This window comes from Theobroma umbraticum, unplaced genomic scaffold (genome assembly GCF_002168275.2).
Source record: "Theobroma umbraticum cultivar Fairchild unplaced genomic scaffold, ASM216827v3 scaffold_4.1, whole genome shotgun sequence".
NCBI lineage: Eukaryota > Viridiplantae > Streptophyta > Magnoliopsida > Malvales > Malvaceae > Theobroma > Theobroma umbraticum.
In genome coordinates, this window is record NW_018397258.1 from 893,937 (window position 1) to 1,029,326 (window position 135,390).

A 135,390-nucleotide genomic window follows, 5' to 3' on the forward strand; every position below is an offset into this window, starting at 1 on the left:
CATCGCTTTAAGCCTGCAAAGTTCAATCAGGTCAAGGACTGATCCTTATATGTAGGTCCAGGATGTTGGGGCTACATGGGGTGACCCATATATGTAGGTCCAGAAACAAAGAGGGGGCCCATTGATAATACAGCCAATCTAATATATCTATATTGATTCTAACCTAGATAGGGTTGTATACATGTCTCTTGTCCTCTCAAGTTAACAGTATCATTCTAGTCTCCTAGAGGAGACAAAAAATAATGTATCAGATTTTGCAAAATGACTTTTAACATTGTTTTGGTTCACAATTCATTTTATTTCGGTAAACCCAAAATTAGAAACTTATTACATTTTTTTTATATATATTTAGAGAAAAGGGATATGAATCTTATTTTTTTAAAAAAAAAATTATATATCAATCAAATGAATAGAATATTCGAGAACTTACTCTGTCTCTAAGTGTCTATATTTGTTTTTTTTTAAAAAAAAAAAAGAGATGAGATCATTATTGGCAAGCCTAAGACTACAGACTCAAACCCAACCTTGTTAGCATTATCAGGAAAAATTGAGGCATAGGATAGCACTATCTTGAACTTTATTGCCTTTGAAAGCAGAAAAAATGAAAAGAAAATGTTGGTCCCCTTTGTAGCCTCTTCTCCACTCCAATGGTTACAAACATCAACGTCAATGCATGTGCATCTTTGGACTCTTTCATCCTTTTTTTTTTAACCTTATCATCTAGTGAGACCCAAGTTCTTGTCCATCACAAAAAAAAAAAAGCTTTTTTCTTCTCTTTATGGGAAAATAATGGGCTCTTTGAAAGCAAACAAACAAACAATCAGAAATTTTTTTTAGTGGAAGGATCTGATCCTGATGGGCCAAATAACTCATGATTGCCAGAAAATCGGATTGTTTCAAAGAGAGAGAGAGAGAGAGAGAGAGAGAGAGAGAGAGAGAACTTAATCCCTTCAAAATTTGGTTTAGTTTGAAGCTCTATGAGGCTATTGGTAGAAAAAAGAAAAAGTTAACAGGCTTCAGATACTAGATTTAGAGGGACACAATTAAGAAAACATTACCCTTTTCCAGATTGAGACTTGACATTGTAGAAATAGAGAAAACTTATCTACAATTTGCAGCTTTTTAATGTTGAATGTCAGTGAAGATCCGCTCTTGCAGCCGGTCAATCAAGCTCTCATCAGGAATCAGGGATGGGGCAATAGCCTTAAACTAAATCCCTTACCTGAATCTCGGATTTATATAATCATCAACAACAACTTCCCCTGATGCTTGGGGAAAACCAAAAGTTTTGCTGTCAGAAAACAGAAGCAATTCAGTAACACTTGATTATCTAATCATCAGAGTAAGATTTGATTAAAACCCATAAACAAAAAAAAAACCCAGTAGATTCAACAACTTCTCCTGATGCTTGGGGAAAACCATGATTTGCTGCCACAAAACAGAAGTTGCATGTGAGTTTGTCAATAGAAACAACAATTTCTTTCCTTGGACTGACTTTCCCACTTGGTTGAAAACCAACAAAATAGAAGTTGGCTTCTTTAGAGGGACAGTAAGCAAATGTACCAGATTAGAGTAGGGATAGGAACAAAACAGAAGCTGTCAGGTTGACCAGAAACTGAAAAATTGGAGGGGCCGAGCTCCATGATTGAATCTCTGTGTCTGCAGCTGAACAGAGTAGAATTAAATGTGTGGGCAAATATCAAACGAGTGAGTACGTGTGCTGTTTTTGCCAGTTCTTTTTTTTTTTCACATGGAGAAATGTTCCACCTAATTTGTTTACATATTAACTGTTCATCAGCTTGGGAAAGCGGATCTGGAGCTTTTTAACATGGCCAGCCTAGCCTTCTGATCGAATAATGAATTGGCTGGTCCCTACTATACCCACCATATTTATAACCTTAAGCCACCCACCCTGTCCTGCAAGGGAAACAGGGGAAAACAAGCAATCCATCCCAAAAGAGAAAAGAATTTGTGTTGTTAACATAAATCAGTAAACAAAAGTGAAGTATACACAGAATACACAAAACATGGCAACAGAGGGAAGGTCAGAATATGTGTATTTATTCATCTGCTGAAATTGCGAACTTTTTTTCCATACAAGAATCTTGAGCAATTTCCTGTACATAGACACCTATCCTTGGCTTGACAATAGATGAGGACAAAAAAAACAAAAAGACCTCCCATGTATTTACACATTCCCAAGAAAAGAAAAGAAAACCCAAAAAGAAAAACAATAATTATACGAGCCCACAGCCAAAAAAATCCCAGCTCTTATAAATTTCAACTTACCTCAAAAATTCAAGTGGGAAAGAAAAAAAAAATGAATTCACTATTGGATATGATAGGAACGGGAGCATACTTGGTCAAGCGCCTCGGTAAATAAGGCAGAAAAGCTGGTCATTGCTTGAAATACACCTGGCAAGCCTGTTTGAAGATTATTCAAAGTCATTGCTCTGGTCACCTCTACTGCTTTGGCGTGCCTCAGCATTTCATCTTCCACTCGCCTTTGGCAGCCTGCAAGCTCAGATTTTTTTTCAGCAAGGGGGTCTCGAGCATCCAGAACCTGCCCATGATCAGGCCCAGAATCTGGAAGCCCAATGCCAACCATAGAGTATGAATGGTAGAACTTCCTTTCTATGTTCCGGAGAGATGATGCCTTTTTCTCAAGTTCCTTTGATGCAGTTTCAGTTCGCTTCTTAATCTTAAGCTCTTCAGTTTGTTTAACGGAAATCACATGGACCACATTGATAAAACTTTTGATAGCTTCAGAAGCCACTGTGTCAGGGACACGGTCAAGGGCAAGCTTCCACTCATCGCAAAATGCAAATACATCAGAGGGCTCTCTGTTGCCATCGACATTGTCATTGCTGACAGGAAGAAGCGTGAGCTTGAACCAGCCATGGAGGGAGCGGATAAAATCCCTTTGAAATTTTATTAAACGGCAGAAACTAGAGTGCCATGCAGAGACAGCTGACTCGAGATCACGTGTTGCCTGCCGATGCAGTTCAGAAGTTGAATCACCTTTCCCTGATCTGTTTATAAGGCCACGAACTTGCTGCACAATATTGGTCTGAACTTCATGGTATTGATGCATTGACCCCCACATGTACCTAAAGCTGCATTCAAATAAATTTGATATGTGAATGTTCAACTTTAAATTATTTTAGCACTGCAATTGTTCCACTATGCAGAACTTCAATAAATAGATACCAAGTTGCTGTACCCTGATTTAATGGAAATCTAAACCACCAAAAGAAAGAAAGTGATTCAGAATAAGGTTTTAATCTAATCTAAAATAGCTTTTCAAGTGGTCATACATAGTCATCATACCATTAATACTCATTCTTAATCATGTTGCTAAAATGATGATTATGATAACAACAATAACAATAACAGTGTTTTGACCAGTTTACCATTTTCAACAACCTGTCAAAAAAGATTATGGTGGGTCATATGATAGTTAACTCCAATGCACCTAACCCCCACCTCCCACCTGTGTGTGGCTTATAGATCGAAGGAAAACTGGCAAGTAATATTGGGGCCACTGTCTGGTTCTGAATGAAAGAAATTAAAAAGGTCCAGGACAACAACGCACATGTGCAAACAGACGGGACGATCAAGTGGCATAGCAGAGCAATTAGTCATAATAGTTCACCTACCCAGGCAACATGCCAGGATCTAAAATATTTCATGTGAGATAAAATGAATTCAAGATTCAATTCCCCAATAACAACTGAATCCATCCAGAGATAAGTGCTCATAACTAAGAATGAATTTAGAAAGATAAAATAAATAATGGTAAACAGGGCAAATCAAAATATTTAGCACTTTCACTGAAAAATAATCTAGGAGTAGGAAACGAGTTGGAATTAAGGATTTTTCCTTTTTTGGAATGAAAGATTTTCCTTGTTAAAGAGAGCAGAAAGATTGGAACATAGATATTTTACTGCAATACCAAGATTGGCACTTAGATGGGTATTTCTTGAACCATATAAACTTTCCAAAAGAGTATTGAGCATATGTCTTGGTCTACCAATGCATATAGTTTGCATCTTAACATTTCACAAGAAAATATTATCTGTCCCAACACAAAAGAGAAAGAAACAAAAAGAGAAAAACGGTACTTACCCATGACAAATATCAACAAGCTGAGGAACAAGATCACTGTCCCTGAGCCCGATGATGGCAGTAGAGGTGGTAGAGACAGCCTGAGATGTGACAATAATTAGTGACTGCAGCCTCTTTATTGATGCCTTGGTCTTGTCTATCTTGGTTTCATCCTCCCCCTTGTATTCTTGACTTTGCAATGCCGACAACTTCTTTTCATGCTCAATCTTTACCCCTTCTCTAGCCTGAAATTGTAGAAAATTAAGCGCCAACATTAGCACTCATCTGAAACCGCATGGCTCAACAACCAGGTAAATTATTTGCACCACATGTTTCCTTTCTTATCCAGAAGAATCCTAATGTCCAACCAATTCAAGAAACTTACAAAAGGTTCGATAAAATAACACCATTGGGTGGAAAAAAAAAATACTTTTATTACCTCATACAAGTTAACAAGCAACTTTTTCCTTCAACATTCAATAAAAAAATAAGCAGCTAAAAACTTGGTAGGAAATGTCACGGTGAATAACTTATTATTGAAGCATGTCGGCAAATTAACTGAAACCACCTTCATTCTCTACCAACCAGCACTAATTTAAGTAACTGGAAGGCAAGAAACTAAAGTTCCTGTTATGATGCAAAAAGAAAACATTCCCAGACAAGAAATCTCACACCCCATTAACAAATGCAAGATGGAGAATCTAGAAAGTAAAAAAGTTAGTTGGCCTTAGTAGCTAAATTGGGACTACAAGGTAAGTTGGTTGGACGTGGAAACCATGCTCCCAAGCTTCTTTTGGGCCTAACTGTCTAACAGCAATTGGAGGGTATTTTGGTCAACTCAGATTTTGTAGTACCATAAAACAACAGATTAATTAATACTAATCCTATCAGGATTAAGGACAGCGACCACTGTCTAGTTTGACGATAATGCCCCCATGAAGAATCAACAGGATTAACCGTTCCGAAAGGGGCGTTTTCGTCCAAATGGGAAAAGCAAATCAAACAGTCAAAAACTGCGGTGGACTTACGCTACCGGGCATCAAACATTTGTTGATATCCTAGTCATTTCTCTGACCTCCTTGTCTCCAATACAAAATTAGAAATAAAGCTAATTTTTTTTAAATAAAAAAAAGAAGATAATTTTCACCTTGACTTCGCCGTAAAGCTTCTTCTCCCAAGCCAAGAGGCGGTCCAAAGTAGAACAAAGGCTCTTTGAACCGCCCGGTTCATTGAGGGCAGTGGCGTCGAGCCGGTATTTCACAGCCAACGGCGGCTTTGAAGTCCAGCTCGAGCTTAAGTTACTGAACATGCTACTCGAATGATACACCGTCTCTGTAAATCGAAAGTCCAATAAGTAAAATTAAATCAATTTGAATTAAGAAAACGTAAAACGAAAATTTAGCTTGAATTCTCCATATTTCGGAACTTACTTTTCAACTGCCTGAAACTTTTATCGAGCTGAGCTCTGCCGATCTCGAGCATCTCGGAAACCTGATCCCCGGCGGCGGCAGCTTTGTCGAAATTCTCTTTGATCGCATCGACAATCTCTTTCAAATCCCTATGCCGAACCACCATCTTCATATCCATCATGGCACCCGTCCTATAACTTCCCGCCGACGATCCCGCATCCTCCGACTTATTATCCATTTTATTCCCCGTGGAGGCCCCATATATCGGCTGCTGTGGCTGCGGCTGCACCGGCGGAGTCTGATTACGAAGATGATGCAATTTCTCCGACTCCCCTCTCACCGAGGACCCGAAATTGGAGCGGGTCCCAATCTCGGATCTGGATGCCACGTCATCATCCTCATCCTGCTCCTCTTCATCGGATGAGCTCGTTGTAGTGTACCGGTCGTGGTCTCCCCACTCGCTGCATTGCACTTCTTCTCTTTCTGTTTCCTCATCAAAATTGCTCTTGGCATTATTGGAATTGCTATTGTAACGGTGATTCAGTTTTTGTGGACGGAAGAAATCGTATTCTGATTTTTCCGTTTCGGTATCTTCAGTATCCTCCAAATTGTTAGAATCTAAATGATGATGCCGTCGTGGTAGTTGTTGCTTTTGCTGCTGTAATTTTCCGTCAAAGAATTCGGAGTCCGGCGGCGACGGAGGGTAAAAATTTTCCCAGTTCCAAACGGAAGAAGCTTGGGAAGGAGTGTTGGAGTAGGTGGAATTAGCTTGATAAGCCGTGGGGAAAAAGTTGTTGGAAAATCCGGATTTCGAGCTTTGAGGAGAAGAAGAAGGACTCGATTCGGACAAAATGTGAGGGAGTTTCGGGGCTAACTTACGTGGCCGACGACGATTGGGTGCGGAAGATGACATACTCGAAGCGGAGAGTATGTGGGGGAGTTTGGAGCTAGCGATTGTTGGAGAAGGAGACGGAGAGAAAGGCGGGGGAGGTGGAGGGTGGAGAGAAGGTGAGGGAGATGGAGGTACACGTGGAGGGATAGGTTTTCTAGGTGATGGCGGAGAGGGGTTGACAGGGTGGAGAAGAACGGCCGGGGTTTCGTCCGAGACTGAAAGGTGTTCACCAGCTGCGAAGGAGGAAAGAGCTGAGCCGGTGAAGCGTAGAGAGCGACAGTAGTCTGCATGAGCCGCCGCTAAGTGGTGTCGAGCGTGAACGGCTTCCTTCATTAGGCGGCGCCTATCTTTGCACCGCCTTACCGTTTCTTCGTTGTCTAGCTTCGACGCCGCACAACCCATTTCAACACACTGTTTAGTCAGCAAAAAATAAAAAAGTAAAAATCTCAGCTGAGCCAACAAAAAAAAGATTACGGAGAAGAACAAAAAAAACCGAATGGAAGAACAAGATAAGCTCTAGGCGGTGGCGCGTACTGTAGAGGTGGCGCCCGATTTAAGCTTGGAAATGTCACTTTTGGAGAAAAGAGTGAGAGTGAGGGAAATGAAGAGTAAAGGTTATAGCTACTGGAGTATTAGGACTGTTCCCATTTTCTGTCGTGGGGTCTCACTCTTTTTGAAATTCTTTCTCATCTACCTTTCTTAATTTTCCTAATATTTATATATTTAATTATGTTTTAATTTGTTTGTTGAGTAATTAAAATATTATTAGTATTAATTAATGGGAGTTGCAGAAGGCTGCTTTTTGTTTTTACATTGTGCCTTACAGAGGTTTTTGGTGTAGGAGGGAAAGAAAAGAGTGGACATCGATCTTACACAAATTTTTTTTTGTTTGTTTTTTTTGTGGGGTGGGGAGGCTTGTGGGCCCTGGCCTTGATTATTGAGTTTAAGGGCAATGAGCAAGCATAATGCCGGGTTTGTTGCCCTTTGGGTGTAGGGCAGGGCAGGCAGGGCTGGATTTATTCAAGATGGATTTTGTATTTTTGTGTGCACTTAAAAAGGTTAGCAATATTTACTTCTATAACCGAGTATTTTGTATTCTCTAACTCAATTTTTATAGTCGAATTTGAACATAATTTGAGTTCAGATTCAAACACCTGAAAATTAATGAATACTGCACCTAGTTGAGTCTTGGTCAATCGATTTGTTTGTTAGAGAGAGAATAAATCCCATGGATCTACTACTCTTTACATTTGAAAAGCACTTTGTGTTTTGAGAAAGTAGACCTTATAAATGCTGAAGAAAGAAAGAAAGAAAAACCAAAGTTGTTGCTTAGGTTAATTCTTTTCTCCCCGTTTTGCCAGCACAAAGGACAATTTGCGAAACGAAAAGAGAGTGGGAATTTTTTTAGCTTAAAGAATGAGCTAAACATTTGACAATAGAGAAATAGTACCTTGAACATTTTTGACAATAAAATTCCAACCCATATCTTTGCATATATTTTGTATCTCTAAATCTTGAGGACCTAAATAGTCTTTAAATTTGAAATGCAAATTCATGCTTTTTATGAGTGAGAAAAGTGTGCAAGGGAAGGTGAGTCGGTAGCATGCACAAAGCACTGCAAAGCATAGAAAGGCAGAATAACATAGATATTCCACAATGAGTAGATCCTTTTGAAGAAAAGCAAAAGGAGGGAAAGAAAAGCGGTGGGGAAGGAAGTGAATGGCAGAGATTGGAAACGGTGAAAGGGTGGTTTAATTTTTTTTTCCCTCCTATTTCCATAATCTCAATGGACCCCAATCATTCTCTTCTTTTCTTATAGTTGGTGTTTTTTTTCCTTCACCTTTTCGAAAGAACTTTTGCCTCGCCGTTTCAACCATTTAACTAGGAAGACTCAACGGTGGGGGAAATAACTTTTCTTGGTTTGCGGGCCTAACCCCCTTTCTAATCCCACTTTGGTTATGCTTCGAATCTTAGGCATCTGATTCTCCACAAGGTTACCAGTACCCAACAAGACAAATCCTATATCTTCAATCTTTCCTGGAATTTATTCAAGCTGCCAAGCAAGATTATAATCTTACTCTCCCCCCTAGCTTGTACTAAAATAAATTATTTATGAAGCTGTAGCCATGACAGGGAACCATAACTACCCAACTTTAAGCTCTTTGGAAACTAATCAAAACAACATCCAGTGCCGCCTCCAATTTTTTTTTTTTTTATAACCTAACCTACAAAGAGCAGTATGACAAAAAAAATTGCGTTATTTAACAAACTTCAAGTACCTTGGAAGATTTTTTTTCCAGAATTTAGGAACAGGTTTTGAGTACAACAGCGGCAAGTCTCCTGCTCTAAACTGTAAACAAAGGATCACTAAAGCTGCAAACAAATATATATATATATATGCATATATAAAAATAAATACTGGTATTATTTTACTCAAGCTTTGGGTGTTGCAAGCGTCCAAGAAACCCCCCCCAAACAAACAGATTCTAAAAAGTCGAAAAGAACAGAGTAATGGTAGGCGGCAATCCAAAGATGATGAAGGAACTGTTCTCTTCCCAAAAGGTAAACAATGTGGACCCTTAAGGGGAGTACATTTTTCTAGATTGGATTATCTAATCTTTTCTCGTTTTTGGGTTTTCTTACTTTTTCAATCTCGTTTGGCTTCGTGGCCATGTATTGGATTAGAATACCAGAATTCCCAAATCCCTCTAGCCACAGATTCTAAGTGTGGGTCCAAATTTATCATTTTAGTATATGCTATATGCTTTATAAGGCAAAGAGCTAGATACGTGATTAATCTGGAGACTCCAATTAGAATTCAAATCACCTAGTTTCTCGACACAATTAATTTGATGCGACAATGTGATTTGAACATATCAAACAAATAGAAAATACCCCCTAGCTAAAGTAAGCGTGAAAACAGTGTCTTCCTTAAATTCTATAATCACAGTAAACTTTGAACTATGACCCTACTTCTAACTAAAAAACTAATCTCCAATCCTAAACCACACGTAACCAGCATAAGAATAAGTTTTCATTTCTTAGAACAGTACTATGATGCTTGTTCAAACTATGAACATCTCCAAAATGGCATTGTGGTCATGCAGATTCCAAAGAACAGGAAACGGGGAAGGGCAAACAGAGGAGAGATATTTGAAGAGAAAACAAAATTGAGAAGCAAAAGCAACCAACCAATGAATGTGTATCTCCACATGATTCTGAACCCACAGTAACAAGGGCGTATGAGACACTTTTGGTGCTGTTTGGGTCCCACCACGTTTTCTTTTGCCAAACAGCTAGCAGAAGAAAGAAAAGGATCTGTTTTTCCTCGAGTCAAACAAAAACAAATTACACACAGACGCAGCCACTCAAGTCATAAAACCTTTTGGAGACTTTTTAGAGCTAAAGACTAACTTGGCGGAGAGGCCCTTTTTTACCAGACAAGAACCCCACTCGTTTAACAGGCACGTGTCAGTCACACGTGCTTCTCTGCTACTAATTATTTATCTGAAGTTGGCGAGAGAAGTATGACGTGGAGCAGCCTCGTGGCCTAATGGGGATGCAGCTGGGGAGGTGTTCGGCACATTCTGCTGGTCATCAGGAAACCCAAATTTCCCATACCACCCCTGAACCATGAAAAAGTGTCAAAGGAAACCACAATATCTATCCCCAATTGATCACAATATCTGTGTCATTATCATAAAGGAATGATAGACAAATTAAACAAAAAGATGCAGTCCTATCATTGACGTAATTTGATCTTAATGATACTTTTTGATTATGACACAAACCAAGACAATTTTTGTAAAAAGCCAGGCTATGGACTAAAGAGGTTCTTTTTTGGGGTGCTAAACCATTAGCTTCAGTGAATGCAATTATCGGCTTCGCATGCTATAAAATGTTCTAGTGATCTAGTGGCACTAAATAAGCGGTATTTCTGCTCTGCTACAAAAGGAAATATACGTACAAATATAGTTCACAATGCTACATGAAAAGCAAACTTCTGCAGCAATTAAGGAAATTCACATGATGAAGGAATATAGGGCCAAAACAAAGAAAAATGCCACTAGGATTTGGCTTTTATGTATGGACGTACCATGGCATCATTGATTGCATATGCAACACAATAGTGCTCCTGAAAATCAGCAGTTTGAAACAATATCAGTGATGATGACAATAATAAACTGCGCAGAATTTTTAGATCAACAGATGAGAGGCATAGATTATGCAACCACCGCTTATCCATGTAAGCAGGCCAGCCAGGGTTGCAAGAACTAAGACGTTCAATTGTCAGGCCAGTATCCACTAAGTAAAGATCATGTTATTTTCCAGATACTTCTAGAGTGTTAACTTTCTCTTTCAGCGAAAGATTCACTTACCTGCATCATATGCCATTCTTCAAATTCATCGAACAATTCCAGTGGCTCAATTCTGATCACCAGAATATCACATATAAGAATCATCTCAAAGAATATTTCAGAAATGATAAAATGACAAGCTTGAAGCTTCCCAATGGAAAGTATAAAAAAAGGAGATAAAGATGTGAACCAAGAAATTGAAAGGAATTTCTCTTTACATCTTCTCAAAAACCTTAAAAGAAAGGCTGCTAAAAGAAAGGAACCAAAGATTCTTCTTTTCAGTAAAGCAACATTTGCAGAGCAGCAATGGCACACACAAAAAGACACAGGAATTCATTATCTGATTCAGATTTGAACTTTCTACTTCTAAAAGTAGTTCTAATCTGTTTGAAAGAACATCTTTCCCCTCAACAGAAAATTACAGATCCACTTTAAAGCTACACTTAGCTGCTGCTTTTGTTTTCATCATCAATTTCATGGCCCATAGCAGCATACAAAGTCGCCAAGCTCATTAACCAGGTCATGGCCTTGGCAGTTGGATATATGTTGAAAAAAAGTGGTGACTAAAACCCCAGGAGTTATGCACAGCAAACAAATCCACAGATACAACTTATCTAATCAATAAAGGACCGCACATGATATTGCAATTCTAATATTTGAATCCATGATAGTACAAATCAAACTTAGCTGACATGATGATAATAAACAAGTGATCAGAATGAAATCTAATTCAAAACCACTAATGAGTTACTCCACAGGCAAGAAGACACCTGTGCTGCCAAATTGGCTTTGTCTGTCATGACATATATGAAAAAATAATACTTTATAGCATTAAAGCAGCACATACCTGTGTCTTTCACGGGCATCAACAAATTCACTATAAACTCTCAGCATGTCCCAGGCAACAGCTTTCTGAAACCTCAAACACAAAGCACACACAAGATATTGAAGAAAACAACATAAAATATTATTGAAATAATAAAATTCAAAAGGAAAAAATGCTAGAGAGAATCCAGCTCAGAACAAAAGGAAGAAAGAACATACAAATATTACTAATGTTATATAATGCTCCCATTTCTACACATTAAAGTTCATTCTGGCAGTATTGAGGAAGCAAGGAGGGAAGGAGAAGGACAAACAGTCAGCTAGACTTTTATCTTTATCTAGCCAGAACTTGGCCTTTATATCAGGCATTCCTATATTTACCATCAAAGAAATGGTGCTCTACAGGCACCCAGAAAATGCATATCATAAAATAAATAAATAAACTGGCAGATGTATACAGTCTTCCTTCACCTAAATCCCCTATCATCAGCCCACACTGTTTCCAATTGAAATTAAGGAAATATACAATAAAAAGATGTATATGGGATAATGTTAAGTGAAATTAAAAATTAAAAATATACTCATATACCTGCCAACCCTGATCAAGAAATAGTTTTTCCTTTGCAAGCAAAGTTGGTGTAGCATAAATACCCAAAAGTGCACAGCCTCGACTCTGAAACAAAAAATTGACAAAGAGTTATCAATTTAGTGTAAGTTTCTATAAGTCAACATCAAGGCATTCAAGGCCCCATGTCTAGCATAAACAGTGCTTAAGCAATGACAAAATAAACAATCTTTTAGACAAAAAGCTCTTAATTCCTATGCTGAAAAATTCTCAATTCAACCAAAAAGAAAGAAAGGGGAAAAGAAAGGTGTTCTATAAAGGGATTCTCCCATCCCTATTCCCTACCTATGTAAACATCTTTCCACCTAACATCAACAAAATGCAAAACAAGGCAAAACGTCTCTAGGTTCAAAAGAAATCCATATGTACAACTGAATGAGAAAGTACTAAATCACTCACAGAATTAAGCCTCCTCAAAATCAAATGACATTGAGAAAGTAAGATGTTTTCACCTCCAAATTTCTTATCATTTGCTGCCCAAAAGCATCATCTGGATGAATCTGTTGACAAGCACCATTAACTGTGAATTTATCATTTTGTCTTAAACCAAGCCAGACATGGAAGGCATTCAAGGAACAGTTGCAGGAAACCACAACCAACATAAAGAAAGGAATTAAAGATGCTGGAATTTCAGAAAAGTACAGAACCTGCTCATATAAGAAAAATATTGCTGTTGAAAATGTTTTCGATGCCCAACCAACAATAGAACGGCTTGAATCTGGATCCAGGTATATTAAAACGCATTCTGCAATTACAAATGTTGGCAGACTGATACCAACATCAGACGACCCTAAGGTCCCTAACCAAGGAAAGAATAAAAAGTTTCCACCCAAAAGGCAGAAAAGAAAGAATTCCTGAAAAAAGCTAAAATAACATACAAATTTAACACCCAAACAAGGAAAACAACACAAATTACTGGAAACCATCATAATTACATTTGTAAAACATGCAAAATGAAATAAAAAGAAAGCATTATTAATTACTTAGAACTTCGAAAAGGATGAGTAAAATGCTAACAAATACAAAAGAATAGGAATTGATTCATGAACACACCCAGGGTCCATATTTGCCAGAGATATGACATCATCTAATTTCTGTATGTCACGCAAATCAACTGGAAGTAGCTTGTACTGATCACTAAGCACTTCTCCATTCTCTGCAAAGATACAAACTCTCTATCATTCCTCAAAAGAAACATGTGCTTAAATGCACCAGAATTTCATGCATGCAATCACAGGAGTTCTTACAAAAGGGCAGATGCAGAATACATAAAGTACAAGAAGCTAGCACTATGATTCCTTCAATAAAACATCTGTTATATATATGATGCACTATAATAAACAAAAATATGCCACCAAAGCCTATAAAATCATATAAGTCTAAACCAAGAAAAACTTTAGACATATTTGACAAAAGAAAACAAACTCACACCAAATATGAGTTACTTATAGAACAGTGGTTGCAAATGAACTTTTCTGCATTATGTTTTGCATGGCAACTTGAATGCGTTAAAGTTTATGTATCATGGCGTAACCATACTCTTGCTAATAGCCCCATCCACACATACCAGAAAAGGAAGATGACAAGTTTGAGACAAAAAGAAAAGACAGCCATTATGAAACTAACACCAGCAGCAATTCCAGGTAGCAATAACCAGGGCCACTTACCTAGTGAGATTGATGCCGTTGCACCCACTTTGTCCCTCAACTGACTGCAGGATTCAATAAGGGAAGCCTTTTTACTAGTTACCTACAGGAAAATAAATCACCTTTTGAAGCAGGATAGAGTACAAATCCATTGCAATCATATTTCACTCAACTGCATGGTATAGCATATGAAATTTCTGTCATTTGACTCAGTTAAGTAAATCAACTGCTCACTAAAAATACAACGGAGAATACATGATCGATGAACAAGGTTAATATAAGCTACTTTAATAGAAAAGTCTTAACCAGCTCAGGACTCAATGCATCCTCAATACAGAGAAATTAAGCTAAGTTTTAACTCATGGAAAAGCTCAACAATGTTTCAAAATTGCACCTCTTTAAAATCCAGTTCCACATATAGATATGCAGCTTTTCCCTCATCCTGTCCAGGAAAAAGAAAATAGAAGGCCAATTAAACTTGTCAATATTCAGGCTTCTATAAGGTAAATCAAAATTTCCAAAAATATCCACAGTAAACATACACATAGGGAACATGCATTTTCTCCAGATATTTACCAAACACACAAAAAAAAAAAAAACAATGCAAATAATTCATACTAGCAAAAATACAACAGTGGAACAAGTTAAGTTTCATGTGTTTTACATGAATCAAACAATGAAGATAAACATTCTTAAGTTTGTCATGTGATATGAGCTTATCCCAACTCACAAGAAAACTCAGGCACCTGCAACTGAAAATATGTCGTATCAAACCCAGCACCAAGTGATAGTATCTGCTTCTTCGTATGACCCTTTTCACCATTACATCCTTCACAATCAAGAAACTGATAGAGAAGCTTCCTCAGAGCAGCCCAACGAGCAAAATAACCTCAAATATACACCCCAACAAAGAAAGAATGATTAATAAGATTAAACTCATTACTAAAACCACAAAGCAACAAATCAAAATGCTAAATCCTCAAACAAACCAAATTCTTACCACGGTTAATTATAGGAGATCTCCTCACAGGTCTTCTAACAAACAAATGGATGTAGTCATCTTTCATGTATCCCTTTTTAACACATGACCTTTAAAGAAACAGAATTTTTTACCATTAGCATAATAATAGAGATAAATGTCATTTCTGAAAATTACGAAATGTTTAAGCATATATAAATTCTTCTAAGGTATCCAAAACAGAGAAAGAACAAGCTCCTAAATTAATTGTTCATCAGATTCGTCTCCTTCACGTCAGGACCTTGTATCCAAACTCCATAATAAAGTGTTCAGATCATTCGAACAAAATTACAAGTTCCAAACCTACTTTTTCTGTTTTCTTTAATTTCTGCACTGATATATGAAAATTGAGAAATGTTTAAGCAAACATAAATTCTTCTAATGTATCCAAAACAGAGAAAGAACAAGCTCCTAAATTAATTGTTCATCAGATTAGTCTCCTTCAAGTCGAAACCTTGTATCCAGACTCCACAATAAAATGGTCAGATCATTCGAACACAATTACAAGTTCTAAACCTACGTTTTCTGTTTTCTTTAATTTCTGCAGTGATAAATGAAAATTGAGAAATGTTTAAGCAAACACAAATTGTTCTAATGTATCCAAAACAGAGAAAGAGAAAGCCCCTAAATTAATTGTTCATCAGATTCGTCTCCTTCACGTCGAAACCTTGTATCCAAACTCCACAATAAAATGTTCAGATCATTCGAACACAATAACAAGTTCTAAACCTACGTTTTCTGTTTTCTTTAATTCCTGCAGTGATAAATGAAATTTGAGAAATGTTTAAGCAAACATAAATTCTTCTAATGTATACAAAACAGAGAAAGAACAAGCTCCTAAATTAATTGCTCATCAGATTCGTCTCCTTCGCGTCGAAACCTTGTATCCAAACTCCACAATAAAATGTTCAGATCATTCGAACACAATTACAAGTTGTTTCCAAACCTATTTTTTCTGTTTTTCTTTAATTCCCGCAGTGATAAATGAAATTCAACGTTTCCGAAAGTGCCAAATAACATCGTAAAAAATAAGGAAGAGGCACGCACAGTTTACTGGCTGAAGCGTCGTCGTTGGTGGCTTGAACCGCCGTCCTGTTGCTCCGCGAATCAGCCGCCGAATTCGCCATGCTTCGATTGCTCTTTTTCCTTGAGCGATGAAGACAGATATTTCTTTTTCTCTTGGAAGAGAGATAAAAATCGTAATTAACTGAATATGGATTATGATTCGCCTAAATTTTAATTTCCCAGTGAATTTTTTGGCTCGCAATCCGACGCGCCAAATATCTGTTACCATTTCTGTTTAAGGAGGGAAAAAAATTATTTATCCAACTGTAAATGTAATTTTGGGTAGTAATTTTTATAACCATTTTCGAAATTCAGCTGCATTTTTAATTACCAATTTACTTCCTACAAATAATTTAAAGTAAAATATCCCATTCTTTTAACTTTTAATTAAAATTTTAAATAAGTTTATTAATTTTTAAAATAAATATTTTATTTCAAAAATATTTTTTATTAAATATATAAATTTAAACGTTAATCAATTATTAAAGTTCACATTAATTTAATGATATGTAATATTAAAAATATAATTTTATTTTATATTAATTTTAAAAATTATTATTATATAATTTTTATTAATAAAAAAAAGTTAACACCGATCGCTCGTCTCTTCCCTTGAGGAGCTGCGAGCACTTATCAATGCTCCTTAATTTTTTTTTAATTTATATAATAATAATTTTTTAAATTAATAAAAAATATTTTAATTCTTTTATGTTTTTTATTAACTATGTTTATACTTTTAAGATATAATGTTAATTTCAAAAATTAATGATTTTGTTTAAAACTTCTTTTAAAATTTAAAAAAGTGAAAGTATTATGTTCAATAGTTTATATCTCGTGAACAATGAAATTTTGGTATAAAATTCATCTAATCCTTAACCACATAATTAGTATTTCATTTAAATTATAAACCTATTTCGATTTTTACAATTTAAGAACAATATTTCAATTAGAAAGTTGTAGTTAAATCGTCACTTGTTACTAATCCTTTTGTCTATTTTTTCTTTATCTATTTTATTTTATTATATCTTAAATGATTTTTTTAGATATTAATATTTATATCTCTTTTATAGTATTTGTCATAATCTTTTTAATTTTTCATGTTAAAAAGCATTAAAAATCTATATTATAATAAAACTTAAATTTTAATATAAAATAAATCAAAGTCAAAACTTTTGTCTTAATTTTCTTAAAAATAAATAAAAGACAAACATATAAGAACCAAGAGAATATCATTTAAGTAAGATTTTATATGTCAATAAAAATTATAAAAAAATTAAGAGGTAATCAATTTTTTATTAAAAAATAACGTTAAAATGATAATGTATTTTATAACAAAGGGATTTTAATAATTAATTAATCTATTCTTTTGTCCAAATTTCATCCTATATCTTTCATTTTTAAACACTTAATGCTCATACTTGTTTTATATTACAATTTTATGTTATAATTTTTTTATTTTTCATATTAAAAAGCAGTAAACATCAATCTTACAGAAGATTTAAATCTTAATCTAAAATACATCATAATCAAATTTTTTATCTTAATTTTCATAAAAATAAAAAGAGGCAAGCAGTTAAAGAATAAATGAATATTTTAATTCTCAATTTGCACACACAAAGGATGAGAAAACATGAAGGAATATTGAAAGGAAAAATATTTATTCCCTAAAGTAGTAATTTCAATTATTTAGTAACATATAAAGAAAGAGATTAATCAATTAACTAATTAATTAAAAATTAATCAGTTTAAAGAGTTAAATTAGAACAAAGTCCCAATCGAGTTTCATGATTCACAGGTTTTTAAGATTTACATTTCTATAACTAAAGACATCCAACACAATGAATTTATAATTTTTTTGATGAATTTAATAAAATAATTTCCCCAAAAAAAAATGGTTTCCATCACCATAACATTATGTCAAGCCTCGAGACACCTGTGACATTGTAGCACAAAGTTGCCAATACAGAAATCATCGGCAATTTTACATTTTCATAAAAAAATAAATTATTATTTAAATACTTTTCTACCATTATCATCAACTTTAATATAATAAATATAATTAATTAAATTAAATATACTATGATTATATAATTTTGATGTAATTTATATAAATAATTTTGCAAAATCATATAAACCCTTCCCCCAAAGAGAGGCAAAACCAGAAGGAAGTTATAGCGGGGCAGCTTTGATGTCTCGAATTCTCTCACTCTCAGGAAAGACGATCGTATCGTAACTTTATTTAAACGCTAAAAAATTCTCCGTCGAGAAATCCACCGTCGCCAGCGCCAAACCCTAGGTTTTATATTTTTTTTCCGGTTCTCTGAATGCTTTTCTATCTGTAAATTATTCTATTTGGAAGATGGATATCGAGCAAAAACAAGCAGACTTGATCGATCACTTCGTGAAGCAAGCGGCTCAGAAGGGCTCGGCTCTTGGCTCCGTAATCCTCGAAGCGACGTCGCATCCTTCCCTCTTCGCCTTCTCTGAGATTCTTGCCGTGCCCTGTGTCGCCGAGGTTCGAACCTGTTCCATTCTTATCAAAGCTGTAATCAATTAATTTATTTATTGTTTGCTGTGCATCGTTTATTGACTGTGAAGAGATTGTGTGGGCGTAGAAGCACACTGTTTGGTTGATGAGAAATTTGAGTGAAAAATAAGGAAATCAAAGTTTCATTAACGTGTTTGGGTTTATTAATTGATATATTTGTCTCCAATTTTGTAAATTACATAGCGTACTTTTAGCTGTTTGCTCGTTCTTTATGCATCGGGTAGGAATGCCATCTATGGAATTAGGTTTGACTCTTGTCGGATATTTTGTTTAACTTAAAAATTTTTTCTGGCAAATTGTTTGACTAGTTTCACATGCATTTGTTAATCATTAGTCAGAGAAGTTCAAATTTGGCTTAAATTGACCAGAAGTTTTTGGGGGAAAGATAAATATATAAAACTCATGAATGTGAATTACAATTTCTGAGCAATTAAATGGTTACTATGGTATTAGATTGTAGTTTTTTTTTTTTTTTTTACTGTTCTCTATTTTATGGTGTGTTGGTTTTCTTGATAAGCATATTTTTTAAGCATTAGTTTACCTATAATTAATGTGAAATTAATGAACCTTTGCAGCTTGAAGGAACTGAAAACTCAGTGTACCTTGATGTGCTTCGGTTGTTTGCACATGGCACATGGAGTGACTACAAGGGTAAGCAGCGAAACCTGTGTTTTATTGTTCGGCTTTAAGAAGTTTGTAATGCGTTGAGTGCACATTTTTCCTTCCCGCACCATGAGTTTTCTATTTGAGAAGATTTGAAGATTATTAGTTGTAAATGTCTCATGTAAGTTAGACTTAGATATTGAATAAAAGTCTGAAATGTGTTCTTTGCCTTGTTGGTTAACTTTAAGTCTGAAAATTTGTCATTAAGGGATAGTAGTTTTGTCTCTTGTAATGTTAAGTATTTTGATTTTTGTGGCTAAAGTGGCAACTTCTACTATTATGGTAACATAGAGCTATTAATAATGAAAGTGGTCCATATCTGATCCATATCTGTAAACTATTATTAGGGTAATCTTGTGAAAAAGATATCGCAATTGCAGTGATTTAATTATTTAAATGCAAATTTCAAGGACTAGTAATTGAAAGGGCATTACATATCATTCTTTCTTCCTTTTGTAATATTAATTTTCCAGCTTAATGATTTGGCATTTTTCCCATTATTGTATCTCTTCCTCACTTCTATTATCTTCTTTTTGACAGTGTTTGTCAGTGATGTTTAATTTTCTGGCACAGTAGGCAGCAGAATGCCCTTTACTTACTTAACTACTTGACATATATCTCTGTCTTGATTGTTCTTATTTTGCTTCTGCTCATTATAAAGCTATGAATTTTGTCTGTTAAACTATTTAATTAGGTAATAGTGGTCGTCTTCCTCAACTGGTCCCTGATCAAGTCCTCAAGCTAAAGCAACTTACTGTCCTTACACTTGCCGAGACAAACAAGGTATTCTCTTTGAGTTATGGGGCATTTGCACATCTAAATATGCCATTTTCTAGTATAGTTCCATTGTTGTGGTTATGGTGCATTTGGTATTCTACAAACTTGCCACTTTTAGATCTCTATCATCAAGGCAAGTGACTTCAGAACTTGATGGAATAAATTTTTTAGAATACCTTGAAAAGATTTTAACCTTTTTTTTAAAATTCTTTTATTCCATCTTCCTAATGAAAAGGATATATTTATAATTTGCGGGAATCTTTGTCTGATGATTATTCTATCGGTATTTCATGTTAGTTGTTAATAGTTTTGACATTCTTCTCCAGGTACTACCATATGATCAACTAATGCTGGAGTTAGATGTCACAAATGTCCGCGAGCTCGAAGATTTTCTTATCAATGAATGCATGTATGCGGTAGGTAGTCTCTGAGCATGGTTCTCTCTATTCCTTCTTAATCCAAGATTTACGCTGTCGGCAGCATGCTTTAGCTACTGGAACAGCCTTGAAAGGCCCTGTGGATGTGATGTTTTGACTTGTGTTTTTAAAGGATGTTTTCCATTCAACAAATGACATGTGAAAGAATCATCTTGCTCTTTGTGCATTACACCTGATTTTAGTGGGGGTAGGGGCTGGGGGTTGAACTTTAAAGTGGATCTGCATTCACCACAAGGCATGTCAAAGAAGCATCCTGTTGATTATATATCACAATTCATAAGGTTTGCTTTTCGAAAATGTAGCTACACTATCTGAACTGTCCTTTGTGGTTGCTCCCAAGATCTGAGATCGAACTCTCTTTTCCCCAGGGATTGGGGGTGAGGACTATTCTCCTATAGTGTAGGTGTAGCCCAGCCATTTCTCAAAAATAAAAAAGAAAAAAGCACAAGAAAGAAAGCAGACCTAATACTGTTGTTTGTATGATAAGTGATTGTTGCAAATTCTAAGTGTTCTCTCTTTTTCTTAACTGTGTTTCTTGCAAATTCAAATTTTTTCCTAAACACCTACCTTCCCAACCAGATGTCTTTCCAAGAGGGAGGGGTTGGTTGACTTCTAAGGAAATCAAATTGTACCATAGATAACCTGAAAGTGTGCTGATTGTTCATCTTTTTCAACCTTTTTGTCAGGGTATAGTTAGAGGAAAGCTGGATCAGCTGCGAAGATGTTTTGAGGTATGTGTTTGCTGTACCTACCTTTCAAGTTTTTTTTTTTTCTTTTCATTTCTTTTTCTTTTTCTTGGCTTATCAAAGCTTCTAATATCTGAAGGTCCAATTTGCTGCTGGGAGGGATTTGAGGCCAGGACAACTTGGGAGTATGATACAAACACTGTCAAACTGGTAACATCTCTGGTTCTAATAGAGCATGTGATTAAGTCCTTTACCCTTGCTGCAGTCATAGTTGCTAGCATCTGATTTCATATTAGGTTTTGTCTTTGTTCATTTGAGCTGGCAAGTTTAAGTGGACTTGATAGAAACACAGCTAAATTTAATCAATATCAGCTCATATATATCTAACATCTTTCTATCGATGAGAACCTAGGTTGGATACATCAGACAACTTACTTATCTCAATTCAAGAGAAGATAAAATGGGCTGATACTATGAGCGAGTTGGACAAGAAACATCGTAAGGAGGTTGAAGATAGGGTGGAAGAAGTAAAGAAGTCCATCACACTCAAGGTCAGTTGAATCCAGTTTACCTATTAGAAGTGATTGTCCTTTTGCAATAATTCAGTATTGGACCATTAAAAGCATGCAAAGCAGAATGCAGTTGCAAGTGTTTTCATTAGCCTTATTGTTGTGTGTTTTTAATTTTTAAGCCAATTCTACATAAGCATTCAAGGGAGTAAAACATTTTGATTCTAACATCCATGTAGTTGTAGACATAAATAAATTGTTTTTGAAAATTGAAAATTGTTTTATTGGGGGGGGTGATGGTGGGAAAGAGAGTCCTTTAATTGTTGAAAAAATGCATATACAGAAAAGTTTGGAGCTTAAGGCTGCAATTTCCTAGTTAACATGCAAATGAGTGAGTTTAACTGGATCTAGAATTAGCATGCCATGACTTCACTCATTCAATACCAAGATATGTTGGTCGATGTGGCTTACTTACGTTGTGGCAGAAGTTACACACTGTAAGCAGGCCGACGTTGACTTCCGAGGGCTCGAGGAGATCTACTCTGAACCTGGTGGAGTGATGGACTATGAGGAAGACCGAAGCCGACCCAAGAGGTGATCTTTTTATATAATTTATTCACTTTTGTTCTACATCCTTGAATATAATTTATACTACTTGGCTTTCCTTTCTCCTATTTATCCACAGCCTGATTTTCATTCTTAATTTATACTACTTTTAATGATATAAATATTTGGTTATTATGTCTTCTAAAGTTATCCTACTTATGACTACATTTTACTGATGACTAATGGTGTGGAGAAATGCAGGAGACGGCATCCAATATCCTGAAGCTAAGAGCGTGCAACTCATTGGATGGGTGTTTAGGTGACCAGCCAGATTTTTGTTCATGGCATTGTAGCAACAGATGATTCTGCTTTTGGGACAGTGATACTGCTCTTGGTAGTGAATTTGTCATTGTTGCTTTAGAATTGGAGAATTGTTAGCTTGTCTTGAACCCATTGTTATTCCTATCGAGTTGGGAAGAACGAGACCGGATCTGGTGGTACGGCTAAAAAAATTTTAAGCAGTTGGTTACTCAAGATTTACAAATTCAAAACTTAATTGTACTTTCTGATGTCACCCCTAGTGCTGCCTCGTGAAGAATTTACCTTGCTTATAATTTACAAGCTGTTACGTTCTGTCTTGTGGTTAATATTGGTTCCATCAATTTGGAAAAGTTGTAGGTGTGTCTTGAGCAAATCTTGTTTGACCTAATCTTCAATGTAACACTGTTTGCTCCACAGCATTTTTTCTTTCTTCCCAAAGGCACCGATATTTCAAAGAGAAATGTGGTCTGACGTGACCTAAAATTCCCTATTACGGAATATCCTTGTTTTTGTTAACCGGTCAGCTATTTATTTAGTATTATTTTGTATCTCCATACAGAAATGCTAGTATTGGATCTTTTTCCCCGTGTCAAAGTATTTAGTGTTGCTTGCTCGACAACCTAAGAAGAAGAGCCATTGTCGTATCCACCGGCCCTTGCAACGAAAATCGGAGAAGAAGAAGTCCGGCCAGACGCAAAAATCCAGTAACAGAAGCCCATTTAGCGACGACTTCAAGCTGCGGCAGTATCAGGGCCCAATGAGAAACGACCCATAGGGGAAACCGAGAGGTATCTGCTCTGAAACATGTCACATTTTTTCTCTGATTCCGACCGAGCTCTCGATTTTTTTTTCCTGCCACTTGTTTTTAAACACGTGGAATTCGTGGGATTTTTTTTTTCTCATTTTTATCTCCTTCTTTCTTCCTTCAACTCCCTACTTGCCCTTCAACTGTGGTGGCTGAAGAAACCATTGAAACTGTTCATAGATTCATGAATCTACCGGCGGCTACATGGTGAGTTTTTCTTTTCTTTTGGCATGATAGACAAAAAAAACTTTTAAATTATTTTAAAAAATTTAAATAAACCCTTAATATTTTTATTACATTCAATCAAATTTTCATACTTTTATTATAAATCAAATAAATTTTTATACTTTTTATTTTAAATTAAATAAATTTTTATAATTAATAATTAATTTAATTAAAATATCATTTGTTATTCTATGTCGCTTGATATTAATATAATATGTTAAAATATCAAAATTGATTATAATATGATATGCTAACATATTATAATTAATGATTTTATAACATTAATTTAATACGATAATATGATCATGTGACATATTTCATCTTTCACATTAATATCATATCAGTATCATGTGGATGTAAAATGATAAATGAAATTTTTACTAATGATAATTAATTAATTATTAATTATAAAAACTTCTTTGATTTAAAATAAAAATATAAAATTTGATTAAATGTAATAAAAAAATTTATTTGAATATTTTTTGAATAATTTAGGAATTATTTGAGCCTTATATCTTTCTTTTCAAAAGTTAATTATTGAGCGAACTCGTGATAAAAGTTAAATAATGCAAGCTAATTAGCTAAAAAAATATTTTAACTAGTAAAATGCAAATTAATCGTTCCAATCGATTGAATGCTTACTCTTGACAATCAGGTATTTAATGGATAATATTTATTTAATTTAGATAATAACTTTTAAATATTTGTTGAATGAATATTTATAAAATTTAAATATTTTGACAAATAATAGAATTCAAATATAGGTACTTCAAAAATAATGATTACCTTATCCGTCATCGTTCCTACTTACTCTAATTAACAAGATTGATTTAAAAAATATATGTATTAATATATGTTCATGCCACAGAATCTTCAAATTATGTATTTAATTGAAAGTTTAAGCAACTTAAAACAATGAAAAAAGAAGTAAAAAAAGAAAATTCAATGGTTTTGGTTAAGCAACCAGGACAAAGGTAGAACTTTATTTATTTCGAAATTACAACCAAAATCTTAACCATAATTTTCTTTAATGAATTTATTTTTCTTCAAACATGTACTCAGCTTTCTTGCTTTTCCACGCAATGAAGTGGAAACCATATCAACTAGCTACATCGTGTTCATGTACAAAAAGGGAAAATTAAAACATTAATTTTCCAATTATATACAACATTAACACCGGTTTTTTTAAAATTGGAAAAAATAAAAAATGTCATTAATTAATTAGTTCTAATTTTCATCTTCTCCGCTTTGGAGTGTCATTGCTCAACGAAGTCGTCGAAGGCTGCTCCGGAGAGCGGCGCTTGGGGCTGGCTCTGATTGGCTCCACCAACTTCAAGTTACCGTAGCCGATTAAGTGAGGAAAGTTTAGCTTAGCCTTCGAGCCACGCATCTTGAAAGCGGCTTGGTCGTAAGCCAGCGCAGCGTCCTCGGGCGTCTCGTAAGTCCCTAGCCACACCCTGCTCCCATTCTTCTTAGGGTCTCTAATCTCCGCCGCGTACTTCCCCCACGGCCGCCTTCTCACCCCTCTGTAATGCTCCATCTTAGGAGGTGCGTACGGTTCAGGCCCCGCCACATGAACCGTTGCCTTCTCCATCAACACATCCCCAGCTGGCTCCGCTTTAACCGCATTCGTTAAACCAAGCGGTTCTGATGATGGGGTGGCCGTGGCACTCCAGTTTTCGCCCAAGAGTAGACTGGTGAAGCTCGCACCCGGGAGGTACGCCGGAGTACTTCCCTGAAACGACCCCGTCAAGCCCATCGAAGCTTCGAAATCATCGGCGAGCAGGTGCTGCCTTATTGACTCTAAAAGAGCTAAATCTGACTCCATGGAATTAATTTTCTTCGACAGAATGATTATCTCCCACATAAATATTTCTTCAAAACATATCAAAGGCGTTCGAGTTTATATAGTACTGTAAAGTTACAGCCAAAGGGTTGTTCCTCCAGCCCACCATCGATCTCAGAAGAACGATTATAACCATTTCCATGAAGTTTCCTTCGCCACCATGTGCTGACAATTGGTTTTTCACGTGCCATTTTCTGAATTAATATATATTCCCTTATGTCCTTTATATATTTATAATAGTTTAATTATTTTTTAAATGATGGTTGGAATATGAGATGATGGATGCTATCAACGTCACGAGGACAAAACTCCTTGGCAGCTTTATAATAACAATAAAAATAATGAATCCATCCAAGTCGAGTTAGATCAAATAAAACAAAAATATTACATAATTAGATAAAATAGAATATCATACATTTCATATCTGTAAAAGATAAAATTAATTTTAAATTTATATATAATTTTTTTTATTTAATAGACATATAGTTTAAATTAAAAATATAAATTCATAAATATATATATATATATGAAGGAAAGAGTGTAGATAAAGTATAATTCCTTGAGTAGAAACTCTGTGTTAGGTTTCACTTTGGGTGTAATTTGAATGTCCTTGAATGAAACTGCAAGCAAATAACGGAAAGGTCAAGTACACCAAATGAACCAAAATTTAAATCTAATATCGATTATAGAGCCAAGACTACATAACCCTATATATATATATATACTAAAATTTAAATAAAAAATAAATCGCATAATTTGCACAATTATTCTTCGTAAATATTGTTTTGGTAGAATTTATCCATAAAAACAAATCGCATTTCATTTATACTTAACAACGAATTTTAGTTTTCATCCAAAAATTAAAAACATTGAATTCTAATAAGCTGTCCATAATATATATCTTAATAAAAAAAATTTAAAGATCTTATGTCTAAATTATTAATAAGTTAATAATGAACTTTGGATTAATTTTCTTTTTGTAAATCTAATATCGAGTTTAGTAAGCGTACGTTGTGCAGTTTTTTTTTAATTTAAGTAATATTGGTTTTGGAAATTAAGAAATTTTGGGTATTAAAAAGGAAAGTATAAAGAGAATTACTCATTTTTCTGCCAAAAATTTAAATAAAATTACTAAAAACTAAATGATCATGTACACTTGACACTTCCGTTAACAGAAAACGGTCTGCCAAAAATCAGTTGGCGTCAATTCTAGTTCAAACTCGCTTCCTAACTCAGTTTTAACCGCCGAGTTAATCACACTGATCATCCTCCGTTTCGACTTGGGAGTCCCGTCATCGGATATATATGATGAAGAGGAAGCCGACTGAGCCGATGACTGAGGCGAAGATGGATCCGGAGACCGCCGCTTGGTATTGGTCACTCTAACCGGCTCCACCTGATCGGAGCCAATGAGGTGAGGGAAATTCAGCTTGGCCTTTGCGCCACGCATTTTGAAAGCCGCTCTGTCATAAGCTAGCGCCGCATCCTCGGGCCTCTCGTAAGTCCCGAGCCAGATCCTCGCACCGTTCTTTTTCGGATCCCTTATCTCCGCGGCGTACGTCCCCCACGGCCTTCTCCTCACACCCCTATAATGCACCTTCTTCAGCGGCGCTTGCAGTTTAGGGGCAGTCGCGGTCGTCGCAGTCGCAGTACCCACCTCGGAAGTGATCACTTCGCAGCTGGGAACCGAGACACCAACAGCGGCCGTCTCCGCCGCATCGAATAACTGATCAAAGGTTACCCACTGATCAACATTAATCGCATCAGTTTTCGAACCATCAATCTGATCATCAAACGGAAGTTCATCTTCCAAAAGATACTGACGAATCGACTCCAGGAGATTGAGATCAAACCCCGAGGTACTTCCACCGTACATATTTTTGTTTTCTTCTTGTTCTTAAGATAGACCCAGAAAAGGAATCAAGCTTTTAGTACACTACAACGATTGGATTTGAATTGAATGGCTTCGTAATTGGCTTCCTGCCTACACATATATATATACCTTGAGGCTTTGATATTAAACTATTAATTCCAGGTTTTCCTCCTTGCTTCTTCAGGCAATGCTACGAAGTTTCTCGCCAGTTGAGTATTTTGAGAACATTTCCACCACGTTTTCGAAGTGCTTCAATGTTAATATTTTTTAATTAATTTGTTCATACTTTGCATAGTTTATTCATCCAATAATGGAGACAAAGGTCCATACTATAATATTCCAATCAAATGAATAGATTTAATTCAACCATATTCATATTGTCCTTATCCACTTTCGAGTGATTTCTTAACCGTAAAACCCATTACTCTCACTTTTATGCAATAAACACTAGATTTTGCTATGCTGATTCTCAATCCAAAATGGGTTTGATCAAAAGTGAGATGTTTGATGTTGATTGGCTGCGTTAATTTTTAGAATATTGATTTTTGTTTTCATCTTTCAATTTAAGTGTTTTGTATGTATGTAATCGATATTACGTATTGATTGATACGTACTTATTTATTAATGTAATGTCGATATTTTAAGAATTGTAGCTATATATTTGACCAAGCCATCATTGGAAATTGTAGCACAAAATTGACAAATATAAAATTAAGTTCAATTTGGCATTTATTGCCCATATTTTATTTCATTTCATATTGATTGGAACTTTCTCTCAAATATGAAAATATTAATGATTGTAAGGGGTTTGTTTGTTAAATGGGATTCTTTCTTTTTCTTCTTCTTTTTTTCTCTTTAAATTTTCGTTTAAAATAAAGAAATTCATGTAGTATATATGTGTTTTGATTTTAATCCCCATCAGATAGCTCTTAGGTAATCAATGCTTGGCAGGCAGGAAATGTATTACACCCTTTTTCTTTTCTTCTTTGGCAAAGCACAACGCCAGCCTTTAAAGTAAAGGCTTTTGGGGCCTATTTGATGATTGAACAGCCTTTAGGTTCAAGCAGGAATGCATATATATTTATTTCTAATTAGAAACTGGAATTTTCTTCCATTCTTTTGTAAGGAAAACTTCTACTTTTATTAATTCATTTGTAATAGAATTTATCTCTTTAAATATATACACGAATTAATATATCTAAAGTTCAATACTTATAACCCTCGATATAATTTTAAATATGTTTTATCTTTTATGAAATAGTGAAATGATTGTTAATTCAAAGAATTACATTATTAAAGTCATATTTATCGACGACAGAATGAGAAGAAACTTGTATACTTCCCATTCTTATGAATTGACCAATTAATCTCGTATTAAGGCTTTATATACTCTCACCCTTTTGAATTTTGACTCGGAATCAAAATTTACACGTAAATGAGACCTGAGTTAAAGAGAAGACCGAAGGGAACACTTTTTGAACTTACCAAAACACGTACAAGTCTTTGAAAATTCGTATACTAAACTATACAATAAATGTCATTGAACCTGTCATAATTCAGCAGCCCAAACTCAGAACGTGAGACTTTTGTAAATTATTATATTTATTTACTTTTGGTATGTAGATTTGTAAAATAATTAAACACAACCACATGTTATGTATATTTTATTATATGGTTTAGGAACTTGGAATAACATGAGAAATTTAATTCCTGGTGTACTTGCTTTCTCTTATATTTTATGGACTAAACCCTCCTTTTGTCTTTTAATTAGTAATGTAGCAATCTGTGCGCTCCATGTTACTTAGTGTTGAGCAAAATGGAAAGTTGATACTCTTTGTCTTTGACACTTTGGACAAAATAATTAGCAAACCTCAAGGAATATGAAACACGTCCACACAACGTTACCCAATTACCAAAAAAATGTTAAATATTTATGTCTTTAATCAGAGATATTATTTTTGTGCAAATCTTTCTTGAAGTTAACGTTTTTGCTGATTATTTTATTAAATTCGATATTTATGAGAACGATAGTTCAGTTTCTATTCATTGACATTAAAGATTTACAGAGATTAAGTCTATAACCTTTTGATTTAAATAAAAAATTGGATGTGACATGACTCATTCTATCTCGTTGTCTCACTTCAAAATATCCTGTATCGACACTATAACATTCATTTTCCAGGACTGCCTCATATTTCTTTGGATTGCAGGATCACATGACTAGTCGTGTTGTATTCATTTTTTGATGTTTGTTTGTAAGCTTGTATTTGATTTTTTTTTGACGAAGATTATGATTATGTATCAAATCCTAATACTTAATAAAGTTTTCTAGTAAACGATTGACGAAATTGTTACATAAAATTATTTCATTTTCTTGTGGTAAAAATCAGCTTGGTTTTGATCAATTGAAAGATTTGTTATCTCAATATCTGAAATTCAAAGCACATGAAAGTGCAAAATACCTTTATTTATCAAAAGAAAAACATGGTTTGCATGGAAAAACACCTATTTCAACCCATGGCATTTAAAACAACTATGGGCTTTGAAAGTACAAAGTCCTACTTAGCCCTATTTCTGCTTTCACACGGGGAGAGGAAAAAAACAAAGAAAGGATAGCAAGAGATAAAACGATTAAATCAATCAATGCATGATTTTGCTTTGCGACCTTGGAGACTTTGTTGGCCAAACTTATGAGTCAACAATCGACAGTGTACGGTAATTGCCAATGGCAAGTACAAACTAAGTCCGGCAATCCCATGGTGAGAAAGGAAATAATGGAGAGAGAGAGAGAACATATGTACCAAGGACAACCTAGCTGGAACAGCATTTTCAGATGGCGTTCATGGTTTGTTCTAAGCTTTTCCTTTGACCAAATCTCTCATTTGGGAAACCAATGTCGGAGCCTGTCCTACTCGTTCCGCTTAAGTCTTAGATCGCTCATCTACTTTGAAAATTTGTTGCTCTTTTTTTCACTTTAATAAACATTTGAGGCAAGCATACAAAATCAATAAGGACAAACGTACATTGGTGTTGTTGTCAAGATGCAGATGGCTAGACGTAAAATGTCGGTCGTTTGATACTAATTGGGTGCGTTAATTTTTAAAATCATTTGACAATAGATTCGAATCGAATTTGATATTATGTGTTTTTTTAGGTGTCCTAGTCAAATGTGATTAATATCGAAAACTAATTAATATGTGGCAAATAGATGTTGGTATATTAAAAATAAGATTGGTTTTTGTCAAATTTTACGTTATTATTAATTTGTGATTCGATATATTTACTTTACTTAGGAAAAATATAGAAAAAGGACTAATTAATCAAATTATTGCATGATGAATGGAAACAAGCATATAAAATAGTGTAGACAATAGAAGATTTATGACTTTGTTATTTTATAATTTATAAGTTAATTAATAAATTAATTAATTTTGAACATATTAATTTTATCAAAATTTAAATAAACTATTTTTTAAATAAAATCGCGATCATTGTGAGGAGGATAAATATATCTAAACCAAAACCAAATTGTTTATTAGAACAATCAAACAACAACTTAAATTTTACAAAGGTTCTCACTTCTCAATTTTACTTCAAGAAGTAAATTTGGAAAAAAAAAAAAAAACCCTTGGTGGTAATACATATATAGAACCAAATGACCCTCTTCTGGTCATGAAAAAAAATCAGATCTTAACCTTTTATTAGTTTTTTTTTTTTTATATTTCTCAACTAATATTATTTCAATCCAGAGAAAATAGATTGGATTTAATTAATTAAGTTAATTAGCTAGATAATCCAAAACTGGTCTCCAAGCGTCCAGGGAGTACTCATTTGAATCACCTCCGCAGCTAAACTTGCACCTTCCCGCAGCTTGGCTGTAACCTGATCGGAGTTACTTGCACTACTCTTCCTTCTCTTCCGTGAGCAATCGCTCAATGCTGACGCCGTCATCGGAGCTGAAGATTCCGGTGAGCGGCGCCTTGGGCCTACCCTAACTGGCTCCCCAGTGTTGGAGCCAATCAAGTGAGGAAAATTCAGCTTGGCCTTAGCCCCACGCATTTTGAAAGCGGCTCGGTCGTAAGCCAAGGCAGCATCCTCGGGCGTCTCGTACGTCCCGAGCCAAATCCTCGCACCGTTCCTCTTGGGGTCCCTAATCTCCGCCGCGTACTTCCCCCATGGCCTTCTTCTCACTCCCTTAAAATGCATCCCCCTGGGCGGCACGCTGGTCTCAGGCTTCACCTTAGATTCTTCTTTCTCTACTTCCCTGGTTGTCGTCGACACTAATTCTTCAATAGCCACCGGCGTGTAATTATCAACCTCGTTCGAGGGACTCCACCCAGAATTTGCCGCGTCCCGCAGAGCACTGTAAACCAGCATATCCTCGGAATCGTCAATCTTTAAAGGCAAATCACCCCAACTTTCGTTCAAGAAAACACCACTGAAACTTGAACTCCGGTTGTAGGAATGTTCAAGAACAGCATTGCTGGTCGTTGTTGTTGCTTGAGGTTCCTCAAAATCATCAAGGAGATGGTGTTGAAAAGATTCAAGGATGTTGAATTCTGACCCTGACACAATCTCCACATTCATTTTCTTTTTCACTTTATGATCAGCTAAAGTCACGAAACTTTTCCTGTTTTGGGCTTTTGTTGTTCGAAAATTGGGAACTGTGGGTGGTTTTCAGAGTGTGAGTGAAGACTTGGGCGAAGGGTATTATGGTTTTTATAGGAGGAAACAATCTAATCTAATAAGAACTAACAAGACCTTGAATTCTTTAAACTTTTCCAAGCCATTTCCATGAATGTTCCCTTGCAGCTCTGAGGAAATAAGTAATTTGAAGTGGGGGAGGATTTCGATCACATGTTTGTATTTCTTTAACTAAACCTTAAAGTTTCATAGAAGCACTAATTATTATTTAATTGGTATAAAACAGCACGTTTCTTTCTTTTATTAAAAAATTTAAGAAAGGATTGTTGATTTGGAATATTTTAATTTGTTTTTATTTCCAAGAATTTGTGAGTTGAGGTCACCTGATTGGATGATTATTTAGACAACATTAAGTGCCTAATACTGTTAAATGATGCATGTAAAAGTGTCATGTAACACGCTTAATAATTTAATCCATCTTCGGACACGCTCATTTCTTTTCTAATTTTAGCTATAAGCTAATAAGCTTAATGTTTAGTATATACTTAATTACTATTATAAGGAACACCAATGGAATTGCCCCTTCAATTAATTTTACTGATCATAGTCATCAGTTGATTAGCTAGGATAGAAAGTCCACAATAAGACAAGAAGGTAGTAGTTGAATGGATATTGCCCGATCCCATGTTAAAATCAATTTTTTTTTTTTTGCTTTAGATTGCATCATGCAATAGTAAATTATATGAATTAGTTCACTTAACTTTTGATTGTGCATAAACTTAATTAATCCCTCTACAAGTAGGATCAAGGAAGGTGAAAATTGAACTCAAATAAAATTTTCAGTATTTATATTTTTCGTACCTTGTTTCCCATTTGTTTCTATAAACAAAGAAATTAATTCAAAAGTTTAAAGAGTTATAAACTCAGAATCTCTTTGTCCTTTTTATCTATCCGATATGAAATTTTATTTTTTTTATAAGTCTGTAAATATTTCATTGAAACAAATGGAAGTTACAATTTAATTATAACCCCCCGGTAAATGTTTCCGATATGAACTTCTGTAACAAATAAACTTATTAATCTCTCTACGAGTAGGAATAAGGAAGAAGAAAATGGAACTTAACTTTCAGCATATATATTTTCCATACTCTTTCCCCACTCGTTTCCCCTTTATAAACAAAGAAATTAATTCAAAAGCTTCCCGAAGAAAGAATTAAATATATGGAACAAAAGTAATTAGACTATGTCTTCAACAAATTAGGTTTTGTTGCCCTAATATAGACTAGCAAGCTTCTTGTACCAATTCCTCAAATCAGAACATCACAAAAGGTGTGATGGTAAAGACTTATGAAGAGGATACGTGAATCATATTACGTTAGTCTAAGATTTTTTATCTAGTTCATAGAAACCGAGTTAGAGGAACCCTTTTTCCAAGATAAGTCATAGCACATCGCCCATAATTTTCCAAGCCAAAGATCTGAACACAAAGATTTTCCACATCCTAAAAGTTGATTCCATGATCTTTGATCCACGTTTCCTCCGTAATTTAGTAATTATTTTAACTTATTAATCATAGAAAATGTTATACCTTTCAGCTTCTGTGTTAACGTCTTCCATGGAGAACCCGATAATAAAAACAAAGAAAGGGTAGAGCTAGATGGGTGTTCTGAGCTTCAGATGTCAAAAAGGCATCAGATGCTTACATTTTCTATGGTATGGGGTTCAATACTATATATTCTTCTTTGTTTTTTTGGCCATGGCCCAGGTGTTGAGAATTTTATAACTAATAATTGCTTTCTTTTAATTTTAATATAGCATGTGGAAATCATGTGGGTATTATTTTTTGGTATTTTAATCTTTTAAATATTGTCTTTCTTTTAGTATGTAATCATCATTAATTCTTTAATTTCAGGTGAATGTAAAATATTCTTGTGCAGTACTGAAAGAATAAATAAGAAAGGAAAAAACAAATCCATCATTTAGATTTTATTCCTGATTGCACCTTTCAATTTCAGAGTTATGAATAAATTAATTAAACTGATTGAAGACGGTATCATTCTTTAAAAATTAACTTTATTACTGTTACTAATTAGTTTTTACTACTTATGCAAGTCTGCAGTTGAGTTTATGGTGGTAAACTTGAGCCGAGACTTCGATTTTTCTTTTCTTTAATGTATACGAAACTTATTCTTTTCAAAAAAAAAAACATCTATCTTCAAATACAAATAATTATCAAATATAAGGTGTGTGTATTTGAAATATGATAAAACAAATCCTATTAGTATGTGCTTATAATTAAATAATTAAAGATATTAATTACTATGTTTAATGTAAATAACTAAGTATAATTAATTAATTGAATGTAATAAAAGCATATTACTACTCACCTTCATATTTTATATAATGAATTTTTTTAATATTATGGATATTTAATACTTTTTAATATGAGATATTTTAAAAAAGACAAAAAGGAAAATTTTGGATATTTAGTTAAACCAAAATGGATAGGAAAGCTTATGTGTTCATTTCCAAGAGTCCATCGAAATTGATATTTGTTAAAAAAAAATAGAGAAAATATATGGATTTTTCCAAAGAGTAGTTTATGACTTATGAGAACTTGTCTCTTACCCTAAGTCAAGAATTTGATGACAAAATGTAATTAACAAAGACCCATGCTGTTGTTATTGCGTAACATATCCTTAATCAGCACGCTAATGTAAGGATGACTCAATTGATTCCAACAGCAATTTTCTATGCAAAATTTCACAATCACTAGGACCACGTGTTTCACAAAACCTTATAGTTTTTCATAAAAGGAAAGAAAGAAATTTCTTAGAAACAGGGAAAGTGCCATCACAATAACCAAAAACAAAGGCAGTAGTTGCTTTTGATTTTCATGTGTGGAGAAATGGCTGATTCCTCTTCCTTTTTAAGCCCACAACTGCATGTTCTAACTTTTGCCAGGTTTAGGGTTGCCTTCCAAGTCCAACACCTGTTGTTCATCAGAAACCCCAAGGGAGAAAAATGTGGGGTGAGAGTACCTCAGCATCAGCATCTGATCATGATCTTGCTGTCTTGGACTCCATCAGCGAACATCTTCTCGCTGATGACTTTGAAGCTTCTTTGAAATCTTCGGACTTTTGCAGGACTTTTAGCTTCACTAGCCTTCCCCTGAATGCCAGTACTCAGCCGTTGAAACTTGACAGCGAGTTTAGCTCTGGATGTCCAGCTCTGTCGAATCCTACTGACTCCCCAACAGCGCCTGAGAAAGCAGAGGTGCGGCCACTGAAGGCGAGCCAAGGCGAGGCTGCAACGGCGGCTTGTGGAAAAGAAGTAAGTTACAGGGGGGTGAGAAGGAGGCCATGGGGGAAGTACGCGGCAGAGATAAGGGACCCTAAGAAGAAAGGTGTGAGGCTTTGGCTAGGGACTTACAAGACGCCCGAGGACGCAGCTTTGGCTTACGATAAAGCAGCCTTCGAGATTCGTGGCTCCAAAGCGAAGCTCAATTTTCCTCACTTGATCGGCTCGAGTAACAGTACTGAACCTGTTCGAGTGTGCCCAAGGCGTCGCTCACCAGACACGACCTCTAGAAAATGCGGAGGAGCAGTCTTCATTTGATGCATTCAATTCAATTCATAAAATTTACGACGAGTTTGATTGCAGAAATTAATTTTATCAAAAAAATTGAAAAGACAACAGCAGGATGTTTTGGGTTTGCTTTTCAAAATTTCCTACATGAAATTATTTTGATCATAGATGACAGTCTACGTTTCTCCAATCTTATTTCTTTTGTCGCTGTTATAATACTGCCTCACTTGATTTCTGATGTATAATAGATTTGGGAATATATATGCTATTTTAAGTAGTTGTTGCAAAGATTTAAATATCTTATACACGGACCGAGACTTAAAAAAAAAACCAAATTGCTAATATGCTTACTTGTTTTAAAAATATAGTGCTATGTTCACAATATATATATATTTAATTTTCATTTTCCTTCTAACAAGTTTAAATTTGTTAAATGCTTAAAGAGAGTGATATATTGATCGCTTGTGAATTAGTTTAAGCATGAAGGTTCACACTTAATGGCATAATAATTATGAAAACTCTTCAACAAATAAAAAAAAATTCAAATAAACTGTCATTATTTTATTTCAATCAGTCAAGTTTTGGTACATTTTGAGTGAATAGTATTTTATGATTAATATTTAATTAATTATTATTAATTAAAATATATTGATAATTTACATATATTATGTAGTGTTAACATAATATGTTAACATTTTATAGTAAATAGTAACATGACATGATAATGTTATCATATAACAATTTCACTCTTGACATGTAAAATGACAACACTAAATGAATATGAAAATGATAAATGTTATTTTAACTAATCATATTTAATTAATGGTTAGTAAGAAAGATTTATTTAATATAAAATGAAATTATAAAAATTTGATTGATAATAATAAAAAAATAAAAATTTATTTGGAGAAATTCTATATCAGACCGAATCTCCAAAATCTATGTTTATTTTATTCAATGCACGCATCGAAATTACCATGACAAGTTTCTTTTCATCTTAAACGATGCAGGTGAGATATATGCTTCCCTAATGAACAAAAGCAAGAGGCACCTGACATTTCATGAGGGCCACTAACGAAAAGTAACTGAAAGAGCAAAGATTATGCAAAAAGCATACCCTCTTTACTATTCGATGGAAGCCAAATGAGATTTGAAAGCAAAAGAAGCAGCCAAAGTTATGTAACTGCAAAGAGTTATGGGATCACACCTATCCTGTTTTTGCTAGTTTCAAGCTTGCTAAATATAACCCCATCCTGGGCTTCCCAATGTGCATCACCGCAGGAAGAGAAAGGCTCACCTTCAAAACAACAGTTAAGTCTTCCTGTTACAGCAAAAATGAAGGGTGGTGTTATCTTAGTTTTGGTGGTGGTAGCCATGGTTCAGTTCATGGTTAAGCCTGGAGTCCAGGCCGCCGTAACTTGTCAACAAGTTGTTGATGCTTTGGAACCCTGCGTTCCTTTCCTTACCTCAGGGGCCGGGAATCCCACGGTGGCGTGCTGCGACAGTGTGGGGAGGCTCAAGAAGATCGCTCAAACCCCCACTGACAAGCAAGAAGCTTGTACCTGTGCTAAGGACGCTGCTGCTCGCCTCCCCGCCGTGAAGGAAGACGACGCCGCATCTCTCCCTGCTAAGTGAAAGATTCACGTTGATTTCCCAATCTCCAAGAACACCGATTGCTCGAAGTGAGAGTCTTCTTCTTTACATATATTTATTTATTTACATTAATTTTACCTATGATCCTAATGCTTAACACTGTTTACTTTTTTGGCCAGGATCGGCTAAGATGGGAAAGGCATCAAGAGAAAGAAATAAGGCTGAGGGAGCCAAATGGGGTGTTGCTGTCACCTCTTCAACTACTATCCTAAGTTTGTTATGTTCAAACTTCAAATAGTGTTGAAATCATGCATGGTTGTAAAAGATCATGTATCTCAGCATATTGTATTAATAATATAAAAAAAAGGTTTAATTATGAAAATTTCCTACACTTGCTAATTCACAGCAACCCTTTGAATTATATATTTTTTCTCTAATAAAATTCATTGAATTAATTAGATGGTTAAAAGAAATTCCACGGTTTAAAAAATTAAATTGATATAAAAATATTCACCTGAAAGCGCCTAATGCAACACCATTCAACAATATTTACATAAAAATATAATGAAAGTATGGGGGACAACACAGTCCCTCTCAAAAAGTAATCATATAGATGATATAATTTATAATTTACCGATTCTTGAATTTAAAAATTTATAAAAATTTTTAAAAAACAAAATAAAACCCCTCCTGATCTCCATAGTTGCACATGATTAAGTTTTTTTAATTTATCATTTAATCACATTTTGAAAAAAAAAAATTAACTTGGTTACTGATGAATAGACGAAAATCAAATTTTACGTACAAACGATTTATTTATTTATTTTAGTAAAATCCTTATTAAAGAGTCTGGCTCCTTCTTTTCTTACAACCTTAAACTTTAAACATGTAACTTTTCTTTCATTATCTAAACAAAACCATCCTTTGTTGCCCTTTAATAGAAAAAGCCTGCGTGTGAACTTGATGTCGTGGGAGCGTGTGAGACACATGGGAATGGTCAGAGACAGGTGGCCATGTTTGCTAGAACCTTTGATGCATTGACAAAGTGCTCTGAGTCTTCTGATTTGCTGGTGGGGCGGCTGGTCGTCGGTAGGTTTTTTCATAGTCTCCCTTAATAGGTAAAATATCCACTAGGGAATTGTCTTTGTTGGGTTTCTTCTGATTCCCGCAGCAGGTTGGTGCATAGATTAATTAAGGCTACAGTGAGTTATTAAACATATATAATTAATAGTAAATATTTAATTCAATAATTGATACATAATCTTTCTATTTAAAAAGTAAAATTTGAATTTACTTTCTTTAAATTAAAAAAAATATAATTGGGTGCTTAGTTATTTTAAACTTCTAAATTGTTAAAAAAGAAAAATTAATTTCATTGCAGATTGATGGATATTTTGTATCTGTTTAATTTTTTGAATTTTTTTTCTTTATTTTTGTTATTATATTCGGTTGTATAATTTCATTCCCCGATTTTTTTTTTATTTTTAATAAAATTATTGCCTTTTGAGAAAAAAATTAATTTCTATATGATTCTAGTCCGCATCCTTGATGAATAATGACCTAAGAGACAACAAACAAACTAAACCAAACAAATTGAACTTATTTATTTCTTAAGAGTTAGATTATTCTCTAACAAAACATGAAGAAAGTCTTTTAGTATATAACGATTATTTTATCATCTCTGAACCCATTAAAGTAAATTCTCTCTGACTTTACATATCCTCCATTAAGAAAATTAATAGGTTACCTTAAAAAAAAAAGGAAAATTAATAGGCCAACATTTTTTTGATTAGTTTCTAAAATAATTTATTTCTTGATCTCGAAACTCTGCTTCATGCCTAGTGAAAAGAAGGATTGGTTACGGTTATGTCAGCAGTGTGATACTTCTCTGAATTGCAATGAGAAAGTCACTTGTCCACTTACATCATGGTTGATAAAAGCTTAAACAGGAAGAAGCTTATCTTCCTTTACTTAGAAACCAAGTGACAGTTCGGGGGCAAGAGAATCAGCCAAGAATGAAGAATCTGTTGCTGCCATTGTCATGGCATCTCTGATCTCTTGACTATTTGAGGAAATTCCAAGTGACAATTCAAGGCAAAGCCAGAGGAAAGCCAAAGCTCTTTAACTAACCTTGACTAGCCATGGCCATGGCTCGCACACTCTTTGTCTTTGTTATCACCAAAATCCTATATATATATATATATATACCCCAAAGGAGATTTCCCTTCATCAGGGCATACCCAGACTTAAACAAACATACAGGAGAGCTCGGTCGAAGATTTTCACATTCTATTTCCATTTTCAGACAAGCAAAACTAAGGGTGTTGTTATCTCAACTTTAGTCGTGCTAGCCATGGTTCAGTTCATGGTGAAGCCAGGACAGGCTACCGTGAGGTGTGATCAAGTCAATGAATGTTTGGCTTCTTGCATTCCTTACCTTACCTCAGGGGCCGGTAATCCCACGGCTCAGTGCTGTGGTGGTGTGGGGAGACTCCAGAAAATTGCTGAGACCACCGCAGACAAGCAAGAGGCCTGCAACTGTATTAAGCAAGCTGTTGCTGGTTTCCCACTCTTAAGGAAGATGCAGCCTCAACCCTCTCTGCCAAAGGCAATGCTCAAGTTCATTTCCCAATCACCAACAACACCAATTGCCAAGCGTACGTTTTTTTTTTTTTTCAAGTAATATGTACTTACAATTCTATTATTCCATGATCAAAACTCTGCTGAACACTGTTTCCTTCTCCATTTTCTTGCAATGCAGGATACACTGAGATGGGAAGCCACTGGGAATTAAAAGAAATAAAGCTGTAAAGAAGCCATTGAGTGTTTTCATCTCCTCAATTATCTTAAATAATGTTGTATTTGCTCAAATTATGATTCATATCCGTTATGTGTTTAACGAGATTATGTAATGTGTATTTAAATTTTTTTATAAAATTAATAAAATTTAAAATTAATAAAAATTTATTTAGTTTTCTATTAATAGCCCATAGCAATATTTGAAATCAAAGCTTCACAATCATTTCCATATTCATAACTACCATAATTTGGAAGACAAATCAAGCACTAATAATTAACTTATATGCATTTCATATTCAAATTTTTCTTTTTTTATTATTATATATGGGTCAGGTTTTTGACATTTTCAAAGTATGAAAATAAAAAAAAAAAGAAATGGATTGAGCTTTCATCCTACTTCAAGTCTTCTGCCTCCCTGTTCAAGGCTAAAGATTTGATTCGACATTTTGTACTTTCATCTTATTTCAATACAAATCTTATTTTTTTAAAATAAATAAATAAATAAATCTCAAAGGATACGAAATTATTACCTATTGACCTACTCTTTGAATAACTATGTTCTTAAATTAATGAATTGAACTTTTATATATGCTTAAAACTTATTAAAATGATTATGATTATATTTTAAAAAGAAACCACAAAAAGGCCTTAGTGGACAGTCCAAGGGGCCGTACTTACCCAAAAAAGAATGGGCAAAATTATGCCCAAATTTTATCTTCTCTATCTAAGAAAATGAGTAGAATCTGTTCCTTGCATAGTTTCACATATTGTCTCCATTTTTCAAAACAATGGAGGGTGTTGTCATCTCAGTTTATGTTATGCTTGCCATTCTGCAACTCATGGTGAAGCAAGGACAGGCTACCGTAAGTTGTCATCAAGTCAATGAATGTTTGTCTCCTTGCGTCGCTTACCTTACCTCAGGGACCGGTAACCCCACGGCTCAGTGCTGTGGTGGTGTGGGGAGGCTCCAGAAAATTGCTGAGACCACCGCAGATAAGCAGGAGGCCTGCAACTGTATTAAGCAGGCAGCTGCCCGATTCCCCACAATTAAGGAAGATGCAGCCTCGTCTCTCCCTGCTAACTGCAATGCCCAAATTAATTCCCCAATCTGATAGAACACCAATTGCCAGGAGTAAGTTTTTTTTTTTTTTTAATCAAATATTACTATTCTTCAAATAATCAATTTTATATTCTTCAATAGTATCGAGCAATGTCAGAAAAGTTTTGTAAGATGTGACTGTGAATTAACAAGTGATTTGTCATCTATACGAATCAACCCATTATTAACAGATGTGAATGTGATGAATTACATTGCAACTACTGACACTCAGATATCAGCATGGAATTTTAATACAAGTGATGCACTCACCTTCTAAATTTCTATAAAATCCCTTGATGCTTGGTCCAATAACTATATATTTTGATTCTTTAGATAAAGATAAAGCACCAGTAAAATACAAAACTTATGCTCCCAAAGAAATAAGAACTCTTATTTCATATTTTAGCATAAAGATTATGAAAGAATTGTGAATTATGAGTGGTAATTTGTGTAATATGGTAGTGTTTTGTTAATCTGTTTGATACTTAAGCACTGTCATATTAAGATACTATTGGTGGTTGTTCAACTGTAAATATGTTCTTACAGATGCACATAATAAGAATAAGAACAAGCACACACATAGAATCAAAGAGAATTTTCATCAAAGAGATTCCTTATCGTAGATTTCTGCAGACCCTCGGGTACGTTTCCTGTCTGGAGCTAAAGCAGGCTTGGGTGGCATTTGCAATGGCTCTGAAGTATCTTCAAGCATCTCCACCACTTTGGTCATGGAAGGACGATCTGCAGGCTTCAGTTGTATGCACCAGAGAGCAATTATGATCATCCTGTTGCCTATATCCTTTTCCTCAGCTGTCGCATCCTTGATTTCCACTTCACCCTTTTGTTCTAGTTGATCATAAATCCATGATGGAAAGTAGATTTGGCTCAAATTCTCCACGAACGGATCGAGATTCTTTCTTCTCCCAGCCATTTCCATCAACAACATTCCAAAACTGTAAACATCCGATTTAGAGGAGATGCCTCCGATATTTTTATACAGCAATTCTGGAGCCATGTATCCCATAGTTCCTCTAGCATTTGTCAGAGAAACTACACTATCATGTCTTGGGTACAACTTGGCAAGGCCAAAATCAGAAATTTTTGGCGAAAAGTCTTCGTTAAGAAGGATGTTATGAGGCTTAATATCAAGGTGCAGAATCGTCACGGGACAACCTCGGTGTAGATATTCAATCCCATGAGCTATGGCTAAAGCAATCTCATACATTCTGCTCCAACTTAAAGTGCAAACATCCTCTTGAGAGAACAGATACTTATCGAGAGATCCATTGGGCATGTACTCATATATGAGAGCCTTTTTAGATCCTTCAAAGCAGAACCCAAGAAGTTGTACCACGTTTAAATGACGGACTGTGCCCATCGCCCTTGCCTTTGTCATGAAATCTAGACAACCATCTGATATCTTTCCCTTAAACACAGAGCCAAAACCGCCTTGACCCAGTTGTTCCTTGAAGCCGCCAGTCATCTTCTTGATGTCAGAGTAGGAGAATTTTCTGAGTTTAAGGTTCTCATAGTTTCACAAGAACTCTTCAACATATTCATCAACGGATGCGCTTTTCCGCCATTTATAAATTAGAAAGACAGACATGCATAGGATTCCAACGGTAGTTCTTGCCATAGTAAAATACCCTTCACATGGTAGAAAACAAATGCAAATGCCAGTACATAAACAATTAGACTGAAAAGAAATGCTACTATACATGATATTTGTCAAATACTGTTCATCATTGGGATATGTGCCTTCATCATTGGTATCTATCAAGATTGATTAAAACCTTCTTTCCCATAGGAGTTCACAAATTTCGGGCAAGCTCCTCATTAACTGTGCAAGGGGATAGAAGGATCTCTCACTTTCTAGAAAACAGATTGAGTTATGTAAAATGTCATGTTCTAGCCTGGAGTATGTTCTATGAAAAACTCACCAACAATTTCCAGTACGAGTCCTACGCAGCCTGTAAGACAGAGAAGGAGGAGTGGGTGCGTGGGGACAGATTAGACTCATGCTAAGAAATAAGTGATAATGTTAAATTTCAATGAAACCAGGTTTTCATTCATTTGTTCTATTTTTGAGTCTCCGTTACATTAAAACGTAGATCAGCATGATTTCGATCAAGTTTATGCAGATTTACATAGTCAATGAATTATTAGTAAAGTTATTTGGGGGCTTACCCTGTATTGTGCTTAATTTTGGAGGCTTACCCTTTATTTTGCTCCACAAATATCGTCCAACACCTGAAACTGCAACAGATAAATCATTATTTAATATTTATAAATCAGAAAAAGTGATGTTAAAAGAATGATCAAACCAGACAAATGGGGCATGAGAAGAAACTTTGGTATCTTTCTCACTTGATGCCTTAGCGGTTGTTTATCGAAATAGTTCAGTGGTTTATATCCTTAAATACATTTTCTCAGCAACCAAAATAGATCGTTAAGGATTCTTACTCACAATTAACACTCGCCAATGGTCTTCTGCTGCAGATTCTCTTGTCGCTTTTGTATTCAAGAAGGTTAAGTGAATAAAGACAATATCCTCCATTGAATGCACAAATTAAACAAAAAGATTGACTCCATGAAAGCTCATATCCTTTGGTCAATTTCTTGTGGATATCAGCATATGTGTGATTTCCAATTGTTTGAATCACCGCTGGAGTCATCATGAAATAGTCACAAGAGTTGGAGAGGGATGCTGCAGGCAGATTTCCAAGAAAAACATACAGATGGTGAGCTTGTGGTAGGGAAGAATTAGTTATGCAAGGAGAAGCGTCCAGATATTCGGAAGAATTCATTGTGGTTGAACAATTAAGATAAACCATGGTATCCGACAACGAATATGGCCGAAGTAACTCCTTGTGGCTGTAGTTGTCGTCTCTATAGACATTAACATAACTCATGTTGTCTTGTGTCTAGGAATAACGGGGAAGGGAGGAGCAGTCATTTTTCTTTAGACCAGGATCGACAGCGTGAAGGGTCTCGTTATCGTAAGAGATGGATTCGACATAAAATCTACCGTGATCTATTTTTAGCACGGTGCGCTCATGCTCACAAGCAAGTTCATACAAGGAATGTCCGCAATTTGCAGGATCATTTCTTAATCGAAATGGATACTGTATTGATAAATTTCCACAATAAGAAGAACAAGATGATTGATTCATAGAATTGCAGATTGGAAGGAAGAACAAGGCTATAATTAGGAGGTTAAGAACTGGCATGGCGAGAAGTGAAGCAAATGGAGTCCTGAACTTACGTTTAATAGTTTGTAAATGCAAGAATCAGGATCTCCTTTATTCCTTTCTTTTACCTCTTTATTTGTTAAGAGTCGTTTGTAGACAATTGTCAGTTTGTTTGCCAATTCTACTATTACATAATTGACTTACTGCTGTGCATTGTGTTTCCATCAAGATTCGTGAAGGCATTGAGAGGAATCCTCCTGGAAAGGGCGAGGTGCCGGTCAATCCACGCTCATCGTGCTGATTTTCCCTTTTCGGTGAAAGGGACTGCCGTTTGCTATTCATAACGTCAAAACCAGAGAAAAGTTTTCTTACGTGGAGGTCTCTGGGCTGTTAGATAGTACTGATATAGTCTAACCAACCTTGAAGAGTTTCTATGCTTGCTTTGTATTCAGCAGCTCTGCCCTATACAAAATGACTCCAAAAAATGTAACAGCCTTTCATTTATTTATGTTTCTCTTATATTTGTGCCATGGAGATGAAGGGAGATCATGTTCAGATGCAGCTTGCAGTGAAGAAGGTCCTTCGATCCGTTTTCCCTTCAGGCTTAAAGATCGACAGGCAGAGAGTTGTGGTTACCCAAGGTGTGAATTATCCTGCTCTGAGAAGAATGAAACACTGATTGAAATTCCAAAATCAGGGCAGGTTTTCGTAGCTAAAATAGATTACGATTACCAGAAAATTTACATAGGTGACCCCCAGGGTTGCATGGCGAGAAGGCTTATAAACCTGACCGTCACAACAAGTCCTTTCACGATTTTCGGGGATCATTCCATACTGCTCAACTGCTCGTCAAGAATTGAAAAACAAGATGTAGTACACATAGATTGTCTCAGCAGTTCCAATCACCCTGTTTATGGTGTCTCTGATTCAACTTACATGAGTCAAGATCTTCTCTCTTCTTGCCACCCCATTGCAAGTGTTACCCCACCTTATATCGATGATATCCAATCTCTCATGGGGGAATCATATTCCGTCACTTCGTTGTATAATTTCACAAAACTTTCATGGGAAATCCCGGAGTGCGGTTCTGATTGTCGAGACAGAGGAGGAGAATGTCGACTGAAGGATAATAAGAGTTTGGAAATCGAATGTTTCAATGAACATATTCCTCCATATGAAAGTCCCCAGCATGAAGGTACATCTGCCTTTTTTTTTTCTTCGTTTTTGGTATTTAGCATATTGCTTTATTGGCTCTTGGGATGGGGTGAGAGCCAAATTTCAGCGACAAAGATAGTGATGTTCAAACAACACCACTAACTTCATTTTAGTTATAATAATTACTACAACGTCTCTAATATAAAGTTTAGAAGTGTCCAAGCTTTAGAAAACTTATCTAGGCTTGCGGGTCGCCTCTACTCAAGTCAAGCTTGGTATTGATTTTGAAGCCTAACCTGTTCTAATTAAAATATTGTATTAATAAATAATATATTTTTAATTTTAAAATATTAATTATAAATAATTTATTATATTTAATAATAAAATAATAGTTAAATAGGGTGATCAAACTTCACTTCGACTTCTAAAAATGAATTCGCGACCAATCCACCAACACTTCTAATTAATAATGCGTTCTATATTTTGCAGAGAAATCATCAGGGCATATCAATAAAGGTAAGCACATATATACCCCGAGTGCATATATTCTTATTGTATTACATTGTCATATACAAATTACATCCAAATTTATGATCAGCTATGAATTGTCTGCAGGAGTAAGCATCGGAATTTCTGTCGGAATTCTTACTCTAACGCTCATGGTCACATTAATTATCTTGTACTTGAGATCAAGAAGAGCAGAGGTGGAGGAGAATCGAAAGAAAATTAAGAAATTTTTGGAAGATCTTAGGCCTCTCAATCCAACAAGATACTCATTTGCGGATCTTCGAAAGATGACAAATGAATTCGAGAAGAAGCTAGGCCAAGGAGGCTACGGAAGTGTATTCAAAGGTAAGCTTGAAAATGGAGTGCTGGTGGCTGTGAAAGTACTCGACAACTCCAAAGGCAATGGAGAAGATTTCACTAATGAAGTCAGCACAATTGGGAGGATTTATCATGTCAATGTGGTTCGATTGTTGGGTTATTGTGCGGATGGGTCGGACCGAGCTCTTGTCTACGAGTTCATGCCAAACAAGTCGCTAGATAAATTCATATTCACAGCGAATTCAAATAGGCCAAAGCTTAGTTGGGGAAAGCTTCGTGATATTGCTATTGGTGTGGCAAGGGGGATCGAGTATCTTCAACAGGGATGTGACGAAAGAATCCTGCACTTTGATATCAAGCCACAAAATATCTTGTTAGACATGGACTTCAATCCTAAGATATCAGATTTTGGCTTGGCGAAGGTTCTTCCGAAAAAGGAAAGTGTTGTGCCTATAACTGCTGTTAGAGGAACCATGGGTTACATTGCACCGGAGGTCTATTTCTCTGGGAACATTGGGAATGTGTCATATAAAACAGATGCTTACAGTTTCGGTATGTTGTTATTTGAAATGGTTGGAAGTAAGAGAAACAAGGATCTTACAATGGAAAACACAAGCCAAGTTTACTTTCCTCAGTGGGTTTACAATCGCCTTGCAGGTGGGGAGGATTTGGGAATTAAAGAGGAAAAAGCTGGAGATGCTGACATTGCGAAGAAGTTATCAGTTGCGGCCATCTGGTGCGCACAATGGGATCCGAGTGATCGTCCTTCGATAAGCACTGTAATACAGGTGTTGGAAGGAAGAACAGGAAGCTTACCCCTGCGCCTGCCACCAGATCCTTTTGCTTCTCTCAGCTCGGAAGAAAGTGACATGAATGTCCCATGAGCAGGCCAATCTTGGTCAAGATGAACGTGCACCCTTGCGCACTAGTGAAAATAAGGACTGGCATAAAAATTATGGAAGAATTGTGAATTGTGAGTGGTAATTTGTGTAATATGGTAGTATTTTGTTAATCTGTTCGATATTTAAGCACTGTCATAGTTATATACTATAACAGTTCCAGATTGTTACTCACAGAAATACAACTTTTTTTTTTTTGGTATTTTTGCATCCTTCATGCTTTCTATTTCTGTTTTTTATCTACTTTTTGAAAAGTGAATTTATATATGTGCTGAATAGGAACGTCTAAATGTCGATTGAAATCTGTAACCATGAAGTTACTGCAGACTTAGTGCGTTAATGAAATTGGAACTCAGTATACAGCACATCATTACTCAGACACTGTGTTGTATCAGAAACAATACCTGTGACACCCCAAATACAACAGAAATTACAGCTTCAGAACCATGCAAGCAGTCACTTAGGAGAACAACCACCGGCATTTCCTAAACAATTAATGCAACGCACTCTACACTGCTCCTTTGGCAAGAGCTAAGAGACAAAGTGCAAATTAAACCAAACAAATTTGAACTAATTAATTTCCTAAGAGTTAGATTATTCTCTAACAAAACATGAAGATCCCTATTCCTCAACATCAGCCTAGTAAATATATTCCATCAAACAATTGTGAATTGGAGTTGCTAGTCTCAAGTCTCTCTTTCCTTCTCCCAGCTGATTACTCCAATTTTGTATACATACATTTTCCCCAACATATTTAACATGGAAAGTGAAATAATAGTCACATTTTACAGCAATAAACAGATGTTACATGTATATCCCTTTTCAGTATATAAGGATTCATTTATCATCTCTGGACTCATTAAAGTAATTCTCTCTAACTTCACATATCTCCCTTGAGCATTGTCTTCTATGTTTTAGGCTGCAGCATATAGCTTTAGGTTAGACAAATGCACCCTATTTTTTTTGTCTAAAGGTGTCGAACGTGTGTTAGTAGCAGCTTTTGCTTTGAGTGTAGCGGCAGGTAAGTCTTTTTACGCGAAAACTCTTTTACTAAATGTATGTATCTTATACGTATCTTATTTTGATTATAAATTTAATAAATAATTATTTTTTAAAAAATATATAAATAGGTCTACATTTTTTATTAGTTTCTAAAATGATTTATTTCTTGATCTCAATTATAAATTTAATAAATAATTATTTTTTAAAAAATATAATTTTATTATTTTTTATTAATTAAAAAAAAATCCCCATCTGGGGTGCACTGAAGCTCCCCTAAGGAGCCTCGATCGGAGCTCTCTAAAGAAGCATTGGCCGATGCTCCCTTTCTTTTGTTTTTTTTTTTTTTTAAAAAAATATAATAATAATTATTTATATTAATAAAAAATAATATTTTAGTTTTTTTATAATTTTTGTTAACGGTATTTATATTAATGAGGTAAAATATTTATTTTAAAAATTAATAAATTTTTATATAATTTTAATCAAAATTTTAAAAAATAAAAATATTTCATTCAAAGAATTAATAAGAATTAAGGGAGTCATAGGGGTTGCACATTCTGAGAGATGGTGCAATGTGTATTTATTGCATAAAAGAAATTTAAAATTGTAGATGAAAAATTTCTTGTATTCTTATCATAAGTTACTAATATTTTCGATATCATAAATTTCATAATAATTCAAATGATTAATGGTGATCATATAATCATTCCATAAAACAAAACAAGTAATATTTAATCTATTCATGATTATATTCTTGAATAATGACTCGAATTTTCGTTTATCTTTAAAATTAACAAAAAAATTAAGATAAAAAATTATCGAAAAATTAAAAAAAAAATACCTTTGAGCAATGGAAAGGGGTTATGTTGAGTTTAGTGAGCCAGGTCTGACTTTGCACCTTAGCCCAAATTCCTTTCTTTTGGTCAATAAAACAGCCCAAAAAATCTTCTCTTTTTTATCTGATAATGGGGAAATGCTTCAAATGAACAACTGTCACCCTCCGGTGTCTTGCTTCACTGTCGACGCCCAGCTTTCTCTTCTGCTAAGGTTTTTCTCTTCCTCTATCTGGGTTTCGTTTGTAGACAGGCTTCCCTGGCTCTGTCTGCACTTAAATAATTCTATGTTGGAATTCCCACCTTAACAGTACAGCAAGTTGTCTTGTTTCTTTTCATGGATCGTTGGAGTGGTGTTTTGAAGGTTCGATTAGACCCGAATAGTAGGAATTACTACAGAGTTGCTGCATCTCTCTGCTACTCATCAACCTCCAAGTCCCTAATTGTAAGTTCTTTTCTTTTATCCCAAACTCTGAAGCACCCCCTGAAATCAATATCTCACGAAATCGTCGTAAATTAGGTGCCTTGCCAGAATGCCATATTTTTCAATGGAGATAGAGTTGAAGGGACCAGGAACCCAGTGGTTGAGAGGCTATCTGATTTGCCAAAAATAGCTGAAGTTTTAGTTTCTAAATTTGGCGGCTCTATCAATGCTTGGGTTATCGAGGCTTCCATTTTCAATGGGCCATTTGCTGTTTACAAGGATTTTATCCCATCTGTGAATAGATATGGGGAGCCTAAATCATATGCTCCTGTTGGTTTCCCTGCTTCTACATCAACTGTCTCAATCTTATCAAATTGCTTTGAACAGGTATGTTTGATGAACACAAGACTCTTTTAACAAAAGTATAATTTAAAGTGTTCCTGCTGCTGGATGAATTAGCTCCATTTGGTTCCTGCTGTATCATTTAAAAGATATAAATTTGATGAATCCTAACAAATTGAGATATAAAGCTAGTATGTCTTTGCCTCTGCCTTTACCAAAAGGGAATTGACTTAGTTATGGTATGTATTTGCATCAGTTAGATTGTCCATACATTTCTTCAGTTTGTTTGCCTTTTGGAATTACTAGGAACCTTGCAGCATACTTATGACCAAGCATTTTTGGAAGTCTGATTGATTTTGGATGTTTAATGACTTTCCATGTACTTAATAATCATTATTGCAGGCAAAAAATGTAATTTCAAGTGGACAGAGGGATCCCTGTTCCACTTGTACATCTCCGTCACAACCCAAAACTTTAATCCTTGGGTTCAGCAAGGGTGGTACTGTAGTTAACCAGCTCGTCACTGAACTTGGCTCCTTGGAATACAAATCCCTGGCAAATCCTACTTATGTAAGAGAACAGCCTGTGGTTAAGGAATTATCTGGAGGCCAAGGAGAGGTTCAAATAATTCCTAGGACTAAGGAAGGCTTATTAAACAGCATCTCTGAGATTCATTATGTGGATGTGGGCTTAAACTCTTCTGGTGCATACATCACTGACCAAAACGTGACTCGAAGAATATCAAAACGCCTTGCAGATGGAGCCCCAGGGATTCGTTTTTTGCTCCATGGAACTCCTAGGCAATGGTGTGACAGCAGACGAGATTGGATACGACATGAAAAGGACAAACTGTGTCGTTTGCTTGAATCTGAAACTCAGAAGAGTGGTGGGAAATTGAAGGTGTGTGAGAGATTTTATTTTGCTGACAGGCTTCCTGATATGCAGATGCATTTTGAAGTTATTGAAGAGATGGATATCAGTTGATTGAATGATCCCGAAACAACAACCCTCCCCCTCCCTCTTTCCATGTATGTATATTCCTTAAATGAAAAAGATATCTGACTTAATTCTCTAATTCAAAAGAAAAAGTTTTATATGTTTCTTGCTTCACAATCCTCGAACTGAAAGCAGTAAACAGAATGCTTGTAAAAGATTTAATGGTCTTGCATGAAAGAGATTTGATTAAACATACTTTAATTATTGTCATAATCACATACTAATATGCTTTGAATTTCCATCTGACAAGAAGATACATTGCTGAGAGAGCGAGAGAGAGAGAATTTTACAGAATAAGACAGGGTCCTCTTGCAAGAAAAATACTAGCATATTACGCAAAACCTAACAGTTGATACGGAAACCCGATCATCTAAGCTTTCTTGCTCTTTGGAGACTCTTGGGAGCCATGCACAGGGGAAAGCTCGGGTTCCGGACAACTTCCAGGCCATAAAAAGGCACCCATTGCAAACTTTCTCTTATAATCCAAGTCACCCTCCACAGATATTAACCCATATTCAGTAAAAAGTTGATCAAGCTTCCATTCCGGCATGTCCTCGTAGTCCTTGGTGAACAAGGGATAGTGAAGTGGCATAAGAAAGCAGCACTTAGCATCCTCTTTGGTTGTCTCGATATGTTTCTCCTCCTTTTCTACTACACTCTCCACATCTTTCTTTGTCTCCGTAATAACAGAATTCTCCAACATTGCACCGGCATTGCCAATGCTGCCTGAATTTTCTTGATGTTTTTGTGCTTCCTGTAGGATGAGGAGCGTGAGACCAGACACCAACCTCTTACCCATAAGAGCCAAAGGTTGGAAGAGAACACTACGAAAAGCCCTTGAATTTTCTTGAGTTATGCTTACCTGACAGTAGGAGAAACACAAGTAGAAACCCTTATAACGGCTTATATTTAAAGAAAGATTTACCTTAATCCTACTGAAACTGGTAATGAAAATATAATTCCTTCAACATCAAGCAAGTAAGCGAAGCGGATATTGTTGAGATTTTGTAATTGGGAAGTAAGGCAAACCGTTGCCATCTAGGTCGGTTCAAGGGGTTTGGTTACAAATGGACTCGACAAATATTCCTTGGGCTTGACCTGTCGCCTTAAAACGGCTGCTTATTAGACAACCCACCGCCAAGAGGCTCTTAGCGGCCCCAACCGAGAAAGGCAGAGAAAGGGCCTCGCCTTGTTGAGACAGCGCGTATGTCCACGGCTCTACGAGAGCGTTAAGAGACAGCAATTGCGGTAATGGTCTGACTGACACAGTCCCATGGCCATTAGCTGATTTCGTGTGAACTCTTTTAGCTCTATTTGTATAGTCGTGACGGGTAGTTGCGACGTTGTCTCTCGTGAGTTTGTCAAACTACTCAAAGGCAAATCCTTTATCCTTGTTCAGTTTTCTGGTCGGTCTTCCACTAATCAAACTTAAAAACCCAGAATTTCTAGTGCATTCAAAATATCCCAGGAAGCAGATCCTTGTTGGATTCTTGGGTTATCCTGAATCCTGATGCTACTCCATTAGAACTCTGAAGGGAGCAACTTTATTTCACTTTTACCAGCAATGGCCTCGCTTTCGCAGTCAACTACCTTTCTCCTCATCATCTTCTTCTTTATATTCATTCTCATTCCGATCACACACGCTATTCCTTTCATCGTATTGCACGGTAATGTTCTCTTTCACTTCTTTATCTTTGTAATCCATTGAGTTTGCAGTTCCTTTTTTTACTTTCTTATAATTGTTAGTGTGAGTTCATTGACATGCTTGCTTTATCTGTTTTCAAGGAAACAAATTATTCAGTTAATGCTAATTATCTGAAATTTTAGCAGTTTTCTTTGAGAATTACATGCTGATTAGCATTGCCTAGGAAAACTGAAACTAAATTATGGTCATTGGATTGTCCAAATTCGTTGGGTCTGGATTGTCCAGATTTCTATGACCTATCATTTTGCTTATACTAAAACTGCAAGAGCGGTATTGAGGGTCAATTCTGTTGGTCTCGACGAAATAGGGAACTGATTTTGCTCTGGAAAAAATGATGTAATTGCAACAGCCATTCTATCATTGCCAGAAGAACAGTTATTTGTCTTCCAATTTGGTTGGTGGACTACTTGACACCTGCCATTGTGTCTATGGAGCTATATTAGTAATTTTAAACCTGGTGGAAAACAACTTTGAGCAGGTCAGGTTGCTTGGGAGCTAGCATTTATCAAAAAGCACATCTCATATTCATCTAAACCTTATATAACCCACTCTCTAAACTTAAGAGCTGAGCACTGCTATACTACAGTATCAGAGTAGTCTGGTTCCGGTTCTCCCTGTAATATTTTAAAGTCGAATAAAGACCTGAAATTTCTCCTTCATCAGTATAAATATGCTTCTTGAACAAATTTGATGAAAAATATTTTCTAAAATTTCCCTTGTAGATGCACGATGAACTCTATTTATCCGATTCTCTTCTTGTGGAGAAATTTAATCAACTCTTAACCTATTTTATTCGCTACTGACACATTTTGTGGCAGGTATTAGTGATAAATGCAGTAACCGAGGAATTACTGAATTCACTGAGCTTTTAAGCGACTGGTCTGATTCTCAAGGCTACTGTGTGTATGAGCTTCTTTCCATATTTCTTTAATGATTCTCTTTTTCTGTAGTTTTTAATTTTCAATGACTGCAAATATATAAAAAAAAAAAAATTTGATAATCATCTCAAATCAGAAGTTTGATTTATGTGTCTGTGCATTTTGGTTTCAAAGGCTTGTTGTAGCTACATGCACTGTGAATTTTTTTTTTGACTGCTACGTCCTTTATCATATGATTTCTAATAAGCTTATTAGAAGGCATCAAGAGGAAGTGAAATTTGTTTGAGCTTATTCTCAGACTCTGCTCACTTATGTTAGAAAACTCAGGGAGCTATTCTAGGTACCTATCCATGCATGGAAGTATGAGTGTAACAGTCTTCTGCAAAAGTGTGTGCATGGCTCCGCACATGTCTGTATACATGAGAATGTGTAGATTCGTTCTTCTGGTCGTGTTAGGAGAAAATTTTTTTATGAATTCTTATAACTGTCTGAAACAAACAATCTGACATCCTTTTCCTGGCTGTAGGGAAATTGGGGATGGATCATGGGATTCATGGACTATGCCCCTTTTGGAACAGGTAACACTTTTAACTGAGTTTGAGGTTTCTCATCATCTGTTGTCCTTACAATAATCATATAACTATAACCTATCTTACTTTTTGTTGCAGACGTCAATTGCTTGTGAAAAGGTTAGAAAACCATTTGGTAACATTTATCTCTTTGCTGTATTGTAGTTGAAGTTCTAATGTGCTTCCCAATGAATTTTCATTCCAACTTACAGGTGAAGAATATGACTGAACTTAGCGAGGGTTACAACATAGTTGGACTCTCTCAGGTATTAATATAAGTTGAAATTTTGTTTGTTTCTATAATTTATACTTGTTCATGCATTTTGATTTACATAATTTGTATTTGTTTCATGTGTGTACAGGAACACAAATGTTCATTCACGTACTCACAAACTTTTTCTGTTTTTTAATGGTTTAATGCATTAACATTTCTTATAATCCTATTCTTTTACACAGGGTAACATGATTGGTCGCGGGATTATTGAATTTTGTGACGGAGGACCCCCTGTAAGAACCCCCGAATTCCTCTTCAGTACGAGGCAACTAATTTTGATCAAATCCACTTGTATATCTAGGCTGAATGACTTCTATTCATCTATTACTCATTATATAAGATGCTATAGGTCTGTGACTCAGTGGCAAGAATTTTCTTTTTGTCAATTGTCAAATCCATATGATATTGAAGATAATTATGTGGAGATTTTCCGTTGCTTACTGCTATTGAGCTTCCTGATTTGGAACTTATAGCATCATTCATTAGTAATATCCCATTGGCTTTTAACTTTTTTCATCTCCAAAATGTAGTACTCTAGCTGTCTCCCAATCGTGAATAGGCAGTTGGAAAGTGAATGTTACTGGCTCAGCTGGCCACAGGATGCTCCTTCTCTGGCTTATATGATGGCACAGCCTTATAATCTCCCTCATCTATATTGCTGAATTCTTCTCTTTTTCGACTTTTTGGCATTCTTTTACTTATAGCATACTTTTCTCTGTCTTGAACTGTAGCTAGTTTCTTTTGTCTTCAAACTGAAATCTGACTTTGTGTCTTAATTTTTTCCTGTGTGTCAGGTCAAGAATTTCATATCGTTGGCAGGGCCCCATGCCGGTACTGCTTCAATTCCTTTCTGCGGAGTGAGTGCCTGTTCCATGTTTTTAATCTTTCTTCGTATTTTTTTTTTGGTAATTATTTTAGACTATTATTGCAGTCTGGCTGATCTGCTCTTTTTTTGGCAGTCCGCTTTGATATGCATACTTCTTGATAGCTTAATCAAGTTGGAAATCTATAGCAACTATGTCCAGGTATAAGATTGTTTTTAAACTCTCCAGTCTTTGCTTTGTTGGCAAGTCTGTTGATACGGGAAGAAATAGATAAATACAAATGCTTGGTTGCTGTTGTGATCTGTACCTCGTTGTTATGCTCTATACCTGGTATTTTTCTTAATGCAGCAGGCCTCTACCCCTTTGTAGCCTTCTTCTTTTCTGCATGACACGCATGCCTATTTTGGCTGCCTTTTGTAATTCTCCTTTTGTGAGACCTTTATGCAATAAAGATCTGCCTTTCAAAAAAAAAAATGGTAGTTCCATCTTACTATGGATCTTGCCTATCTCAACTTCATTGTCCATCTATCCCCGGCGTGCAGCATATTTTTCTTAGCTTGTTTATATATCTAAATGGTAATTTAACAACTATCTTGAATGCATACCATTGATAATTGCAGGAACACTTGGCTCCCAGTGGTTATCTTAAAATTCCAACGGTGAGTATAGCTACTAACTTTGGGTTAAGATCTTTTGTTATTCCAATTGCCAGGTTGTATTATTGATAGTTTGGCATCAAATATTCGCGTGGAACTTTGCTATAGTGCTTAATGCAGGATTAGGAGTCCTTTTTTCCTGCTTTTGTGACTTATATTGTTTCTTTATCATTTTCCTCCCTTCCCCTATTTGAGTCAAATCAATTATGTGCGTTAACATTCACCTTTCTAAAGCCATGTACATTTACACTTCTATAATTTTCCCTATGTCAATTGTCTACTTGATATCTTTCTCTTTCACCAGGACTTGACTGACTATCTCAAGGGATGTAGATTCCTCCCAAAACTCAACAATGAAATCAAGGGTACGAGAAATTCCACTTACAAGGAACGGTTTGCCAGTTTACAGAATCTGGTCCTTATCATGGTAATTTGAACTGTCCTGTTTCAGTCTCTGACTCCTTTCAGCCAATTTTAGATTAATCTGCAATTCTCATCACCAGGTTTGTCATGCTAATCTCTTTCTTTGCATGTTTGGATCAGTTCGAGGATGATACAGTTTTGATACCTAAGGAAACATCCTGGTTTGGTTATTATCCGGATGGGTGCTTTGATCCTGTATTACCTGCTCAAGAGGTAAATCCACTTCGGCAAACATCCTTTTTCCATGACTAGGTTTTGTACAACAATCTTTCATTTGCAACTACACATGTTTATGTCTCTGCAGACCAAGCTCTACAAGGAAGATTGGATCGGTTTGAAAACCCTAGATGAAGCTGGAAAAGTTAAATTCATAAACGTGTCGGGTAACCATCTGCAAATCTCAAAAAGTGACATGAAGAAGTACATACTACCATACTTGGAGGACCAAGCATCGACAGAGCAGACAGTGACACAATCTTCATCTTACCAATGGCTTTCAGGACTCTGGTACTCATTTAAGGGTCTAATTGGCCTCACTGAGGATCAACCTTTGCTGCATATCATGTACTAAACCAACCAAGCGCTATTGTTTTGCCTGAATAAGATGAAGTGAAACACAGTAGGAGTCTATTCTATCTACATTGCTCTTGATTTTAACCTCGACCACTATTATTTCAGCTGTAGTTTGTCCAATCTGAAGTTGATATTCTGATGTGTGACAGATGTAAGCATAGTATATGTTTATAATTTTTTTTTCTCATGTTCACAGAAAAAGAAAAGAAAATCAGAAAACTATACAAAGAAAAAAACTTTGATTATTTAAGTCTAATTATATGATCCTAAGTAAATCATTATTGAAATATTTAATTGAATGATAAGTATATATATATATATATTATCATAAATCTAATTTGATTTTTTTAAAATTAAAATTTATTCTGAATTCTATAATTAAGGTAGTAGATTTATTGATACATGCATGCGTATATTAAAAAAATCAACTTTGGATTTTAATTTTTTAAAATTACAAAGATATAATATTTAAAATGAATCTTAACTATTTTTTAAAAAAATTATTTTTATTACATTAAATTAAATGTATTAAAATTTTAATTAAATACAATACAAAAATTTATTTAAATTTTTTTAAATAATTTAGAGAAGTATTTATAATGTTTCATTTTAAATCCATACACAAGGCAAATGGTGTTCCTGTTCAAAGTCTAAGCCAGTGGGCAGAAGATAGAACCGGCAATCATAGATGAGAGATCAAGAAGAACAGCACTTGCATTCCCTATGGCGTCCGATAGAGAGAAAATGTCTGTTTCTTCTGCAACGAGAGAACACGAAATCTACTCTCCTCCAAATCCACGCTTTCATGCTCCGTCACTCCATCGAAACCAACCTTAACCTCTTCACCAAGTTCATCACAGCCTGCGCTTCTCTCTCCTCTCTTTCAGCTGTTTGCCACGCGCGCCGCTTGTTCGATGTTAGGCCCCATGAAAACGACACGTATCTTTGCAATGCCATGATCAAAGCCCATCTGGGTGTCAACCAATTCGCCCAATCTTTCACTCTTTACAAGGATCTTGGGAGAGATGAGGAGGGTTTTGTTCCCAATAAGATTACGTTTTTAACACTTGCGAAGTCTTGTGCTTTAAATATGGCAATCTGGGAGGGTTTACAGATACATAATCACGTGATAAAATTTGGGTTTTGCTTGGATTTGTATGTTTCAACGGCTTTGCTTGATATGTATGCAAAGCTTGGCATCATGTTCTCAGCAAGAAAGGTTTTTGAAGAGATGCCTGAGAGAAGTTTAGTTTCATGGACAGCTCTAATTTGTGGATATGCAAAAGCTGGGGATATGGAGAGAGCAAAAGAGCTATTGGATGAGATGCCTGAGAAGGAAGATTCTGTTCTATACAATGCTATGATTGATGGATATGTTAAGTTGGGAGATTTAGATTCGGCTCGAAATTTGTTTAATCAAATGCAGGATAGGAATGTGATTTCTTGGACTAGTATGATTAATGGATATTGCAATAGTGGTGATGTTGAGTCTGCTAGGCTCTTGTTTGATTCCATGCCTGAAAAAAATTTAGTGTCTTGGAATGCAATGATTGGTGGGTACTGTCAAAATAAGCAACCTCATGAAGCATTGAAATTGTTTCATGAAATGCAATCGAGCACATTTTTTGAGCCGGATAAAGTAACCATTGTGAGCATTCTTCCAGCTATTGCTGATTTGGGTGCACTAGATCTGGGTGAGTGGGTTCACCATTTTGTTCAAAGGAAGAAACTTGATAAAGCAATCAATGTGTGTACTGCTCTTGTTGATATGTATGCCAAATGTGGGGAGATAAACAAAGCGAAAATAATTTTTTATGAGATGTCTGAGAAGGAAATAGCTTCATGGAATGCTTTAATAAACGGATATGCAGTGAATGGATGTGCCAAAGAAGCATTGCAGGTATTTTTGGAGATGCGGAATGAAAGAGTCATGCCAAATGATGTGACCATGATAGGTGTTTTATCAGCTTGTAATCATGCTGGTCTGGTGGAGGAAGGTAAGAGATGGTTTAAAGCAATGGCAGAGTTTGGGATCACCCCGAAAATTGAGCATTATGGTTGTATGGCTGATCTGTTGGGGAGGGCTGGATGTGTGGAGGAAGCTGAGAAGTTGATAGAAGGTATGCCCTATGAAGTCAATGGAATAATTCTCACTTCTCTTCTATTCGCATATGGGTCCTCAAATAATGTGAAAAGAGCTGAGAGAGTGCTAAATAAGTTGGTCCATATGGAACCAACTAATCGTGGGTGTTATGTGGTGTTAAGGAATTTGTATGCCACAGAGAAAAGATGGGAAGATGTGGAGGAAATCAGGGAATTGATGAGAAGGAATGGGGCAAGAAAGGAAGCTGGCTGTAGTGTTATTGAGGTTGATCGTAGGGTTTTGGAGTTTGTATCTGGAGATAGAGTGCACCCCAAGTGGCAACTGATGCAGTCAGTGTTACAGCAGTTGTGGATGCACATGAGGGGACAACCAGACAAGTCAGCTGCTTAAGTTGAAGAATGTTTTGATTTGTTAGTGATGCTTGGGAAAAGCTCAAAGCTAAAGCAAGAACTGGGAACAATTTCATTAGCCTAGTGATCTCGTACTGTTGTTTTATGCATCAGACCAAAGACAACATACTAAGGTGTAGAGACATAAAATTTCATTTGCCTTATGATCTTGTACATCAAATTTTTTTCTCCATATTTGTACTATTCTTGATATGCTTTCTCTTTCACCAGGACATGCTGGCTACCTTTAAGGATGTAGATTCCTTCTAAAACTCACAATGAAATCAATGATGCGAGGAATTCCACTTACAGCTAACTGCTTGCCAGCTTACAGGATTTGGTGCTTAGATGGTAAGGTGAAGAGTCCCATTTTGGCCGATGCCTCTTGTCAACCAACTTTGGAATCAATATGCCTTTACTTTCTGCAATTTGCTAATCAGCTTTGGATGACTAATCTGCAATTTGCTCATCAATTTGGTGGTTCTACTTTCTTTCTCTTTGTGCGTGGTTGGTTTGAGCGGGACACAGTTTTGTTACTTAAGGAAACCTCCTGGTTTGGTCATCATCCACACAAGAGCCTTTGATCTTTATTGCCTGCCCTTTTTATAGGCAGGACCATTTCTCGGTGGCGGGGTTGTCAAATGCAATTTTTCTGTTGGGAGTATTCCATAACATATAAGTACATGTTCAAGGCACAGTGACAAGGCTTGGAAACAATATCGAGATGAAAATAACATCAATATCCATAGATATGTATACTGCTTCATGTTGTCATTACCCATTTGTCACTATACTTTAGGATTATAGATGCCATCTTTTTCATTTGGATTTTGTGGTGTATGGTAAATGCAACGAATCTAATGTGTGTCTATCATTGCAGACCCAGCTCCGTAAGGAAGACTGGATTGGTTCGATAACCTTAGACAAAGATGGAAAAGTCAATTCTTAAATATGCCTCTCACAAGTGACATGAAGAAGTACATAGTACCTTATTCAAGGACCAAGCATCTACAGAGCAGACGGTAAAAGAATTACATCTTGGCTTTTCAAGGGAGCGGTAGGCATTTATGGATCGGAATGGCCATAATGAGGATCATCCTGCTTCGCTGCATGCCATGTAGTAAAGCAAGTGCTTTTGTCATGTGTGAATAAGATGGAAGTTAAAAGGGAAAGTGGTTTGTTCTTTCCATGTCCTTGTTTTTAAGCCCTGTACACCACTCAAGTGGAACTTGCCTCCTCTGATGATTTTGGAAAGACTTACTATGTTTATATATGCCAATCCATTGACTTTTCTTAAACTTCAAATTTATTCTTCTTGGCTCTTTCCATTCAAAACCTTGCAGCTCGACACTGACTTGTAGTTTAACATTTTCCTGAATTTCCAGAATTTGCATCTTTTGTTACCACCATAAGCTCATACTGCTGTCAGCCGATCAACAGTGTTCAAATGACCCAAAAGATACAATTAACAAAGCTACTATAGTTCTCCTTTCCAAAGGAAAAAAGAAAAAGTTGTCATTAATACTGGTTCAGACACACAGGGGCCACACCTATTAAGTCCTAAGAAGACATTTATGATTATATAGAAGGTATTGTTGCAATGAATACAGACACAAAAATGATGAGGTACAGGTTTACATCAATTCCCCATGCAAAGATTTGTTACAAGAAAGGGGAAGGAGATTCACCCAAACCTAAAAGAAGAATTTAAACAACAAATTGGGAGGGAAAAAGGGAGAGAAGCAAAAGGACTATGCGAACTTGTTCTGATAGTTTCTTAATACTCAAAAGGTTGCAGGACTGTAAAATGTCTCATGGCATATGAAACCCTTGCCTAACAAAAAAGTTGTTTCCTGAATTAGATGGAAGGTTCTACTTGATGGTGCTCAAGGTTTCTAAGTACAATTCTTGCAAAGATTTTAGCCTCAATAGGGGCAGTTGTCTGCTGCAGCTGCAGCACGAAGTACTCTTGCTGCCAGCACCCTGCATAAGGCTAGCATGGTGCACAGCATGTCGACCACCAGGAATGGTGAACTGCAGTTGAACAAAATAGAAAAGTAACATGTAAAAATCCCTTGGTGTACGTTTAGCAGTACACATTATGCTTCATAAAGAAGAGTTCTGCAAACAGGATCTTCATAAATTACTGGAGGCAAAAGGGAATCCATATGCATAAATTACCTGGAGTAGAGCAAATGCAGCACATGCCTTGAGTATTGAAGAGCATTTCGAAGCAGGAGAAATCTTCCAATTTCAGCCCCACTAAGGAATAGAAAAGTCACGTTAATTTAGAGAGATTAAGTCACCCCCCCCCCCCCCCCCTCTCCAACATGCAGGTATGGTGAAAGAGAGCTGGCATCAAAAGATGACACTGATACTTTACATGATTAATGAATTCCAACCAGTGCAAAATAGCTGGAACAGAATTTTTATGAAAGAAATTATCAAAACTCATCAAATGGATCATTTTAACAACAGCAGTAGAGAGGGAGACAGATACCATACTGGAGGTTGTCTTTCACAAGCTTTATTAAAAGCATAGTGCATTTTCCTTCCATAAATTTACAAAAGTGTTTCTTCATTGACATCTATAGTGGGCATTTTCTTTTAAAAGCATGCCAAATTTTTTTTCTGCAGCTTCATGTTGTGAAATGGAGATTGGAAAAAATAATCATCTTACAGCACAAATGCATGGAGAAGGATGAGGAAGGAAACCTGCATCTCAGATGCCCTGCTTCTTGAATACGAGCTCTTTCAGTTACTTGTGCCAATGCTGCTGGAGCTGATGAAGCAGAAGCTGCTGCAATTGCTTGAGGATCGGAGAATGTAAGAATAAAAGCTTCAATATGCTTCAAAGCCATTCTCTGGCCCCATCCAAGCTCACACTCTAGAAGCAATTTCTGATGATGTGCCCATTGGAGCAAACTCATCAATTTCTGCTAAAAATATCATACAGAACATTATCACCAAGATGGTTTGGAATATTTCTCACAGGACACATACAAGACATTAGGAGCCTTTGACATTGCATCTTACGCTTGCATAATGAACCACTAATTGCTTGGTAATCTCAACCTCATCTTTCAGACTATTACACTCACAGCCTTCTTTTTTTCCTTGCAGATATGTGAACGTAATTATTTTAAAAGAATTGTTGAATAACCCCCTGCAGGACTATTTGATATATTGGAACTTATTTGAAAGATTTCAGAACAGAAAAATAGATGAATTTAATCTATACATAACTTTACCATCATACTCTATTTACAAGATGCTTTGGCAAAGATAAGTTACGTTAAAGTTTATGCAATTAATACTAGAACAATTACCTCCATCAACATGTGTATGCAGCGCCAATGCAGCCATGAAGCGTGCCATCTTGAGATACGATGAAGAACAAAGATGAACAGTGCAGAGACCCCACTTCTCCACTATCCGAGGAGCGTTACTATGGTTAAAAGCAAGGTTCCAAAGAGCCCCTGCAGCAGTTTCATGAACATCCTGAAAGCAAAAGCATAAGTTAAGATCAACTCAAATGCCACTTAAACAAAAATAGATTATACACTAGCAGAAAGGGCTAGCTTATGAAACGCTTACTTCAGCATCAGAGCGTGCAAGTGCAATCAGGGGTGCAACACCTCCTTCTCGTCCAATAGCGATGCTAACACAGACCAAACGTAAATAGCATCAATGTTCTGACTATTAGTGCTCCACAGTGATAAAATGAGTATCTGCCTGATAAATGTATGAACAAGAAGAAAATGCAGTTGCACCATTAACACTAGAAGAAGTTATTTGATTCTGTTCTACCTATCATCCAGTAAAACTTCCCATCTCTCATCCTGAAGCTTTAGTAGCGGTAATCATGATGACAAGAAGCACAGATCTATAGACTAATGCTGCTCAGCTCAAACATGCAAGCTGAAGACTTCAGAACAGCAATATACAAATCACTAAAGGTTTAGGGCCATATCTACTAGCACCACCCTCTTTGGTGAGGCGAAATAATGGATGATAGCTGATGATTATGACAACTGTATAGTTTGGAAAAGAAGAAAGAAGACAGAAGGCATCATAAATAACAGGGTTCCTGCTGCTGTCCAGTTAGGTCTCATATTCCAAAAACATTAAAAACTCCATGAGGGCCAAAGTTGAAAATTTTTCTCACTTAATGCATTCAGATTTCAGGAGTTCTATTAACTAGCTCTTGCATGGATTGCATATCCATGTACAAAAGAAAAAAATGCATTACCTGTTGGCTTCCGAGACTGACAATCCAGAGCATGCTGCTTCCTGAAGACCTGGCGAAGCATTTGAACAGATTGGGCAAGAGTAATTCATAAAAACATAAAACCAATACCTTAAATGTAGTGAACTCTTGACTGAATGAACATATTAAAAACAAAAATTTTATTCACATCAGCTCTACCAAGAATAATCATAAAGCCAGAGCACAATTCACTAATCTTTAACATTACTCAATTTTGAGAACTTTCATTATAGTGTCTAATATTTCAGGATTTAGACTTTTGCACCATGCCACTAACACAACAAGGGTAAAGGACCACAATAAAACACCAAAGATATATGTTGAAATTCATGACATGCATATAAGAGAAGCTCAGATGACAAGACATATCTCTCCGCATCTATACATATTAAGGTAGATTACACATTTATGCAGAAACATGTACAACAATTTAAAAGTACGAGAAAAAATTGTCCAAGCAAAATGATGTGGACCTAAAATGACTAGATATTTGGGAGGGTTTTAGTAGACCTCAAACAATTATCCTATGCTGCACATAATGGTTACAAAGGCTACCCCCGATTATATGTGGGGAGCAATTCGGGGCTAAAAAAGGTAAATATCATACCAATGCCTCAACACCACCAGCTGCTGCAATTGCTTCTCGATTTCTGTCATCAAATGACAAATTCCACAATGCACCAGCAGCTTCTTGCCTGTTTCAATTAGCTGATATCAACATACAAACTAGAACAAAACTATTACAGAAACTACATAATTTTTGTGTATGAAAAAAAGTGTTAAGGTCTATGAGTTATAGACTAGATTAATTATTGTGGGATCAACAGAAAAATGAAACGAGCCGATACAAGATATTGTGGGACTAGCAAGAGGAATATTGAACTGAATTTACAGGCAAAAGCATCTAATAGAGGTACAAAAAATAGAAAGATGGTGTTCAGCAATCAGAAACTTGGAATAAGAATCTGGTGGAACCAGAGGCAAAAATGTATGGAAAACTAGGACATAATGCCTCAAGCACCAGCCAAAATCAATTCTAAATCTTCAATTCCATGCTGCCAAACACAGCAAAAATAATAATGAGAAATGCACTCACAATAACATGCGCAAATGAATGCATTTAAGATATTCAAGAGCCATCGGAAATATGTGATTATAAATTACCTGACACCTTCATGAGGAGAACGTGTAAGTTGAACTAGGGCTTCAAGAGCACCTGCCTCTTGTCCTACAGCAGCATTATTACTGTTGCTATCACCATGTGCAGCCAAATTTGCTAAGGCACGAGCAGCCTAGCATATTTGGACATGAAATTAATCAACTCACACCAAACATGTAGTATATGGTATCGCAAGTAATCCTTAAATGCTTTAAAACAAGGCTAGATTCCAACAGAAATGTAAAGAAAAGCAAGTTGACAATTAAAGCCATGATTTGGAATTTGGAATTTACAGGCTTTCTTAATTCGAGTGTAACCGTTTTAATTAAGCATTTGCACACGAAAGCATGTTTAGCATTGAAAGAAGTATGCTAAAGTTTCAACGAGGGTGCTTAGAAAAATTCAACAATCTAGAACAATGTGGCAAAATATTCTAGAGGATTGCTGTATTACTTCGCTATGTTATTGTGACTGTGGGTGTATAACACACAGCAAAGATCAAATAATTGGAAAAGCCAACTCTAATCATTTCAAATCAAAACCCTTCAGTGGAACAGTAGTGATTATGTCATGCACAGTCCAAAGTTTCCTCTTAATTGTGACAGTAATGGCACCTGTTCTTGCACTCCTTCAAACTTGCAGTTACGTGCAAGCATCACCAATGCATGCACACCACCTGCAATGGCAACTTCCATACTACATTTATCATCAGCTGCCAAATTTGCCAAGGCACCAGCCGCCCGTTCCTGAAAACACACAGAAAATTATGATCCAACCAACAAACTATAGCCTGACAACAACTCCAACTATGTGCATGTCAAATGCTGTATGATATTTAAACATAGTACAAAAGCAAAATACATTGCATAAAGAGAAACATACAAGAACTCCATCACCACCAGAGGACCATTTGAATATGAGGTCGACCAAAGCTTTCACTCCACCAGCCTGAGCAATTGCAGCCTATTTTTTTTTTAAAAAAAAAAACATGGTTAGAACGAGACATTGAAAGCTTATGTTCCCATTTCTCAGGTATGAGAAAAAGCACTGAATATACAACCTTGTGCTCTTCCCCTACAGAAAGATTCCATAGCCCTCCAGCTGCCTCCTCAGCAACTAGCCTGTTCATGGACCTCGCCAACCCCGCAAGGATATTAATTCCTCCTTCTTCAGCTACAGCTTTTGCAACATTCGCATTGACAGACAAGTTTGCTATAGCCTATGCCATCAAAAATTCCAAATCAACTCAAATTTCAAATAATAAACTAGCAACCTCAGTAGTAAATAAAATAAATGGAAAATGATAATGCACACAGAAGTATTGTGAATAACATATTTTATAGAAAACTTAAGTATCAAACCATCCTATGATCACTAGAATAAACAAAACCGGTTAAAAGAAATGAACCTCATGATAGTTGAACTGTGATGATAAAACTATATTTTCTCCAAAATAGGAATAAAAATAAGTAACCTTTGCTGCCTCCGACTGAAGCCCTTCTCGCCAAGATTTTGCTAGGTTCAGAAGAAGTCGGATCCCACCGTCTCGCATAACTGCTTCAGCCCTTTCACAATCTATGCTAGCATTTTCATCGTCAATAACAACAAAAGTCGCAAGTCCAGTGGCTGCCCTTTCTTGAACATCCTCTTGTGAGCTCTGCATTAAGCTAAGCAACAGTGCTGCCCCTTGCTTAAGCCAGAAATTATCAAGACCTTGTGGATTGCTCTCAGCAGTACGCAAAAGTGTGTGAGACAAGATCCATTCAAGCCAAGTCATGATCTCATTCAAGTTTTTATCGTTGTTCTTTGAGCACCTCCAATCCAAAAATACATTCCTCCCTCTCTTTGTAGTTTCGGCAAATAAAGAAGATAGTCCTCTAAAAATATCTGTAAAATGAGCAAGTAACAATTTGCCTTTGGTTTTAATGGTGCTAATGCTAGTGTCCTCTTCAAGAACTGCACAATTCAAAGCACATAAAACCTTCAAGCTCTGGGATGCAGATAACAATCTATAAACAGCAGTTGGACCAATATCAGTTCTTGAAACATCCAACCCAATCAATTTAGGAAGCTTGTGCCACAGAGGTGAAACGACACCCCATTTCATATTTGATGTCCCTGCAACAGAGAGGAACCGAACAGATACAATATTTCCCAATGCTGCCTCATCAACATTTAGACAATCAAGGAACCCAACATCGACCAGATTTAGACAGTGCTTAGCCAAAGCATTGATTGCATCAGCATGAACATCTCTTATTCCAGACAACCGAAGTTTCTTCAATTTCGGACAGCATATAGCTATTGCTTTTATAGCATCACCTGTGATCTTCTCACAGAAGTCTGGCCCAAGCTGAAGACTTTCCAGAGCCTCGTGTCGAGCAACAATCACAGATAGAGTAGCATCGGTTATTTTCCTGCAGTAATCACCGCTTATTTCACGCAAGTCCTTAGCTTGAAGATGAATTATTGCATCAGCAGACTCTGCCCCACGAAACCTAAGCTTTTGAAGATTCACACACCTAGAAGCAAGTGAAGTAGCCATTCCACTATCAAATTTATGAGCACGAAGATCCAATGAACTCCATAAACACTGAGAAGCACCCAAACCCCTCCACGTCCTACATGTCGATGACAAGCTCGCACTATCACGATAATTCAAACATGAAAACAACTGGATCACTGTATCATCAGGCAAGCTTGTCCAATCCACAAACCCATTGCTCTCAGGACCTAAATCCTCGTCTTCAAATTCATGGTAACTTAGTGAAACAACGTTATCCTTTCCTTTCTTAGCCACCTTGCGCCGCACCCTACGACTCATATCTTTAATCAATCTGAAAAGTACTCCAGATACCAAAATCCTTTGAACCACAAAGCAACTAAACCCTATAACCAGTAAGTTCACACACGACGAACCAAATGCATGTACCCCTCAAACTCAAATACCCAATTCATAAAACCACTTAACAGGCATAGAGAGACCAAAAAAGCAATAGTATTTGGCCTCAAAAACCCTAACCCTCAAACCAGTAATGGAATTGTATGTATGTCACAACCAACATATGTTAAATTTGATAATTTACAGTAATCAAATTGTCCGATATCAATAACCCAATAAAATCTAGAATCATGAATGCATTGCAGGGAAGTAAATTGAATGCTCATCTCAAACCTGAGAGTTCAGGCTTTCTGGGTATCCAGGTAAACCCTGAAATCTCGTAGCTTTCAGATTAAATCACTAACCCTTTTTATTATCTGATTGCATTGACGAAGCTTCAATGGAAAAAGGAGAGAAAGAAAAGGCAAGAGAGTTGAAGAAGCGTCGGAGAGAATTCAGGCGAGCATGTGAGAAAAAGCAAAGAAATAAACCAAACCCTCAAGGCATGCGTCTCAAAACTCTCTTGGGTTAATTCTCATTTTTGTTGTTCACACAAGGAAATAGAGCGAGAGGGAGAGAGAGAGAGAGAGAGAGACAAAGGTTTGGAGGGATAATGGGAAAATTGTAGTAAGAATTTTACAGCATTAACATGTATGATATCATGGCAGAAAAAGAGTAATATTTCTTCTTCTTCTTTTTTTCTTGAGAGGAAGAGCAAACCCTTTTTTGATCAATGGAGAGTACATATAATCAGTACTCCATGGGAGAAATATTTCCTTGTCACGATAGTTTGTTACATTCAACACTAAATATGATTTTCTTCGTATGCTTAATTGAGTTTTTTTATAGCACGTTCCAATTTCATGAATAAAAGCTTTTTTCCTTTTTTTTAATTATTTGATATTTTTACGTTAAGCCAAGATGTGAGTTATATTTAAAAATTATTTGTTTTAAATTAATAAATTATCATAATTGATAGATCATATGTATTAAAGTAAATAAACAAACAATCTTGATCGTGGATATCGATTCAAATTTAAACTTAAGTCCAAAAAATGAACCTTCGAGAAATTTTTTATTGATTTTCATTAATTTTGGATTAATAGAGAAAAGTAATAAAAGAAAATAAATAAACAATCTTGATCATCGATGTCTTTTCAAATTTAGACTTAAGTTAAAAAAACGAGACTTGAGATTTTCTATCATTCTCCCTAATTTTCAACCAAAACATGGAAAAAAAATAGAGAAATATGAAAACAGAGATTGAGCTTAAAATTAATAGTTAATTTATTATCATTAGTTAAAATATTATTAGTTATTTTACATTTATATAATACTAATATAATATTAATATGAATAATAAAAAATGACACATGAATAAATGATTACGTAATATTAATATGTTATGTTATCTTCAATTATGACATGTTAACATACCACATTGACGTCATATAGTATAAAATGATAAATGACATTTTGACTAAATCAATCATTAGTTATAAGAGTTTGTTTGATTCAAATTAAAAATATAAAAACTTAATTGAATACAATAAAAGTATACAAATTTATTTAAAATTTTTAAATAATTTATTTTTAAAAAATATTATATTTAAAAATAAAAATACATTATTTAAAAAATATATCGCATTTAATCACACATTCTAAGAATCTTTACATCACCAATGATAATGTAAGTCTAAAATTACTTTTTATCAAACGAGTAATTTACGAATTGCGATTTTTTTTGTAAATATTGAAACTCGATAGCATGATAAATAATAATTATAATAAGATAAAACTAACAAGATCTTAAAATCATTATACTCCAAAATTATTGGCTTTGTTTGAGTTTATTCATGTATTTTCATTTTTTTAAAAAAAATAGTTAAACCTATATTTGGTTATGTAAATTAATTAAAATAAAATTGTTTGAATTATGAAACAATATTAGTGTTGTTATTAATATATTTAATTATAAGACTATACATAATAACACATAATTAATAAATATGAAGCAAAAACTCACATTCAAATTTTATTTTTTGAGTCAAGATATTCTAATTAAAAGAGAGCTAACATATTTAATATATGTTGTTGTATAGACTAAAGGTATATATACGTAGTACCTGCCAATTTGGCCAAAATTTTGTTTATTTTAGATAAAAATTTTCCATTTTTTAAAGTTAATTAAGCTCCCTTTTATCCATATTTTTCCTTTTGTTACTCCTTTCGTACCTTTTTTTTTTATTCATATTTTTTGGATACACAAAATGAAGTTTTTTTAAATTTTTTTTAGACACATAATACTCTTACATTTATGTATAATAAATTTATTTCTTATATTTTGTTTACTTTTTCTTATTAAAAAAATTTAATACATATTATTAAAAAATTAAATTTTTATATAAAACATATCAAATATAAACTTTTTATCTTAATTTTCGTGGAAATAAAAAAAGGCAAACATTTAAAGACAAATTAAGTATTTATTTTCTTGTTTTTTATTTATTTGTTTTTACTTTTCAGTGATCATTTTGCAAAAGGAAAAAGTAAAAAAATCAATTAAATAGAATTTAAATTAAAAGAAAAATCTTTCTCTAAAACTAATTAATAAAAAGTAAATTTTCTTAAAACACTGCCACGGGGCAGCAATCAAGGCTAAACGAGTCCACGTAGTTCTCACGTTCTTTAGTATTCACACGTGTTGACCCAATCTTCGGAGTATCCATTCAAAAATTAAAATTCTCGCGCGTTTTTAAGCCCACACGTCGTCCCCACATTCACAAGCATTTTCTTCCCAATTTTCTCTCGACATATTTTTTTTCCCATCATCCAAACAATAAAATGGAAGCGCCTCAGCGGAAACCAACGATGTCGTTCCACTTGAGTAACAACCTGCTCGGAATCATCAACTTGCTAACATTCTTGGTCTCCATCCCGATCTTGGAAGAGGGGATCTCGCTGAGGAAGAGCGGCACGCATAACGGAATGCGTTATAACAGACGAGACGACGCTGTGCAGCATCGGAGGTCTTAATCACGGATCATCTCTCCGGCGGGCTTCATCGGCTCGTGCTGTATCGTGGCGCCTCTGCTCCGGGTCTACCTCACCTTTATCCTTGTAACAATCTTTCTCGCTTTTGTTTCACCGTTTTCACATCGTCCCTGAGAGGTAAAGATTCCGGCGAGGCACTTCCTGGAATAGCGTACAAAGATTACGAGCTCGGACAATATTCCAACTGGATTCAGAAGGAAGTCAACGAAACCCAGAACTGGAATACGATCAAGAACTGCATTGTTGACACCAAGCTTTTCTCAACGATACCGTCGAAAAGTTCCAGAAGGAGCGTTTGGTTGCTGTAAACCGTCGGACTACTCTGGATTTACACATTGGAGTCCGACGAACTGGACGGAGGAGAAAGGGGTGTAAGGTAATCCTGGTTGCAAACCATGGGATAATGATCACTACACTATCACTATTATTCTAACATGTTTCTTTTAATAACTATATAGATTTGGACACATATATTACTACGACGCGAGTTTACGGAATTAAATGAATTTAAGTTTAAGATTATAGTATACAATTTTAAATTAATTTAATTTACGTAATTAATCGAATTATACTGTCAATTAATATAATATGATATTTTTAACTTATTTATAATATATAAAAATAGGTTAATATTATTTTAATTGTGTTTAAAAGAGTTTATGGTGTTAAAATCTAATCTTGTTGTGTCGTGTAATAAGTCATATTTAAAATTTTAATTTATTCAATTAATTGTGTAATGTTATTATTTATTCATATAGTTATTAATATTTTATCTAAATACAGTATGATTATGATACTTTACAGACGATGTTCACTAGTCTTCGTATCAGCCCATCAATAAAGATAGTATTTTGACTTTAAAAATGCTTAAATTGTGAAGTTGACATGAAATTGAACAAGGAGACAATTAATTAATGAGTATTTAAAGTTGCAACGGTCTTACCAAAATTGTACTAATTACAATTCCCAATTTTCATTACTCTCCATGAAAATCTAGTGGCAAAATAAAAGATAAAATATACATAATTTTTATTTTTTATTTTCTTAAAACTTCAATAACATGAACATAAAATATATACACATATTTACATATATATATATCTACATATAAACAAAAAGAACAAATTTTAAAATTTCAATCGTTTTCAAATGTTAATTTGATAAAAGTGAAAAAATAATATATATATATATATATATATATATACATATTGTATTTCCATTTCGATGCTCGAATGATTGTTAGACCACCGTTAATGATTAATTTTCCAACTCTTAATTTGTCGAACAAGGTAGGAAGCTGAAGGTGGAGACAGTAATGAATAATAAATATTGCAGCAGAATGTTGCCAAAAAGGTCATTTAAACATTTGTTTTTGAACAGCTTCACATATGTGTATAATGATTGGTTATGTTAATTTTTATAATAATTATTATTATCATGACAACCTACCAAGAAAGAAAAAGAAAGTTCTATACTACTGATTCCAAGGCTAAAAATGAAAATTTTAATCACCTTATTTGATTGCCATTAATATTTAGAATAAACTTTACTTGTATCTTTTGTGATTTCCCCTTAAATTAATATATTGTGCATAAAGATTAATTTTATCCTACAAAATTATTAAAATATCCCCAATTGAAAACTAATTTATTTTTAATCATATTTAAAGATACATTAAAACTTCTATAGATTAATATTTGATAAATTAATAATATTGATTAAATAATATTTTTCATCGATCATGACTTTAGACCAATGTGATAATTAATAATTCGTTAAATTTTTAAGTTAATACATTTAAAAAAACATGTAAGTCCTATTTGATATATAAATTAATAATCTTTTTATATATCAAAATTATACACACACATAACTCAATTAAGAGACTTTTAAAAATTATGTGTTCAATGTTACTTGAAATTGATCTCCTTAGACCTGATCATCTCTAATTATTCTTAGTGCATTAAAAAGTTATGATATAGTGTTCAGTGCATATTTGTACTAGACGGCTTCTAGTATTAAAGTTGATGCCAAACGATTAATTTATACATAAATTAAGCAACAAAAAATGCTTAATTGGTGTATAAATTAATAAATTATTAATTTATTAATTAAAATAATTTTTTATAAATTAAAAATTGTTTATAATTTAAAAATAACAGTATTTTTTATAATTTTATAAGGTAAAATTAACAACTTAATTATTTGAATTATAAAAGTTAGCATAGGAGTCATGGGTCGATATTTTTAAGTTTTAATCTCAAAAATATTAAGACATGCTATATGATGGAGGAAGGTTTTTAAATATAAATTTAAAATTTATTTCACCTATGATATAAATGAGATTTATTTATTTTTTTTATTTTATATTTTAAAATTAAATATTTTAAAATAGACTTCTCTAAATTGGCATGGGTTAATTGGCCTAACAAAATAGAAGGGAAGGCAGGCATGAACCTAAACAAGAAAACAGCCAAATACAGAAAGTAATTGATGAGTAAAGGACAAAAACAGAAAGACAAGTTTAATATGAAAAAACAATATGAGCAGATTTAAAATGCCTAAGAGCAAGCCTCGAGATCCGGACCTAACCCCATCTAATCCCGACACTATAAGTAAGATCAAATACCATCAGGACACGAAAACATTTACTGCAGCAACAAGTCTTAGGTTCCCGTACCCATGGGGAGCCAACAGAAAGATGCCACCTCCTCTTCTTCTTGCTTCTCTCATTTCTGCTCCTCCGCTCTTAGGGCCAAAACTCTGAACCCCTCCTTCGGCCGTGCTACCTCTAGTGGCGATGGCCTCATCCGCCGCCTCGGCATCCTCGATCTTCTTCTCCTCGGCGTCGGTGCATCTATCGGCGCCGGCATCTTCGTTGTCACCGGTACCGTCGCTCGCGATGCCGGCCCCGGTCCGTGTCAATTCTCTCTCTTCCTCTTTTTCTTTTTCTCTCTTGAGTTCCTGGATTTCATTTCTGAATTGAATTTCTGAGTGATTTCGTTTCTGTTATAGGAGTGACGATAAGTTTCATACTCGCGGGAGCTTCGTGTGTGTTGAACGCGCTGTGTTACGCGGAGCTAGCGTCGCGGTTTCCGGCCGTAGTCGGAGGCGCTTATTTGTATGCGTATACAGCGTTCAATGAAATCACAGCATTTCTTGTGTTCATGCAGTTGATGTTGGATTATCATATCGGGGCAGCTAGTATTGCGCGTAGCTTGGCGAGCTACGTGGCTACGGCTTTCGAGCTCATTCCTGCTTTGAAAGGAAATATACCGGCCTGGATTGGTCACGGTGGCGAAGAATTCTTTGGAGGAACTCTGTCTATTAATATTTTGGCTCCGATTCTTCTTGCCCTTGTGACTGTTGTTCTCTGTAGGGGTGTTGGAGAATCTTCTGCTGTTAATTCTTTCATGACTGCAACCAAGGTACTCTCTTTTTCAAGGGTTGGTTTGGTTTTTCCTTCTGGGAGTAACAAAGATCATATTCGGAAACAAAAAAGCAAATAAGATCTGTGAATAATTAAAAGTTAACAGTTTGACCTTTGTGAGTAACAACATAAATACCAACTTTTGAGAAAGTAACTATAGTGAAAGCAACAACTAGAGAAGGTCTTACTTAAAGAAGGAATTCGGTGAATTGGGGTTAACTTTTTTTTTTCCATATAAACTGTGTTGCAGATTGTCATTGTTATTTTTGTCATCATTGCTGGTGCTTTCGAGGTTGATGTAGATAATTGGTCTCCTTTTGCTCCCAATGGTTTTAAAGAAATATTAACGGGAGCAACTGTAGTATTCTTTGCATATGTTGGATTTGATGCGGTTGCTAATTCTGCTGAAGAATCAAAGAGGCCTCAGGTATTCTTATTTTGAGATCGACTCCATGCCTCATGCTGCGAAGCGTGTAATTTATAGTACAAGCATTTATTTTGTATTCTAATTCTATACAGTGTCTGCATGTTATCTATTAGTTTCTTTCTTTTATATTTCCCCTGTTTAAATTTCGATATTTCAGAGGGATTTGCCAATAGGAATCTTGGGAAGTCTGCTTATATGTGTTGCATTATATATTGGTGTTTGCTTGGTGATCACTGGGATGGTACCTTACAATCTCCTGGGAGAAGATGCTCCTTTGGCTGAAGCTTTCACATCCAAGGGTTTGAAATATGTTTCCATTTTAATCAGCGTTGGAGCTATTGCTGGGCTTACAACAACCCTTCTAGTTGGTCTTTATGTCCAGGTTAACTAACTTAGAATTTCTAGTTTTTGTTATGCCCTTATCGAGTAACATGTTCCCAGTGTACATAATGGAATGTTTCTCTGAGCAGTCTCGTTTATATCTTGGGCTTGGAAGGGATGGCTTGCTGCCTTCTTTATTTGCTAAAGTGCACCCAAAACGTCACACACCTATTCATTCTCAAATCTGGGTCGGTATCATTGCTGCTGTTTTGGGAGGACTGTTTAACGTGCACATCCTATCGCACATTCTTTCAGTTGGTTCACTGGTATGTTGTTGCCTTTTTTTTCTTGAGAAGGTCATTGCCCAATATTTTTTTTCATCATATATATGGTTATTAAATTCTCCCAAACTATAATGCCATTTACTTCGAAGTAAGTGGACACCGAATGTGCATGACTCACAAATTTGGAAGATGTACCGTGCTTCAGCATATGGTGTATTTCCTTCTGTCATGTTTAGGTTATCAAAATAGTCTATTTTCAGCTCTGGATGGAAGCAGATATCTATCTTCAGAACTTATTACTTACTAATAACCTATCATATTAATGTGCCTACCTTGGTTTCTATCACAACATGCAGTAACTTATAGAAAAGCCTGTATTGGGTGCTATGTTGTATGGTTGTGAGGTCAGAGGAAATTATTTTGCATAAAATAAGTTGATGTTTTGGAAAGACAGATTGGTTTAACTTGTGCATGATTGCAAAGGATATGCACCTCATATTACACTTTGGTTTGTTTCAGACAGGCTATTCTGTTGTTGCAGCATGCGTTGTAACTCTTCGCTGGAAAAATAAAACAGGAAATCAAGCTTCTTCAAAATGTATGTCAACCTGGTGTGAAGGTGTCATATGCATCGTCCTAGTGGCATGCTGTGGTTTTGCTACTGGAGTTCTTTACCGTTATGGTGCTTCATTTATTTTTATGATTGTTGCGGTGGTGGTAGCCGTACTTGCTTGTGCTGCTCTTTGCTACCGTCAGGTGATTGAATTTATCAATATATAATTTTGTTTTTTCTACCATTCCTTATTAATGGCAGGAAAGGAGGGTCTTTTAGGTATTATTCATGTACATGTGTCTTAATGGTGTTAGTGGAATGGTTTTTTGAATTTGGCTTTAAACAACCTTCTAAATATGGAAAACAAGTCCTTTTGCAACTGCTTTAGATTGATGCAGTTTTGCCTATTTACAGTGCAGACTTTTACTTTCTGATTGATGTAACATGGCAACTGTATCTGTAAACACCTCTTAAATAAGATTTATTGAACTCCTTAATGTCCTTTTCTCAGGCTTATTCAGATCCTCCGGGCTTCTCTTGTCCCGGGGTTCCCATTGTGCCATCTGTTTGCATTTTTTTCAACATCTTCCTGTTTGCTCAGGTATGCTTGCGAAAAGCCCCTATTACTCTCCTTTGGAATTACTGCATTAATTTTGTGAAAGCAATTGACAAAGGAAATAAGACTTGACAAATTTATAGACCAATGCTGCACAGTGTTAATTAACTATTTTTTTGTTTGTTCTTTTGCACAGTTGCACTATGAAGCATGGATCAGGTTTGTCATCCTCAGCATAATATCTGTTGGTATTTATGCATTTTATGGACAGTATCATGCTAATCCAAGTTCAGATGAGACAATTATTTATCATATGGCACCCGAAGAAGATGCACACTAGTTACATGTTGAGACTACGTATGCTTCTCAGTATGGCTTGCAGTTTATTGTTTTATTATTGCATTGATCTTGCAATAAGAGTATTTGCGCATCATATGAATCATAAGACGCTTAATAGTTGAAATACTCTGGATCAAGCCATTCAGTTAGAGAAGTTGAATAATAGGTTTGTAGATATTGAATTCTCTTCAACAATTCTTGGCTTCAAGCTGCTTTCCAATGAACAGAGAATGTTGTCCCAGTGGTGTTCTCCGCAGTGTAGTCTTAATTTCTTGTCACGTGGGTAGGTTTTCCATAAGCTGCCGTTTTCACAGCAGCACAGGGTTCTCATAGGTTGAAGTGAAGTGTACCATATGGGTCATTGACTTTTTGTAGTGTTTCCATCGAAAATTATTTCTATATTTATTTTATGTTGGCCGTGAAGAAAATTTTCTTCATAGAAATGGTGTCCTGTGCTAATGCAAACTGATTACCCAAAGTAAATACAAAAATACACAGGTGACAACCATCACTCTGATAGCATCAAGGAATTAGACATCCATCCCGACCAATGTTCAAGCATCACTGATAAACCACAGGTGGACTCTCTCTTTCTCTCCCCCGCTCTTATTTGCCAAAGGGCTACAGTTGCAGCTCCTGTTCTCTGATAACAGTCAGTCCCACTGTAGGGGCAGATGCTGGCCTGATCTTAATGCAGACATCCATGCATCCCTACTAATTTTCAAGCATCACTGATAAACCATAGTTGGGCTCTCTCTCCCCCTCTCTATTTTCCCGGAGGACTATAGTCACAGCTCCTGTTCCCTGATAACTGTCAGTCCCTTCGTGGGGATATATACCGGCCTGATCTTAATCCAGACAATTCAATGATTTCCAAATGTGTTCTTTTTAGTTCATCTTCGCAAGTCACATTTGAACACAAGCAAGGCAATTAGTTCTTGAAAAAGAATCAGATACATTACATAACTTTTCAAGTGAGGCCTGTTTCAAGGACAAGGAACAAAGACTCTGATTTTCCAAAATTTTCCCATCACTCAATTGCATACAAAATCAGAATAAAAAGCTATGGTTCTCCTTTGACAGTTCTGTATGCTGAGTAATTCTATGTCAAAGACTTCGAACTGTTTTGAGCTGAAAAATGTCGAAGGTCCTACCTGAAGAGGACAACATAATTTCCACTTAATCAAGTTAATCCAAGTCGATTTATCAGAAATATGAAAGAAGAAAAAAAGGGTTAACCCAAGTCCATTGCAGTGTGACAGAACAGGGAATATGACATGGGAAATAAGCAGTATAGTATGAATGATAATAGTTTTCACAACAGAGAATATTGTGACTCTATCGTGTTTAGACAATCAATTGCTGGTTGAGGTGCAGTTAATCAATATCAAGAAGCATCATATTGTATCTTAATCAAAGTTAAATTAAGAGTTGAGGAAATCGTTCTCCTTTTCTTTTCCATATCTAGACAAGTGATTCCTTGAAATTTCTATTATTCAACCAACAAATTTACTTCCATCTCTGTCCTGAACCAAGTGCAGAAGGATGTTGAATGAAAAATTTTGCTACTGGTCTGAAGTTATGGTAATATTAGAAACACCAACAAAACCTGAAAAACAAAAAAAAGATGATGCTAAAACAAACAGAAACAAGCTACAGGAATCACTAACCGGTGGTCCAAGTTCTGGGGGAATGATTATCCTTCTCTTCCCCCCTGGCCTCATGTCCTTAATTCCTTCCTCAAATCCTGCATATATGATCTAGGTCAGTCATTTCTTCACATATTTCATCATATGGTTTATTGTTTATGTTTTGTAGGGGGAGAAAACAGAAGGGAAGATGGGAGAACTTCCAGTATCAGATAGCCATTAAGCAATGAATGCCTGATTTATAATCTATTCACCTGGAACCACTGCATTAGTTCCCATGCGGATTCTGGCAGGAGCACCTTGTATATAGGTGCTATCAATGCGCCGGCCTGACTCATTATAACCAATATAGTGAAAAGTGACCTGAAATTTTTTTCTAGTTAGGAGGAGGCATAAATGGATATAGCAGTAATATCTCTATTTCTCATTTTCTATAGCTGTAATGGTTAGCAAAGCAAACTTATAGAGTAAGACTCTCATATAATATCTCAATTTCATAACTTTTATGCTATATGATTTGGAGGTAAATTGTCTGATTGCAATTTAATCAATTTAAGCTCAGGAAATCCTATATTAGGGACAGATTTTTATGCCTCTAACTAGGTTTATTATTGTCTTTGAATTCTAAGCAATAAGGTGTGATGGATTAAATTATCCTAAATGATACAGCCAGAAAAGATTCTCTGATCAGCAAAAGGAAGCCACTGTGACTTTATCGTGTTTTTGGAGAGAAGAATGCTGAGACAGGAAGCTTTCTATTAATGATACAAGATTACCACAAATGCACCCAAGATAAATCATGTTGAGGTTGATACCAATTCCATCAAATGGTAAAAACTAAACGTAATACCTTACAACAAATAATTTCCTTTGTGTATTTTGAAAAAATGTCAAACATGTTTCACAAATTGCACTCATTTTCCCGAAATAACTTATGTATTGCTTTTTTTTCTTAACACTACTAAGAACCCATAGCAAAAGGTAATGACCAGATGGTTCAAAGACAATGAAAGAAAAAACCTGTTGACCAGCCTTTGGGCAATCACCTTTACCAACTTCATAATCCCGGTATATAAGCCCTGAATCACTCTTTTTGTAATCCTCTGAAGCTACAACCTTAACCTCAAAACCTGAATCAAATGTTTAAAATTTAGTGGTGGTTAGAGGAATTTATAGAAGGTTTACAATGACTAAAAGTCAGAAATCTCTTTCTCCTTCCCTCCTTGGCTCCCTAAGAGAGAAAGAGAGAATGATAGATGAAGTAAAAATCACAAATATGCTGATCAGAATGCTTATTTGGGTTCAGAATGGGTATAATACTTGTAGATGGAGTACATTCTGCTAGACATTGCTAGACTGTCTGACTTTCTATCATTGCAACACAAACCTTCTCTGATGAAATTTGGGAAGTCTCCAGGAGCATTGTTCTCTTTCTGTCTCCTTTTATTCTGTTCTAGCAAGCGTTTTTCATCATAGGGGTTCTTACTCTTGGTCTTTCCAGAAGAAGACAAAGTTGGAGACAGGCCTGATGAGATCAAAAGGAAAAGAAGAAACCTACGACTCGAGTTTCCCTCCTGGTGTGATACATATCTGTTCTGCACTCTGGCCGTGAACATGAAGGTAAGGACCTAAGCAATCTTTAAAATACAGGAAACAAGGAGATTATAACAAAGGCTCACCCGTTCTCTTTCAAGCTGTGACTCAAGCAGCAAAATGCATTTTTCTTCCTTTGAGAGGAGAAAATTCCTCCCCTGGAATATGCTGAAATGTCGGATGTCAAAAGTATGAACAAGATATACTAATATTTTAAGAGGTACACATGTAAGTTCATTGTTTGATTGAGAAAAGTAATGCTTGAAAGATGCAACAAGAACCAAGAGTTGTCAAAACCCAATGTAGTTCACAGTTCAAAAGATCAAACGGAACTGAAGAGGTTCAAATAGGCACCACCAGAAACTAGTAATAAACTAAATAAACAAGGATTTCATGTCAATAAACACAGTGATGATGAATTGACCATATACTTGTGCGTCAGGCAAACATTCTGATTGTCAAAAGGTTAATCAAAGTGCATTGATAGTCTAAGCACTATGGAATAAAGTACAAGAAGTAATGAAAAATCCTATGGCATCAAACGAGAAAGCCAAAAGCTGACGGTAAATGTCCTTGCTTGCCTCTTCTTAATTCTATGGAAGTTACCTAACTAAGGTTCCTGTTAAAAGTTGCTTCTGCAGAGGTACGTTAAGTCGTTAAGTTGTTACCAACAGAGACACAGATTTGCTTTCTATAATTCTAGAATCACTTCAGGGGTCAAGTATTTTCCACTTAACTAGCCACCCAAGTTCTTCTTATCCCAGTCAAGGGGAGAGTAAGAATTGAGAGTGAAGGAGAAGAAATTTCAAAGAGCAAATTCGAGACACCCAGAAATGGAAAGCAAAATCTCTGTTCGAAGAACAACAAAGTGTTGAATCCCATGGTTATGGAGATATGCAAGTGTAAATGTATGACAGAGGAAAAGAGACTTACAGAGAAACGATGGCTCAGACAGAAGGGGAGTTGAGAGAATCATGGGCATGGCTTCTTTTCCAGGCCGGAATAGCCGTTTCCAGTTTGCTCGTGTTATCCTCAGTTGCGGGTAAGTTGTCTAAATATCACAACACCCCCTGCCGTTTCTTAATATTTCCCTTATTTCCCCAAAAGGTTTATTGCATGTTCAATTTAGTACGTTTCTCTTGTTCTATCCTTTTCCACTGTGAAATATGAATCTTTTTAATAAGACATTTTGAGTTTGGTTCTCCATGTTTAATCAATCAACTGAGTTCACCAAATATATTTCGGGCACATTCAAAGTATTGATCATATACAATTAGACACGACACCAAGGAAAGCAACTTCTTTTTATTCGTCTCTAACAAAGGGTATGTGTTATAATTTTCAACTTATAAATTCATCCCATTTCTTATTAATTGCTCAACTTTCTTGTAACCATAACTCTTTTACCCATAAAAGAAAAAAACCTATCTTAATTTAGACATACCTTGACCTTAACATCTCTCGTGATGGTTCAATATCGGTAAAAATTTAAATAATTTTTTATATTGATTGTTAGGAACCCATATTTTTAATTAAAAAATTATATCTATTAAGAAAAATAACACTTTAATTTATAAATCTAAAATTCATCTTTATCTCACACTGACGTGACATTGAAGGAATGCTCCATCATGATTTTTTCAGTGAGCTATCTTTCAAGAAGAAACAAATACTGTCATTTTTCCCCGAGACCGGTTTTCAGAACACCTTGTATATCATAGGAAACTGTACACAGGTATGCATATGACAAATTGGTATTTCCTTGTACACAGGTATGCATATGCTGGGAGATAAGCAGATCGATAAATATGACAACATTTTGCAGAAACATCTCACATTTTGATCCATGTTCAAACTTAGGAAGTGTTTCCCCACCTAAACAACTAAAACTTGCAGTACTATTGAAACTTACCATGAAATGCCACGCCTACCAATGTACACATGCTTCCTCAATCTCTATGCTTCTGGAAAGATACGAAAACTAAACTCGCTCTCTATACGTTTACCTCTCACTTGAGTTAACCAGGAATGAGTATACACTGCATTCTCCGCCTGACCCAACCAAAAATGAAATAACACAAAAACACCACGTGCTTTCTGAAAACAATGGGAAGTTGACAAAAAAAAAAAACAAGCTCAAATTAACATCAATGAATCAATAAACCCGGATGTCGATACCAAGACTGCTCAAAGGACCAGGCTTCCTTGATGTCTTCTGATCTGCATGGCAACGAAGCCATAGGCATGAAAGTCTGGCAATAGCTGCCTGACCAGCAAATTGAAACCTGCCAGCCAGGCTTCCCTCTCCCAACATCTCTTTTGCTGACACGCCTGCATCAAAGCTAGCATCATATCCATCAAGGTCTAACTTTGTTACAACAACTACAGAGCCATCATCAAAGGCTGCCGTATCCTGTTTTGCTGGAAGAACTAGGGTTTTCTTCACTATCATGCGGCAAGAGTTTCCAGGTATCCCATTATTTTTAATCTTGCGAAGATAGTAGTCTTGAACAGCCTATATCAACGGATTAAGATGATATGAGACTGACAAGAGCATAACCATTCATATCACAAGAAGTACTAAAAATTATCTGCCAAATCAACAAGAATAAAACAAGAGTAAAATAACACCCATTAAGGCGTACCTGCCGCTGTGCAGACGCCAGAAGTACCCTAGGTCTGATAGATCTGACATATTCGTAAGCTGCATCAGGTGTCATATGCCTATGTTCCACCTGTTATAATTAAAAAAGGATAAGACTGCTTCCTAAAGTCAGTTGGATACTCAATTAATTTTGATCATTGCATACCAAGTAGCAGAGAACAATAGTTGTGCTGCGGCCTCGACCAGCCTTGCAGTGAACATATGTGGTCTTTCCAAGAGATGCATTATCTTCATAAAGCACCCAAAAGGAAACCAAATAAGTAAATGTGAAGCCAAAAAATTTATATACTTGACTAACAATAAAGACAAACCGCAGACGATACATACTGCGTATGAAGTCTACAGCTTGGCATATGTCAGCAAATGAAGGAGCAAAAAGATAGTCCCTTGTAGGTATCACCAGATGATCAATGTTGTGAGCCTAGCAATGCAAAAGAACAAAAACCATGAATATTTGAGCTTTGAGGGTTATGTGTGATTGGATAAAAAAATACTAATATTATTTTTCTGATAGAAGGTGTATGCAGCATTTCTAAATTTTTTTTCTCATGAATAAAACTTGAAGAAAATTTTCCATGCATTCTTTGGTTCATATCATAGCTAAAAAATGCACTGAGTACCTTCAAAGCATAGATGAAAAGGTTCAAGTTTAAAGCACTTTGGCTTCCACATCTAAATTCTTAACTCATTTAAAGATAGCTCGAATTATGTAACTTTTCAAGGCAACTAGGTACATTTTTCATGAAACCACCACTTTCTAAAATTTTCTGATTATTTATTTCAACATATATTCCATATTTACAGAATTAGCATAGACAACATAACATGAAATCAGCAAAGAGCATACTTACATAATATAGTGATGTTGGGACCAAAGTCTCGTATGGTTCATTTAAGGTCACAACTCCAGAGACACCAAGTTCCTTTAAGCGGGGCACATCAGTAGGGAAAGGCACGGCACCCAACAAAATAAACTGAAACCAAGGCAAAGTGAGCTAAAGAAAACAATTTAACAGATAAAGCACTATGAACAACAACATGCATCATCGGCATGATTAACAATCAAGAGAAATATTGCTCCATCTGTCAGAGCTTGAAAATCAAACTACTAGGCTGACCTCAAAGTTTAGACGGTGAGATTCTAAAGACATTGAAGCATGACTTCTAAATGGTCAATTAAATATCAAATTAATGATGGGATCTAAATTTGTAAAAGATATCATAAGCAGAATTGCAACAAAAACAGAATATTAAGATCGAAATCCCTCCTCCCCAATCCCCCCTCCCTTCCCTTGCCCAATAGCTACATAATATTGCAACAATAAAATCACCTTTACAATTCATAGTTTTAAGGCATAATTCATTATAATAATATGTCAAATTCAAACATAAAAGGGAAAAACATTCCAGCAAAAGATAATTGCATAAAGAAAAGGCAAATGAGTTAGTGATATACCTCATCAACCCTATCCCACCATCTAAACTCCGACTGAATCTTGTTCCTGACAACATTGTAGAACAAAGTTGGATAAAAAAGTGCACGTGCTCCTGCTCCTACCAAAACCCTTTTTGCATCCCAAACAACCAGGCTCTCTCCACACAATTTACTCAGATCTTCATCCTGCTGCTCCCCTTCCTTCAATTCCTCAATATACATCGCTTTTCTCTCAATTAATTCCCCAGAACACACAGCAAATAAAAAAAAACAAAAATTTCCCTTAAACCCTTAAAATAAACAAAATAAAACTCAAATCAACAGAGGAAAAAAAAGTACCCTTTAATCTCAATTACCCAAAACTGAAGTCTACAACAAGAATAACATGCAAATCAACGAAAAAGAAGAATGCCCATCAACTAAAACAGATGAAGACTGAAATCAGACAACGAAAATTGAAACCTTGACAACAAGAATTCTGACTATGAACAGTTGAGAACATGTTTGACATTGAAACATGCATGATCTGGATCATATTTGAAGATAAAATAACCAAAAAAAAGAGAAAAAGAAAAAGAAAGAGATAAACTTTTAGGGGAGGTAAAGAAAAGAAAGGAGAGATTGCGAAGACAACAAAAACCCGAAATGGAAGGATTTAAAAGACAAAGCTTTAATTTTGGCCCTTTCCTTGCAGAGTCAGTTTCTCTGTTTTCTCGCTTTCCCTATCTTCAACAACTTCAGAGAAAAGGAAATTAAGTAATTTATATTTCTCCAGGTAGATAATTTTCGACCCTCCCCTAATCAGGAAAACTTAGCGGTAATAAAATCCAACGTCGGTTACCAAAACGATGACGTTTTAGATTTTCTTTTTAAAAAATACATCTTATTATATAGTCAAGCTCGTGATGCTAGATTTTTTTAAAAAAAATTTCTAATTTCATGATAATTATATTGATGACAAAATCAATGATGTTACCAAAATAAAATTGATATGCCATGTGACAATTGAACAAATAAATTATGTATACGGATGATCATCAGTTGATTCCAACTCGATAAATTGATGGAAATTGATTAAATTTGATTTATTCGATATTAATTTTATTTGATTTTTTGATTTATAATTGAATGGATAGAAAAAATGATATTTTTTATGTATGATGTACTTTTCTATACAAGTCATTGTGTATATTAAAGTTTATTTTTATTTTTAAATGTTAAATGCATGTAATGAGTCAAAATAAATATCTTATACTTTTATTTTAAATTTTTAGTCATGACAAGACGACAATGTATAATGTGAAAACTCTATTGAGTCAAAGATAATATTATTTTCTATAATGTTGTTTCAAACAAATAACATCATGCAATTATCAAAGTAGTGGTCGGTTTGAATATATGTTTTTATTTAATATTTGGTGGTAGTTGGTTTGAATTTATAATAATAGATTACATTGTTGGTAAAAGAATTTTTAATATTTTGTTAGAACCATGAGGCCAAAAAAGATTTGCCCATGGTTATAAGATCTTGACAATGGCTGGAGCATTGGAAACCCACAAATCAATGAAAGGTTCTGGTTAGGGTCATCGGTGAGTTTTTCAGTTCATCTTCGCCTTTGCTACCGTGCATGCCTCTATCTATGGAGATGCTTGTTACGTTGAACTAGTAGGAAGAATCAATTCCTAACTGCCCCAAACTGTTTGAATTCATAGAAAGAATTAGATAAGACATGCAAAATCCCAGATTCATGTGTTTTTGTACAAAAATTCGACTCTGTTGAAAGCTTGACAAGAGAAATCTGAAGGAGATGCATATCTCAAAGCTACGCAGATATATAACTGTTAACCACAAAGTCATAATTCTCAGGCTTATTGATTGACATATGTTTATGGTCATCAATCTCATATCAATCCATAAATCAAAAGGAAATATCAAGATTCAAGAGGCTGATGAAGCAAAAGTCAATGAATTTTGCAGCTTTTGAACTAATAATTCAAAACATGTTGTCACCATTGAATACGGTTCTGCAGAAACTTGATTCTAGTAGTAATAAGTTAAAAAAAAATCCTATTTTCAACTGTGTATTGTAAAGTAGGCAAGACAGAATGACAAACAAGAGGAAGGCCACTATGCCAGGACCATAAGGATGAAGAATTCTCAACTTCCAAATAATCATTGTACCCTTATGTTAGAAATTTATAGCTGTATATTGCAGCTATTTTCACCTAAAAATGTTACCAGCGATGTTGAGCCCTCTTGGTGTATCAATTGATGTCGTTCTCTGAAGCCTAATCTGCTCTTTGAACTTTGCTATGAACTCACCAGCCTTCCTGTCAACCTCATAAGTATCACTTCCTGCTGCACAGAAGGTTCCAGACATGGTTTCGTCATCTGAGCTTACTTGAATATCCTCATTCTCTCTCTCTGAGTCTTCTCCAAACTCTACAGCAGCATGCTCAGAACATTCTTGTTTTTCTTTGTTCTGGTTTTTGAGAGATATTGGCTTTGGCATATAACAGTCACCTCCAAGATTTTGCCCGTTGAACCCAACTGAGTGATTATTAAGCCCTCCAATATTTGGTTCACTTTTGTCCGCGTAAGCCTCTTCAACTTCATCAGATGCCACTGCCAACTTTCCCTTTAAATGATTTTCATTCTTCTCTCCAGCCTCTCTTGCCCCTACGGTATTGCCATTAGCTCTAAAAGTCCTAAAAGTCCTAACTGACTTTCCTCTTGAGGAAGCCTTAGAAGGAGCTGCGGGATTTGCCTCAAATTTGAAGGAACCTGAAATCCACTGTTTACTACATGATGAATCATCTTTTCTGCTGTCACAGAATTCCTTCAACTCATCCTCAAAGCATTTCCTTGCATGGATCGCCAACAAGGAGCCATCACTATACTGCCGAGAATGTGATGCAGTCACTGAAGCTTTGCTACTCATGGGTTTTGGTATTGATGATGAAGTAGTAGGAGGAAAAGACCCGCGAGGACTCCTTTCCTTCACCAATTCACTCATATTGGACTTTGGTGATTCTGAAGAATTGGAGTGTGAGGGTGACAGGCTACTCGGTGAATGTGAATGTGAACCAACTTGTGAAGAGAATGAAACTGTGGATCTTAAAGATCGTGATTTGAGTGAGTCAAATTGAGTTTCATCAACTGAGAGAGGCCTAAAATGAGAAGGACGAGTGGCACCGCCCCGAACTCTCTCTCTCATCCTTCCAGATCTCGCACGCCAAGGAATGGGGGAACCTAAAACATGACTCTCACTAAACTTCCCCTCCAAATTTTCAGAACCTAAATCATCAAACGTCTCACTTCTCCACTTATCAGAACTATGCGACAAATCCTTCACGCTTGTACCAGAAGACTCGCTTGATCCATTCCCAAATTCAGGACTACCCCGACTTCCAACTCTGGATTTTAAGCTCCTAACAGGCAACCCCAAAGGTTTATAGTCAGTATTGGAACCTGATTCACCATACTTTTCAATACCACAATTTGGTTGAGCCAACACAACAATGGGTTCCCTTTGAATACACTTAGAACTCCAAGCTTGAACAACATTTTCCTCATAAGGGTTTTCAAAGCTACCATTTTTAGCATTAAAAAATCCATCTTTACCCTGCCCACTATAGTACATCGAGTGATCAAAACCATCTTCAAAAATAGGAGAAAGATGGAACATTCCAGGAACATTAGACTGAGAATCATCAAGATTACCATTATCAACATTCCTACGACCAAACAAACCATAAGAAACAGCAATGCCGATGAACATAAGATGGAGTAGTTCCCAAAACTTGTTGAGTATCGTTCGGTTGACGAAATCTGGAGCTTGGGAAGGGAACAATGGGATTGCAATGAGAAAGAAAGTAAAAAACAACTTACCAGCAAAGCGCGTGTAATTATTAGTACTGTTTCTGTATCTGCTGTTGTCTCTTGTGACGGGTCTGGTTGTAAAGTGAGGGTATGAATTTGCCATTGATGAAGAAAATGCTTACAAGCTTCTCTGCTTCGGCCGCTAAGCTTGCTTTGTTAGGTTTTTTTCCTTTCCGGTGAATGAGAAAATGGGGGAAACACGAGGAGATAAAATGATAATGATTGATTGAAGAAAGGAAGACTTTGAAAGCAAGGAAAATAGTTTGGTTACGAATAGAGTAAAGTTGGAAAGAGAGGGAGCAGAATTCAAAAGTATGATTATTGTAATAATTGTCACGACCGTTGAATTAAATGACCGAATTGACCTTCCACAGGCATGACGCTGTCGCTGTCGCTGCGCGTTTGGTGGGAAAAACTTAAAAACGGTTTGCCCTTCTGGGTCAAGGGCCTGGAACGACACCGTTGGGAGGGAAAAAAACTTTTTTCCGGGAAAGTTTTTAGTTTGGCAGAGACCTTGGATCAGAGAAAGTGAGGGAAGCAGCGATGGCAGGAACAGAGAAATTTGTGGAAGCTGATAATGCAGAGGCTATAATAACAAGAATCGAGCACAAATCTAGGAAGATCGAGAGCTTACTTAAACAGTAAGAATTTCTAATCGGATCAAATCCCTCTTTCTTTTTTAAAGAAGAAACCCTAATTGAGCAAGGATTGATTTGTTCTTCCCTCAGGAATAAGCCCGTTGAAGCTCTTAAAACAGCGCTGGAGGGCTCTCCTCCTATGACTCGAGACGAGCGATGCAAGGTCTCGAACCCAAAAACAAAATGGAAATTTTTTGTTCAATTTCTTTTTATTTAATTATAAAAAAGAACTAAACTTTTCTTGTTTTGGATTCTGGGTATTGTAGTCGGCGAATTGGATAGTGGTGCATAGAGCTCTAATGGCTATAAAAGATGTCGACGGAATGTTCTCTTCTTTGGATCCTGAGTACTATGATATTCTTATGAAGTAAGTCTTTCTTTTCATTTATTTTGTTTGTATTGTATCTCTAAATTAGGAACTAGAAATTATGGCATGTTAATGTTATTACCAATTATACATGATTTTGCTGATCTCTACCCAAATGATTACTACTATTTTTTATTTCCTCTTTGTAACTTTATGTTATTGTCATTCTTATTGCTGATGATATGAGTCCAATTTCCTACCCTTGAGCTTTTTAGATGTGCTAGCTGAATTTTGAGAATTTCCATGGTCGGCATTGGAGTTATGGTTTTACACTTTTGCTAATTGAACTGATAACAAGTTTGATAGTAAACGCTGTTACTTGGTTCATAAGGGATTTTGCAAATGACAGAATTGCTTTCTGACCATTTCAAAGGATATCAGGTTTTAAGCATTTCGTTCTGTTGGAGTTCGGTCCTTGTAGTGAACTTGGAGTATTGGTAACAAGAGATCTGAATTTGGCTGGAATGTTAGGAACTCTGGAGGTTGAGTGACAATCTGAGTTGGTTTATGCAGGATTTTGTGTGATGGTTTTTTGAGCTTCTGGCCCAATGGTTACCCTTTAATTGGAGGTCTCTTTATGGTTTGTTAGAGAAGAATTGGAGCTAGCTGATCTGCTAAGCATTGGATTATTGAGAAGTAATGCGTATTCACTATTGATTAATGGCAAAGGAATGTCTACATGTACCTGCAGCTGATGAGTTTATATTTTGTAACCAACTGTACCTGTTATTTTTTATAGACTGACTAATTAGAATACAATTAGAATGTGAATCCTTCACTAGGTTGTAAAGTCCCACTGCTGAAAATGGCCTAATGAAATGTTATTGTTCTGGGGAAATAAATTGCTTTCATTTTGGATGCATGCTCAGTTGTTCTATATTTGATTTTGCTAATAAATAACAAGTGATGATTGTTATATGCTCTCCAGGTACTTGTATAGAGGATTGTCAACCGGAGATCGCCCCACATGTGATCAGTGTCTTAGGATTCATGAGAAGCTTACAGAGAGAGCTGGTTTGGGATGCATACTTCGTTCACTTGCTGACACTGTGAATGCAGTTTGACTCTATATCAGTCCTTTCCTTCTAAAAATATTGTATTCTAGAAATATTTGTCATTTTCCTCTAATTCTTACACATATATGTCAAATGCAGATTTTTTCTTTTCAGGGCTGCAATTATAAATTTTTGTTGAACAGAAATGTGCGAAAACTTTTTAAGTTATTGAAACTGTTTATTGCTTCAGAAGTTTTTGTGAGAGCCTTCCCCCCTGCTTCATAGTTCCTGAACAAATTGAAGAATGCTTAGAGATTGTGAGCTATAGGTTACAATAATACATACATCTGGCTGTTCTACTTGGCAAGTTAGGTAATTGAAGGGACATTGATTGCTAGGAAATTGGAAGAAAAGAGAGTTTGAGATACAAACAAACGAAAATCCTCCACTGACTCAAACTTTTAGATGTCTATTACTGATACAGTCTCAGGCAAGAGTGTGTTCTCTGTTTTTATCTTAATGTCCTGTTTCTTATCTGGTTTTTTCCCTTGGTAAGTCTTTGTTCGTTTCTTGCTTGTTCTTGTTCCCTATGGATATTTTTTTAGGCATGCTAGAATGTGCTAAACAAGCTGACAAATCAACCAAAAATGCATGTATAGAACTAGGAAGGTTTAGCTTAGCTAAAGTAGAGAAAGTAGAGTGGGAAGACTTATCTACGACTTAATTATTGTTTGTAGGACTTAATTATGAGAAAAGTAGTTGCTCAATGTTGAAACTAAGTGTATTATTGACGACTTTCATCCCTAATGCAGTTATTATTGTATTGAATGCTTCTGATGTCCAATTATCGGGTGCCTACAAACACTTGTTAAAATTTAATAGTACATTTAATTCGTGGAATAACATAATTATTATGTGAAAAAGAATAAGGTATGAATAGAATGAGAATGTTATTATATAGTTTAGTTGACAAAATGAAATAAGGTAGGAATTGTTATGTTTTATTGCAATGTATGGGTAGTAAAAATAATTTTTAAATTTTAAATATTAATTTTTTACAATATATAATTAAAAACTTAAACATTTTATTTTTATTTTTTTTCCATTTTCACTTGTAAGGGGTATTTTTGTCTTATTAATTTTAGATTTTTTTTTTTTGAATGAAGACTATTATTTATTAGCTTGATAAGTTGAGTTCAGCTACATGGTGTAATAGAAAAGAATTAATCTCTGAAGCAGGAACATCAAATAACATAAAATTATCCTTGTGTTATCTTGTACAGTCTGCAACTATGTTTCCTTCACAAAAGATGTGTTTAATTTCTATGATTCACTGTTTCAGAAGCAATCTCCTAATCGCCTGAATTAGATTATAATTATGGCTGATGCCTGTTGATGCTGGATTTATACCTTTCATGACTGTGCTATTGTCAATTTGCAAGTCAATTCTTCTATGCCCTGACTCCGAAGCCACTGTTAGACCCTTTAAAACGCTCCATAGCTTATTCCCCGCTCGTGGAATAGCAAATATCATATAAGGGTTGGGATTGATTAATTTGGAGAATAGAGATTGCATTGAGTCATCTGATAACCAAACGAGGAAAGGCATTCTCTCAACCAAACATGCTATTAAGTGATGAAATTATAGTGATGGGAAGCTTCTGCAGCCAAACTTTCAGTTACTCTTAGTCTTTGGGCTTAAAGCAGCAGTACCCTTTAAGATGATAATTTGTGGCTGAGAGAACTCTTTAGCTAGGCTGAGCATCGGTACCCCTTTGCTTCCTAAAGGACTAGGCTCCGTCCCTAGCTTCCTTGCTTCCTTTATGAATCATTTAAAAGATGGGTAATATTCTCTAACATTTATCTCTTTTGATTTGGACAGATTTGTTCAGGTATAAAGAGGAAAGGAACTAGAAAGAGTAAAACCAACTGCCCATTTTGGTTTGTATTTGGGGACATGCACCGTTGGAGGTATTGAATGACATGATGAAGATCACTAAAGGAATTAGTAGTTAGATTTGCTGTGCAGTCCTTCTAGGTTTAAGTAGCCATAACCATTAACCTGCAGTCATTGTTGCAAAGAGTTTGACAGAATCCTGGAATCTGATCAAAGTTAAATTGGACAAAACCATTCACATGGAAAAAGCTACTGATAAGTAAAAAGTGGTGAACAAAGTTAGAATCCGTAGATGTTGTCCCCTTTCCTTTCATTTCTATGTTTTTTCTCACTTTGCCAGCAACAGATCACAATAATATAACCGAAAGGGATTCAGATTCTTTCTGTTATATTTCCTTATCTCCCTGCTTTCTATTTATAAACAGAAATTTCTGTCACCAGTCCAACCCTTTACATCCTCTTCTCTTTTTCTTTTGTCCTCTCTTTAGTCCAAAAGGAAACAAGGATTTGAAGAAAAAAAAATGGTATCCTAACCAGTAACCACCATCATTGATTATGTATCTTTCCCAAATGAGAAAACATGGTTTATCCTATTTATGATCTAGATGCAGGGGCATGGAAGGGACGATGACTAATTGGCATTGCTGCCCAAGGACTAACGGGACTCGTCCGGTGGTGACGGTTTGGGACGGTCGACGTTGGGGTGGAGGAAGCAGCAGCTGCTGCGGAGGAGGAGGAAGAAACCGCCACACGTTCACAAGAAGGGCACATAGTGAGGGTTGTGGGAGGGTTCATGTGCATGTAGAGCTGTGGGGAGAGTTTCAAAGCTCTAAGCTCTTGCACTTCCTTCTGCAGCCGCCTATTCTCCTCGGTCAGATTCTCGCAACATCTCTTTAGATACTCACAGTCAACTTCCGTCTGCTTCAACTTTGTCCTGCACCAATTCAATTCCATGCATTGAGATATGATTCGGATTTTATGGTCCAAGCTGGCATTAGACAGCTATTAAATAAACCAGAAAAAAAAAAAGTAAAGCTGGACAATTACAAAATACAGAAGCAAATCCTTCTGATACTTTCTAGCATTAGAGTAACTTTTCTTCTTCTTCTTTTTTTATCATTTAATGAAAAACCCACTTGCAGGGACAAATCTACAGCTCTTTGAGCTGCTTTATACCTGAACACCTAGTGAACCTAAAGATATGACATCAGGGTTAATAGGCTGACACTTTCACTCCATAGGAGATGCACCCGTTAGAGGAAGTCAAAAAAAAACCAAGAAACTCTTTAATAAAAGAAACTCATTAATCACTTTGCGTCAAAATCCAGGAGAAGAGTTAAGCATTGAAATTGTGAAAGCAACCCCAGAATCCTTTCAAATCTTCTTTAGCCGAAAGGGACAACTCTATTCCTATCCAGACATTAATAAGCGCCTAATTGCCCTTATATCAAGACCCTAAAATACCCTTAATAAACATCAAAAATATCGCACCTGGCCCTTCTGTTCTGGAACCAGACCTCCACTTGCCTAGGCCTCAGATTCAATTGCTTTGCCAGTGCCAACTTTTGCTTCTGTAGATAGAAACACGAAACCCACATTTCACATCAATGCCACATTTGAAAACTGTCCTTACAAAAGCCAAAACAAATAACGGAAAAATGCCACTAACCGGATTAAGAGTGCTATGCTCCTTGAAGGTTTCTTCAAGCAGCAAGGACTGTTCCTTTGAGAGCCTAAGCTTTTTTCTCGACGCATCGCCACCGGCACCGCCGTCTTCATCATCGCTGGCACGAGAGCAAGACGCTCTCTCGGCCTCAGTTTCATCACCCACAAGGTCTCTCTCGTTTCTCTTCCCACTTATGCTAGAAATGGTGCTGTTGGGCGACGAGACCCCACCTTCCTCCTCGCAATCAACCGTTGCAGGTGCCCGGTTCACATCTATCCCTCGAAGAAATGATCTCGTATCCAGGTTTCGATCTGCATGTTTAAATTGTGCAACAAAAATCATTTCATCAACCTGGTCAAGTTTAACTGTAAATGAAAGCTTCTTAATTACAAGAAAATCGAGGCCCATGAAGATTGTGTTGGTTAGGAAACAAGTTACTAGCAAAATAAAAGTAGGGGTTACCCCGCTTAGCCTTATCGGCTAACACCTGTGACACGACAAACACAACAGGCAATGTAACAAAATTGTTCAAGTTTCAAGTTTGTTGACCCAAATACTGGAGTTTTAAGATTATTTTCACTCGAAAAGGAAGGAAAGAAATCAAACATGGTAAATGTAAGGGATGTGCAACCCAAAGATAGAAGGAGATGATGGAAACATCAGATCTGAATGTAAAATAGTAGTACTGATTTTTCCCTCAGGTTTCAAGATTTCATGTTTACTGAAAGATAGGAAAGAATAAACAGTTGGGGTATAGTCATGAAAACAGAAGTGAAACATGACAAACCCCGTATGCTGGTGCAGGCAAAGAAAACTATACAGATTTGGCAATTCAACGAAGTCAACCTAGAAGAGAACACATGGTGTTCTTCAAAATTTAACCGTTTCTCATTCTCAAAACACAAAAAGGGGTTAAGCGACGAGAAACATACCAGAAGATTGAAACAGCTCATTCCAAGTGTTCTTCCGCTGAAGATTTTGCATGCGGGGTGAAGCTAAAGGCATGCGATTTAACTTCCAAGAAGGGTGATTTTGAGCACATCCCAAGCCCAAGCTCAACCCCAAACCATCATCTTTTTCACCACCCATCGTCTTTTGTTTTTCCGAACCAACCAAAGTTCTCAGCTTTCCCACCTCCTTTCTGGGTTTTTCTTCCCTTGTGTGTTTGGCTTCTGAGAAAACCCAAAAAGCAAAACGGAAGGAAAAGAAGAGCAGAAAATGGCTTGAGCTTTAGCAGCCAGAGGCGTGTAAACAGCCTTTTGCTTTTGGTGCAGCAGAACAGTGAAAGGATGGGACTATATATAGAGATATAACAGAGCCAGAGAAAGAGACAGATGGGTATAGATTCAATCATGACTTATGTCAGTGACCCTATTGGCTCAATCATGATTATATGGCTTTTTCCTTGGCTTAGCTTGCATGACTTAACTCAACCCTAGTTCATTGCAACTTTTAACCATGATTCTGTTCTAACACTGGTTTAAACAGTATGATGTTGTAACTGAGATCTTTTTATTGGATGTTAAAGTTTATTTAACCGCGGTTAGGTCTTGTCCGAATGGGGAAGAGATGTTTTTTATTTTTTATTTTTAACTTCGCTTAAAAAGCGGCTTTCTCGTTCGTTGACCGTTGACTCGAGGGACAAAAAACCAAAAGCTGCTGCAACCCCCACACTCTGGAGCCACGCGCTTCAAAAAATCATCAGATCATGATGGTAATCATGTGCATTACGAAACCCAGCTTACCCCATGTGGGGGCCGCATGCGGTCCATTCTTGGGACCCATGGCTTGGCTTTTTGCCAGCATGCCAACATCAAATCACGAGGCCAAGGAACGCGAGGTGGGGACAGCGGGGCCCGCAGGTTATCTAATAGGCGAGTGTAGGCGCGTGTCATGATTTGGCACTGGGCTCGATGGGAAGGGAAGGAAAGGAGGGGTTCGGTTCGGTTTGTGTTGAAGGGAATGGTTACAGTTCCTTTTGGGGAAACTGCATGGGGGAGTTGGGTTTTGGGGAGTTACCTACAAAATGGAACCATGCAAATTATGCCCAAAAATGGAAGTGCCATTCACCGTTCAACTCAAGAATTAATTAATTTCTCCATTAATACACTTAAATTTTTTGCTTTGTTTCTTGGTCTTGTAGGTTTGAATGAGTTAATTATGAGCCCTAAACTCATAACTAAACGCTCAAATTATGTTAATTGCAGACAATAAATGTTAAACATTAGCTTTTATCTTCATTAATATAAACTTGATTTCTTGTTGGATCATCATTTATTACGAAAAATTTGTCTTCAAATTTCACATTTTTAAAATGTTTTATTAAACGTATGTTTTTATATATTTATTAAGATTTCATCTATATTGCTTAAAAAAATGTAATTAAAGTCAAAATTTATTATAGTGATTATCTTTAGTCAAAATCTTTCATTAGGTTAAATTTCCAAGTTACCCTAATTGACCAATCCTCCCAAATTGTAAAATTGATCAGCAGGAAATTGTGATCGCGAGTAATTCTAACCTCACAGCTAGCATGAATGTTAAGCCCAATGTATGGCTTCAATGGGTATAACTCATTCAAACATTTTTTCCCAACTTAGAAATCTGTTCTTATAAACACTTTTCTCCAGTGGAAATAGGTTTTATGGATAGAGTTTATTAGAAATAGCATATTATTATCGATATTTTTTGGAGTGCAAATAATTTTTTTTATTAAGGAAGGAAGATTTAAATTCTTATATTTAATTAGAAGAATCGTGCATCAATCAATGAGTTAAATATTCAAATATATTAAAATAATTTTTTTATGTAATTGATCAAAATAGTATATTATTATTGATAAATTTTTGATCAAATTAATTTTTTTTAGACAAATTAGTGACGAATTTTTGGATGAATCCACCTATAAAACTTGTGATCAAAAGTATTAATTAAATATCCGTTACCTGCTTGCAGTTTGTGACAACGAAACACATGCCACTGTGAGTGTTAAATGTTGGGGCAACAGTTAGTATAACATTTGGCATGATAGTTACTAACATGTACCGAGAAGAAAAATAATTATATTATTACCATGAAAAGTTTCTCTAGTTATGAGATAATTCCTTGTATTTTCATGTATTCTCTTACAATAATTAATGGAGTGTGGCAGCCCTAAAGCAGCTCTTGGGAAAATTAAGCTCATAGGGTTTAGGGTTTAGGTTTATATTCATATGTGCAAATACCTTTTTGTTTGGTGGGGACTAAGGGACCAAACTGACCTTATGAGAGTTGAGTGATACTTTCACCACGAAAGGATACTTTCCTTCTGCACTTTTGCATAACAACTATCTCAGCATACGCCCAGTTATCACCCAACAAATTAAAGGCAAGTACACTACACCGAATAAACCGATAATACAAGTCAGTTTACACAAAAGCGAAATATCCTTCGCCAAACATTATAATATATATAATAATACAAATTATCGAGTGAATTAATACTAATGACCAATGAAATATTACAATATTTAAAAAAAATGACCAATGAAATACACATATGGAAGCTTAAAAGCTTCATGATTTGCTCCCATAGAGGATCCCAAACGTAATTATCATGAGAGACACTACTTTTTCAGTGGATATATTTATACGATTTGAGCTCAGCGTCCATACCAAGCCCTTACCTACCAAATCTCGCATAAATCTGCCAAGTTTGACCAGTTATCACATGCATGGTTTCCTTTTGGAATCCCATCCCCTGGATTCTTATCAACAAGAGGATCCCGCCAACTAATCATTCAAATCACAAACAATTGAGGATATGTTTCTGATATCGGTAGCACCTTCCACCATACTTGCTTCTGCTTGAATCAAATCTTTGTCCAAAAGGAAGACCATAGTTTAATACTACTACTTGATAGTATATATTTACTTGATCATAACAGTTGGTGATATCATCATAATGATACTTTGATGTGCATTCATAGGTATATGGATTCATATTCATGTGCTTAGTTTTCATAAAAATTAAAGAAGAATAAATATCGAAAGATCGAAAAGATTTCATAAATTGATGAATGTTGATATTTGAAAGAAAACCCTAAATCAGTAAGCAAGTGGGTCACCTGAGACACAATTGGGATGGTTGGCGATGTGTTGAACTTCGGCTTGGCTTTGAGCCTTGAGAGTGAGCTTTTCGAGTGAGTCTGCGAGAAAAAACGAGTGGGAAGAAATGGGGAAAGAGAAAAAATAGATGGGGCTGAAAGGATAGGGTGGAGGTCACGTGGGGGAGGTGCATGAGTTCACGTGCAGCGTCATGTGGGTGCTCGTCCACGTGTCAACACATGGTCCCATGATTGCACTCGTGCGTGTCACTTTGCCTCTCCGCAACCAGACACCCACTTGTCCACAATCATTGGATACTCTCTCTCCTTTTCCGGGATTTCATGCTTTTTTACAAGTCAGCTTCCAACCTTCAAACGCGCCTCCCCAATTACTACCGTTCCTCACGCGCCCATTCCCAGCCTGCCGCCTGAGTTTCGCCGCCATGGCCAACGGCTCCAGCCGATTATAACATTCTATTGGTAAGAAATTAGGTGGCGTTTGGTATGCTGCAATGTAAAGCACAATACCTGCAATGTTGGCCTTATTAAATTACATTGCCAGCGTTTGTTTTGTAACAGATCACTGCAATGTAAGATTGCAATGCAATCACATTACAGCCAATGGATGTAATGTGATTGCAGTCCAAAACCAATGCAATCACATTACATTGCACTCTGTAATGTTCTTAAAGACAATTTTAACCTTTAATTTTATTACCTTATTAAAAATATTTTATAATATTATAATTAAAATAAAAATATTAAAATAAAAATATTAAAATAAAATATATATAATATAAGATAAAATTAAAATAAAAAAATATAAAAAATAACATTTATATAATATAGGTAAAACAAATTAAAATAAATATATAATATAAAAAATATATAAAAAATAAAATAAAAATATAAAATTATAATAATAAATAAAAATAAAATATATGATATTAAAAATATATTTAAATATGATATTATATAAAAATTAATAATATAAATATAAATATATTAAAAATAAAATATAAAATATTATAATAATAAATAAAAATAAAATATATGATATTAAAAATATATTTAAGAAATGATATTATATAAAAATTAAAATAAAAAATATAAATATATTAAACTTATATTTTAATAATTAGGGGTAATTTGACAATTAACATTACATTCTCACTAAAGTACTTGTAAATCAAACACTGCAATATTATCTTCCCTGCATTTTAATCACTATTTTGCTTACATACCAAAACTGTAATGTTATTTCCCTGTAATCACATTGCTTGCAATCACATTACTTGTAATCACATTACCTGTAATCACATTGCATTGTAATGTACCAAACGTCACCTTAAGACTAGTTAGGGGATAGTGTCGCTTTAACCTTTAAATAATGAAAAAAACTCGTAAAGCCTACGGCAAATAACACGATTGAAGTAGGGTTTGGAACTTGGCATAATGATTTCAGAATGAGGGAGATTGTCGGTTTTATGATTAAGTTTTAGCCTCACGTGTGCATAGGAAAGAGGCTAGCTGTCCCACGTGTTCTTCCTCCCAACTATGGATTCCACCAACAGCCGACAGTCCCTCACCATGCACCGCCTCTGGCCCGTACGAGGGGGGCTCACCACGTGATTTGGTCCAAAACCCAAACTTCCATTTTTCTTTCCTTATCCACCCAAACAAGTGAAGCGAACCCCTTTCGCCCTGGATTCACGATCAAAAGGAAAATCATCCACACTCATATCATTAGAATAAAGCAAGTTGTTCAAAGCATCTTTCCTTCTTTTCTTTTTCTGGTAAAAGCTTTGAATCTTTTCTTGCAGGCTCCATATTTATCCTTGTTGTCTGTGTTGCTCAAACTTTCCTGGCTGCTGGCCCTGGTTGGTTGGTTCGTGCTGATTTTCAATAACCCAGGGAGGACAAAGGGGGAAAAAAACTTCGCTGTCAATGATCATTTGTGAGCATCAGAAACCAGAATCGTGTGATACTCAAAACTCTGTGTGAGGGGTCATGTAGCAATAATGATGTTTCTTACTAGGAGCATAAACAATGATAACACCATTGATGAAGACCTTAAATTATTTGCTTTGCTCATTATCTTCTTTTACCTATTGCTGTTATCATTATCATCATCATTGAAATTCTTTCCCTGGGGTACGTAACGCAAAGAAAAAGCTGTAATGTCATATCATGTTTTATTACTTTAACAGGTCGATCCAGTGATGGAATTTTCGTGTGGTGTCGATTAGTGTTTGTTTAAGTGGCTTCAAACTAAAGAAGTAGTTATCATATATATAGCAGAGACGTGTGCACGATATTATTAACTGGAAACGTTCGTGCTTCTTAAGTATATTATATGCTATACTTTAAATTGAAGCCAACAACAGTATGATTACCAAGTTTTCATTAACTTATACAATATCATTGTTTATTTAAAAATCTTTATTTATAAATCATATGGTGGGTATTAATTAATAGGTTTATTCCATTGAATTGATTTGATATGTTTGATTTCAATGTTAGTAAGTTATTTAAGTTAATTTATTTAATTATTTTAATTATTCAAAATTTAAAATTAAATTTCAAATTTTTAAAATAAATCAAGAAATTAAAATGAACGTAAATCGATTATTTCGGTTTTTGAATATAATTTAATGAATTCAATTTAATTACTTTTTTATAAAAAATTTAAAACCGATCAAATACTCAATTAATAATTTTTTCTTCAAAAGCAATAAAACCATTCCAGAATGCAATGAAGAGAAATAGTAATTAGAGACGTACTAATGAGGAGTGAGATGAGCGAGCCAAAGCTAGAGCCGACTGAGGAGGTGGCGAGTCAAGGCAGGGACGAGCGCGAGTGAACGTCACGTGACGGAGAAGGGGAATAGGGAGGAAGGGAGAAGAGAGAGAGAGTTCACGTGCAAAAGCATGTGCTGCCTGCCACGTGTGAAGGGCTCTATGTGGGGTATGACACGTGGTCCCAACTTTTGTAACATCGCCCACTGTCATCTTGTTCCACTCCTACGAGACACCTCAATCATTGGATACCCCTCCACCTTAACGACCCAAATTACCATACAACCCCTACATTCTATTCTTAATTTCCATCTATCCGTAACTATATTACAAGAATATCTTAACAATTATGTAAATACAAAATATTAATAAATACATATATAAATACGAATATGACATAACATGTTATGAATTTAAATAGATGTGCAGATGTATTTATTAAACATGTGACGCTATACGATATAATATAATTAATATATTTATTAAAAGAGTTAATATATTAATATAATAACTTAATTAATTTACATGATTAATATGCTACATGCAATAATTTTAAATTTAAATCTGTATAATTTTTATATGGTTCTCCTGAATGGGGTTTAGAATTAGTGCATCTAATAAATCCCTTCCATTGTTGCCAAATAAAGAAATGGATCCCTCATTCCTTTGTTAATCCGCTCCGACAACCTCATCGTGCAACCGATCTCCCACCGTACACCACTCTACGTTGCTGTCCTCCATGTGACATACGTGTGTATACATTTATACATTTTTCTTTACATATTATTTAACTCCCAACTTTGTGAACAGTTTTGTTTTTCAATAAAGGAACTCACTTTCTTTTCCTCACAAATACTTTGTAATACCAAATGCAAAACGGAAAAAAGTTTTTTTTTGTTTTAATTATACTCTCAAATATCTGAACTTGGAAGCTGAAAATTTAATTGAAAAAAAGAGGATATTAATGGGAGAAATTTAGGTAGAAAGGGTGAACGAAGGCACACGTGTAACATAGGGGTCAAACGTTGGATCTTGTTCAGCATAAGGGTCTAATTATTTGCTTTGAAGCTTCATTCCCACTTGATCAATCCCTCCCCGCAACATCCGCCATCGACACGCACGAGCTCCATTTCTCTACAAAATTTTACAAGCATAGGCCGGTGATGCACGTGCGGGGTTAGTACCCCTTAAGATTCATTTAATCCGAATAAATCCTATTTACTATTATCACTTGCGAATTCTATTTGCTCGCCTTACTTTTTGTATAGTAATATAATCACTATGAAATAATTTTACATAATATTAAAAATATAAATACATTAATAACTAAAATCTAATATCTATAAAGATCATGAATTATGCTTATAATATTGGATCGTATTTTATAATGTGCAAAAATAAAAAAGAAATACTAATAAATCTTGGAATTTGGATATGAATCCTCCCTAGTTCATTGCATAATTCTTTTATTATTATTTTTTTAACATAACATATTTATAAAAATACGAAGCAAAGGACTATCTGTCGTTGTCTCCAATCGTTGTTGAGTTTGCGAAGGAGGGCAACAATGGGGATTTTCAGGCTTGTTAGCATCGGGGTTGTTTTTGCTTTCTTGGCCAATGTTGGGGTTTGGATAATGGGCTTTAGAAGGATGGATCTTCTATGCTCCTTGGGTGAACCTGGTAACAGATTGTTAATGCTATGGATCTCTTTTCATGGTGACAGTGAGACATCGACGGTTTGTTCTTATCCCCTTCAGTTCATGCTAGAAACGCCCAACTGTCAGGAAAATCCATAGACCTCTTGGAACCTACCGATAGAAGGAATATAATGCACACTTATTTCGAGTTCAATTGATTTGTGTAGGTAGAGGGGATTTAAAAGAAGAAAGCGATGTCAATAATGAATTGTGATGTCGATGACAATGACTGGTTCAGGGAGTGTGGATATAATAAAGAAGAGGGGACCGAGACATGGAGCGAAAATAAGAGGTCGTTGGTGATGATGAGCTGAGTGAGATGCTGAACATGGATGAGCATGATAATCCCGTCATAATGTGATGCTGATTTTATGCTTGTCAATGAGTCCAAGCCTGACAGGATTGAAATTCTCCTTGGTCACAACTTGGCAATGGGCATCAACCATGCCCGGCGAATTTCAGGATCTAAGGCAAACACCCATCTAGATTAGGGCATTAAGGGAGAATTTCTTGGGTACATTTGGCAAAAAATACAAAGGAGATTTGGATCTTGCATCTCTAAGTTAGGGCCTCAACGATGAGCTTAGGGTGTCATCCCCACCAGGGAAACCCCAACAGACTCTTATACACCAAATCAGTATCGATAAACAATTCAGATTTACAGTTTAATCATGTTTGTCAATTCAGTAGTTTTAATTAATCTTCAACCACCGCTTCTAGCTTCATTCATTAGTAGAATACAAGCCTACTCTATATGTGAAAACAACAAACTACAATCTGGCATATTACTAGTCATTCCAAGGAGAAAAAAGCCACCAAACATAATGACTTGCAATCTTTAGCTACAGCGCTGAAGGTGCAACACTGAGACAACAGTGGCCCTGGAACTGTTAATGATCAAAATGATAATTTTCCCTGCAGCTTCATCACATCTGCAAACTGAGACAAATTCATCTATGTTAGCTTCGTAAAGAACCAGCAGATCGAGGATAAGAATTTAGACAAGTCAAACAATCTAAAACATTTACACAATAAGGTTCAGTTATCGAGGGGACATTGTAACAAGCAAATTATAGTGATGTACAAGAAATTTTATTAGACAATTAGGTGTTTATTTTGGCCAGAAGGTAAGGGCTAGTGCTGACAGTGGTTATAGCTAGTTGATGGAAAACAACAATGTTAAACAAACATCAAGGCTGTACACAAGCTGAGTTTTAGAAGATTATCATGTCAGAGATCTTTTGTTTGTCATAAATATTTATAATAACTCTAAATCAACACTTTAACATATCTACTTGCAAAAACAGCAATGAGAAGTCAAGCAGAAGATCACAAATTATACATTCTAAATAATATACTCTCAAAATATGATTTCAACAAGATGATGAGGTGGAAAAGACAAAATTACCCTGGTTGTTGAGTACCAGCTTGTTGTATCATCTGAGAATATATGCATTCGTCAACCCTCTGCTTTGCTAAAGCAACCTAAGAAGCGCCCAAAATTGAAACATGTGAAACGATAAGAACCTCAACAAGACTATGATAAAGAATTCAGCAGAAGGCAAGCTTTTTCCTGCAAACTTTTTTTAATATGTAATCTTAGTGTATCAACGATCTATCCATGTCATTATCAAACACAGAAAGTTTATTGGAAAGAAAAAGATATAATCACTCAAAGTAAAACATTTTTCAAATATATCTACGGAAAAAAATACTAAATAATTTCCATCCTTCAAACGAAAAAACTTACTTGCTGAGAACTACCGCTGAACTGAATATGCCTCACTTTTTGTTCTCCTTTCCCACCATAAACCTGCAACGGTAACAATAATATGATTAGAATTCAGACGTTAAGAAACTCTTTTAAGTTGTAAAGGTGGATGAATTGACCTAAAAGTTAAATCCAAGAATAGCTAAAGATTGAATCCACAGCATAGGACCCAACAATTTGCCTACCTTTATAGTTGCTCCAGACTCAATTCTGATCCTTGAAATATTGGAGCCACATCTGCCGATCAATCCACCAATAAATGTCTCCGAAACCACCATCTCGAAAGTTACATAATCAGCTGCAAGAGTGGTTGTCCTAAAGATGATGTGGTTATAAGAAAAAATATTAAAACTTGATAGCCACAGAGTGTAGCAGTTGAAAGCTAAAAATAATTTTAATATGAAAATTATTGAATAACCTGAAGTTGGGTCCACATATGGCTGAGGCTGAGGTGGCCGAAGCAAGTTAAAATTATATGCCGGACTAATAGAAATCACTTGCCGTGGTGGGTTTTCCCTAAACATGGAGCCAACATATCACATCTTCAAGCAAGCATCATAAATAGCTAATTGTACTATGAACTAAACTCAAGCAACACTCAACCTATACCTGAGTTGATAACCAATCTCAGCCAGAGCCTTCAATACTGCTGGAACATCACCAGATATCTGTGCTCAATAAGAATTTAATCATCATTCAGATATGGAAAGAAACAAACATTACAAAAACAAGATAAATCTAAGGTTCAAAAAGGAATAAACAAAATTCCATGGAAAAAAAAGGGAACACAATCTACATGTCCAGACACCTTATTAGGCTTTAACCATGTAAAATCTAACCTGAACAACTCGATCAGATTCATGAGCAGATGCACACAAAGGCAGCTGGTTTGGAGCAAGAATCGTGACTGAGGCTCCGGAGGAACTCCTCAATTTCTCAATGTTTTGACCAGACATCCCAATTAGGCAGCCCGCTTGTGACCCGGCAATCAAAAGCCTTATCGTATTTGCAGCCACATGTCCCGCACTGACAGCTCCTACCTTTGCTGCCTCCGTACCACTATCATCTTCCTGTTAAGAAATACAATACAAACCCATCCACCTTTGCTCATCATGACAGCATTTTGCGTGTTCTTATGTCTTGACATTCATCACCTTTGCTTATCACGACTGTTAAGCTAGCAATAAAATCGATAAAGAAATGTCCAATTGTGAGATTAAAGAGAGCGAAAAAAAGGTTACCTTTAGGATTAAGGTAGCTATTTGCTGAAGTGCATTTTCCGCATCTGAAATCATGTTCTCGTTGTCTTTAGAGCTTATGATGATGACACGTTCTTCATGTCGCTGCGAAACATTAACAATAAATACACAATTAAAATGGAAAAAAGGAAAAAATTCTTTAACAATAAAAGAGACCCCTAATCTCAACTTACGACGATAGCATCGGCAATCTTGATGGTGGCTTTGGTGTCTTCACGAATCTTCTGGATTCTATGGCCTGCTTTGCCGATGACTTTACCGATCTGCCTTGAGGGGACCACGATACGGAAAATGACGTCCTGGGATTTCGCCTGCCGTTTCGGAGCCGATTCTCCGGCATCCCCTGCCGCCGCGTGGTCTTCTTCCTCGCGACGGCGCTTGGCGGTGCGGAAAAGGTCCGTTTGCGGTTGAGGTTGGGGTTGGCCTGGCGGTGGAGGTTGAGATTGGATCGGGCCGGCGGGTGGCATTGGGGGGTTTATGGGAAATTCACTTGTTTGGACCATCGCTGGTGGTTCGGTAAAACCAGAGAAGGAAATGAAAGAGCAGAGACAGACACGAGACTTGGAAGTCAAGGGCTTTTATTGTTTCAAAGTGGGGATTTACTTCTATACCCCTAAAGTAAAAGAGATAGGAAACCAAAAGGGTCGGGAGCCAATATCCTATTTGGGTCAAGTTCGGGCGTCCGCAAAGACAAGGCAGACGCGGTCACTGAAGACCCTCCACCTGCGACAATGGAAACGCCATAAACCCTAAACCATTTCAGCCGAGGATGCACCTTTTCAGCAAATTTCTCTACTCACATCTTTCCCGCCACTTTTCTACACTACCCAAACTCCCTAGCCTCAGGAAAATCCCTTCCAAGTATCGACCCCAAGCCATCCAAGACGCGCAACAGGCTCTCACAGATTACCTCCACGGCACCAGATACGTCCCTTTCGTCTACGCCGAACACATTGCTAAAAACTCTCTCTTTTCTCTCTCCGGTCTCATCTCCGACATCGACTTCTCTCCGACGAGTTTCACCAGGAACGTTCTTAAATTCCTCAGGTACCATCCCATCAACGAATTTGAGTTTTTCTTTGAAAGTATAGGCATTGATTATAAGGAACTCAGTGGCTTTTTACCTGCCAAGAAGTTCTTTTTTTCGGAAGATGAGAGGGTCCTTGATGCAGCTTGTGCGCTTTCCGGATTTGGGTTTCCTTGGAACAAGTTGGGTAAGCTTTATAAAGAGGAAGTTTCGATTTTTAGGATAAGTTCTAGGGAGTTGAAAGCTAATCTTTTTAGGATCAAAGAATGTGGCTTTAGTAATATTTCTGTTATTGGTGTTTGCTTGGCTTTTCCTTATGTGTTACGTGGGGATGGTGAATTGGATGGGGAAGTTGGTGGTTTATTGGATGATTTGAAAAAGGTTTTTGTAGATTTTGATTTGGGAAGTTGTGTTGAGGCCAATGTAGACGCATGGTATGAGATTTGTAGGAAAATGAGGGTGTTTTATGATCTGGGATTTGAGAAAGGGAAGACAGGGGAACTGATGGGTAGAAGTAAGAATCTTTTTCTTCAGTATCCAGAGGAGGTTATGGTCCAGAAGGTCGAGTATTTTTGTCGATTTTCTGTTAGGAAGGAAGATGTTGGTTTGTTGATTCTTCGAAGGCCGGAGATTTTGGATTTTGATTTGGAAACACCAGTGATTTCAGTAATGGGATTATTGAAACATTTTGGATTGAGTACAGAGGAAAGGAATGCCATTGCTCAAGAGTACCCCTATGTATTGGGGAGAAATAAACTGGCTAATTTACCTCATGTGATGAGAGCATTAAGGCTACATGAGTGGTTCTTTAATAGGATTAGGGATGGAAATCATAAATTGCTTGCTAATTATGCCATTAGTCATCCTGGTGAAGACTTGGATGAAGATTTCAGAGATTGTTTGGAGAGGATTCAGTTTTCAAGAACTCCTATCCACACGATGTGTAAGTTGAGTTTTTTGCATGGAATTGGGCTTGGAGAGAATTCTTTGACCGTGAAGGTTTTAGCTCATGTACATGGTACTAGTTGTGAGTTGCAAGAAAGATTTGATTGTCTTCTTGGTACAGGGATTGAGTTCTCAAAACTTTGTAAGATGATACAGATGACACCAAAAGTTCTAAACCAGAACCCAGAAACTCTCGAGCAGAAGGTGAATTTCCTTTGCCATGAAATGGGTGTTCCTCTGGACTACCTTAATATATTCCCAGCCTTTCTGTGTTTTAACTTAGAGTACCGGATTAAGCCCAGGTACAGATTTCACAAGTGGCTTACGGAGAAAGGTTTGTGTACTAAAAACTACTCCATTGCAAGCATGGTTGCAACTAGTGAAAAGAGTTTTGTAGCCCGTCTTTATGGAATTCATCCAGATGCCCCAAAACAATGGTTTGAGAATTTCTCCTGCAGAAAACCCAGTGATAGTAGCTAAGACCATTGTAAATTGTCTAGGTATGGCTTTTGACAAATGATTTTTGGATTGATATCTAATCTCTAAGTGAGATAGATGTCTTTCTTCTCAGTTCATATATTGCAATGATCAAGATGGTGTATAGATGTACTCATTCGTGATCAACCTTACCTCTGCATATCACACACAATGTATCGATGGAAAGAGTTATGAGGAAACGAGTCAAGGGAAGGGTGTGCTTATTAACCATTTCTAGGCATTTGCCCTTTGTAACATTCATATTTAAACTGCAGGACTTTGTATTTGTGGTTTACCTCTGCTGTGAATTTATATTTATCTTGAAATGGTTGAATTAGTCAATTCATTGGGACGATGTGTAAGAACCTCTATGAGTGTTCATCTTTAAAATCATACCAATTAGGCAATAATCGATTTTCTTGGTTATATTGCATTTGCCAAGTGTGATCAGTCCAATGTAGATTGTAAATGGTTTCCTTTTGACACCAAGGATGCTTGACAAGGTAATCTAACTAAGTGCAAGAGTTGAACCTGTCTTAATGTTCAAAAAGTTCAGATGAATGAAAAGGCATTGCCAGAAATGGAGCAACCAGGCTGTCTGCTGGTTCTGTCTTGTTCTTCAAGTTTATGGATGACAGGCCATTGATTGTGGGGAATACCTGCGTAACAATTTGTCCTATTTTACATATTATCAGGGTGTTTTTATTCTACTGAAGACTCCAGGTTTATGTGTTCAAAATCAGTTGGTCCCCCTGATGGAAATAAGAAATGCATTCAGGATTTTGTTTTTCCTTTTAATGTTCTTGGTGAGGCAACTATTTTCTAAGGTCCTAGCGAAAATCTGGTGCAAAATCTTTGTCCCTATTCATGAACAAGAAAACCTTGTTAACTGTCCATGCCCTACTTGGATTGTAAGAGGCCAATATCATTGCAACAGAGGCTCACGTTCATGAAGCGGATGGCTTTGTCTGTATGCAGATGGGTGGTGGCTGCTTCAGGTTTCTCCCAATAATGGGGATAAATTCGCTGTCCCCCCCTCTCCTTGTAAACATTCCTTGTGTCCAATCCCATCATTTTCGTCCTTTTGCCCAGACGAGTGAACGTTTTAGCTTTGAAGCTTCCGTTCAAGCCAATGTTCATACTATGATTACTCAGCTCACATGTGATTGTTAAGCCAATCACTGCTAATAACTTAAGTTTAAGTTTTTAAATGTTGCATGGTTTCAGTTTGAAAGGTTGCTGGATTAGTAATACTTGAATTCGAGTCATTATAATTTTTAATATATTAATCTACATCAATTCGATATGAACTTTTACATTGAATTAATGAAATTTTAACTTTATGAAATGAGATATTCCCATGTGATCTTAAAAATGTAATTTGGAGAGCAATTAAGCACTATTTACTTCACCATTTGAGCTTAAAACTAGTAATCGTTACCTACTAAAAAAGAATTAATAAGGAAGACATTAAAAAAGGAATATGCAGCATACACCCAACTGTAGATTTCACTAGGAAGATTTTTTCTTTCAAAATTCATAGCATCTCCCATGTCTTTTCTATTTTAGTCTATATTCTGGCTACCTTGATGAAGATCAAGGTGCATGGGTTTGCCACTGCTGCTTCAATATGAGCAAAGAAAGGCAAGTTAATTCAGCAGATAAGCACAAAGTTGTGCATATCTAACAATAAAATCATGCATGCATTGTCATTTAAGGTCATATGATTCTGATTTTTCTCTCTTTTTTCAACTCTTTTTCGGTGAACACAGGTCGTTGTCTTATTTTTCTTGCATTCCTTCCCAAGGGCAAGACTTTCCCAATTTAATAAGCCATGACATGCTTGATTGATTGTAGATATCTTTGAATGGGAAAAGCAAATATCTCGCCATAATTATTCCTATTGCCTTAAATCTTTTAGATTCGTTATTGTTATTTATATTTTTTCTTGATAAATTTTTCTGTAATTTTTTTAACCTGTCATCCTGCAACTTCTATTTTCGTAAGAGATTAAATTATTAATTTTAGCCTATAAATTTATCAGAATATTGAAATTGATAATGCTAATATTATATAATTAACTTTAATTTGAAGATTAGGAAGATAGGTTAGAGGTTTCAAAGAATTGCAAGCAAACAAACAAATGTATTGACGGCAAAGGCCAAAAAAAAAAATAAAAAAAAGGAAAAGGGTCTTTAAAACACAAGCCACATAAATACCAAAGTGTACCTATTCAACACATAATGATGTTTTGCATGATGCACACGTGTCCTCTTTTAAGATCCCTCTTTGATTGGATTTAATTCTGTCCACATTTCGGTAAATTTTCTCTTTTTTTTTTTTTAAATGGAAAAAACACTACATTTTCCACTTTTTGGATAAAGCATAATTTAGTAATTTTAAATTTTCTTTTTCAATTACTCAATCATTTAAATTAAATTACCCTTTTTAGATTCTAATAATTAAAAAAAATGGGTCTCTTGAATGCTAATTAGGGTTGGAAAAAGGGTATTTTTCCAAAGGTTGAAATTCACATGGGGCACACAATTTTTCACAAACAGCCCACAGTCAATAATTTATATGGACCTACTGAGGGCTAGATTCTTAATAAATGATTACAATAATAGACATTTATACCAACATGAACTGGATACCAAAAAAAAAATAAAACATGATGCCAAATTAGAAGTCTAACCATTCATTCTACAATTTTGTCTTTATCCTCTTTTTCTTATATGTATCAATGCAACAAAGTACAACTTAACCCCGAATTTCTTTTTGGTTGTATCTTATTTTCAATCAAATATTTCAATAATTAAAATTTAAAGACCTTACTTAAATTTTAAGAACGTTTTAACGATCTCGTGTAGGGATAACGAATTTAACCGTCAAGTCGTTGGATAACAAAATTTATAATCTTAGAATTAAGATTTGATTGAACGAATCTAAACTATGCATACATTAATGTGTCTTTTGTGATTTAGGTTTTCAATCTCGTATTGATCGAGTAATGTTTATTAAATTAAATTATAAAGAAGTTGAATTTGAATAAACAAGTGGTTGTGTCAAGAATTCACATTTTTAACTTAAAAATTTAAATTTAAAATTTATATGATTTTTTATTTATGTGAAATTCGTGAGTAGTTTTGTACCCATTGAATCCAAACACGCCCTAAAGAAAGTGCCGCAAGCAGTCAAGGTTAGAAAACAGTGAAAAAACAGAACAGCAGCACCCGGGACCGGACCGAGGTTTCAAAAACTGTCATAAAGGAAATAAAACGAAAGAACCAAGGGCAAAACCGTCATGAGAAAAAAAGAGAAAAGCTTTTGTTTCCTTCCATTCTGTGCTCAAGAGTATCATAACTGCTCTTTTTCTTCTCTCCCCTTCATAAGAAACTCAAAAACCAAAACACCCTCACTTTGGTCTTGTTCCAATTCTCTCTGTCTCTCTCTGTCATTTGTCTTTGCTCACTCTCGTGGATTTAGATTCCTCTCTATCCCTTAACTAGAGAAGCAAATACCTAGTTTTTGTTTGGCTTTGGTCTTTGGTTCCCATTGAAGGAACGGGGAGAACAATTTGTTTTCTCTGTTCTATCGATCAATGGTGTTTCATTCGATCTCAGAAAGAAGAAAGAGCTCAAACAAGAGGGAACCCGAAACCGTCATGGCTTCTTCTTCGACCTTGAAATCGCATCCTCTTCATAACTTCCAATTACATGACCTTAAATGGGCCATGAACCACTCCAACAACCACCGCCTTCGCAAACTCTCTGATTCCTCTCACAAATCTCCTCAACGCGGGGATACTGATTCTGACTCCGATGACAGCCGGAAGGGGAATCCGGTGCGCGAAGCTGCTCCCAAGAACGGAGCTTCTTCCGGTTCTTCTGCTGATCATAGGAGTGAAAAATCGGAGAAGAAAGTTATCAACGGTTCTGACGTTTTGGTTGATAATAACTCCGAGAAGAAAGCTACTCCATCGGATGGTAGATCAAAGATCTATATACGTTTCCGAACGAAGAATCCGAAGCCTGCTGATGAGGTAGCGGATGCAGGAGATCAGAACTTGGATGCTGAATATGTTGAAGAATTGGTTCCCAAGACGTGGAATCTGAGGCCAAGGAAGCCGATTACTAAGCCTCGTAATCAGAATGGAGCCGCCCCGAGGATCGGAGCTTCGGCGCACGAGAACAAAACTCATAGGCCGGAATCGACCCGGTCAAGGAATGTGACCGAGCCGAAAGCGGCTGAGAAGAAGGAGAAGAAAAAGAAGTTCTCTATTTCGCTTTCTAGAGAAGAAATTGATGATGATATCTTTGCTATGACCGGGTCAAAGCCCTCTAGAAGGCCAAAGAAGCGAGCCAAGAATGTTCAGAAACAACTCGATGTAAGCTTCTAAATTCCTTCATTGTTTATCTTTTGAAATTTGGATTTTCCTTTTCCTAATTCTCTTTAAATCTTTTTACAGTGCGTGTTTCCAGGGTTGTGGTTATCTTCGATAACGCCTGATTGCTACAGAGTCTCGGAGGCTCCTGCGAAGGTCTGATGTTTTGGCTATTTCGAAAGTTTGATCTTTTTAATTACATGGCCGAGTGATTTTGAATAAAGGTTTGATTTTGGTGATTGCAGGGTTAGATTGGTGTGCTGCTAAAACTGTGAATTTGGAAGGTGGGGATAAGGATGACTGCTAAACTTTTTTTTGCAGCTGTAGATGAGCTTGTAGATGAAAGGGTAACAAATGTATCTTGTTCTTGTGCCTTTTTGTCTAATCCTTGACGAGGTTAAAGGATGGTGGGAGACAGTTATATTATAAATCTTGTTATGAGTAGTCACAGATGTAAATATGACTTATCAGTTTCATAAACAGGGTTTTAACCGTTTCAGTTTATGTAAAAGGAAGTCGTTTTTTCAGGTGATCGTTTGGATCCTTAGGTTATCAGTACTTGTTAGTTGTTCATGGAACTGGTTTAAAATTTTAGAGCATAATAACAGTTTGTTGATCCAAAAAGTTTGGGATACATACTTGTGTTTGATGTGCTTATGTTTCTTTCTTAAATGATTAGTTTACTGGCTGTTGATTGATTTGAGAACGTGTCAGTAGTTAACGGATTAAGTAGTTATGAGCACGTGTTAGTAATTAACGGATTAAGTAGTTCTGAACACGTGAGCGTGCTTGAGCTACTGTCTGTTTTCGTAAGAGGTCTGTATTTTGAGTGGAAATGCAAAATGCTGGACAAGAATATGGTTGGCGCATACTTTTATGAATGATTTGCATCAATGGAATCTCTATGTTCTTTCTCACTTCTTAAATTTACACTTGTTCAAGAAAAAGTTGTTAGTTTAGTGACTTCAATTTATTTAGGAAAGTGTCATTAGTTAATGAAGTAAGTAGTTTTACTCGTTTTTTCTGTTCTATCTCTAGATAGCGTGTGCGACAAACACGTGTCATTGGCCATTCAAGGCAAGATTGACTTGTGCCTGTGACCAGGCTGAAGTGGTTTGAGTGATATGTGTCATGGAAGCCAAATGGTTTGGAAAACACCCTTATAAGTGGCTTGCATAAACTGTATCTTTTCATTTTTATTTGCTATTGGAAAGCAAACTAGTGATATGAAAAACAGTTAGTTCACTGGCTCCTGGTTGGTTTGAGATGAAGTGCAATTGTTAAATGAATCAAAATGTTTTGTCTCGTGTGTCTTTCTTGTTTGAGAGATTGTTGGCTAGATGCGTCACCATCATTTCTATAAGACACACTTGACTGATCAGCAATATTTATGTCACAGAAGCTGTGCATTTTGTGATTGGGTTACATCTTTTGTCAATGAGTTAACTCTTGCTTTGAAAATTACATTTGTCAAAGTAAAAGTGGTTAGTTTATCACTATCAAATAGTTTTAAGGAGAATGCCAATCTCTATTGGATTATTATTTTGCCTGTTTATCTCCCCAGCTTGGAAATTTATGAGTGAACAGATGCAGCAGCAACTGTTTATGCAAAGATGTGTGTTTCTGATCATGGAAAATTGGTAGAGCAGATTGCATGCATGGAAGCCATCAAGCCAAATAATCAGGCTCATGGTCTTATTAAATATAGACTTTCTTTAATTGACCAAGTAGTTTTCCCGAGTTTGCCTTTACTATTTGAAGTGTACAAGCAATTTGTTTGTGTTATTGTTAATGACAAGATGTGAATGACTGAATAGGTTGGAATTTCATGGAGAATATCAGTGATGGAGCCTAAAGATTGGGTTACACTATTGTGATTGACCTACATGCTTTATATATGTGTGTGTTTTCCTTCTAAAGAAAAAATTGCTCTTGATCATCTCCCAACAAGCTTTTTATTTTCTCCTCTTTGCCATTGTGTCTGCATCAATATGTGTAAATACTGGTGAAACTAGAAAAATTAAGTTCTTAGATTAGAGTCTAATCTCTGCCATGTGAATGATATCCATTTCTAGCAATATGACGTGCAACTAATATTACTTGATAGGACTTTAAAATAAAAATGTGTTTAACATGCCAATTAGATGGTCCAAAGAACTAATTATCTTTATATTTGACATTATTTAGCATTTTTTTGGGTAACCACATTACTTACCTTCTGTACAAATGTTGTTTCTACTTTGGTTGACATTCTTTGCTTTTGAGAAGGGTGCAAGAGAATATCAAAGCATATATAGAATATAGAGTGAATGGTGAAAGCATATATAGCATATATAGTGAATGGTATAAGCATATATAGCAAGCTTTCGCATTCAGGAATGTAGAGTTTGTATATATTTGGTAACTCTATAAATCTCAAATCTTGCAATAACCATATTTTCTGAAGCATAAACCATTTCAATTAGCTCATATTTGAAATGGGATATTATACCTTTTTTTTTGGCTTGAGGAGGTTTTAAATGCATTACTATATTTTTTTAAATTTATCTGATTTGCTATGTTGCAATTTGATTGCCAGCTGTACCAGCCATTGTTTGCCTCTTAGCGCACACGCAAGCACATACACACACACATACTATGTTGGAGCATGGGCCTTAAATTTGTTAGGATGTGCTTCTTCTGGGCTATATGATGATGCCATCTCTATTACTTGATATTTTTACTGGAAATCTCTGGTAAGCTATGACTGTATATGGATCTGATCGGGAACATTAAAACAAAGCTGTTTCACTTTAGATGCTTCTATCATGTGCAAGGAAGATCATTTAGTACTGTAATATTCATGGCTTTTACTGTGTTTGATTTCTAATTCAGTGTTCTATAGAAAATGCTGGGTTGTTCTGTTTAAAGCTTCAGCCTAATGGAAAGGCTACCCTCAGTACCCCAGGATTGTCACCATCTAGAAATGTTTCATGAGCACACATTCTTTGAAGACAACATGACAGTTATAACGTTCAGTTCTTCCTGTTTTTTTCATTTGGGTACTTAATAGTTTTTGTGTTTATTGCATTGAACTGTGAAATTTTCAGTCCACAGCCGATCAAGTTTGATTGTAATGTTGTCAGACCAGGGAAGGTTCTGATCTGGATAATTATTGTCACTGAGGTGTGCTGCAAACTTAGAACCGCTCCATATTACTTGGTGGCCATCAGGCTGGTTCCCGGAAAAGAACTGACCAATCAAACCCTGTCCTGGATCTTCTAGTGAGCTTGCAGTCTGTAGATCTGATGCTGAACTTGCAGGGGGTATTCTGGTATAGATCTTCTCTATACAGTCCATTACAAAATGGCTGCAGTTAAGAACCAGATGGAAATTGCACCTAGCACCCTCCATTAAGCATCTGCAGAATACAAAGGTAGTTTTCTGCCTGACATGTTATGAAGGGTTTTAACATATTTCATTGTATTTCTGGTAGCTGGGGAATCCTGCACAACTTCTGAAATTTGGATTCCATGTGCCATCTTAGAAACTTTCATCGTCCTGAAACTGGGAGCTTTGAGATGATGCTGTTTCCTGGCAATGACGGGTGAAATGTGCCTACTGCCTAGTAATGTAGTTCATGTAAGTCCCACATAAAAAAATCCATTTATTTCATTTTTGTGTTTTCTGTTCAACTTTCTTTTTAGTTTGAAAATTTTGTGATGGGAAATATTCCGGTGCGAAATAATCTTTGTGGCAAATGATGTTATGCAAATCCTACATAGCAAGCAAGCTCTGAATGATGCTTTATTGTTTGTTTTTTTGTTTTTACAATTTATTCAGTTTTTGTCAAAATGTTGAAAGTAAACAGAAAAAAGTATCAACTAAATGAAACTTAAGTCACTTGTTGCAATATATTGCACATAGATTGGTTAAATTTTAAAGCAGATATATAAATTAAATTCACAAGTGAGGCATGAATGATGGGTTACTGTGATTTTCTGCAAATAGCATTTTTCTTGTAGAACATACACACATCATACTTAGAGTAGACAGAAAATGAAAAAAAAATAAAATTCAACACTAAATAGCTCCAGATTTTCAAATATACATGATATATATTTGAAAAATTTATACACCAGAAATTCCCACGTTAAACATCCTCTTAAAAAGCACAAAGAAAAAAGACAGAAAAAACACTGATTTTGTTCAAAGATTGATTCTTAGACGATCAGTGCAATCAAAGAATTAAAAATGGGACTTAAGAAACAAGGTGGGCATTTTCCTTTATTCTGGGAGAACCTTATTCACTTCTCTCTGCTTTATAAAACTTGATAATCTAACTAAGTTGGTTCATCTTGCACTTTCAACCTTGAGCTGTTTCGACTGGTTCGATCCCTGTCTTCAGCATCAGAGGTATGTACTTCTACTCTTATGGGGGTTTTGATTTTATTTACTCTTTTATCTTTAGCTAATTGCTTTACTTTTGATGAAATTAAGTTCCTTCATCTGAATCTAACCTTATGTATTTTTGGGGTAAATCTAAAGTTGTGGCTTGATAAGGCTTTAATCTAAACGTGTGGCTTGATTAATTCTATTGCTATTGCTCACTGGTGTTAATTGTTGTTTGTTTGCGTGAGAAAGAAGTTGCAAATATGGCAGCAAACACCGACCAAGAAATTGCTCCACTAAATGAAAACAAGGACCAACCCGTATTTGAAAAGGGAGTGCTACAAATCCCATATTTTTATGTGAACGACCGAAGTGAAATTTGGATTAGAAACCTGATTGCCTTCGAGCAATGTCAGTATTCAAGAAAGGCATATTTCTGTAGTTATATTCAACTGTTAGACTATCTTGTTGACACAGATAAAGATGTGGATTTATTGATAAATGAGGGGATTTTTGTTAATGATATGGGAAGTAGTGCAGCAGTGGCAAATATGATTAACAACCTCATGACAGGAGTTGTAGCATTTAGTTCGTGTTATCACAAAATCCAAAAGGATTTAAACGAGTATTATGATAATTCTTGGAACCGTACAAAGGCAACCTTGAAGCATGTCTATTTCAACAATCTTTGGAGAGGAACTACTACTGTTGCTGCTTTCATCGTTCGTGGTGGTACTAACTCTCACACAAACCGTATTGGCCATCTTGGATCGAGCAATGCCCACAAAATAAATACTCTTACTTGGTTGTAGTATTCGATTCAATGAAAAATAAATCAATCGTTTCATGTGTGTTAGTGTGTGTTTGTTTTGCACTTTTTAAGTTTATTTGCCTTTTCACTCTGAATGGAAAGAGAATTTGATTTCAAGCTTTCTTGCCCTTATCATGTACTCTTACTAGTAATGACCAATTGTGTGCCTATTAGATTTTGTCATATTTTTATGAGGTCGGCTTGTTCCTTGTATGTAACTACTAACTATGGTAAGACCATGACCCATTCTCTTTCTTTTTTCTTTTTATATTCAAAGGCCATAAAACTTTTTTTACTAATTATTCTTTATTTCCTTTGTTCAAACTAAATTATTAAAGTAAATTCGTGAATTCATTAAATGTGTAACTTGCAACAACTAAAAAAAGTTTTCTGTGAAATGTTAAATAAAACAAAAAAAGAAAAGCTAAGATCTCAAATAGTTTTTCAAGCTTCTATCTTTTAAAGAATAAGAAGAAATTATTATGATTAGAATAGAAAATAAAAAATGAATAATTAGTTACTAGAGGTGATCAAACGCGATTAACATCTTAAAATCTTAAATCCGAACTCAACCATTTAAGTTATATTTATTCTTAAATATAATAGAATTTTATTAATTATTTTAAAATCGTAATTAAAGAAAAATATAATATTTTTGAATCGAGCTGGTAGGGCCTGGGTCTAAAAAATTATGTCCAAGTCTGGCCCAGGTCAGGCCAGACCTAGTGGCCTGGGCTGGTAATCCGTCAAATGGACAGCTCTACTAGACACCTTCCTGTGGTTGGGTTGGGCGGATGTGATGTGAGTTGGAAAGTAAGTGGTAGCCCATAAAATAGAATTGTCCAAATAATGATCCGCATGGCGCCGGCCAACCCAAGCAAGGAAGCTGTGGGAGGAGCAGCAGCTTAGAATGGGGGCAAACTGCACTGAAAGTCTGCGGGAGGAAAACGCAAGCCATGGAGGCGGAGAAGAGCGGCGATGACTGGTGATGGAGAAAGGACCCGCGTCCAAAGCCACTGGTATTGGGCCACAGCAAGCGTGGCCTAGTGCGGATGGGCCCCTGCAAAATCGACCTTTTTTAATGAATAATATTTTTATGGTTAAGAGAACAATGAGCATATGGTGGCAGGAATTAATGCTAGAAAAGTAGAGCATATGGTGAGGAGGGAGTATTACAAATCTCATCTTTTTGCGCTGAGATTGGTTTTAGAAACTATTCAAATGAGATCTATTTTTGTGGTTATATTCAATTATTGGTTTTGCTACAATCAATGAATAATTGTGTCTATTAGATTTTTTTTTTCATATTTTTCTTGAATTGACCTTGTTCTTTTTCCTTGCTACTATCACTCTTATTTTGTTATTCAAAAGCCACAACGTTTCTTCTTAATTACTCTAACTTATAACAATTAAAAAATATTTACACAAAATATTAAAATAAAAAAAATTAAAGATATTTCTTCCAAACTTTGATCTTTTACAAAAAAAATAAAAGATTTTCATAATTAAAAGAAAGAATAAAAAAATAAATTGTCAACCGCTAGAGGTGATCGGATCCGATAGACACCTTGAAAACTTAGACTTATCCATCTATTTAAGTTATATTTTTTATTAAATATTAAAAAAATTAATTTTTATTTTAATATTGTAAAATATATTTTTAAATTTAAATAAAATAAAATAGTAATAATAATATTTTTGAATCCAGCTGAATTAGATCCAAATTTAAAAAATCATATCCAAACCCAACTGAAATCACGGAAGGCCTGCTAACTGGGCTGGTAACATAGCCCGTGGACTACCGCCCGCCTTGAGTTGGGTTGGGAAGCAGCTGGGAAAGGGGGTTAAATTGCCAAGTCAGTGAAAGTATGACGGAGAGGACTAGATTCCCAAGTCATGGTGGTGGGGAATTGATTCTGAATAATCAAGTAGCTCGGTCATTACTCTCTGCCGTATAAAACGGAAACACCAAGACTTGCTAGATCCAGTTGTACTTGCGGCTAAGTGGCTTCATTTTGCCCTTTGAACCTTGAGCTGTTTCTTCTGGTTTGATCCTCTTCCCCTGCCTCATTAGAGGTACGTACTTCTATTCTTAATTTAGAGGGTACTGATTTTATTTATATTTTTTTATCTTTAGCAAATTGCTTCACTCCTTCATCTAGATCTGATCCTAAGTTTTTGTGGTAAGTTTAAAGTTGAACCCTTGTAAGCGCCCCAAAACGAAAGTTGGGGCTTGACTCGATTAGTTCTGTTGCTATTGCTCACTAGTGAGAATTGTGGTTTGTTTTACATGGGAAGGACGCTGCATATATGGCAAACGTCGACCAAGAAACTGCTCCATTAATTGGAAACAACCACCAACCCCAGGATTTGGTAATTGAAATCCCTGTAGAAGTCTTAGAGCTTGCGCCTGAGTGTTGTATTTACAAGGTCCCTAGTCGTTTTCGTGAAGCAAACCAAAAAGCCTACACTCCTCAGTTGATTTCAATAGGGCCTCTTCATCATGGTAACGAAAATTTGGCTACAATGGAACGGCAAAAGCTGAGATATTACAAGAAATTTTCAGAAAGGACTTCCGAGAAGAAATTGAAAGAGTTTGCGAGCTACATTGAAAATCATGCAGAAGGTATATGTAGGTGTTATGAAATCCAATTTATCCTTTTGTTGGAGGCTCCCAAGTTTAAGAAGATAATATTAGATGATGCAGTTTTTATCATTGAGCTCTTCTTGAGGGAAAGTGAAAAAAACTCTGACGATTACTTCTTACGTCGCAAAGCATTGTTAAGAGTCGAACTTCCAACGGATTTGATGTTACTTGAAAATCAGCTCCCGTTCTTTGTCCTTGAAGAACTGTATAACCTAGCATTTCCTAACTCTGATATCTCTTTTCTCGAACTTGCTTGTTGGTACTTCGGTATCCATATCGATCGATCACTGAGAAACAAAGGGATTAAACACTTTACGCATTTAATTAGATACCAAGTAGTGAGTAATAGCCTGCGGAGCATTGATCGGTCGAGAGTCCACAATATCTACAATGCATCGATGTTGCATGAGGCTGGTGTGAAGTTTCTTGGTGTTAAAAGTGGTATATTTAAGATTGGTAAGAGTGCAATTAATAATACTATAAACAGCTTGCTTGACGTAGACTTTGAGAAGGGAGTGCTAAAACTCCCAGTTATTGATGTGGCGTTCGAAACTGAGACTCGTTTTAGAAATCTGATGGCCTTCGAACAATGTCACTATCCACATAAAGCTCACTTTTGTAGTTATATTCAGTTATTAGACTCTCTTATTGACACTTGTGAAGATGTAGATTTACTGGTAAGGAAAAGAATTATTGTCAATAGATTGGGTAGCGGTGCAGCTGTGGCAGATATGATTAACAATCTTGCAGTGGGAATTGTACATTCAAGTATGCTCTATGGCAAAATCGGACATGATCTAAACCAGTACAATGATAATTCTTGGAATCATAGATGGGCAGCCTTGAAGCATGTCTATTTCAACAATCTTTGGAGAGGAACTGCGACTATTGCTGCTTTTATTGTGGTGGTACTCACTCTTATACAAACTGTATTGGCAATCTTGGAACGAGTAAAGCCCACAAAATAAAATCTGTCTTTTTATTTGTACTAATTTGTGTTTATTTCCAACTTGTACATTTATTTGCTTGACCGTTTGAGTAGAAGGGTGGTTTGGTTTCGAATTTTGTTGCTTTTATCAGGGAACAATTGTATTCCTATTAGATTTTATTATATTTTTGTGGGATTGGACTGTTTCTATTCCAAACCCACAGCTTTGTTTACTAATTACTTTCTTTTTATTCAAAGTAATTGTATTAAAATAAAACTTTAGAATCCATCAAACGTCAAACTTGTAATAACTAAGAAAGTATACACGAAATTTTAAAATAAAAAAAAATCAAGATCTCAAATGATTTTTTTCAAACTTATATCACTAAAAAACCAAGTCTCATAATCAAAAGAGAGAATGAAAAATAGACAACTTATCCCTAAAGGTTATTGGGTCTGATTGATTCCTTGAAAACTTAAACCCAACTCACCCATTTTATATATTTATTATTATTGAATATAAAAAATATTTTTACATTAGAATTTTAAAATATATTTTAGAATTAAAATGAAATAAAATATAATATTTATTAATAAAAAAAACAGTATTCTTGGGTCAAGTCGTGTAGAACCTGAGCCTAGAAGATCATATCCAGGCCTGCCTGTAGGATCAGGCCTGCAGGCTATGGCTGATAACTCGGCTCATGGAGAGCTTCCACCAGCCACCCTCTTGTGGTTGGGTTGGGTTGGGCTTATTTGAACATTGTAAAAATAAACCCAGGATCCTACTCTGGTAATGGTGTATAAAAATAGTCAACAATAACTTAAGTCCTGTACAAGAGAAATTAAATACAACGATGTTGCGTGAGGTTGATGTTAAGCTTTTTGGTGTTAAAATTGATATATTTAAGATCGATAAGAGTGCAATTAACAATACTATAAACATCTTGCTTAATGTAGAATTTGAGAAAGGGGTGCTAAAACACTCAATTATTGATGTGGTGTACGAAATAGAAACTCGTTTTAGAAACTTGATGGCTTTCAAATAATGTCACTATTCATGTGAGGTTCATTTTTGTAGTTATATTCAATTATTATACTCTCTAGTTGATACTGATGAGGATATAGATTCATGGGTAAAAGAAGAGATAATTGTCAATAGATTGGGTTGCAATGCAGCTGTGGCAAATATGATTAACAATCTTACGGTGGGAGTCGTACGTTCAAGTTTTCTCTATGGCAAAATTGGAATGCGTCTATACTAGTATTATGATAATTCTTGTAATTATAGAATGGTAACTTTAAAGCATGTCTATTTCGACAATTTTTGAAGAGGAATTGCAACTGTTGCTGCTTTCATCATGGTGGTACTCTTACTTAATTGCAGTTTTCTATTCAATTAAAGTGAAAATCATCCTTTGCATGTGTGTTAATTTGTGTTTAATTCACATTTTTAAGGTTATTTACCTTACCACTTTGAGTAGAAGGGGAGTTTGTTTTCAACCTTCGTAACTTTTATCATGTACTGCTACAATCGATGAACAATTGTGTGCCTATTAGATTTTATCATATTTTTATGGGATTGACTTGTTTCTTGTATGTATCACTCTTCTTGTATTTTTGTTTTTTTTTTCATTAAAAAAAATCATAACTTTCCGTACTAATTATTCCTTTTTTCTTTTGTTAAAAGTATTAAAATTAACAATTAAGAAACTTTACACGAAATGTCAAAATAAACAAAAAAAAAAATCAACTTAATACTCTGTGTGGTGCATAAACATTTGTCTGCTACATTTCTTTCTTCAAGCTTCCTACTCTTTGCAGCTAAGGTTGCTCAACTTCTTCCTCTGTTTTTCTTTTATATTCGCAACTTCTTGGCTTCCTTATCTGCATAATATCAAACAATTAGCATTTGCATTACGCAAAGTTATATATGGCAGGTGGTTGGGCCGCGGTTCAACAAAATGTCAGTTATGATTTTGTGAAGGAGTTTTGATTCTGCTGGAGAAGGTGAGCTAATCTGAACAAACAAGTAAGGTATGCTTCCATTTGTGGTCTGTTTTGTCCTTGAACATTTCGGTAAAAACTTTCCCAGCTCCATGTGGTCCACGAATATAGAAACTAACCTGTCTGGAATTGGTAAAGAAGCAATCACAAATAAAAGTTTCAACATGAGAGATCTAGGACTCAACCATCTTTTCTTTTGATGAAGGGAGCCTGCTCTGTGGAGGGGTTATCTCAGAAAAACACTACAAAAATTTACTATGAAAAATGTGGGGCTGCATATGCTTTTTCCCTTTGCCTTTGTGGCAAGGTACATTGAATTTTAGGCGCGCAGTTCCTGGAGTAATTCAATTATGCAATGATCAACCAGCTGCTCCCCTGATAAAAAAAATCATTTCATTAAATATGTTTACAAAAACTACCATTCTATGGTGGTAGTGCAGCCAATGAGCCGAAACATGTTGGACATTGATTTCTCCACTATGGCTTGTAAAAATGGATTGGAATTGAATGAAAGAAATTGTTTCGCCACATGTTTTGTTGATATGAGGGTGGAAGAACTCCTCCTGTTAGGCTAGTATTAAGTCGCATGGAGAGCCAAGTGTAGGTAGAATTTGGGTCGGACCCATGCTTTCACTCAGCCAGGTCTAGCGAGTCCCACAGACAATTGTGATTCACGGATGCAAGGGACCGACTCAGGGTGGAGATAGGACCCACATCCACAGCCACGGACCTGACAACTAACAACAACCAAGCAATAATTTTTTGTACGAAAGATGGGACTCGTAGACGACTTGTTCGATCCAAGGATGGAACTTGAGAAACAAGGTGAGCATTTTCCTATATTACATTTGAGAGAACTTTGTTTATTACTCTCGTCAAGACTTACCGGAACCAGTTGCATTCAATACCGAAACCAAGTTGGTTCATCTCGCATTTTGAACCTTGAGCTGTTTCTAGTGGTTTGATCCTTTTCTTCATCATCAGAGGTATGTACTTCTATTCTTATGACGGTTTTGATTTTATTTATATTTTATCTTTAGCTAATTGCTTCACTTTTAATGACATCAAGTTCTTTCATCTGAATCTAACCCTATGTTTTTTGGGATAAATCTAAAGTTGTGGCTTGATAAGGCTTTAATCTGAACTTGTGGCTTGATTAATTCTATTGCTATTGCTCATTGATGTTAATTGTCGTTTGTTTACATGAGAAGGAAGTTGCATATATGGCAGCAAACACCGACCAAGAAATTGCGCCAGTAAATGAAAACGACGACCAACCCGAAGATTCAGCAATTGACATCCCTGAAGAAGACTTAGAGCCTGGGCCTGAGTGTTGTATTTACAAGGTTCCCAGACGTTTTCGTGCAGGAAACGAAGAAGCCTACACTCCTCACTTGATTTCAATTGGGCCTACTCATCACGGTGACCGAAATTTGGCTCCAATGGAGTCTCAAAAGAAGAGATATTACGATAAATTTGTGCGAAAGACTTCGGAGAAAACATTGAAAGATTTCAAGGGCTCTATTGAACTGAATGTAAAACGTATAGACAGGTGTTACGACGTCCAATCTATCTATATGTTGGAGGCTTCCCAGCTTATTGAGATAATATTCCATGATGCAGTTTTTATCATTACGCTCTTCTTGAGGGATTGGGCGAGGAAACAAGAATTCCCCGACGGGGACTACAACCGTGTTGAGGAGGAGGATGACTACCACGACTTAAACCAAAGTGCATTGGTAAGAGTTAAACTTCTAACGGATCTGCTGTTACTTGAAAATCAACTTCCGTTCTTCGTCCTTGAAGATCTATATAAGTCAGTTTTTCTTTCCTTCGATGAATACTCTTCTCTTGATCTTGCTAAGCTAGCCTCCAATGAATACTGTTTTCTTGATCTTGCTTGCTCGTACTTCGGTATCAAAAAAGATCCATCATTCGAGAAAAAAAAGATTAAACATTTTACGGATTTAATTAGATATCAAGTGCTAAGGGATTGTCCAACGTTGGACAATGATATACCAATAGGAAACTACAACATATACAGCGCAACGAAATTACGTGAGGCTGGTGTTAGGTTTAAATGTACTACAGTTAAAGATGATTTTCGTGTTATATTTAATGGCGTTTCATATAATTGTAATAAGATTGGTGATTTTGACCTTGAAGGTTCTGGGATGATCAATAAGGTTATGGATGATGTGCTCGGATCCACTAAGTACAGCTTGCTTGAGGTAGAATTTAAGAAGGGAGTGCTAAAATTGTTAGCTATTGATGTGGAGTACGAGACTGAGATTCGTTTTAGAAACTTGATGGCTTTTGAACAATATCACTATCCAAAAAAAGCTTATTTTTGTAGTTATATTAAACTATTGGACTCTCTTGTTGATACTAGTGAAGATGTAGATTTATTGGTAAAAGAAGGGATCATTGTCAATAGATTGGGTAGCAGTGAAGCTGTGGCAAAAATGATTAACAAGCTTGCGGTGGGAGTTGTACATTCAACTTTGCTCTATGGTGAAATCGGTACGGAACTAAACGGACATTATAAAAATTCTTGGAACCGTACAATGGCAACCTTAAAGTATGTCTATTTTAACGATCTTTGGAGAGGAACTGGGACTATTGCTGCTTTCAGCGTGGTGATACTCACTCTCATACAAACCGTATTGGCAATCTTAGAAAAAGCAGCACCCACAAAATAAATACTCCCTACTTTGAAAGCAGTCTTCAATTCAATGAAAGATAAAGCTAATCTTTTTACGAGTGTGTTTTGCTCTTTTAAGTTTATTTGCCTTTCCACTTTGAGTGAAATGGGAGTTTGCTGCTCTTATCATGTACTGCTACTATCAATGGATAATTGTCTGCTTAATTATTTCATTTTATCATATCTTTATTCGATTGGCTTGTTCTTTGTATGTAATTACTAACTAGTAGTAAGATTTTTTTATATGGTATCACTCATTCTTTTTCTTTTTGCTTTTTATATTCAAAGGTCCCAACTTTTTGTACTAATTAGCCCCTAAAGTATTAAAATAAACACCTGAATTTATCAAATGTGTAACTTGTCATGATTAAAAAAGTTTTATACAAAATATTAAAATAAACAAAAATAATCAAGATCTCAATCTTTTTCAAATTTCTTTCTTTTAGAAATATTTTTTTAAAATTAAAAAAAAATAAAAAATGAATAGTCAGTCATTAAAATTGACACTTTAAAAATTTAAATGGAACTCACTCATTTAAGTTATATTGATTATTAAATATAAAACAATTTTATATTACTTTTTTAAAATATATTTTATAATTAAAATAAAATAAAATATTTATTAATATAATAATATTTTTTGGTTGAGCGGGGTTGGATTCGGACTTAAAAATCTAAGTCCGCCCAAGTTGGGTCTGATCTAGGCTGGTAACTCGGGCCCCTGGACAGCTCTATCAACCACCCTCCTGTGGTTGAGTTTGGCTGATATTAAGTTGAGTTTAGCTGATATTACCATCGTTTACATTATAGAAATCTTTCATCACCTCCTTGACAAATGAAATCTCACTTTGATAGGTACCATCTCCTGTGCACTGTTCCCTTTCTTTCGAAACCTCACATTCTAAACAATATAAGCTATTATAGAAATTCCCTTGGACCATGTTGTCTTTTGTAGTTATATTCAATTACTAGAGGCTCTTCTTAACACTAGTGAAGATGTATATTTACTAGTAAAGAAAAGAATCATTGTCAACAAATTAGGTAGTAGTGCAGTTGTGGCAGATATGATTAATAATCTTGTGGTGGGAATTGTACATTGAAGTATGATCTATGGCAAAATCGGATATGATCTAAACCAGTACAATGATAATTCTCAGAATCATAGATGGGTAGCCTTGAAGCATATCTATTTCAACAATCTCTAGAGAGGAATTGTGACTGTTGCTACTTTTATTGTGGTGGTACTCACTCTTACACAAACTATATTGGCTATCTTAGAACGAGTAATGCCCATAAAATAAAATCAGTATTTTTACTTCTACTAATTTGTGTTTATTTCCAACTTCTACATTTATTTGCTTGACCGTTTGAGTAGAAGGCTGGTTTGGTTTCGAACTTTGTTGCTTTTATCAGGGAACAATTGTATTCCTATTAGATTTTATCATATTTTTATCGGATTGGATTGTTTCTATTCGAAACCCATAGCTTTCCTTATTAATTACTCTCCAAAGTAATCGTATTAAAATAAAATTTTAGAATCCATCAAACGTCAAACTTGTAATAACTAAGAAAGTTTACATGAAATTTTAAAATAAAAAAAAATCAAGATCTCAAATGGTTTTTTCCAAACTTATATCACTAAAAATACAAGTCTCATAATTAAAAGAGAGAATGAAAAATAGACAACCGATCACTAAAGGTAATTGAGTCTGGTTAATTCCTTGAAACTTAAACCCAACTCACCCATTTTATATATATTTTATTATTAAATATAAAAAATAATTTTACATTAGAATTTTAAAATATGTTTTAGAATTAAAATGAAATAAAATATAATATTTATTAATAAAAATAACAGTATTCTTGGGTCAAGCCATGTAGAACCTGGCCCTAGAAGATCATATCCAGGCCTGCCTGTCAGATCAGGCCTGCAGGCTATGGCTGATAACTCGGCTCATGGAGAGCACCACCAGCCACCCTCTTGTGGTTGGGTTGGGCTGATATGAACTTAAGCTGGTAAGTGTTTGCCCATTAAAAAGAAGGGTCCAAATAATAATCCGCATGGCGCTGGTCAACCCAATCAAGGAAGCAGTGCGAAGTGCGGCAGCTTAGCAGGGGGGCAAATTGCGAAGTCAGTGAAAGTCTGAAGGAGGAAGAGACAATTCACGGTGGTGGAGAATTGATTCTGCTGGGGAAGGTGAGTTACTCTGAACAATCAAGTCATTAAGCTTCCATTTCTGGTCTGTTTTGTCCTTGAACGTTTTGGTAAAAGGTTTTCTAGCTTCATGTGGTCAACGAATAGAGAAATAACCTGTTTTGAATTGGTTAATAGAAAATGACTAATCAAAATTTCAACATGGGAGATCTATGACTCCACAATGTTTTGTTTCTTTTGTTGAGTTGGAGCCTGGTCTGTGGAGTGGTTATATCAGAAAAACGCTACAAAATTGCAATGTTGACTAATGTTCCATGGCCTCTTCGCTGCACTTTCCATACAATTATCTGCATGATTCATGGCCTCTTCCCTGTTCTACTGGTGACAACAACATATACCATGCAAAGTAGATTTAACAATATATGCTGTACATGTGAGTATTTTCAGGAGTAAGAAGCAGAAGAGAGCACATGATTTTGACTGTCCTTCCAGAGTTGCACAGAATGGTACTTGTTGGATGATGGCTGTTTTCTAGTTGATGCAGTAAAGGAACGGCTGTGATGTTTTTCCGACTTCTGAGATATGTTTTGTACATCGTGACTTCATTTCTGACAATGTAGGGTTGTTAATTCCCTGTTTGTGGGCTACAATTTTTGATGACCCCCAATTATTATCCAAAAATAAATGACTGGAGAAGTGTGCCTAGTGATGTCAAATCTCCGTATAAAGTATTGAAAGAGCAATAACTTTTTGTCACATGCAAAAGGACAAGGAAAACCCAATAATTTGTTCGAGGATTGACTGGTAGACGACTTGTGCAATCAAAGGATGGCTCTTAAAAATAAGGTGGCATTTTCCTCTGTTAAATTGAGAGAAGGTTGTTCATTACTCCCGCCGTATAAAACTGAATCGCCAAGATTAGCCGGATCCAGTTGTACTCAATACTTTGCAACTAAGTTGGCTCGTTGTGCACTTGAACCTAGGGCTGTTTGCTGTTTCATACTGGTTTGATCCTCCTTTGCAGCATTAGAGCTACGTACTTCTATTCTTAATTTAGAGGCTATTGATTTTATTTATTTATTTGATCTTTAACAAATTGCTTCACTTTTGATGAAATTAAGATGTTTCATGTGGATCTGGTCCCAAGTTTTGTGGTAAATCTAAAGTTGAACCTTAGCAAGTGTCCCAAGACACAAAACTGGGGCATGATTAATTCTGTTGCTATTGCTCACTAGTGAGACTTGTCGTTTGTTTTACATGAAAAGGATGTTGCAAAATATGGCGAACACCGATCAAAAAAGTGCTCCACTAATTGAAAACATCTGCCAACCCAAGATTTGGAAATTGAAATCCCTGCAGAAGTCTGAGAGCTTGTGCCCGAGTGTTGTATTTAAGGTCCTAGTCGTTTTCATGAAGCAAACCAACAAAGCCACACTCCTCAATGATTTCAATCGGCCCATATATTCACCATGAAAATGAAAAATTTGGCTCAAATGGAACGGCAAAAGCTGAGGTATTACAAGAAATTTTGGAAAGGACTTCCGAGGAGACTTGAAAAGTTTGTCAGCTACATCGAAAATCATTACATGATGCAGTTTTTATCATTGAGCTCTTCTCGAGGGAAAGTAAAAAATTCCGCGACGACTTCTTCTTAAGCCACAAAGCATTGTTAAGAGTTGAACTCAATATTTGATGTTACATTCTTTGTCCTAAAGAACTATATAACTAGCATTTCCTAAGTCTGATATCTCTTTTCTCGAACTTTCTTGCTGGTACTTCATGTCCATATAGATTGATCATTGAAGGAAAAGGGATTAAATGCATTACGGATGTAATAAATATCCAGTAGAGAGTAACCCATTGCGACACATGATATCGTTGAAAACTTACAACATCTAAAATGCAACGATGTTGCGTGAGGTTAGTGTTAAGTTTATTGGTGTTAAAAATGGTATATTTAAAATTGATGAGAGTACAATTAATAATACTATAAACAGCTTCCTTAATATAGAATTTGAGAAAGGGGTGCTAAAACACTCAATTATTGATGTGGCGTACGAAATGAAATTCGTTTTAAAAACTTGATGGCTTCGAATAAGCCACCATCTACATAAGGTTCATTTTTATTGTTATATTCAATTACTAGAGTCTTTAGTTGATATTGATAAAGATGTATATTCATTGGTAAAAGAAGAGATTATGTCAATAGATTAGGTTGCAGTGCAACTGTGGCAAATATAATTAACAATCTTGCAGTGGGAATCGTACATTCAAGTTTTCTCTATGACAAATTGGAATGCGTTTAAATTAGTGTTATGATAATTCTTGTAATTGTAGAATGGTAACTTTAAAGCATGTCTATTTTAACAATTTTTGAGAGGAGCTGCAACTGTTGTTGCTTCCATCAATTTTAACAATTTTGGTGGTACTCACTCTCACACTAGCCATACTGACAATTTTAGCTTGAGCAAAGCCCATAAAATAAAAGACTCTTACTTAATTGCAGTTTTCTATCAATTAAAGTGAAAATCAGCCTTTTCATATGTGTTAATTTGTGTTCAATTCACATTTTAAGGTTATTTACCTTAGTGGGAGAGTTTGTTTTCAACCTTCGTAGCTTTTACATGTACTGCTACTATCGATGAACAATTGTGTGCCTATTAGATTTTATCATATCTTTATGGTATTGCTGTTTCTTGTATGTGGCTGTTATTACCCTTCTTTTATTTTATTCGATAAAAAAAAGTCATAACTTTCCGTACTAAATTATTCCTTTTCACTTTTGTTAAAAGTATTAAATTTAACATTAAGAAACTTTACACGAAATGTTTAAATAAACAAAAAAAAAAAAATCAACTTCATACCCTGTGTGGTGCATAAACATTTGTCTGCTGCATTTTTTTCTTCAAGCCCTACTCTTTGAAGCTAAGGTTGTACAACTTCTTCCTCTGTTTTCTTTTATATTCGCAACTTCTTTGCATCCTATCTGCATAATTTCAAACAATTAGCATTTGCATTACGGAATGGTTTATATATGGCAGGGGATGTTTGGGCCACGGTTCAACAAAATGTCAGTTAGGATTTTGTGAAGGAGTTTTGATTCTGCTGGAGAGGGTGAGCTAATCTGAACAAACAAGTAGGTATACTTCCATTTGTGGTCTGTTTTGTACTTGAACATTTCGGTAAAAACTTTCCCAGCTCCATGTTGTCCACGAATATAGAAATTAATCTGTCTTGAATTGGTAAAGAAGCAATCACAAATCAAAGTTTCAACATGAGAGATCTAGGACTCAACCATCTTTTCTTTTGATGAAGGGAGCCTGCTCTGTGGAGGGGTTATCTCAGAAAAACACTACAAAAATTCACTATGAAAAATGCGGGGCTGCATATGCTTTTACCCTTTGCCTTTGTGGCAAGGTACATTGAATTTTAGGCGCGCAGTTCCTGGAGTAATTCAGTTATGCAATGATCAACCAGCTGCTCCCCTGATAAAAAAAATGAGTTGGAATCTTTTTTGAAGAGTAAAAGATATATCATTTCATTAAATATGTTTACAAAAACTACCATTCTACGGTGGTAGTGCAGCCAATGAGCCGAAACATGTGGGACATTCATTTCTCCACTATGGCTAGAAAAAATGGATTGGAGTTGAATGAAAGAAATTGTTTCGCCACATGTTTTGTTGATACGAGGGTGGAAGAACTCCTTCTGTTAGGCTAGTATAAATTCGCATGGGAGCCAATTGTAGTAGAATTTGGGTCGGACCCATGCTTTCACTCAGCCAGGTCTAGCGAGTCCAGACAGAATGATTCACGGTGCATGGGACCGATTCAGGGTGGAGATAGGATACCTGCATCTAAAGCCACGGACAGGACAACTAGCAAGCAATAATTTTTTGTACGAAAGATTGAGTCGTAGACGACTTGTTCGATCCAAGGATGGACTTAAGAAACAAGGTGGGCGTTATCCTATTATTACATTTGAGAGAACTTTGCTCATTACACTCGTCAAGACTTACCGGAACCAGTTGTATTCAATACCGAACCAAGTTGGTTCATCTGGCACTTTGAACCTTGAGCTCTTTCTACTAGTTTGTTTTTTTCTTCAGCATCAGAGGTGCACTTCTACTCTTATCAGAGTTTTGATTTTATTTATATTTTATCTTTAACTAATTGCATCACTTTTGATGAAATTAAGTTCCTTCATCTGAATCTAACCCTATTTTTTCTTGGGGTGAATCTAAAGTTGTGGCTTGATGCTTTAATCTAAACTTGTGGCTTGATTAATTCTATTTCTATTGCTCACTAGTGTTAATTGTCGTTTGTTTACATGAGAAGGAAGTAGCATATATGGCAGCAAAAACGGACCAAGAAATTGCTCCACTGAATGAAAGCAACGACCGGCCCAAAGATTTGGCAATTGATATCCCCGAGGGAGACTTAGAGCCTGGGCCTGAGCGTTGTATTTTCAAGGTCCCTAGACGTTTTCGTGCAGGAAACGAAGAAGCCTACACTCCTCACTTGATTTCAATAGGACCTATGCATCATGGTAACAAAAATTTGGCTCAAATGGAGTTTCAAAAGAAGAGATATTACGACAAATTTTTGCTATCCGCTTCTCAGGAGAGATTGACAGAATTTCATGGATACGTCAAATGGAATTTAAGACGTATACGCAGGTGTTATGACATCCAATCTATCTATAAGTTGGAGGCTTCCCAGCTTATTGAGATAATACTATGTGATGCAGTTTTTATCATTACCCTCTTCTTGAGGGATTTGAAGAAAAAACAAGAATCCACCAAGGAGGACTACAAAGACGATGAGGAGGATGTCTACTTCGACTTCTTAAACCAAAGTGCATTGTTAAGAGTTAAACTTCTAACGGATTTGATGTTACTTGAAAATCAACTTCCGTTCTTCGTCCTTGAAGATCTATATAAGCTAGCTTTCCTTACCTCCAATGAACCCTCTTTTCTCGATCTTGTTTGCTTGTACTTCGGTGTCAATAAAGATCCATCATTCGAGAAAAAGAAGATTAAACACTTCACGGATTTAATTAGATATCAAGTGCTGAGGGCCTGTCCGTTGAACACAAGTACTACAGGAAGCCATTTTCGTGTAGGAAGCCACAACATGCACAGCGCAACGAGGTTGCATGACGCTGGTGTTGAGTTTAAATGTGCTGTAGTAAATGATGAATTTGGTGTTATGTTTAATGGTGTTTCATATAATTGTTATAAGATTGGTGGTCTTGAGTATGAAGGCGTTGAGCTTATAGATATGCTTATGGATGATATGCTCAAATCTACTACGTACGGCTTGCTTCAGGTACGATTTGAGAAAGGAGTGCTAAAATTGTTAACTATTGATGTGGAGTACGAGACTGAGATTCGTTTTAGAAACTTGATGGCTTTCGAACAATATTATTATCCAAAAAGGGCATATTTTTGTAGTTATATTAAACTATTAGATTCTCTTGTTGACACTAGTGAAGATGTAGATTTACTAGTAAAGGAAGGGATTATTGTCAATAGATTGGGAAGCAGTGTAGCTGTGGCAAATATGATTAACAATCTTGCGGTGGGAGTTGTACATTCAACTCTGCTCTATGGTGAAATCGGTATGGAGCTAGGCTGGCATTATAAAAATTCTTGGAATCGTCGATGGGCAACCTTGAAGCATGTCTATTTCAACGATCTTTGGAGAGGAACTGCGACTGCTGCTGCTTTCACCGTGGTGATACTCACTCTCATACAAACTGTATTGGCAATCTTAGAAAAAGCAATGCCCACAAAATAAATAATCCTACTGGACTGCAGTCTTCGATTCAATGAAAATTCAAATTAATCTTTTTATGTTTGCTAATTTGTGTGTGTTTTGCTCTTTTAAGTTTATTTGCCTTCCCACTTTGAGTGTAAGGGGAGCTTGCTGCTCTTATCATGTACTGCTACTATCAATGAATAATTGTGTGCTTCTTTCATTTTATCATATCTTTATTCGATTGGCTTGTTCCTTGGATGTAATTACTAACTAGTAGTAAGATTTTTTTATATACTATCACTCATTCTTTTTCTTTTTGCCTTTTATATTCAAAGGTCCTAACTTTTGGTACTAATTATTTCGTTATTTTTTCTTTTGTTCAAAGCAAAGTATTAAACACCTGAATTCATTAAACATGTAACTGGTGACGATTAAACAAGTTTTATACAAAATATTAAATAAACAAAAGTAGTCAAAATCCCAATTTTTTTCAAACTTCTTTCTTTTAAAAATTTTTTTGACTAAAAGAAATAAAAAATGAATAGTTGGTCATTAAAAGTGATTAGGTTTAATTGATACTTTGAAAATTTAAGTCGAACTCATTCATTTAAGTTATATTGATTATTAAATATAAAAATAATTTTATATTAATATTTTAAATATATTTTATAATTAAAATTAAATAAAAATATAATATATTAATATAGACATGTGCAATCTAAACGTTGTAATTTTGTTTTTATAATTTCATTTGAACAGGTGGAAGTTTTGATGGAATTGGGCGCAAGCATAAGAACTGGACCTGGAATTGGTCCAAGGGTAGGGGATGAATGAGTTTTATTACCCTTGGTTTAAGCCCATATTTCTTTCTGGGTTTTCGTTTTTCTTTCCTTTTCAGTGTCTTATATGGGTACTGTGGTTCAGCTCTGCATCTTTATCTGCATAATTATCAAGCAGTTAACTCTACTCTCAGTCTCTGTCATTCATTTTCTTAAGAAAGATGAACTTTAGTCTCTGCCATTCATTTATCATACGTTAAGAACTTACTTTCCTATTTTTGTTAATATAGAAACTGTGACAATTTTGCACTACTTGAATCCATTTCTTCGATGTCTCTTAATTACTTTCAAAATATATTGTGAGGTCCACGAATGAGAAACAAAGGGAAACGTTGTTATTCTTTAATGAAAGTTTTTTTTTTGGTGTAAAAAGAGAGAATTATGTCAAAAATTCTAAATCAAAATTCAAACATTTTTCATTAGTTTTTAATTTGTTAAAAATATTGGCTGTTAGTCACCCTTATATTTACCTAAACCAAAGATATAGAATAATGTACTGTCTCATAATGTGAACTAGAAGGAGCCGAAAAATAATATTTTCCTGGAAAAATTGACCCTTTTCAATGAATAATATTTTATGGTAAAGAGGACAAAGGCCATATATTCCTCCTGAAAGAGACCTGACAAGCGTTCAATGTTCTAGATTAATGTGAGCAATAAAGTTTCTAAGTTACATGTAGCTACTAACTACCAAGTATTAGGAAGGTGTAGAATTTAAACTAAATAATAATTTAGGGTAGTTAGAAGACTTGTGTAATCAAAGGACAAGATTTAAAGAAACAAGGGGGGCGCTTTCCTCTGCTAGATTTGAGAGAACCTTGTTCAACACTCTCGGTTTGTACAAAATTGCAGCATCAAGAATTTCGGGATCCTGTTGTACTCAATAACCCAACTAAGCTGGTTCATTTCGCACTTTAAACCTCGAGCTGTTTCTCTTGATCCTCCTCCTCTTCAGCATCAGTGGTACGTTCTTATATTCTTATGACGGTATTGATTTTCTTTACTTTTATCTCTAACTAATTGCTTCACTTTTGATGAAATTGAGTTGCTACATCTATATCTGACCTTAAGTTTTTATTGAAATAAATCTAAAGTTGGGGCTTAACAAGTATCCCAAAATTAAAGTTTGAACTCTCTGTCGGACTGAATAAGGCTTAAATCTTTGATTAATTCTACTGCTATTGCTAACTAGTGAGGAGTATTGTCGTTTGTTTACATAAGAAGGAAAGTTGCAAGTATGGCAAAGACCAACCAAAGCATGCAAGTTTGCAATCAAAATACCCTAATCTTTAAATCCCATATAAAACATAAAACTACTTAAGTGATCTTTTAATAGAATCTTGCCTTTATTGCAATCAAAACGCCCTAATTTTTAAATTAAAAATCCATACAATGAGGCATCGAAATTCCAAAACATACCATATATATCATCACCCAAAAAAAATAAAAAAATTATCAAAAGATTGTTTTAAGAAGATTGTAATTTCTTTGTTTCACTTAATGTTATTATAGTTTGTTTTATTTGATATGTTATGGTAAGTGTCAATTTTTATTGATATTTAATAAAATTTTTATTCGATCCAGAAAACTATAAAATCAAACAAGTGTTCTTCATGATACCAAAAATCTTGGTGGTAGTTCTCGTGGTACATTCTGGGATCGAGCACTTCCGTAAGAGCTTGCCGTCTTTGA

The 135,390-nt window shown here is 35.6% G+C and overlaps 26 protein-coding genes and 4 pseudogenes across 34 annotated transcripts in view; 18 read left to right on the plus strand and 12 right to left on the minus strand.

The window, feature by feature from the left end:
• Nucleotides 1–1,043: 1,043 nt before the first annotated feature.
• LOC110413435 (nitrate regulatory gene2 protein-like) lies at nucleotides 1,044–9,727 on the minus strand. Of its 2 annotated transcripts, none has more exons than XM_021424232.1 (5): nucleotides 9,601–9,727; nucleotides 5,538–6,819; nucleotides 5,255–5,439; nucleotides 4,129–4,352; nucleotides 1,044–3,116 (listed from the first exon to the last, which is right to left on the minus strand). In XM_021424232.1, exons 2-5 carry the CDS (start codon nucleotides 6,808–6,810, stop codon nucleotides 2,330–2,332), a joined length of 2,469 nt encoding a protein of 822 aa, XP_021279907.1. In that variant the 5' UTR covers nucleotides 6,811–6,819; nucleotides 9,601–9,727; the 3' UTR covers nucleotides 1,044–2,329. The 2 variants fall into 2 exon arrangements, with proteins under 2 accessions (XP_021279907.1, XP_021279906.1); XM_021424231.2 differs by lacking the exon at nucleotides 9,601–9,727 and adding an exon at nucleotides 6,943–7,235.
• SBI1 (Leucine carboxyl methyltransferase) lies at nucleotides 9,579–16,122 on the minus strand. Of its 2 annotated transcripts, XM_021424234.2 has the most exons (13): nucleotides 15,928–16,122; nucleotides 14,863–14,951; nucleotides 14,609–14,751; nucleotides 14,257–14,304; nucleotides 13,884–13,965; nucleotides 13,270–13,372; nucleotides 12,864–12,984; nucleotides 12,669–12,716; nucleotides 12,181–12,264; nucleotides 11,614–11,678; nucleotides 10,788–10,839; nucleotides 10,505–10,543; nucleotides 9,579–10,034 (listed from the first exon to the last, which is right to left on the minus strand). In XM_021424234.2, exons 1-13 carry the CDS (start codon nucleotides 16,005–16,007, stop codon nucleotides 9,912–9,914), a joined length of 1,077 nt encoding a protein of 358 aa, XP_021279909.1. In that variant the 5' UTR covers nucleotides 16,008–16,122; the 3' UTR covers nucleotides 9,579–9,911. The 2 variants fall into 2 exon arrangements, with proteins under 2 accessions (XP_021279909.1, XP_021279910.1); XM_021424235.2 differs by lacking the exon at nucleotides 15,928–16,122 and having other exon boundaries at nucleotides 14,593–14,751.
• A 1,947-nt stretch (nucleotides 16,123–18,069) lies between these two features.
• On the plus strand, nucleotides 18,070–22,925 carry FUS5 (Proteasome component (PCI) domain protein). 3 transcript variants are annotated; one of them, XM_021425242.2, is made up of 9 exons: nucleotides 18,070–18,460; nucleotides 19,069–19,144; nucleotides 19,851–19,939; nucleotides 20,260–20,349; nucleotides 21,057–21,101; nucleotides 21,196–21,266; nucleotides 21,469–21,607; nucleotides 22,054–22,159; nucleotides 22,373–22,925. In XM_021425242.2, the coding sequence occupies exons 1-8, from the start codon at nucleotides 18,305–18,307 to the stop codon at nucleotides 22,123–22,125; spliced, it is 738 nt and encodes a 245-aa protein (XP_021280917.1). In that variant the 5' UTR covers nucleotides 18,070–18,304; the 3' UTR covers nucleotides 22,126–22,159; nucleotides 22,373–22,925. The 3 variants fall into 3 exon arrangements, with proteins under 3 accessions (XP_021280917.1, XP_021280916.1, XP_021280915.1); XM_021425241.2 differs by having other exon boundaries at nucleotides 18,071–18,460; nucleotides 22,051–22,159; XM_021425240.2 differs by having other exon boundaries at nucleotides 18,071–18,460; nucleotides 22,071–22,159.
• Nucleotides 22,926–24,421: 1,496 nt separating this feature from the next.
• LOC110414172 (ethylene-responsive transcription factor 2-like) lies at nucleotides 24,422–25,486 on the minus strand. The gene has a single exon (XM_021425243.1). It carries the CDS (start codon nucleotides 25,327–25,329, stop codon nucleotides 24,697–24,699), a length of 633 nt encoding a protein of 210 aa, XP_021280918.1. The 5' UTR covers nucleotides 25,330–25,486; the 3' UTR covers nucleotides 24,422–24,696.
• A 990-nt stretch (nucleotides 25,487–26,476) lies between these two features.
• On the minus strand, nucleotides 26,477–27,227 carry LOC110414128 (uncharacterized). Its single transcript, XM_021425193.1, has one exon. The coding sequence runs from the start codon at nucleotides 27,182–27,184 to the stop codon at nucleotides 26,477–26,479; it is 708 nt and encodes a 235-aa protein (XP_021280868.1). The 5' UTR covers nucleotides 27,185–27,227.
• Nucleotides 27,228–30,967: 3,740 nt separating this feature from the next.
• Nucleotides 30,968–31,768, minus strand: LOC110414127 (ethylene-responsive transcription factor 13-like). The gene has a single exon (XM_021425192.1). It carries the CDS (start codon nucleotides 31,766–31,768, stop codon nucleotides 30,968–30,970), a length of 801 nt encoding a protein of 266 aa, XP_021280867.1.
• Nucleotides 31,769–34,849: 3,081 nt separating this feature from the next.
• Nucleotides 34,850–35,443, plus strand: LOC110413244 (ethylene-responsive transcription factor 1-like). The gene has a single exon (XM_021424014.1). It carries the CDS (start codon nucleotides 34,850–34,852, stop codon nucleotides 35,441–35,443), a length of 594 nt encoding a protein of 197 aa, XP_021279689.1.
• Nucleotides 35,444–36,748: 1,305 nt separating this feature from the next.
• LOC110414318 (non-specific lipid-transfer protein A pseudogene) lies at nucleotides 36,749–37,099 on the plus strand (annotated as a pseudogene).
• An 870-nt stretch (nucleotides 37,100–37,969) lies between these two features.
• LOC110413245 (non-specific lipid-transfer protein A pseudogene) lies at nucleotides 37,970–39,800 on the plus strand (annotated as a pseudogene).
• Nucleotides 39,801–40,593: 793 nt separating this feature from the next.
• LOC110413246 (non-specific lipid-transfer protein A-like) lies at nucleotides 40,594–40,941 on the plus strand. Its single transcript, XM_021424016.2, is given in 1 exon segment — nucleotides 40,594–40,941. A coding segment is annotated over 1 exon segment (348 nt).
• A 564-nt stretch (nucleotides 40,942–41,505) lies between these two features.
• Nucleotides 41,506–42,518, minus strand: LOC110413247 (rust resistance kinase Lr10 pseudogene; annotated as a pseudogene).
• Nucleotides 42,519–44,209: 1,691 nt separating this feature from the next.
• On the plus strand, nucleotides 44,210–46,959 carry LOC110413887 (rust resistance kinase Lr10 pseudogene; annotated as a pseudogene). Its single transcript, XR_016351045.1, has 3 exons — nucleotides 44,210–45,290; nucleotides 45,740–45,766; nucleotides 45,866–46,959. The product of XR_016351045.1 is annotated as a rust resistance kinase Lr10 pseudogene (transcript).
• Nucleotides 46,960–48,911: 1,952 nt separating this feature from the next.
• On the plus strand, nucleotides 48,912–50,707 carry LOC110414076 (uncharacterized). The gene is made up of 3 exons (XM_021425142.2): nucleotides 48,912–49,254; nucleotides 49,330–49,620; nucleotides 49,978–50,707. The coding sequence occupies exons 1-3, from the start codon at nucleotides 49,147–49,149 to the stop codon at nucleotides 50,557–50,559; spliced, it is 981 nt and encodes a 326-aa protein (XP_021280817.1). The 5' UTR covers nucleotides 48,912–49,146; the 3' UTR covers nucleotides 50,560–50,707.
• Nucleotides 50,708–51,815: 1,108 nt separating this feature from the next.
• LOC110414352 (alpha/beta-Hydrolases superfamily protein) lies at nucleotides 51,816–56,614 on the plus strand. The gene is made up of 12 exons (XM_021425486.2): nucleotides 51,816–52,238; nucleotides 53,095–53,179; nucleotides 53,681–53,732; nucleotides 53,823–53,843; nucleotides 53,936–53,989; nucleotides 54,180–54,230; nucleotides 54,792–54,854; nucleotides 54,957–55,022; nucleotides 55,442–55,480; nucleotides 55,782–55,904; nucleotides 56,021–56,113; nucleotides 56,205–56,614. The coding sequence occupies exons 1-12, from the start codon at nucleotides 52,136–52,138 to the stop codon at nucleotides 56,469–56,471; spliced, it is 1,017 nt and encodes a 338-aa protein (XP_021281161.2). The 5' UTR covers nucleotides 51,816–52,135; the 3' UTR covers nucleotides 56,472–56,614.
• Nucleotides 56,615–57,117: 503 nt separating this feature from the next.
• Nucleotides 57,118–60,266, plus strand: AHG11 (Pentatricopeptide repeat (PPR-like) superfamily protein). 2 transcript variants are annotated; one of them, XM_021425485.2, is made up of 3 exons: nucleotides 57,118–59,100; nucleotides 59,198–59,317; nucleotides 59,847–60,266. In XM_021425485.2, the coding sequence occupies exon 1, from the start codon at nucleotides 57,162–57,164 to the stop codon at nucleotides 58,965–58,967; it is 1,806 nt and encodes a 601-aa protein (XP_021281160.1). In that variant the 5' UTR covers nucleotides 57,118–57,161; the 3' UTR covers nucleotides 58,968–59,100; nucleotides 59,198–59,317; nucleotides 59,847–60,266. The 2 variants fall into 2 exon arrangements, with proteins under 2 accessions (XP_021281160.1, XP_089639281.1); XM_089783155.1 differs by having other exon boundaries at nucleotides 59,198–60,266.
• Nucleotides 60,267–60,474: 208 nt separating this feature from the next.
• Nucleotides 60,475–68,066, minus strand: ARABIDILLO-2. The gene is given in 16 exon segments (XM_021425487.2): nucleotides 60,475–60,908; nucleotides 60,910–60,940; nucleotides 60,942–61,000; nucleotides 61,148–61,191; nucleotides 61,194–61,228; nucleotides 61,682–61,831; nucleotides 61,833–61,905; nucleotides 62,296–62,467; nucleotides 62,564–62,627; nucleotides 63,219–63,299; nucleotides 63,839–63,931; nucleotides 64,401–64,528; nucleotides 65,010–65,141; nucleotides 65,278–65,358; nucleotides 65,456–65,614; nucleotides 65,870–68,066. Coding segments are annotated over 16 exon segments (2,736 nt in total). The 5' UTR covers nucleotides 67,220–68,066; the 3' UTR covers nucleotides 60,475–60,824.
• A 4,889-nt stretch (nucleotides 68,067–72,955) lies between these two features.
• CAT9 (cationic amino acid transporter 9) lies at nucleotides 72,956–76,650 on the plus strand. Its single transcript, XM_021423903.2, has 8 exons — nucleotides 72,956–73,244; nucleotides 73,346–73,758; nucleotides 74,011–74,187; nucleotides 74,345–74,569; nucleotides 74,658–74,834; nucleotides 75,312–75,548; nucleotides 75,857–75,946; nucleotides 76,098–76,650. The coding sequence occupies exons 1-8, from the start codon at nucleotides 73,013–73,015 to the stop codon at nucleotides 76,239–76,241; spliced, it is 1,695 nt and encodes a 564-aa protein (XP_021279578.1). The 5' UTR covers nucleotides 72,956–73,012; the 3' UTR covers nucleotides 76,242–76,650.
• Nucleotides 76,651–76,810: 160 nt separating this feature from the next.
• Nucleotides 76,811–81,534, minus strand: LOC110413171 (FKBP-like peptidyl-prolyl cis-trans isomerase family protein). 2 transcript variants are annotated; one of them, XM_021423905.2, is made up of 8 exons: nucleotides 81,395–81,534; nucleotides 80,416–80,533; nucleotides 79,569–79,650; nucleotides 79,277–79,491; nucleotides 78,910–79,019; nucleotides 78,144–78,252; nucleotides 77,911–77,987; nucleotides 76,811–77,394 (listed from the first exon to the last, which is right to left on the minus strand). In XM_021423905.2, exons 1-8 carry the CDS (start codon nucleotides 81,395–81,397, stop codon nucleotides 77,275–77,277), a joined length of 834 nt encoding a protein of 277 aa, XP_021279580.1. In that variant the 5' UTR covers nucleotides 81,398–81,534; the 3' UTR covers nucleotides 76,811–77,274. The 2 variants fall into 2 exon arrangements, with proteins under 2 accessions (XP_021279580.1, XP_021279581.1); XM_021423906.2 differs by lacking the exon at nucleotides 76,811–77,394 and adding an exon at nucleotides 77,420–77,813.
• Nucleotides 81,300–84,345, minus strand: LOC110413170 (phosphatidylglycerophosphate phosphatase PTPMT2-like). The gene is made up of 6 exons (XM_021423904.2): nucleotides 83,604–84,345; nucleotides 82,999–83,121; nucleotides 82,475–82,568; nucleotides 82,293–82,375; nucleotides 82,128–82,217; nucleotides 81,300–81,997 (listed from the first exon to the last, which is right to left on the minus strand). The coding sequence occupies exons 1-6, from the start codon at nucleotides 83,802–83,804 to the stop codon at nucleotides 81,638–81,640; spliced, it is 951 nt and encodes a 316-aa protein (XP_021279579.1). The 5' UTR covers nucleotides 83,805–84,345; the 3' UTR covers nucleotides 81,300–81,637.
• Nucleotides 84,346–85,533: 1,188 nt separating this feature from the next.
• On the minus strand, nucleotides 85,534–87,724 carry LOC110413792 (cotton fiber protein). The gene has a single exon (XM_021424749.1). It carries the CDS (start codon nucleotides 87,566–87,568, stop codon nucleotides 85,805–85,807), a length of 1,764 nt encoding a protein of 587 aa, XP_021280424.1. The 5' UTR covers nucleotides 87,569–87,724; the 3' UTR covers nucleotides 85,534–85,804.
• Nucleotides 87,725–87,925: 201 nt separating this feature from the next.
• LOC110413800 (actin-related protein 2/3 complex subunit 5A) lies at nucleotides 87,926–89,717 on the plus strand. The gene is made up of 4 exons (XM_021424757.2): nucleotides 87,926–88,106; nucleotides 88,194–88,266; nucleotides 88,370–88,470; nucleotides 89,399–89,717. Exons 1-4 carry the CDS (start codon nucleotides 88,009–88,011, stop codon nucleotides 89,532–89,534), a joined length of 408 nt encoding a protein of 135 aa, XP_021280432.1. The 5' UTR covers nucleotides 87,926–88,008; the 3' UTR covers nucleotides 89,535–89,717.
• A 143-nt stretch (nucleotides 89,718–89,860) lies between these two features.
• Nucleotides 89,861–94,378, minus strand: HAT3 (homeobox-leucine zipper protein 3). Its single transcript, XM_021424755.2, has 4 exons — nucleotides 93,961–94,378; nucleotides 93,032–93,339; nucleotides 92,854–92,933; nucleotides 89,861–92,296 (listed from the first exon to the last, which is right to left on the minus strand). Exons 1-4 carry the CDS (start codon nucleotides 94,115–94,117, stop codon nucleotides 91,957–91,959), a joined length of 885 nt encoding a protein of 294 aa, XP_021280430.1. The 5' UTR covers nucleotides 94,118–94,378; the 3' UTR covers nucleotides 89,861–91,956.
• Nucleotides 94,379–102,097: 7,719 nt separating this feature from the next.
• Nucleotides 102,098–105,206, minus strand: LOC110414081 (flowering locus K homology domain-like). The gene is made up of 9 exons (XM_021425147.2): nucleotides 104,815–105,206; nucleotides 104,624–104,725; nucleotides 104,222–104,452; nucleotides 103,992–104,050; nucleotides 103,801–103,898; nucleotides 103,568–103,680; nucleotides 103,362–103,424; nucleotides 103,020–103,096; nucleotides 102,098–102,550 (listed from the first exon to the last, which is right to left on the minus strand). The coding sequence occupies exons 1-9, from the start codon at nucleotides 105,142–105,144 to the stop codon at nucleotides 102,538–102,540; spliced, it is 1,086 nt and encodes a 361-aa protein (XP_021280822.1). The 5' UTR covers nucleotides 105,145–105,206; the 3' UTR covers nucleotides 102,098–102,537.
• An 87-nt stretch (nucleotides 105,207–105,293) lies between these two features.
• Nucleotides 105,294–108,023, plus strand: SHOT1 (Mitochondrial transcription termination factor family protein). Its single transcript, XM_021425146.2, has one exon. The coding sequence runs from the start codon at nucleotides 105,411–105,413 to the stop codon at nucleotides 107,091–107,093; it is 1,683 nt and encodes a 560-aa protein (XP_021280821.1). The 5' UTR covers nucleotides 105,294–105,410; the 3' UTR covers nucleotides 107,094–108,023.
• A 2,405-nt stretch (nucleotides 108,024–110,428) lies between these two features.
• LOC110413513 (uncharacterized) lies at nucleotides 110,429–112,108 on the plus strand. Its single transcript, XM_021424354.2, has 3 exons — nucleotides 110,429–111,477; nucleotides 111,559–111,630; nucleotides 111,720–112,108. Exons 1-3 carry the CDS (start codon nucleotides 110,692–110,694, stop codon nucleotides 111,723–111,725), a joined length of 864 nt encoding a protein of 287 aa, XP_021280029.1. The 5' UTR covers nucleotides 110,429–110,691; the 3' UTR covers nucleotides 111,726–112,108.
• A 4,000-nt stretch (nucleotides 112,109–116,108) lies between these two features.
• Nucleotides 116,109–116,657, plus strand: LOC149527338 (putative UPF0481 protein At3g02645). Its single transcript, XM_089783033.1, has one exon. It carries the CDS (start codon nucleotides 116,109–116,111, stop codon nucleotides 116,655–116,657), a length of 549 nt encoding a protein of 182 aa, XP_089639159.1.
• Nucleotides 116,658–118,543: 1,886 nt separating this feature from the next.
• On the plus strand, nucleotides 118,544–120,480 carry LOC149527339 (UPF0481 protein At3g47200-like). The gene is made up of 2 exons (XM_089783162.1): nucleotides 118,544–118,732; nucleotides 118,955–120,480. Exon 2 carries the CDS (start codon nucleotides 118,967–118,969, stop codon nucleotides 120,269–120,271), a length of 1,305 nt encoding a protein of 434 aa, XP_089639288.1. The 5' UTR covers nucleotides 118,544–118,732; nucleotides 118,955–118,966; the 3' UTR covers nucleotides 120,272–120,480.
• Nucleotides 120,481–123,037: 2,557 nt separating this feature from the next.
• Nucleotides 123,038–125,131, plus strand: LOC110413249 (UPF0481 protein At3g47200-like). Of its 2 annotated transcripts, XM_089783184.1 has the most exons (3): nucleotides 123,038–123,224; nucleotides 123,450–123,977; nucleotides 124,405–124,530. In XM_089783184.1, the coding sequence occupies exons 2-3, from the start codon at nucleotides 123,462–123,464 to the stop codon at nucleotides 124,414–124,416; spliced, it is 528 nt and encodes a 175-aa protein (XP_089639310.1). In that variant the 5' UTR covers nucleotides 123,038–123,224; nucleotides 123,450–123,461; the 3' UTR covers nucleotides 124,417–124,530. The 2 variants fall into 2 exon arrangements, with proteins under 2 accessions (XP_089639310.1, XP_089639309.1); XM_089783183.1 differs by having other exon boundaries at nucleotides 123,450–125,131.
• Nucleotides 125,132–131,059: 5,928 nt separating this feature from the next.
• Nucleotides 131,060–133,087, plus strand: LOC110413915 (UPF0481 protein At3g47200-like). The gene is made up of 2 exons (XM_021424941.1): nucleotides 131,060–131,213; nucleotides 131,435–133,087. Exon 2 carries the CDS (start codon nucleotides 131,447–131,449, stop codon nucleotides 132,896–132,898), a length of 1,452 nt encoding a protein of 483 aa, XP_021280616.1. The 5' UTR covers nucleotides 131,060–131,213; nucleotides 131,435–131,446; the 3' UTR covers nucleotides 132,899–133,087.
• Nucleotides 133,088–134,539: 1,452 nt separating this feature from the next.
• LOC110414174 (methylsterol monooxygenase 1-1-like) overlaps nucleotides 134,540–135,390 on the plus strand; it is a 3,537-nt gene continuing 2,686 nt past the window's right edge. The window contains exon 1 of the mRNA XM_021425245.1: nucleotides 134,540–134,661. The gene's annotated coding sequence lies outside the window, so the exon portion shown is untranslated. The remainder of the gene's footprint in view (nucleotides 134,662–135,390) is intronic.

What these genes read in the sequence shown, in the direction of transcription:
- LOC110413435 (XM_021424232.1), bottom strand. Translation starts at nt 6,810, where the DNA reads ATGGGTTGTGCGGCGTCGAAGCTAGACAACGAAGAAACGGTAAGGCGG. An exon ending in AAGTTTCAGGCAGTTGAAAA is followed by an intron (nt 5,440 to 5,537) that starts GTAAGTTCCGAA and finishes TTCGATTTACAG; the next exon opens with AGACGGTGTATCATTCGAGT. An exon ending in CTTGTTGATATTTGTCATGG is followed by an intron (nt 3,117 to 4,128) that starts GTAAGTACCGTT and finishes ATTTGAATGCAG; the next exon opens with CTTTAGGTACATGTGGGGGT.
- SBI1 (XM_021424234.2), bottom strand. Translation starts at nt 16,007, where the DNA reads ATGGCGAATTCGGCGGCTGATTCGCGGAGCAACAGGACGGCGGTTCAA. An exon ending in TTCTTGATCAGGGTTGGCAG is followed by an intron (nt 11,679 to 12,180) that starts GTATATGAGTAT and finishes TTGAGGTTTCAG; the next exon opens with AAAGCTGTTGCCTGGGACAT. An exon ending in AAGAATGGCATATGATGCAG is followed by an intron (nt 10,544 to 10,787) that starts GTAAGTGAATCT and finishes GCTGATTTTCAG; the next exon opens with GAGCACTATTGTGTTGCATA.
- FUS5 (XM_021425240.2), top strand. Translation starts at nt 18,305, where the DNA reads ATGGATATCGAGCAAAAACAAGCAGACTTGATCGATCACTTCGTGAAG. An exon ending in AGCTGCGAAGATGTTTTGAG is followed by an intron (nt 21,102 to 21,195) that starts GTATGTGTTTGC and finishes TAATATCTGAAG; the next exon opens with GTCCAATTTGCTGCTGGGAG. An exon ending in ATACAAACACTGTCAAACTG is followed by an intron (nt 21,267 to 21,468) that starts GTAACATCTCTG and finishes ATGAGAACCTAG; the next exon opens with GTTGGATACATCAGACAACT.
- LOC110414172 (XM_021425243.1), bottom strand. Translation starts at nt 25,329, where the DNA reads ATGTGGGAGATAATCATTCTGTCGAAGAAAATTAATTCCATGGAGTCA.
- LOC110414128 (XM_021425193.1), bottom strand. Translation starts at nt 27,184, where the DNA reads ATGTACGGTGGAAGTACCTCGGGGTTTGATCTCAATCTCCTGGAGTCG.
- LOC110414127 (XM_021425192.1), bottom strand. Translation starts at nt 31,768, where the DNA reads ATGAATGTGGAGATTGTGTCAGGGTCAGAATTCAACATCCTTGAATCT.
- LOC110413244 (XM_021424014.1), top strand. Translation starts at nt 34,850, where the DNA reads ATGTGGGGTGAGAGTACCTCAGCATCAGCATCTGATCATGATCTTGCT.
- LOC110414076 (XM_021425142.2), top strand. Translation starts at nt 49,147, where the DNA reads ATGGATCGTTGGAGTGGTGTTTTGAAGGTTCGATTAGACCCGAATAGT. An exon ending in CAACCTCCAAGTCCCTAATT is followed by an intron (nt 49,255 to 49,329) that starts GTAAGTTCTTTT and finishes GTCGTAAATTAG; the next exon opens with GTGCCTTGCCAGAATGCCAT. An exon ending in TATCAAATTGCTTTGAACAG is followed by an intron (nt 49,621 to 49,977) that starts GTATGTTTGATG and finishes TCATTATTGCAG; the next exon opens with GCAAAAAATGTAATTTCAAG.
- LOC110414352 (XM_021425486.2), top strand. Translation starts at nt 52,136, where the DNA reads ATGGCCTCGCTTTCGCAGTCAACTACCTTTCTCCTCATCATCTTCTTC. An exon ending in CGTCAATTGCTTGTGAAAAG is followed by an intron (nt 53,844 to 53,935) that starts GTTAGAAAACCA and finishes TCCAACTTACAG; the next exon opens with GTGAAGAATATGACTGAACT. An exon ending in CTTCAATTCCTTTCTGCGGA is followed by an intron (nt 54,855 to 54,956) that starts GTGAGTGCCTGT and finishes TTTTTTTGGCAG; the next exon opens with TCCGCTTTGATATGCATACT.
- AHG11 (XM_089783155.1), top strand. Translation starts at nt 57,162, where the DNA reads ATGAGAGATCAAGAAGAACAGCACTTGCATTCCCTATGGCGTCCGATA.
- CAT9 (XM_021423903.2), top strand. Translation starts at nt 73,013, where the DNA reads ATGGGGAGCCAACAGAAAGATGCCACCTCCTCTTCTTCTTGCTTCTCT. An exon ending in CTGCTCTTTGCTACCGTCAG is followed by an intron (nt 75,549 to 75,856) that starts GTGATTGAATTT and finishes TCCTTTTCTCAG; the next exon opens with GCTTATTCAGATCCTCCGGG. An exon ending in ACATCTTCCTGTTTGCTCAG is followed by an intron (nt 75,947 to 76,097) that starts GTATGCTTGCGA and finishes TCTTTTGCACAG; the next exon opens with TTGCACTATGAAGCATGGAT.
- LOC110413171 (XM_021423905.2), bottom strand. An exon ending in CCCAAATTTCATCAGAGAAG is followed by an intron (nt 79,020 to 79,276) that starts GTTTGTGTTGCA and finishes CATTTGATTCAG; the next exon opens with GTTTTGAGGTTAAGGTTGTA. An exon ending in GCCCAAAGGCTGGTCAACAG is followed by an intron (nt 78,253 to 78,909) that starts GTTTTTTCTTTC and finishes AAAAAATTTCAG; the next exon opens with GTCACTTTTCACTATATTGG.
- LOC110413170 (XM_021423904.2), bottom strand. Translation starts at nt 83,804, where the DNA reads ATGTATATTGAGGAATTGAAGGAAGGGGAGCAGCAGGATGAAGATCTG. An exon ending in AGCTGTAGACTTCATACGCA is followed by an intron (nt 82,376 to 82,474) that starts GTATGTATCGTC and finishes TGCTTTATGAAG; the next exon opens with ATAATGCATCTCTTGGAAAG. An exon ending in CTATTGTTCTCTGCTACTTG is followed by an intron (nt 82,218 to 82,292) that starts GTATGCAATGAT and finishes TAATTATAACAG; the next exon opens with GTGGAACATAGGCATATGAC.
- LOC110413792 (XM_021424749.1), bottom strand. Translation starts at nt 87,568, where the DNA reads ATGGCAAATTCATACCCTCACTTTACAACCAGACCCGTCACAAGAGAC.
- LOC110413800 (XM_021424757.2), top strand. Translation starts at nt 88,009, where the DNA reads ATGGCAGGAACAGAGAAATTTGTGGAAGCTGATAATGCAGAGGCTATA. An exon ending in ATCGAGAGCTTACTTAAACA is followed by an intron (nt 88,107 to 88,193) that starts GTAAGAATTTCT and finishes TTCTTCCCTCAG; the next exon opens with GAATAAGCCCGTTGAAGCTC. An exon ending in CTCGAGACGAGCGATGCAAG is followed by an intron (nt 88,267 to 88,369) that starts GTCTCGAACCCA and finishes TGGGTATTGTAG; the next exon opens with TCGGCGAATTGGATAGTGGT.
- HAT3 (XM_021424755.2), bottom strand. Translation starts at nt 94,117, where the DNA reads ATGGGTGGTGAAAAAGATGATGGTTTGGGGTTGAGCTTGGGCTTGGGA. An exon ending in AGCATAGCACTCTTAATCCG is followed by an intron (nt 92,934 to 93,031) that starts GTTAGTGGCATT and finishes TTCTATCTACAG; the next exon opens with AAGCAAAAGTTGGCACTGGC. An exon ending in TTCCAGAACAGAAGGGCCAG is followed by an intron (nt 92,297 to 92,853) that starts GTGCGATATTTT and finishes GAATTGGTGCAG; the next exon opens with GACAAAGTTGAAGCAGACGG.
- LOC110414081 (XM_021425147.2), bottom strand. Translation starts at nt 105,144, where the DNA reads ATGGTCCAAACAAGTGAATTTCCCATAAACCCCCCAATGCCACCCGCC. An exon ending in AGATTGCCGATGCTATCGTC is followed by an intron (nt 104,726 to 104,814) that starts GTAAGTTGAGAT and finishes AATGTTTCGCAG; the next exon opens with CGACATGAAGAACGTGTCAT. An exon ending in AGTCTGGAGCAACTATAAAG is followed by an intron (nt 103,425 to 103,567) that starts GTAGGCAAATTG and finishes TTACCGTTGCAG; the next exon opens with GTTTATGGTGGGAAAGGAGA.
- SHOT1 (XM_021425146.2), top strand. Translation starts at nt 105,411, where the DNA reads ATGCACCTTTTCAGCAAATTTCTCTACTCACATCTTTCCCGCCACTTT.
- LOC110413513 (XM_021424354.2), top strand. Translation starts at nt 110,692, where the DNA reads ATGGTGTTTCATTCGATCTCAGAAAGAAGAAAGAGCTCAAACAAGAGG. An exon ending in ATGTTCAGAAACAACTCGAT is followed by an intron (nt 111,478 to 111,558) that starts GTAAGCTTCTAA and finishes ATCTTTTTACAG; the next exon opens with TGCGTGTTTCCAGGGTTGTG.
- LOC149527338 (XM_089783033.1), top strand. Translation starts at nt 116,109, where the DNA reads ATGGCAGCAAACACCGACCAAGAAATTGCTCCACTAAATGAAAACAAG.
- LOC149527339 (XM_089783162.1), top strand. Translation starts at nt 118,967, where the DNA reads ATGGCAAACGTCGACCAAGAAACTGCTCCATTAATTGGAAACAACCAC.
- LOC110413249 (XM_089783183.1), top strand. Translation starts at nt 123,462, where the DNA reads ATGGCAGCAAACACCGACCAAGAAATTGCGCCAGTAAATGAAAACGAC.
- LOC110413915 (XM_021424941.1), top strand. Translation starts at nt 131,447, where the DNA reads ATGGCAGCAAAAACGGACCAAGAAATTGCTCCACTGAATGAAAGCAAC.